This window comes from Microtus pennsylvanicus, chromosome 9 (assembly GCF_037038515.1).
Source record: "Microtus pennsylvanicus isolate mMicPen1 chromosome 9, mMicPen1.hap1, whole genome shotgun sequence".
NCBI lineage: Eukaryota > Metazoa > Chordata > Mammalia > Rodentia > Cricetidae > Microtus > Microtus pennsylvanicus.
Genome location: NC_134587.1, coordinates 65,949,631 through 66,092,206, shown reverse-complemented (window position 1 = coordinate 66,092,206; position 142,576 = coordinate 65,949,631). Strand labels below are relative to the sequence as shown.

Here is a 142,576-nt window from a genome sequence, read left to right as displayed (position 1 = left end):
GTGCCAGAAATGCGGGGCCATCTGAGCCTCGTGAGGGAGGTAAATATTAACCAGCAGCTTGTCCTAAAACTTCGGTCCTAGTCCAGGGTCTACAGACATTATGGGCAATCACAGTTTGTTCTTATCCCTGTGCTCAGAACTCTTTCTGAAGTAATCTAGTGCAATTTAGACTTAAGTACATTAGATAGTCTCACAGCAAGAAAGCACATGCGAGGCAGACTTGAGGCCGCTGATTCACACTAAGCAAAGGTAATTGTAGTCTGTTCCCTGCGTACAAATCATTAATTGATAGCACTAAGATGGGTCCAGTGTTTGCCCTCGGGATTAATTAGCAGGCGTCTTGTTTTCCTTGTCTGCGCTCGGCTCTGATGTTTTTCTCATAGTCATCATACAGCCGGGCCTTACGAGAAGAAATGCTTGTCTCTGCCACGGTCCCACTGTCCCGCCCACTGTCCCTGCATGCATTGCTCCTCCCTCACGTCTATAGTGGCTGCTGATTAGTAACCGCGTGTGTGTCAGGTTTGTACCAAGTTAACAGTCTGAGATGGTGTGGATGAAGAACAGAGGTTCAGAGGCGCTCTGGGGTGACGCAGTAGACCGGGTTCCAGCCCACCTCTGCCCACTGCATAGACCATCTCTTGTACTTGGGCCGTGGCGTGTAGACGCCTGCCCTGTAAGTGTGACTCCCTTTAGGATGGGCCTCTGGGTGACCAGCCTAGGCGCCTGCAGAAGTTGTACTGAACTTGGCTAGGGGATTTGGGAAAGGCAGTCAGTCACTAGGAACTAAAACACTGGTAAACCGTGGACAGCGAGGTCCTGTCCTTCTGTGTGTGGCTGTAGGCCCATTCTAACAACTCACATCCTACCTCTAGGGGGCACAGCATGTGTGCTGACTGGGCAGCCCTTCGACACCATGAAGGTGAAGATGCAGACGTTTCCAGGCCTCTACCGGGGCCTCACCGACTGTTGCCTGAAGACCTACTCCCAGGTGGGCTTCCGTGGCTTCTACAAGGGTACCAGTCCTGCACTGATTGCCAATATTGCGGAAAACTCGGTGCTCTTCATGTGTTACGGCTTCTGCCAGCAGGTGGTCCGCAAAGTGGTCGGACTGGACAGTCAGGCAAAACTGAGGTGAGTCAGGACTCTGACACTTGGTTTTTTATATAAGTAAACACTTAATTTTAATGACATTTATACGAAAGAAGTTTCCTTTTTAAAAATGATTCTGATGTTCTACACTGTCCTGGTGTAAACCAGAGAAGGCCAAATGGGTCGTGCCAAGAGTCCACTGTGTGCCTTGATCCCTACGGGAAGATACTGGATTAAAACTATAGAACATGGAACTTAAGCTTAGTGGAGAGTATTCAAAAGGTACCCGAGCATTGCTAGACAAGAAATGTGGAGTTTAGGCAGGACAGATGAACCCGAACCCTCCTACACGTCAGACTTCATTTGTACTTGATCTTCCCTAGATACCTATCATTCAGAGACCAAACACAGTTCATAAGCCACAGGGATGCTCAGCTGTCCTTCCTTCAAATGTTGATTTATTTGAAATGATTTAAAATCATATTGGGGGAGGCAGGGCTGGGGAGAAAGCCTAATTACTAAAGTGCTTGCAAGGCACTGAGTTAGATCCTTACCACACACACAGAAAAAGCTGCACATGGTGTGTGCTTATAATCCCAATTCCAGGAAGAGGTAAGAGATCTGGGGTCCTAGGTCCCAGGGAGAAATGTCTCAAAACACAAAGGTATAGCTCCTGAGAAACCCATATACACATGTATACCTCCATACATAATACATAAAATCATATGTCATTTTTACACACACACACACACACACACACAATACTTGCAAAGGGCAGGCTTGCTGGCTGTCAGTAGGAGTCAGAACCTCTACTGTAGCCACAGGCTGAACACAACTGAAGTAGAGTCCTTGTACTTGGAAGTGTGTTCTGGTGATATCTACAAGATTCAGATGTGCTATTTTATAGACAAAAAATTGATCATGATGGTAGAAGTTATGTTTAAAAACTGGGGGCTGGATAGACAGCCCAAGCAATTGGTACAGGACAGAGGAGGGCTGGATGTGATCCTTCAAGACCTCCAGCTCAGGGAGGTCAGGAAGCAGAGCCAAGGGAGACAGAAGCAGAGTCCAAGAGATTAGCATCCCACAGGGACACCAGGCAAGCAAAGCAGTAGGCAGCTGGCTCTCTCTGGCAGCTTCCTTAGTGAAGGACCACATGGGAGAGGAGCCAAAGCAGCAGTGGGTACCCAAAGAAGGTTCTGCTAGAAGACTCCTTGCTCCCCTTTGGGCAAGGCAACCTTTGACTGCAGGACAGAAATGGTGATGGGAGCAAACCTGGTTCTGGCCCTAGGTGTTCTTCCCCTCTTCCCCTGCTTCTGAGACTGGTTTGAGCACACTGCCTTGAGACATGGTCCCGCTGTGTAGCCTTGACTGGCCTGAAGCTCACTGTCCTCCAGCCTCAGCCTCCTGCACAGGGATGACAGGTGGGCATTACTGCCGTTCACTTAGTCTTTTCTGATGATGGACAGTAATGTTTTACACCCTCTCCAGAAGCAAGAGTTAGTGTCACCGAGACAGGGTTGGGAAAGGCCTCACTGTTTGTTGTGTGGAGCTCTGAGGACATTTATTTCATGTGATATCCATGGTGTGTAGCTTTTTACCACACAAGTTCTTCAGTGTGGAAGTCAGCACGGTTAAGGCGCTCTAGCACAGCACTAATCTTTGCTGAGCTTAGAGTCTTTCCCCTTTTCCCTCTTAGGAGACGTTTTACCTGCTGAGAGAACGCTGCCTACAATCTGCTGTACTCTGACATGTAGGTCGTGTCTTTTGTTTTACTTTGTTTTGAGACAGGGTTTTTCTGTGCCTTTGGAGCCTATCCTGGAACTAGCTCTTAGACCAAGATGGCCTCAAACTCTCAGAGATCCGCCTTCCTCTACCTCCCGAGTGCTGGGATTAAAGGCGGGGGCTACCACCACCTGGCTGTAGGTTGTATCTTTATGGCCCTTACCATGACCGTGTGGAGGTGCTGTCATTTCTGTCTTTCAGATAGAGAAATAGTCATAGTTGCTGGGCCAAGGACGGTGTCATCTGAGCTTACTGTTCCCCTTCCATTCAGACCTCTTTCAGATCTAGGGAGCACTTGTCAAAAGTGGCCAAGGGAAACCGCTAAAGCAAGTATTTGCGGTGGATTTCTGCAACCACATCACAAATATTTGTGTGTCCTGGTTTGAACCTGACGTGCTGTTCTACTTTGACCTTTGGTTGAATGAGATCTTACGCAGCAGAGGCATTTAGGTCAGACAATGGATTCTTTCTTTTTCATGTGTGTGGGGGAAATTTCATACACTATATTTTGATCATATTTCCCCTCCCCCACTCTCCTAGATCCTCCGCACCAATTTTGCTTTTTATCTCTTGAAAATAAGAAAACAAAAAGTATACATAACACACCAAAACATCAAAATGGGAGTCAAAATGAACAAACAAACCCTTAAGGCGAAAAGACACAAAGAGCAAAATGAGACAAAGAGTCTAGAGTCGATGCTTACAAAACCCTGTCCTACACTCTCCGCACTCTCAATTCCAGTTGTCGTGTTTATTCTACATGTAGGGCTGAAGGCCCATGTTCCGTATTTTGTGCACTGGAAAGTACTTATGACGAATGCGAAGTCCGGGGACATGCTGGCTTGGCCTCTCCCTTGTACTCTTACAATGGTTTGTGTTCATTCAGGTTCTGGAACTGTCCCGGCACCTGAGGTTGAGTTGACTTCCATGTCTGTTGCCTGACCCCTTAGTTCTAGCAAACCTGGCACAATCTAGGTAATGACCCTCATGGATAGCTAGTGGCCTGTCAGCAGACTGACAGAGAGTCCCTGAGGAAGGCCGAGTATAGCCCTGTAGGCTGACCAAAAGACCGTGTGAAGCTTTGGCTTTTAACAAAGAACTAAGGAGTGGCGAGAAGAGCCTCTTGCTCTGCACACAAGGATGTTGGTACACCTGCTTGGTCTTAGTCATGGTGGTAGGCTTAATTTCTCTAAGGTCAAAAGGAAGTCCACCCAGCAAAACAGTCCTGCTTCAGACAGCCCCACAGTAAGCCTGCTCAGCCTGTGCACAGCAGCTACTGTCTGATGTGCGGGGTCAGGATAACTGCAGACCTTTGTGTGTCTCACCTGGTTTCTCTCCTGCCTGCAGGTTCCCGCAGTCGCTTATGAAATAATCATTCAAAGGCTTAATATTAAGTATAATTGCTTGACCGATATAGCTCAGGCTTCTTGCTGATTAGCTCTTACTTATAAATTAACCCATTTCTAATCATCTGAATTGCCATGTGCTGTGTGGCTTACCTGTAATATGCTGGCATCTTACTCCTCCAGCCACTGGCATCTTCCTGACTCTGCCTTCTTTCTCCCTGTATCCTGTTTGGGTTTTCTGCCTAACTATATTCTGTCCTGCCATAGGCCAGAGCAGCTTCTTTATTAACCAATGGTAATAAAACATTTACAGCATACAGAGGGGAATCCCACATCAGGCGAGATTACAGAAATCCAGGGCCAAAGCTGGAAGCAAGAAAAGAGGCTTGTTTAGTTTACAATAGTCTGGGGGTACAAGAGCGTGGGGCTGGCGTCTGCTTGCTTCTTCTAGGGCGTCTTCTGGCTGTATGACAGTACTGTAGATGGACTATTCATGGGAATGTACGGAGAGGTCACCAGATACTACAGGAAGCTCTACTCTTGTGGGCATCTACTGCAGCCTGTGAGAAGTGTATTCATCCCCTCTAAGGATGGCAGTACCCTAGGCGCCACATTTATTTTGTAATTGAAACTTTTTTCATGCAATATATTTTGATCATGTTCTTCCCATATCCCCTCTACCTCTTTACCCACTAGATTTTATATTCACTCTCTCCCACCCCCTCTAAAACAAAACCAAAACAAATAAAACAAACACATACAAAAAAAAAAACCACAAAAATGGAAGTCACAATAAACAAGCAAACGACCAAGGAGGCAGAAAAAAGAACAAAGCAAGCCGAAAGAGAAAGTCTACAAAAATGCCACTGAGTTGAGTTTTGCTGCCCAACTACTTTGGGAAAGTGTGGCGAATGTACCCATTGAGACTCTGCTGGAGAAAACTAATTTTTCTTTGGTATCAGTGTAAGGTAGCTGGTTAGGGGCGGGAGCCTGTGTCTACTTCTCCTATCTCAGTGCTGGGCCCCATCTGGCTGGTGCCTGTGCAAGTCTTGTGCATGCTGCCCTAGTCTCTGAGTTATGTGTGCATCCGGCCTGTTGTTGTCTGGAAGACGCTGTTTCCATGGAGACATTCATCCTCTCCGGCTCTCACAGTCCCTCCACCTTTTTCACGTAGATCCTGAGCCCCAAGGGGAAGGATTTGATGAAGACATCCCATTTTAGACTGAGTGCTCCCAACGTCTCTCGCTCTGCACTTTGTCCCATTTTGGGGGAATCAAGCAAGAAGCTTCGCTGACGAGGGCTGAGTGAGACACTGTTTAGTGAATTTTCCTAAGGACATGCCATCAGGAATCATTGCATTACCAGTTCCGTTAGTAGAGTTACAGCTTCGGGGTTTCCCCTAAGCTAGTGGCCTGTTTCAGCCTATCCTGGTCTCAGGTTCTTGGCCACGTTAGCCATGTCAGGGATGGGTTTCCAACTTGTGGAGTAGGCCTTAGGTCCGGTCAGAAGTGGTCAATTATTTCCTTAACATTTATGCCTCTATTGCACCAGTATTGCAAAGAAGTCACTGTAGGTCACAGGGTTTGTAGCAGGAAGGTATTGATGACTGAGTTTCTCCTCTAGATTCAAGAGTACCTTCCAGTACCACGAATGCTAGTCAGTAGAGGTGAAGCTTCTAGGGAGGCACCAGCTTGGCTTCTCTGTGTTTGGCCTATGTAAATGTCTTCAGTAGTAGGGCTTTACCAGTCAAGTTGTGAAGAGTAACCAGTAATGTTGGCAATAACGTGTGATGTTTGGGCGTTTTCATGGGCAGGCCCCAACTTTTAAATGTCCCATCACCTCAACAATAAGACACGAGGGACCGAGCTTCCGTCACACAAACTGTTGTTTTGAACATACACAAACCATATCAAATCTTTTTTTTTTTAATGTGGGAATTTTATTGAGATACAGGGAGTGGGGGAGGGAAGAGATAAATACAGAGAGAAGGAAGAAGATGCAAGGACCCACCTGTCTCTTCAGGAGAGCAGTGGGGAAGAGAACCGTATCAAATCTTATGAGAGGACATAGCTGAACTGGTAAATCTTTGCGATCACAAAAATGTAGTCTGGTTTTTATCTGTAGTAGTTACGTGTCTGGTTACTCCAGGTTGGATTCGGGGCCAGAAGGAATATTGTCACAAATGCACTAAGGTATTAATAGAGTGTAGGTGGTTTCCCTGTCTCCTATGGTCCTTACTTTTATTCTTTCTTGTTTCCTTATGTGCCTTAGCTTGGGCTACTAAACAAAATACCATCCATTAGGAAACTTAAACAAACATTTCTTTTTTTTAATATTTATTTATTATGTATACAACATTCTGTCTGTGTGTATGCTTGCAGGCACCAGACCCCATTATAGATGGTTGTGAGCCACCATGTGGTTGCTGGCAATTGAACTCAGGACCTTTGGAAGAACAGGCAATGCTCTTAACCTCTGAGCCATCTCTCCAGCCCCAAACAAACATTTCTTATTGTGGAGGCTGGATCACATGATGAAGAAGATCTCATCCTCAGGAACAAATCTATTCCTAATTGCCTTTTTTTGTTATTGTTCTGTTTTAAACAGCCCTACTGTCCTGGAACTTGTTCTGTTGACCAGGGTGGCCTTGAACTCAGAGATCCACCACCTCTGCCTTGAGTGCTGGAATTAAAGGCGTGTGCCACTGCCACCTGGCCTAATTGCCTCTTAAGAACCCTTGCTTTAAACACTACTACACTGGACTGAGGGGATGGGTTCATAAGCACGGATGTAGCAATCAGGCAGACTGGCTTTGATCACTAGCACTCCACTTTCTAGATGTGTGGCTCTGGAGACATGCCTTACCTCTGCGTGCTGGAGTGCTGCTGTCTGCTCCAGGGTCTCGGGATTCGTAGATGGACGGTGCACATAGGTTCCCATTCTCCCACCCTTTGCTCTTCTGTGGTGTCGGTGCCAGTGCGGGAGGGACGATAAGCTGATGCTCCACCTTTCGTCCTTGCAGTGACCTCCAGAACGCAGCTGCTGGTTCCTTTGCCTCTGCCTTCGCTGCATTGGTCCTCTGCCCCACAGAGCTTGTGAAGTGCCGGCTCCAGACCATGTATGAAATGGAATCGTCGGGAAAGATAGCTGCAAGCCAGAAGTAAGCACTGTTCGTTCACAGATACTGGGTGTACTCTGTTCGTTTTGTTGTTAAAATTAAGCACCAAGTGTAGAAACAGTTTTCCCTGTTCTATTCTAATACTGTGTCAGATAATTTCCCGAAAGACTGTTTATTATGTTTGGGACACACTACCTATCCTAGAGAGGGTGTCTTAGGCAGTTGTTTAATAGTGCAGAAAAGGAGATACCAAGGAGCCGAATATCCCTTTGTCCTCCTGACTGCATAAGGCATGATCCTCTGCCATGTTTGGGAGACAGCTTTGAACTGGGTCTGAGAGTTGAGCCAAGTGGATTTGGATTCTGAGGTGAACATTTCCTGCCCTTTCTCAAATTTCACACGAGTAGTCAGGCATTTTGTCACAATTTAGTGGCAACTCCCACCCTTCCCAAAACTTCACATGTCCTTGGTAAGGGTCCAGGTTCTAAGAACATTCATCAAGGCCTGCATAAGTAGAGCTGCTCTCTATGGTCCAGGCACTGATCAGCTTAGGCATGGAAGCAGCTGGCCACCACTGTGAGGATGGATATATATGTCACACGTGTCTAGAGTTGAAAAACGATTAACCGTATTAATCACCAAATGATGTCTCCTGACATGTGGCTGGTTGAAGATCTAGGCAAGGGTATTGCTGTCACCCAAGGTCTGTAAATCTTCTGGGGAACCAGTCAAGAGATTGACCAGTTGTCAGTTTCCTCCCTCCTAGGAGTCTACCTAATGCTTTAAAGCGATGGTTCTCAACCTGAGGGCCGTGACCCCCGGGGTCCAATGATCCTTTCGCAAGGGTTGCATATCAGATGCTTACATTATGATTCATAACAGTAATAAATTACAGTTATGGGGTAGCAATGGAATAATCTTATAGTTGGGGGTCACCACAACTTGAGGAACTGTATTGAAGGGTCACAGCATTAGGAAGGTTGAGAATCACTGCTTTAAAAGGTGATTTCTGAACTAGAACCCACCGATGGTACTGTGACTACATACAGATGACAAGCGGACAGCTCTGTCCACGGTCACAAAATGATGTGTCCTTGTAACTAGTGCCTAGAGTAACGTGACGAACACTAGCGATACTGCTACCCAGGCCTGGATGCAGGCTTGCCGCAGCAGCTCGGTGTTGAGCCGGAGTCATCTGTTGTGTTCACGTGTGCAGGGGGCAGTGCTGCAGGAACAAAGGTCTCAGGAGGAGGAGGGTTGTTTACGGCCTTTGCCACTCTAGGATTTGAGGCGTCATTTCTTCTGCTCCCTAAGAACAAAGGGAGTGATTTAGTAGTTACACTGATCATGTGACATTCTGCTTGTTCTCAGTGTGTAAAACCTGCCACCGGGCACACTACAGTGGAGATGGGGGGGCTAGGGTGTCCGCCCTGAGGCTGCTCCAAGCAGCAGCTCACCTGCTAAAAGGAGTTAGCTCCTCCGGACCACTTTGGCCTGAGAGACTAGTTCTAGATGTCTTGCCTTCAAGTGATACTCATGTCTCTACACCACCTCAACAAATTATCCTAAGCACACAGTGATGGCCACTGTTGACTGCCAACATGGGGACACCTAGATTACCTAGGAGGCAAGTACCTGGGCACACCTTTATTCAGTCAGCTGAGGTAGGAAGACTCGTCTACACCTAAAAAGTGGTGGCAGCATGACCCGAGCCTGGGTCCTAGCCTGCATAACAGGACGAAGCCAGCTGAGTGCCAGCACTCATTGTCGCTGCCCCCTGATGTCAGGTGCGCTGTGATCAGCTGCCCCAGGCTCCTGCTGCACTACTCTGCCCCCACCATGGGCTGTACCCTGAACCGTGAGCCAAAAACAAGCCCTTTTTCCCTTCAGTTTTCACGTTGCCAGGTGTTTATTACAAGTAACGAATACACCAACAAGCTGAAGAGGCGGGGCTCCAGGGGGCAAGGCACTAAACAAGTATAGTATTGTTAGCTGTTTCGAGGCCTGCATGGCTCCTTATTGTAATTCGTTTTTACTTATGTTGAAAAAGCAGGAAGTAACCCTTTTACATCTCAGACAGTATAACTTACAGAAATGTACCGCCCTAGTTAGCAGGCCTGGTTAGGCACAAGTAAGGAAGCAGCTGGTTTGGGCAGGTCACAGAAAACACAGCTATAGCAACGCTGGTCACGTTAGAAAAGACATCTGATTGCATGCACACATCTCCCCACCTGCACTGACTGTGCCTCCTGCTTTGTCTCCCCCAGCACAGTTTGGTCAGTTGTGAAGGAAATCTTTAGGAAGGATGGCCCCTTGGGCTTCTACCACGGACTCTCAAGCACTTTACTTCGAGAAGTACCAGGCTACTTCTTGTTCTTCGGTGGCTATGAACTGAGCAGATCGTTTTTCGCATCAGGGAAATCAAAAGATGAACTAGGTAAATGTATTCGCATTGACGACGTTTGGGTTTAGTAGAGTCAACCTCCTGGGTTTCCTCGTTTCCACGGGGTATGTGTTCAGTGTGCACTTCCCGGGAGTCCACCCAGCACTGGGGAGTTCCTGGACGCTAGAAAGTAATGGCAGCAGGTATTGGCTAGCATCCTCTCCTGAGGGAAATTTCCTAAAGACAAGCCCTGAAGCTTTACATCACAAACATCTTTGCCGCATTAGCCTTGTTAGAGCAGCTCCTTCCCTTCTGGGTGGCACCAACTGTTCTGGGTCCATTAGAGGAAGAAATGGTTGTCACTATCAATAATCTCGCAATAAGCTTTAGAAACTCGTTTTCTTTTTTAATTGGTTAATTAATTGCCTGTCATTACAATTACAAAATAAGACTGTCTGCCAGACCCTGGTTCTGACATCAAATCACAAATAAGTTTGTTTCCTAAACATTATTTCCTCATTATCCATTAAAACCCGCTCAGACTGTCCAGCCCGTGGATCCTGGGAGGTGTGGAGTTTTTAACTCCTGACTCCACGCAAGGGCCATGGCTGAGGGAGGGCTTGTGCCAAGCCAAGTTGGCAGCAGGCAGCCTAGCTGGGGGATGGGAGTAGGGGAGTGATGGGGTGGTTCTAAAACCAAACGTTGGGTGCCAGATAATGCGTGAAACAATCTCACACCAGTTTGGACTTATTATTAAAAAGGTTATTTATTTGAGGGGAAAAAATTGACAGAACACTGTCCTACACGACAGCCAGGAAAGGAGTCTAGTTGTGGGAACTGGAGTTGGGAGCAAGACAGCGAGAGGATGGCTGCCGCTGCTTTTTAAAGAGAAAGAGACCACGCCCCAGTGGGCTGGTATCCCAACTGCTATTGGCTGAAGGAGCAGAAGGAGCTCCTGCAGCACTTATCAGTGTCATGAATGGGAGCAATCCCGGTTGCACCTGCTTGATGCACATTTTAAAATGTGATAACAAATCACCAGTTGTTTCAGGAACGTACAAAGATCTTTATTTTTTCCTTTTTGGTCACAGTGGAAAAAGATGTGGGCTGTTGGGTTAAAGTTGAAAAAGACATGGACTCTATCTCAGTGACTGTTTTCTCATTCTCTGTTATATGAGACCTGCTGGCTGTGAGTGGGCCAACCCCAACAGGAGGATGAGGTTGGGGTGGGGGCTCAATACCTGAATGTCCAGCTGGTCTTGATGAAGCCCAGGGATATTCCAACTTCTTAGCCAGAACCTTGAACATTTTTCCAGGAGTTGGTCTATGTGTTTCTGGAAATGCTACAACAAAGTACCACTGGCTGCTTTCCCTCCCTAGGTCCTGTCCCATTGATGCTAAGTGGTGGATTTGGTGGAGTTTGCCTATGGCTTGCCGTCTATCCAGTGGACTGTATCAAATCTAGAATTCAAGTTCTTTCTATGACTGGAAAGCAGACGGGGTTAGTCAGAACCTTCCTGAGTATTGTGAAGAACGAAGGTGAGGCTGGGGTGTGTGCACAGTGGTTGATCTCTTTGAAGTGTATCTGTCCAGGGTTAATTAGACCTGTGACTTCTCCTTTCTCTTGCCTCGTCATTTTCCCGATGCTAGTTTTCTATTTCCAAACCTTTTGCTGTAGCTTATTTTCATTGTTCTCAGAAATGTTTAAAGTTCTTTTTACTAATTTCTGGGCCAGGTATCTGACAGGATTCTTTGTATTCTAAATACCTTGGGGATTTTTAAGATACAAACATTTGTCTCGAGGGAAGGGTACTGTGAAGTGAGCAGCATCACCTCATTTATGGAATCCAAATGTGAAAAGACCAACAGGACCACTACAGAGTGAGTTCCAGGACAGCCAGGGCTGCTGTTTCACAAAAAACCCTATATGTATGTATGTATGTGTGTGTGTGTATATATATATATATATATATTATTACATTCTTATTACATTTAAAAGAATGCAACAACTTCTTTAGCCATAAGACTTATGGAACAAGAAATGATCTGAGCAACCCCTAGAGATGATTTGCCATCAGGTTTAGAGTTATGCAGAATACAGACTGTAAGGCATGTTCATATGACATCATCCCACCATATAGGCATCTTAAAACTAAGGTTATGAGAAGGCTTGAGTGGGGGAAAGGGAAGAGAAATGATTTATAATTGTAATCTAAAAATTTTAAATTATTTTTAGAGATAAAAATTTAAAAAGCGAAATAGATGAAGTAAAAAATGTCATTATCTGCAAAACAAAGCAAAAAGTACCTTGAGTTATGAACTGTGCTTGGGTTTAAAGAGAGCGCAGTGACACAGACATGTTAAACTCACAGCCCACACAGAATGCAGGTGTCTTGTATGTCCCCACTTCTCCTGTGTGCCTTCTCTGCTTTGGCCTGGCATCCTCTGTTTCAGTCCCTTATCTAGGTCTCCCCCATGGCCATTCTGAGCAGGGTGACTACATCTCTGGCTTCTCTTGCTGGTCCCTCTGGCTCTTCGATTGCCTCCACCTGGCCATGTTAGTCCTTAGCTGTGCTCTGTCCTTACTGGAGGAGTCCTCCAGGCAAAGCAGTTGGTTTGTTATTTGAGCATCAATCAGCTATGCCAGGGGCTTGCTACTTACCTTGTTCCTGTAGTCTGTTGAGGGGAACTTGAGAGCAAGTCCCTTCATCACAGGGGTTTTAGTACTGTGTCCGAGTTTGTGGGCACAGACAATCTCTCTGTGCAGTTGCACATGTGTCCTCAAGCAAGTGCTGTCATGATCTTTGATTGCCCTTTTGTCTTCCAGGAATAACAGCTTTGTATTCTGGACTAAAACCCACTATGCTTCGAGCCTTCCCTGCCAATGGGGCACTGTTTTTGGCCTATGAATATAGCAGGAAGTTGATGATGAACCAATTGGAAGCATACTGAAGTGTCCTGGTGGGCTTGGATTCGAGGCAGGCGTTCAGCGACTGTTGTTAACTCAGGGTTTCACGAGTACAAGAACAATGTGGAATTGTTGATTAATTGGGACTTTTGTCCTTGTCTTCCCTTCTTCTGTTCAAAGTCTTAGACTTTGTGGAAGACCCTATACAGTATAATTTCTGCCCATTATTGTGCCAAAAGAAAAAAGTCGCTGCTCTTGCCCTTGGAATGTGCAGGGCAGCTAGCTGGTGGCCTTATGCAGACTGTTCTTCTCAGGACAGAACTTCCGCAGCGATCAGAGGTACGCGTGCAATCTAGATGTATCTAAGTTGAGGAAAACACAGTTTTGTTCCCTGTCTAGTTGTAAATGGAGACCAATTTCTATGCAGATTGTTGTAAATGATTGCTTAACCCATCCTAGATGTAGGGCCAAAGGCCGCTGAGCCTGTGTACTAAGAGGTTACATCAAAGCTAAAACATCCATCTATATTTTTAGATGCATACTTGTGGCTTCTACATTCTTGACAAAATTTCAGGGAGGATATCCTGGATTTTTTTTTTCATGATGCTCAACTCAGTTTTCTAGGCGGGTTTATTATGCACTCTGGGGTTGGTGGGAGTGGCCTGGAGTGTAGCTCCTGGAGGGCAGCAGAGTACTCACCCCTCCCTTCTCACTTCCTTGTACAAGACTCCTGAGAGACAAGGGAAGCCCTGCCATGCTCTTAGGAAAACTGACAGTGGCTTTTACCTGCTCTCAGCAGGAATCCAGGCTGCTCTTTTTTTTCCTTTTTTTCTTTTCTTTCTTTTCTTTTTTTTTTTTTTTTCAAGACAGGGTTTCTTTGTAGCTTTGGAGCCTGTCCTGGAGCTAGGTCTTGTAGACTAGGCTGGCTTTGAACTCACAGAGATCCGCCTGCCTCTGTGCTGGCTTTAAAGGCGTGCACCACTACCGCCCAGCCAGTCCCTGGATATGAAGCCACCCTAAACCCACTGTCTTTCTGCTCCATCAATCAGAGGTCCTTAAGGAAGCAGAGCAGTCTGGGCTCCCTGCTTTCATCCCTGATCCTACTCACAGGAAGTCTAGATGAGCTCACTGGGCACCACCTCATAACCATGTCAGTGCTCACCCTCCTGAAGTTTACCTTGGGGCCCGGAACTCCTTGATTTGCCTCTACATTTGGAGCTGACAGTCAATATTTTTTTTTTTTTGAGACAGGGTTTCTTAGTAGCTATAGAGCCAGTCCTGGAACTCACTCTGTAGACCAGGCTGACCTCAAACTCAGAAATCCGCCTGGCTCTGCCTCCTGAGTGCTGGGATTGAAGCCATGCACACCCAGCAATGACTAGATGATGTGTAAATTTGGAAAGTGTTGGACATAATAAAGATATTTTTATTAAACTAGGTAATATATATGTAGCGACCAAAATCACATCGTCTGCAATACTCCAAGAGCAGAGGGGCTGTCGGTAGGATTTGTCTCTGCTCTGCCTATAAAGGTGAAGGTGGTAGGTTTGTTAATGCTCCCTTGCCACAGTGCCAGGAGCACAAGGTTGGGGAAGCAAAGTGTTCCAAAAAGGGAGGGGTGCCTCTCAGCATCCCTGGGCTGGCTTTTTATGAGAAACCGCCTTTCTGCTTTAGTTCTCTCTGTTCTTGCATGACCAGTGGCCACTGAGTGGTGCTTCATCTGTACAGGTCTGGATTGAAGCAAAATAGGATTGGCTTCCTGCAGGAAGAGGACTGACCAAAGCCACGGTCTTCCTTTTGGGTGCCTGGGGTCTGTTATCCCTGTATGTCTTCTTGCAATCTGCCCATTAAAGATTTGTGGCCTCTTCTATAGAAACAAGGGGAAGTGAAAAAGAAGACCTAAGGAGAATTTTTATTATTATTATTATTATGGTTTAATTTGTGGTTTAATGTTTGGGTACAATTGTATTTCAGACAAAACCAGAACTTGAGATAGTATGTTTAAAGAAATGAGTACTTTATCATTATTAAATAAAACTAACGTTGAGTCTATGGTGAGCTTCATTTAAATACATTTTATTTGTATTAAGGACCAATTTGCATTGGAACAAGTATTGTCTTGCCAGCAAGGTTTCCTGATGTAAAATAATTTTACCGTAGGCCAGTTGACAAATGTTGTACTCTGTTGTTATGAAACATCCAGCTAGATTGCTCCTGCGCTCTGCAAGTGTGGTGGTTTGAATGAGAATGGCCCCCATGGGGCTCATCTATTTGATGCTTAGTCACCAGGGAGGGAGCTCTTTACTACGGGATTAGAAGGATTAGGAAGTGTGGCCTTTCTGGAGGAAGGGAGGTTTCAAAAGCCCATTCCTGGCTGGCCGGGTGACTCTCCCTGCTGACTGTGGGTCAGGATGCAAAGCTCTTGGCTCCATAGTCATGCCTGCCTATGTGGCACTGTGTTCCTGCTATGAGGATAATGAACTCACCCTTGGAAAATGTATGCAGGCCCTCAAACTGTAATGTGTATTGTATGTGTATTTCATATTAATGATAAATGCAAACAGATTCTAAAAGATTTTAAAGCCGCATTACGATGACTGATGCATTGAAATGATGACTCAAAGATTTTGTTTTGTTTCTGTAAGTTGAATTTAGCACAGCTGGCATAAACCTTGTCATAATACATACATGGGACATTAGGCTGTTTCCGCTGGATTACAATGTAGCCCTACCTGTTTTGTTCATATAAAAGCTGTATGAAACCAAAAGAAAAAAAAAGGGCAGTCATCATAGTACTTAGGAAGATTCTTAAAAAGATAGGGTTAAAGAAAAAGGTTAGTTTTGTAATAAAACTGGTACAAAGAACTAATGATTCCAGCGAGTTTAAAATTTCTTCCCTTATTCCTGTCGAAACATATTAAGCAATCACATCAATTAAATATGCAGTACTTTACAGTTTATAATGATATGGTCAAGACACAAAGACGGCTTTCAAGAGTATGTTGCTTTCTCTTGGTGTTAAAAAAATTTAGGAACAACTCATATATATTCTTCCTATAGTATATATATAGAAAGTATATATATATATATAGTGTATGTATATAGTATATATCCTCACATATATTCCCATCTATATATATGTACACATATTCATAATATAACATATATAGTGACTTATGTGTATTATAGGTATTTTTCAGATATTTGTACTGTTAAAAAATGAAAAAAATTCTAAACATACCATATAACAATACACAGAATCAATTCTAAACATACCATATAACAATACACAGAATCAGTTAATTCTAAACATATAACAATACACAAAATCAATTAATTCTAAACATATATAACAATACACAGAATCAATTCTAAACATACCATATAACAATACACAGAATCAATTCTAAACATACCATATAACAATTACAGAATCAATTAATCTAAGAGCTGCTTATTTGAGAAGATTGACAGACCTTTGCTTGGCCCGAGTAATTAAAAGAAAGATAAAACCAAACATAGTCATAAATGAACAGGGATATATTACAAGAGAAACCAAAGAAATTCAAAATTTTATAAGAAATATTTTAAAACCTTGTATTCCCTTAACGTGGAAAACCTAAAAGAAATGGATGAATTTCTAGATTCAGCTAAACCACCAAAGTGAAACCAAACAGCCAACAACCTAATCGGACCCATAAGAAATGAGATTGAAATAATATAAAAAATTCCAGTTTAAAATAGTCCAGGGCCAGAGGATACACATCAGAATTCTACCAGATGTTCAAAGAAGATCTATAGCCAGTCCTTCCTATATGACAAGAAAGAAACAGAAGGTGCACTCCACTGTAATTCTAAAACCAGGAAATGACAGCAAAAAAGAACTAGAGCTATAGATTCAAAATGCTCAATAAATACTGGCAAACAGAGTACACATATTGAAAATATTATCTACCATGACCAAGTTAGCTTTGTCCCTGAAATGCAAGGATGATTCAATATGCAAGTCAAAAAAATGCAATGAACCATATAAATGGACTTAAAAAGAAAAAAATCACATAGGCATAATAGATACAGAAAAAGCCTTTGACAAAAACATGCATTCGTGGTAAAAAAAAAAAAGTCCTAGAGAATGTAGGGCTAGAAGGAACATAATTCAACATAATAAAAGCTATATACGAGACTCCCACACACAGTGGAGAAAAGATAGAAACAATCCCACCAAAGTCAGGAATGAGAAAATGATGTTCACTACCCCCACTCCCTTTCAATATTGTGCTAGAAATACTAGCTAGAGCAATAAGGCAAGAGAAGGAAATTAAGGTGATACAAATAGGGAAAGATGAAAACAAACTTAGCAATGTGGCAGGGTACTGAAACAACCTGCACAAGTGAATAGCCTGTCTATGCATCACCAGCAAATACACAGAAAAGGAGATAATAGACTAACTTCCAGCCACAATCCTCAAAGGGAATATCTACAAACAAACCTAACCAAGGAAGTAAAGGACTTCTACAATGAAAAATTTAAGACTCAGAGAGAGAACGCTAGAAAATGGAGAAACATCTTGTGCTTATGAATTGGTAGAATTTATATTAGGAAAATGACCATTTTACCAAAAACTATGTATAGATTTAGTGCAATCCTGACCAAAAGTCCCATCTCATTCTTCACAGAAATAGAAAAAAAAACCCTAATATTCATATGGAATCACAAAGTTGGCATAGTCAAACCATTCTGGGGAAAGATAACAACGCAGAGGGGTTACATTCCAGATTTTAAATATATTACAGAACTGTAGTAATAAAAAAAATGGTAAGACATGTAGGCTAATGGAACAAGATCAAAGACTCGGTATGTAACTTCAGCCATTTACTATGGAGAAAAGCTTCTTTACCAAATGGTGCTGGGTAAACTATATGTCCACATAGAGAAGAATGAAATTAGACCTGTATTATCACCTTACACAAAACTAACACCAAGTGGATCAAAGACTTAAACATGAAGCCTAAAATGCTCCAAGTACTAGAAGAAAACAGACTGTTCCCCACATTATCTAAGTGTAGGAAAGAACTTTCTGAACATGATGGTTTGTCCAGAAATTAAGGTTGACAAATGGGACCTCATGAAACTAAAAAAGCTTCTGCATAGCTAAAGAAATAGTCAACCAGGTGAAGAGGAAGCCATGGGATAGGAGAGAATCTTTGCCAGCTCTACATGACAGAGTATTAATTGTTGGCTTCTCTGGGCACTGCATGCACATGGTACACATATACAGGCATGCAAAACACCTGTACACAAAGAATAAAAATCAACACAGAACCAGAGAGCTGACCTGACCAACTCTTTATATCTGATGTCAAATCGTCCAAGCATGTGGCAACAACAAAGTTAAGTTTCCACTATATAGAGCAGACTAGAATTCCGCATCTAATAAACAACCAAAGAAAGAAATCCATGTGCCCAGGTCACCTTGCAAAAAACACAACAAGTATGAAAGAAATATGTTCTCTAGGGGGAATTTCTTAGGCTGACTCAGGACACAGACTTTAAAATAACAATGATCATGAGCAAGGAACTCATGGAAGTTAAAGAGGTCATAAATTTCTCAATAAACTTAAACTCCCAAGTGAAGGCTAAGAAAACACAAACATGGCTGAATGAAATGACAAGGAAAAGTGAACAGAGTAAAAAAAAAAGAAATATTGAAGAAAACACAAGCTGAAATGATGGAATAAAAAACCTAAATAACCCAGTTGGAAAGCTTAAGGAAAAGCCACACTAGAAAAATGGGTCAAAGAGAGGATAGAATATCAAGACTTGAGAGTAAAGTAGACAAACTGGATCACTCAAGCAAAGAATATAAACAAATTCAAAACCTAAAGGAATATGAGGAACTTTGGGACTCCATAAAAAGACCAAAACTATGAGTTACAGGCACAGATGGAGATCATAGAAGAAAAATTTCCCAAATTAAGGAAAAACACACACATGAAGATACAAGAAGCACGTGGCTCGCCTCATACACAGGACCGGAAAAGAAACTTACTGTGGTATATTATAGTTAAAACAGAATATATAGAACCAAGAGGGTGTGTTGTATGCATGTATGCAATTCTCAAAGAATAAGTAAAAACACTATATAAAAACTGACATTGTTGTAGTAATAAGAGGAGCGGCGGGGCTGCGTTCCCTGCACCCGGCCGCCCACATGGCTAGCTTAGCTTATGCCCGAAATAATTACATGGAAACTGTATTATTTTAAACACCGCTTGGCCCATTATATCTAGCCTTTTCTCGGCTAACTCTCGCACCTGGACTAGCCCATTTCTAATAATCTATGTAGCCCACGAGCTGGCTTACCAGGAATGATCTTAACCTGCATCTGTCTGGAGTGGGAGAACCATGGTGACTCCCTGACTCAGCTTCTTTCTCCCAGCATTCTGTTCTGTTTACTCCACCCACCTAAGGGTGGGCCTATCAAATGGGCCTAGCAGTTTCTTTATTGCTTAATCAATGAAATCAACAGATTGATATATGACACTCCCACATCATGACATGAATTTAGGCATGAGAAGTATTGCCCTTTGTTCCTAGACATGAATATATGTGTGAATGAAATACATGAGCTTGAAAAAGAAACTTTAATATATCAAGATTTAAGAACTTCAGTTCTAAACCTAGTGTGATACAAAAAAAGTCTTTTGTGATGGAATTTATTTTAAACTCAATTTACATGAGAAGCCAGCCTTCTTTGTTTCTTTCTGCTTTTCTTTGGCAATTTGTGCTTCTTATCTTTTCAGGAACAATGTATAAGATTTATTTAGATATAGAAGATTAAGTCTTATTCAGAAGCAGAGAGGTGGGCGGAGAGGGTGGCAGAGGACTCTCAATAAAGAAGAGTACCCCGAGTTTTGCTTCTGTTGCTGGCACACTATGGCTCTGGGTTGGGAGCCAGGCTTCCGTGGAGCAAAACTCTGGGGTGCTCTTCTCTACTGAGTTCTTCTGCTGCCCACTACTTCCACCTCTCTGCTTCTGAATAAGATTCTTATCTCCCGGATCATTGTGAGCAACACACACAGGCATTCAAACAGTTTAGCTATGAGTTAGGGTTGCTGGACTCTGAAGTTCTCAAATGGACTATAATCAAGTGTCTTTTAATTGGGCCCGTCATTTTGCATCTAGTCCCCAATCAAAAACATCCCACACAGATGCTGAAAGGTTGTCGTGTGTGCTGTGCATTGTCATGAGTACAGTAAAATGGTTTTCCATTCAGAGGGGAAAAAAGTCATCTCATCAAATGTTGCCATCTAGTTTAAGGGACTGTCAAGTGCTCAGAGACTCCTTTTTATTTCTGTGAACAAACAAAAAATAGACACAAAGAATAAAATTAGGCAATATCAAAAAATTACATACAATAAATTGTGGGGCACATGGCAGAAAGTTAGGCCATGTCCTCAGGTTACCAGAGTGAAAACATGAGCTGTTTTCACAAAAGTATATGCACATACTCTCTTGTGTGTGTGTGTGCTCATAGTTACTTAATATCAGCAACCAGTTATGTCTGTTCATTGACCATAGTTTACTACAAAAAGAAGCTTCTGTGACCAAGAAACACATTTTTATGGCAAATCGAAGGACGTAGTGATGATAAAGGTTGGCAATAAGGTTTAAATGTCCTCCATATGTTTTCTATCTTTTGGTCAGCAAGCTACTGTGGGACTAAGAGTCATCTGGAGAGACCAGAATGGAGGAGAGAGGAGGATGGGGAATAGGCTCTTTCTTCCTCTCTGCCCAGCATGGCCACTAGGAGTCCTTGGTAGAAAGAGCTGCAGGTCAGGGGCAGACAGGAAGAAATGGATATGGGCTAGAAGGGAAAGCTGAGAGGTCCCACGGGAAAGAGCTAGGGGGACCCTCTGTATGATATCCTTGAGAAATAATAAACAAAATACAACATATGAAAGTCTCAAAGAATAATCCTATTAAATAAACAAATGATTAATAATTTTAAATTGCTATGTAGCAACCACTCAAAGTGACATATTTAATTTTTTGCAATATATATTCTTATTAAAATAATACAACTCCTTGGGCTGGAGAGATGGCTCAGTGGTTAAGAGCACTGCCTGCTCTTCCAAAGGTCCTGAGTTCAATTCCCAGCAACCACATGGTGGCTCACAGCCATCTGTAATGAGATCTGGTGCCCTCTTCTGGCCTGCAGGAATGCATACAGGCAGAACACTGTATACTTAATAAATAAATAAAAAAAATAATACAACTCCTATGAAACCTAGAATAATTATAGATTCCTAGCAAAATGAAAAATAAAACTGCATGCAGCATTCTGTCCCAAACCACAGAAACAATGGAATTGTTGGCTTTAAGAAATGACAATGAAGTGTTATGATTGCCGCGAGTTGGAAAGGAAACTCCAGGCTGTGCTTCCTGTGACCCATGATCAAAATACTCCGCACTGTAAGACAGGCTGGGGAAATACCTCTCAAAAAGAGCGGGCAAAGCCGTCAGCTTTCGATGCTGTGTATGGGCTTCTTTTAAATTTTTTGTCTTCTTCATGTATGTGCATGTTATGTGTGTATGTAGGCATGCTCATATCAAGACATGCGTGTGGAAGGGAGAGGACAACTTCTGAGAACTGACTCCCTCCTTCCATTCTGTGGATCACTCAAAACAACCTCAAGGCATCAGACCGGGGACAAAAGCACCTCGAACCCCCCATCCATCGTGCGGGTCCTATGTGTTATTTCTTTGGGGTGTTTTTGTATTAGTTACTTTTAACTTATTCTATATAAATTTTTCTACTGTCTTTTCTACTATATCGATGCAATGGTACTAGTTATTTTTGTTTATAACTATATTTTCATATCTAGTTTGTTCATATGTTATGGTAGTTTCTGCTACTTGTTTTCTTCTTTCTGAGAGGTGCTGGGAACAGATCCCAGACCCTGAACATTTGTTACTGAGACATACATCCTTGTTTTGAGAAACCATACCTCAATCCAGTTATAACAAAGCTCTGATTGAACTTGGAAAATACTTCAAACCTTAAAGAATAAGGCAGGTAAAAACAGCCAGTGGTCAACTCTGCCCCCAAACAGACACCAACAGGGAAGACTGAAAAACCGTGAAAAACAGGAGCAAGACCTGAAAGGCCATGCTCCATTTTCCCTTGTTGCGACTGTAGAGACTACACAGCTTAGCCACCACTCCATCTACGGGGGGCCTGCAAGGGGGAAGACCCCTCCAGTTCCTGATGCCAATCTTCCCTCCTGCTGCCCTTCAGGGTAGCAACTTTTCTTTTTCATTCTTTTTTCTTAATTTCCCCCAATTATGCTTGTTAAGTCAATGAAATCAGTCAGTTCACGGCCAGGAACAAGGTTAGTACTACATCTGCCAACCTAATGGTTCTTGTGTCCAGGGTCGAGGCTCTGGGTGTTCCTGGAGGAAGGAAGAGGCATGTCGTTCTCTCCTCAGCTGAGCTAAGACAAACCTTTCTGTTTAAGTGCCTGCCCTAACACCTCTAGTCAACCCTCTCAGCTCCCCAGCCCCACCCACCAGACATTCCCCTAACAACTTTCACTTTTCAAATTCTCTTCGTGAGAATGAGATAACAATACAGGCCAACACTGCTCCAGAGAGTGAAATGGAAGATCCTTGCTCAGTCCCTCACCCCAAGGTCTTTATCTGTTGTGGAGAGAGAAGCCAATATGTGAATAGAATTCCATGCCATGGCAACCCTAAGACAAAGATTCTGGTTGTCTTGAGATTGCTGTGAACTGGGAAATAAAATGAGCTTCGTTCCATATAGCAGGAAATTAGGAACAGATGCTGTTCCCTTTAAAGAGCACAGGCAAAGGAGTCAAGAACCTACGGAGATCAAAGATCACAGGACAGTATCTCAGAGCAGTGATCATCTGGCTTCTATTTTTTCTTTTGAATCTAACAGGATGTTTTTCTTGGGGTGGTTTGAATGAGAATGGTCCCCATAGACTCGTATACTTGAATCATTCACCATCACTGATGCCCTGGCCACACTTAAGCATGCACGGGCAGCCTGTTTATGGCGGCTCTCCAGTTGTTCCTGTTCTGGGCAGTCCTAGATGCCTGTATTGTTGTCACATCCAAAACTCCACGGTCTTCCTTTAGGCTGTCTGTCCGGCGTTTTTTTGGGCCTTCCTCTTTGCCTTATCCTGTGCACTCCTCCAAGCAGCGCTATCTTCGGGTATCTGCCGTCATTCATTCTCATAACACGAAGAGAGAGAGAGAGACCTGGCCAGTCGTCCTCATTAACTCAGACCATGAGACCTCCATATACTTGAATACTCGGATCCTATGGCTGCAACTGTTTGGTAAGGATTAAGAGGTGTGGCCTTGTTGGAGGAGACAGGTCGCTGGAGGTGGGCTTTGAGACTTCAAAAGACACTCCTCATTTCCAGTGTTCTCTCTCCACCTTGTGATTGTTGAGGAAGATGTACGCTCTCGGCTGTTCCTCCTGTCATGCCTTTGCTTTATCACCATGGGCTCAAACTTATGACACCATAAGCTCCATATTATGAGCTTTCTTTTTCAAGGTGCTGCTGACATCCAGCTTCAATAGGTCAGAGAAACTGGAGAGGAAGTGCGGAGTCGGTGCTGCTGAACACACAGGAGACTGATCTGAGGGGCAAAGCTTATTTCTTCATTTTATTTCTCTCTTTCTTCTTTTCCTCTTTTGACTCTTTTCCTCTTAGCCCTTTTATACCACCTAAGACAAAAATTTCTATGCAAGAAAAAACAAAACCTTTACACAGAAAGAAATCACATTGTGATCATGAGATACATGTTTTTCTTAGAAGTCCACAAGTGGTTGAACATCCTCCTTTGTATTAATTTTCCTACCATAACATCTTCACCCCAAAACAATGATTCTCTTATTGTTGATTTAAAACGTTTTAAGCAAGCCAAATATATCTCAGCCAGTTCCTTGTTTCAGATTAGCAGACTCCTATTCTATTTCTACTCTAAAAAACTGTAAACAAGTGGTCTAGCTAACCATCTAGTCTTTTCTTTGCTTTTTACACACAATAGGGTCATTTAATTTCCTTTCACAACTTTGTTTTTTCAGGATACATACCAAAACCTAATTACTCCTGTAAGCTACATGACCAAGGAACTCACACCTAACCTTGGTGTAGGGACATAATGGCTTCTTTGATTATCATCCTGGTTTTCCCCCACAGGCAGAATTCATGAGTCTATAATGCATGAAACTTCCTTGTTCTTATTTTCCATCCTTAGCAAATCTCACACCTAGCAAAGAGGATAACTGCTACTACTCTTATTTCTGTCTCCTTTTTTAATCTCTCATTGTAGCAATTGGCATGGCAGCCTAAGCCTAAGCCTAATCATCTCCACTGTCTTAACCACCTGTATCTTTCAGGTTGACTCAGTGAGTTCAATTAAATCATTTATCTAAGCATCATTGCTCTTATAAAAATCATCTACATTATGATCTGCACGTAAATTGCTCAGTGAGGAGTGGGATTTTCCCATTAAACAATCACACTATACTAGATACAGTGGGGTTCTTTCTCATAATCATCATACTCTGCCAGATACAGAAAGAACACGATAGCAGCAAGCAGAGAAAGCACAGCAGAAGCACAGAAGCAAGGGGCAGGAGACCATTCCCCAGGGTGGTGCCTCTCCAGGGTGCACCATCATAGCTTTGCCATCTGGTGGGTGGTATCCGATGAGCTCCATTGCTGACGGCAGCTCCCTTGACATGACAACCGCCAAGCGACCCTGGTTATGGTGTCTTATCACAGTGATAGAACAGTAACAAAGATACTATTTCGTAAAAATGTTGAGACCAACTTATCTCTGGAATAAAAGAGTTTATAACGCATTACAGATGCTGGCCAAGAATAAAAGGACTGGTCTGGACACAAGCTCACTGATTCACTAGCAGCATGGCCAGTAAGAAATACGGACGCCAGACAGATCTAGAGAACCATAGGGCTGTTAAGACGGCATAGCAGATAAAGGTGCTTGCCATCAGAATGACAACCTGAGTTCAAACCCAAGGGCCCACATGCAAAAAGGACAGAACCAACTCTTATAAGTTGTCCTCTGACATCTACATACACACAGTAAAGAATTAAAAGGAAATGAAAGCTAATATATTTTTTTACACTGTATTTGAGAATATCACACATGGACAGTGTGTTTGCATCATTCTACTCCACTCTCTCTGCACTCCACCTCCTCCTATGTCTGACCACTCCTTCTCTAATTCACCACCTATTCCTTAAGTCTTACTGTTTTACACACACACACACCCACACACACACGCGCGCGCGCGCGCGCATGTATGCACAGGCTGCTGAGTCCATTTAGTATTACTCATATGTATATGTGTTTAGAGATGATCACCTGGGATTGAAAATTTTATCAGCGGACTTATCCTTAGAGAAATACTGATTCTCCCTCTCTTAGTAGCCATTAGTTCCTTCCCTGGTCCACACTGCAAGCCCACTTGTGTTGCCATTGTGCAGGTCGTGTTTAGGGAACAAGGTGGTTGAAATTTCAAAGGGCATCCCCCATCATATACTAAAAATGGTATACTGCAGCAGAAAACTTGGATTTCTGGCTTTTACAACCTTTCCAGATTCTTCCCTGATGCTCCCTGAGCCTTGTCCTGTGGTTGAATCAGTTGTTCTTTGTATTTTGACCATGTTGGATAATCTCTTTCTCCTGCAAAAAAGAGGTTGCTTTGATAATGGGTGAGAGCTACACTTATCTATGGGCATAAGGATGCATCTTTGGAACACAGCTGGTAATTATAATACTGGTTTAGGAGAGTTTTAGTAGTGGGGTCCAAGACCTCGCCAGCCATGGCTAGCTAGCTCTGTGTAATAGTACCAAGCATGAATTCCTTCCTGTTGAGCAGGCCTTAGGTCCAACTAGATGGCTGTTGTTTTCCCTCAAGATACATGTGCCACTATTGCACACTGCTGAGTGTATCTTGCCTTGCTCAGGCATTACATTTGGGTAGCTATTGTCTGCTTTTCTCCCTTGGCGGCTTTCATTGCACCTACAGATACTGTGAGAACTGGTCCCCAGGGAGGAGGCTTCCTCATCAGGTTCCATCCTGATTCCTCCAAATTCTTATGTTAGATGAAGACCTCAACAATGAGGTCTTCCCTTCTAGCTCTGGAAGGCAATCAAGGGCAATAGCAACAGCCTATATTGTTCTGGAAACCTTGAACGCCACCAACAAGTCAGAGGTTTCCCACACCTGGCACTGGAGTTTTGTTAGGTAGTCTGCAGCATCTGAGGGGAGCATGATCACCCCAAAAAGCACAGCTTCATGTAAATATTTACAAGTGAATATACATACATTAAAAAATTACATGTGTTGTTTTAAGTAAACATAGAACAATGGTCCCCTGTGGCTTTCCCCATCATCCTTAGTGGTCCTTGTCCCTCCTGCCTCTCTCTTGCCCAACTCTCCCCTCCCCAGATGAATTCCACCCTCCCATTTTCCCTGTTTCCCCTCCCATAACACCTTTGCCACACGGATCCTCCCCTTTGGAGCCTCTTCTAGCACACCGTGGTTCCTTCTTACTTTCCTGCCTTCTGCTGATGATTTCCGGTTATGCACTCACATCTAAAGATGTCAAACTAGGATCTTCAAATGGCAGAGAACATGAGGTGCGTGTCTTTCTGAGTCACTCGGTGTGTTTTCTAGTTCCATCCCTTTACTTGCGAATTTCATGATTTCATCGTCCTTAACAGTGGGTAGAAATCGGCAGTGTATATGCACGACATTTTTATCATCAGTTCACCAGCTGAGGAACATGTAGGCAGCAGCTCTGAACTATGTATTCCTTAATGCCTTGTCTTAAAAATTCTAGAAATTAGAAATAGTTTTAGAAAATAAGAGTTGGCATAAATGCTTTTATATAACTTTGATAAAGATGTGGTCATCAACATTCTCAGCAATAAACTGATAATTATATATGCACCAACACTGATGTACATAAGTGCCTACAGAATTTAAAGTCAGTGTTACAGAAAAATTTAAATGTAAGTCTTCAATATTAGTTTTTTAAAGTTTAATTAAACTATAATTACACCATTTACCCCCTTTCCTCCCTCATACCCTCCCATGTTTGTCCTCCAACGCATGGCCACTTCTCACGCTGCCCAGAAGGCCTGAATTCTAACGAGTCTGTGGGTCACTCATATGCACAAATAAAAGAATTAAATAAATTTAAAGTGTCGAGGTCATTAAAGAGAGAGTTCGGGGAGACATGAAGTTCAGTTGGTAGATTAAGTAGGTAACGGGCACATAGCCCTGCACCTCTAGTTCTGCATATTAAGGCACAACAGCACACGGCTGTACTCTCTGCTCTCTGGAGGTGAAGGCAAGAGGAGCAGGCGAGCAAGGTTACCTTTGGCCACACTTTGAGTTCAAGATCGCTGTAAAACACACAAGAGCCTGTGTCCAAAAAACCAAGAAACCAAACAAAAAACTAACCAACCAACCAAACAAACAAACAAAACCAAAAAAGGAAAGTCCTAGGAATTTTAATGAAGACAGGTTTCAGGATCTCCTTAGACAGGATTCATAATATTAGGAAATTATGAAACAAATCAAGATAGCCAACCACGTGGGTGAAAGACTCTAGGGGGGACACTTGCACAATTAAATAAGGTTTCTAGTTTAAAAGTATCCTGTCCGTGCCCACAAACGTGCTGTGCAGCTGTTAGTGCTTGCGGGAGCCAGGGGAAGGCTGTACACGGATGCTCTGCTGGTTTGCAAATTTACAAGGATATTTACAGTTAGATTTTTAATTTTAGCCAGGCAGTAGTGGTGCACGCCTTTAATCCCAGCTTTCAGGAGGCAGATCTATGTGAGTTTGAGGCCAGAATGGTCTACACAGTGTGTTCCAGGGAAGCCAGGATTACACAGAGAAACTGTCTCAAAAATAGAAAGAAAAAAATAATTTTTTTTTCATTTTAAGGCCTTGACTTAAAGTTTAAAACTTAAGCTGTAACACCCGATTTGGTGTTACACCCTCGGTACAGTTCGCGCGCCACTGTACCGAACGTGAGTCGGGCAAGGGCCTGGAGATTGAAAAGAAGACACAGAGAGACCAGGGTCATTCGAAAGGAGATCAGCCGAATGCCACTTTATTCAGCATTGGGGGAGTCCTTATCTACCTGACTGCAGCACAAGGATCTCCGCCCAGGCAGGTGGGAAATTACCATATTAACAATAGAGTAAATGCCCTGCAGCTAACCACCAGGCGGGGCAGGCATAGCACAGAAACACACAGGAAGCTTAGTTAGTAGATCATAAACTGTCCCCACAAATGCACCACAGGAATAAGGGAGACCAGGGCCCTACATTAAGCTATTTTTATTTTTAAACTTTTGACTTATTTTTAAACTCGGTGACTTCTCTGGGCCTAATGAATGGATTGGGATAGACACTCCTCAACTCGACTCGAGAACCACAGAATGGCCTCGTTACTCAGCGTTAGTCCTACTTTATTCCAACAAAGCAAAGAACGATGATGAGCAGCTGCCGGAAGGAGGACTCTTGGCAACCGTCATGAAATTATTGTTGAGGTGAATCATCTCTACCGCTGCTAACTTTCCCACTGAAGAACTGTTCCCAACCGGGAAAGGGGGAGCCTCTTGGAAAGTTGTCAGACTTTTCGAGAGGAAAAGTACTCAGCCAAAAAATATTTCCAGAAAAGAGATTTTTGTTTTGTGAAACATTAAGACTTTTTTTTTTTAAAGAGAACATGAAAATACAATCGTACCAAGAGTAGTAGAGTTCGTTACATAGGAACTGACGGAGGCGACAAAACAAGCAGGCATCTCCAGACACCGGAAGGCCGCAGACTCTCCCAGAAGTGAGGTTGTGCACGTGGTGTGGGCTCTCAGGCTTTTATGAGATGGAAGAGGGGGACCCTTGGGGATGGAAGCATCCATCTGCAGGTCAGTCCCCCTGCAGTCTGGAAGTGTGTGGGCGCCAGCGGGGTTGGCGGTTGGCTTCCACAGGTGTTAGCAGCCAAGCCAGCTTTCCTGTCTGGAGCTTCTCAGCCTGCCTGACGCTTTTAGGTCAAGAACCCTTTGGCATTCATCATTTTGTTTCGATTTTCCCCTAGGGTTATCAAAGTATTCTTATAATTATACAAATAAAATTGCTATTTGCCACTTAAATTTAACTTTGTAATTTAGATTTCATCTGTAATTTAAAGTACATCTGCTTGTACTTGTGGTATTGTTGAAACGTAATGCCTCCCGAGTCCTGGCAAGTAGGGAAGACTATCCCAGGAATGCTGTTGGCAGTCACAAAAGCCATCTGCTTGGCAGCAGTCATCTCCCTAGACGCCCTCCCCCACACCTACACACTCTTCTCCCCTGACATTTCCAGCCTTTCTTCTTCCAACGGTTTTTGGTTTTGTTTTTTTTTTGTTTTTTTGTTTTTCCTCCCTCTCCTAGTTTCCCAGTTGTTCCTTTTATCCCTGAGTTTAATTCAAGCAAGACTCCGAATTGAAGGACACCGCCTCCTAGTAGGAGGGTTCCCTCCTTTTCTCTACTCCACACACTCGGCAAGATGCTCTTTGGAAGGGTTACCCTTTTCTCTCATTCCGGAGTTTAGCTCAGAAAGAGCTGCCTTCAACGCAAGAACTAAGTGTATTCAGTTGGAAGTATTTGTGTTGTGTTTTGGTTTGGCTTGGTTTAGTTTGGTGTCAAAGCTCCCAGGACAGTTTCTACAATCACATCTCTGTAGAGCAGAAGTCACCCAGAAAACTCTCTGGGATACCATTTTAGAATGGCATGCTTCCAGAGGAACTAGTGAGACCATTTTAATGGCTTAAATTTGGGGTGTGCTCAGAGCCAGAAGGTCCACAAGAATGTGCGTTCTGCATCCCTTAGTATTTCTCCAGTCACATTGTTACTGCAGGCAGAAAACCATATCCTGGCAGCGAGAGTGCTCAGTCAATTCTTGGGACTGCGAGACCTGTTTTAGCTGGAGTTGCCCCTGGTTGTTTGACATTATCTATTTACTCCTAGGTGATTCTTTTAAGTACAGTCCTAGATTCTACCATAGAATGACTTTAATCCCTATTCGGATTAATTTAAATATCTGAAGGTTTATCCCTTCGAGCACCAAAACAAAAACATTATTTAAATTGTTTTTTAATGGAATTATCACTAATATATTCTGCCTTGCATTAAAACAGTCTATACTTTAAGATTTCTGGATGAAACCTATTATAAAATGTGATTCCCCCCAGGAGGGAAAGCTACAACAGCCTGATTTTGTCTGTTATCACACGCTTACACTCTTTAGAAATCTCACGTCATGCTTTCGTGTTCCCTTTTCCTCCCTATGTCACAATACACACCTCCACCACTGTTCATACGTCTGTCTGTGCACTTCCTACCTTCTTCTTCTTCTTCTTCTTCTTCTTCTTCTTCTTCTTCTTCTTCTTCTTCTTCTTCTTCTTCTTCTTCTTCTTCTTCTTCTTCTTTTTTTTGGTTTTTCGAGACAGGGTTTCTCTGTAGCTTTGGTGCCTGTCCCGGAACTAGCTCTTGTAGACCAGGCTGGCCTCGAACTCCCAGAGATCCACCTGCCTCTGCCTCCCAAGTGCTGGGATTAAAGGCATACGCCACCAACACCCGGCCCTACCGTCTTCTATTCTGATGTAGCTTTGGAATGATATGTGGAACCATAGAACTACATACACCTTTAGACCTAGAGTGCAGTGTGTAATAAACATTCACATTAGCACTTGGAAGCTTTCAGTATGATCCAAAAGAAGCAACGGGAGTGAGAGAGAAAACAGTGTGACTCACTAGACATGACCCTCTTTCATGACCCTCTTCTGAGTAACTGGGTTACAATAATACAAGATTATGCCATGTTTTGAGAGGTACTTCTTGTCTGTTTGTCTGTCTGTCCTCTATCTATCTATCTATCTATCTATCTATCTATCTATCTATCTATCTATCTATCTATCTATCATCTATCTATCTGTGTTTGTCAAGTCATTACTCAAAGCAAGATACAGAGCATTTTCGTTACCTACGGAAGTTCTCTTACGGCTTTCAAACCAGTGCCCATCTGCCCCCACACAACTGGAAGCAGTACTCCAAATGTCTACCTCTAGCCATGTTTGCTTGCCCTTAGAACTGTTGGCTAATGAACTCATATGATATATAAGTGTAACACAATTTGTGGACCCATTCTTCTGCTGGAGTTTGGGTTGCTTTTAGTGTGGGAACGGTTGTTACCAGTGCCTTTCCTTATGCTATAACAAAACGCCTGACAAAAGCAAGTGAAGGAAGATTTGTTGTTCATTGCTTGAGAATGCAGGTCATGGCGGCGGGGGGAAGCACTGGGCACATTGCTGTCACGTTCAGGAAGCAGAGGAGATTAGTGCCGGCATTCAGCTTGACTCCTCCATTTTAGTCAGTTGCAGCCCCCAGCTTGTGGGGAAGGGCCTGCCCACATTCAGGACGGGTTTCTGCTGCTCAGCTAAACCTTCTGGAAGCATCTTTATACACACTAGAGGCATGTGTCTATGTTGATTAAGAACAGAATATAGCTGATAGTGAAGATTCATCATCACAGGATATTACTAATGAAAACCCTTAGAAATATTAAAGAACAAATCATTTTGTGAACGTGTGCTTTATTTCTCTTAGTTAAATACGTAAGTGTGGATTTTTTTATTTCCAGCTTCTATATGACTCTTACACAAAATTATCTCTTCAATTATATTTAGCGATTTTTAAGTATTAGAATTTGTCTATAACCAAAGCAAGTGAAATGTAGCTACTGCTTTAGAAAAGAACCCGCTGGGTAGAGAAGAAAAGGCCCCAGAGGGGGAAACTGATGTATGTGAGGACCCAAAAGAAGGCCGTGTGGTTAGAGTGTTATCTGAAGGACAAGCGGTAGATGACAATGTCTGGAGTCAGACTAGGAAGGACCTATTAGCACACACTCACTGTGCCGGATTTCATCTTAACTGCATCCAGTGGATGGTCCTGGGTTGGGGAGGATGGATGTGTAAAGTCTGGAGTCAGACTAGGAAGGACCTATTAGCACACACTCAGTGTGCCGGATTTCATCTTAACTGCATCCAGTGGATGGTCCTGGGCTGGGGAGGATGGATGTGTAAAGTCTGGAGTCAGACTAGGAAGGACCTATTAGCACACACTCAGTGTGCCGGATTTCATCTTAACTGCATCCAGTGGATGGTCCTGGGCTGGGGAGGATGGATGTGTAAAGTCTGGAGTCAGACTAGGAAGGACCTATTAGCACACACTCAGTGTGCCGGATTTCATCTTAACTGCATCCAGTGGATGGTCCTGGGCTGGGGAGGATGGATGTGTAAAGTCTGGAGTCAGACTAGGAAGGACCTATTAGCACACACTCAGTGTGCCGGATTTCATCTTAACTGCATCCAGTGGATGGTCCTGGGCTGGGGAGGATGGACGTGTAAAGTCTGGAGTCAGACTAGGAAGGACCTATTAGCACACACTCAGTGTGCCGGATTTCATCTTAACTGCATCCAGTGGATGGTCCTGGGCTGGGGAGGATGGATGTGTAAAGTCTGGAGTCAGACTAGGAAGGACCTATTAGCACACACTCAGTGTGCCGGATTTCATCTTAACTGCATCCAGTGGGTGGTCCTGGGCTGGGGAGGATGGATGTGTAAAGTCTGGAGTCAGACTAGGAAGGACCTATTAGCACACACTCAGTGTGCCGGATTTCATCTTAACTGCATCCAGTGGATGGTCCTGGGCTGGGGAGGATGGATGTGTAAAGTCTGGAGTCAGACTAGGAAGGACCTATTAGCACACACTCAGTGTGCCGGATTTCATCTTACCTGCATCCAGTGGATGGTCCTGGGTTGGGGAGGATGGATGTATAAAGGGGAAGCAGGAAAAGTTCCTAAAGTAGAGCCTTGGAGAAACGGGCAGGTTAGACTTGAGGTGCAGGGATGAGGGCAGATACAACGTATTTTGGGAATAGAACGTTGAGTTCCTCTTATCAACTGAAAGAAATGAGTTTCTAGTAAAAAAGCAATTTAAAGGCTGGGTGGTGGTGGCACACGCCTTTAATCCCAGCACTCGGGAGGCAGAGGAAGGCGGATCTCTGTGAGTTTGAGGCCAGCCTGGTCTACAGAACGACTTCCAGGACAGGCTCCAAAGCTAGAATTAAAAGTCTCTCTGCAGTCAAAAAATTCAAAGAAAATACAATTATATACATAATCCAGATTCTCTGTGTATTTTTCATCTTTATGTGACTTAATATATATTATTACTCTATTCCTTTTTAAGGGTTAGGATTTTTAAAGCATTATTTTAACCTATGACTGTTTTCTACATTTTCTTTTCTTTTTCCCAAGCCTATGCACATTTATCAAGCACACTGTGACCCATTCAGAGGTCTTTTATATCTGAATCTGTCCTTATTGTATATCTGTATATTATATATTCTGGCCAGGAGAATTTTTTAAAATGTTTAGGACCAATGGCCATGGTTTGGGCTGCTGGCTCCACCCTATTTGGCTTTCCAGCGTGCCAGGGCAGCACTGAGCATCATGTTGACTCCTCCAGGGCAGCCATCAGGTAGCATGCAGCCAGTCTGCAAACATGTTTTTGTCTGCGTGAGTAAAAGCTAAATGTGCCAAGTAACTTGTAGCATGCTGCCCACAAACCCCATTCAAATGCCTGTAGAAGGACCTCCCAAAAGAGCCATCTGTGCCACCAGCACGAACCAGGAAGTAATTTCTCAAAGGAGCTGTGCGTCTGCTTGCCACCAGCAAACAGAACCTACCTGAAAAACGTGGCTACCAAGAAACTGTTTTTGACTCTGTTTTGTGTGCCTAGAATCCTCGTTTTTTTTTTTTTTTTTAAAGTTTTCCGAGGCCTTGTGTGGATGTACATGCCATTTGTAAGACTTTTCTCTGTCTTGCATGGTCCCACTAGACCGGTTTCTCTCTGCCCTTCTATTCCCAAATAACCCCTCAGTGGCTTAATATCAGTTACAATTGTTTGGCCGATGGCTCAGGCTCCTTACTGGCTAGCTCTAACTATAAATTAACCCATTTCTACTAGTTTATATTTTACCGTGAGGCACATGGCTTGTTACCTCACATCTTGCTTCCTCGGCAGCTACATGGTATTTCCTTGACTCCTTCCTCTCTCTCTCTCTCTCTCTCTCTCTCTCTCTCTCTCTCTCTCTTTCTCTCTCTGTCTCTTTCTGTCTCTGTCTCTGTCTCTCTGTTCAGATTTCCTGCTTGGCTTTACTCTGCTAAGCCATTGGCAGAAACTACTTTATTCATCAACCAAGAAAAGCAACACATACTTGGAAGATACAGAAGGACATCCTCCATCAGGTCACATCTGCAGACAAAAACCACGCCCTAAGGCTGCTATCCCAAGGCTATTGGCGGAATGAATTCCCTCAATACAAAGGTTAATCCCCTTTCTGGTGTCTCAAAGTTCTGCTGTGTTCTGGGGTTTGTTTTTTTTTCCTCATTGACTTTTACTGAGTGATTTAAAGACTCTACTTTATCTTCTGTCTCCAACTCACTGTTTTCCCTATGAGTCATCCTCCTACTGGTGAGGGTTTCCACTGAGGTTTTTATTTGACTCTTTGGAGTTTTCACTACTAGCACTATTTCAGTTTGGCTTTTCTTCATCGATTCTCTTTATTGGATGCATTTTTCACATCTTGGATTGACTTTCTTATTTCACAAAGCTTTTTCTGTTTTCGAGTTGTTTGATCATAGTTATAAACACTCTCGAATTGTCTAGAAGATCTGGATTGTTCTCCTTGTGTTCATTAGTGTTTGTGTGTGTTACTTTTGTCTTCATGCCTGAACTAGCTTCTTAGTTACATTTTTTTTTTCTCAAATCACCTTTCCTCTTTCAGTACGGTGTGTACAATGTTCAGGAAAAGATTAGGTTCTGTGAGAATTGAGACCTTGTTTTCTTTTGTGGAACTTAAACTGAGGGCTACAGGCTTTATCCTCGGTATTTTTTTAACTCCACTGATGCTTGCCTGCAGAGTATACCCTTGGCTGGTCCCCTTTTGTGTCTTCTGGTGTGGCTCTCAAAGTATCATGGCTCTATTAGAGTGCACTCAGGTCAACTAAGGCGCAGACAGCAGATCTTGGAGAGCTAAGTGTGAGGTCAGAACATCTGTGGGAAGTACATGGCTCTTCATTATCCTCAGGTGGTCTTGCTGTGGTCTGTGGGGGGTGGGCAGATAGAAAAATCTTTTTTTTTTTTTTTTTTTTGGTTTTTCGAGACAGGGTTTCTCTGTGGCTTTGGAGCCTGTCCTGGAACTAGCTCTTGTAGACCAGGTTGGTCTCGAACTCACAAAGATCCGCCTGCCTCTGCCTCCCAAGTGCTGGGATTAAAGGCGTGCGCCACCACCGCCCCAGCTAGAAAAATCTTTTAAAAAATATAATGGAGAGAGCAATTGATGAAGACATCCCGTATCAACCTCTAGTTTCTGCATGCGCACACACACAGACACACACATACACACACACATACACACACACACACATTTTCAAGTATTCTCCTGCAAGCCATTTAATAATAAATGGCTCAAAAGAGCCAACATCTAATCTATATAGGACATTATTCCGATTTTACTGAATGAAAAGTTTCACTTGGGAAAATGAGAGGGGTCAGCAGGGTCAGCCCCAAAGCATGCTGCAGCTTCTTGGAAGAGCTGTGGCTCTCACCCTGAGGGATGCGGTCTTCACGGTCATTTCCTTGTTTCCCTAATACACAAAGCCCATCTCCATCCAGTGGGCCTTAAAAATATTTTATACTTCCAGACCTTCCCCCCAAAACTGTACATTTATGCCATGGGATGATAGAGTAACAAGATATTGATTGTCAAAAATACCAGTAAAGATTAAATCATTGACTTTTTAAAAAGCATATTTATTTTACATCCTGGCTGCAGTTTCCCCTCCCTCCTCTCCTCCTAGTTGCTTCCCTATCCACCCCTCCTCCATTTCTATTCAGAAAAGGGAGGCCTCCCATGGATATCAGCAAAACATGCCATATCAATTTGCAGTAAGACTAGCACCTCCCCTTCTATTAAGGCTGGGCAAGGATACTCAGTATGAGGAGTAGGGTCCCAAAAGCTAGTAAAAGAGTCACAGACAGTCCCTGATCCTACTGTTAGGAGTCCCACGAGAAGACCAAGCTATGCAACTATCACATATATGCAGAGTGCCTAGGTCAGTCCTATGCAGGCTCCCTGGTAATCATTGGCCTTTTAAACCAGAAATATTTCAATATGTTTTGGATGCCTGCTAGTGATTAACTTAGTGTTTCCTCGATGAACTAAAGAAAATAGCTACAAGATGGTTTATGTGTAATTTTGACCTTTGGATCTAGACTAACTGGGCTCTGTTCCTGACTTTCCCTGACGAGCTGCAGCATTAAACAAACAAGTAACTTTACTTTCTTCATCTACAAAATGAGCACTATAGCTCAGATTTGATATGTGAATTAATTGGATACATATAAGAATTTGTGATAGCGTCAGCACACAGTTGCCAGTCAGTCAGTGAAGGCTAATTATTTTAATTTAGTACAATCTTACGGTAGATCAGGATTGCTTAAGATTATGAAATTATTACCCTCTTTTCAGAGCCAGATATGCTAGGGAGTCATGTGTTGCATCATGAACCAATGTCAGAGAGATGGGAGAAGCCATGAGCTCACTCTTGCACAGTGATTGCTGGGTATTCTTGAGAATTCCTCACTCTGCATTTCTCACAGTTGTGCAAATTCCCCGAGGTGACACAACTGTGCCTTGAAACTGGTCCATGAAGTCCACACTATAAATGCTTCCTAGCTGTTGGGAGAGACATGCCTAGCTGCATTTCCGGAAAACACTGCATAGTAAGCTCTTTTCTCATCTGTCACAGGCTGTAGCAATAAACAAAGCCATTATGATGCGGGCTGGTGGTGTAGCTCAGCTGGCAGAGTGCTTACCTGGGATGCGCGAAGCCCTGGGCTCCACTTCAAGCACCACGTTTACAGTGGGGTGGCACATGCCTGAAGTCCCGACATTCAGAAGGATGGGCAGAAGAATAAGAAATTCAAGATCACTCTTGATTCCCCATCTTAAAACACAGACACACAGACACACACACACACACACGAACACCATTCTTAATTAAGATGAATTAGTAAAGAAACATCCTGGGTATGGAAAATAACTCAGCCGGTAAAGAACTTGCTGAACAATCATGAAGTCCTGAGTTCATTCCTAAGAGCCCACATAAAAACCAGAATCAGAAGGGTTGAAGGGAAGGGGAGACAGGGAGATGAGCAGAGAAAAATGTAGAGCTCAATAAAAATCAATAAAAAAAAACAACAACCAGAATCAGATGTATGGATTTATAACCCCAGGGATAGAGTGGCAGAGACAGAGGGATTCCTGGGACTTCCTGATCAGCCAATTTAGCCTATTTAGCAATCCCAGACAGGTGAGAAACCTTGTCTTAAAAATAAGGTGGAGAGTGATTGAGGAGAATCTCTCTCACACACACTTCTCTCTCTCTCTCTCTCTCTCTCTCTCTCTCTCTCTCTCTCTCACACACACACACACACACACACACACACACACACACACACACACACTCACACTATACCCATCACTTCAATAATCTCCCTGAAGTCAGCTTTCAAGACTAACTCCTACCTCTAGGCTACTGTGGCATCCAAAAATCCCTCCTTCCAGCCTTTGCTTCCTCTAAGCTTCAGGAGGATGGAAAGTTGTGTTAATGAGCGAAGAAAGATAATGGAGTCTTACAGGAACTCTGGAAAGTTGGCTTGCATAGCCTCATCCTAAAGAGGATTCCAATCAACAGTTTTGTTGTTGTTGCTCAGAATGAACGTGTAGGCTGGAGAACGTTCTCAGGCTCTAAGTCAGCTTTTGTTTTTTCCTAACTGGGCGTGCTAAAGTGAAGCTAACCTTAAATGGTAGCCACTCGTTTTTATTTGCTGTTTTATGCAAGCCTTTGCTGAGCCTTTCTTACTAAATTCTTAGACGTTTATTCAAGATTGACATCTCCACCACTCTACCATCCAGCAACTCTGCTGGCACCGCGCATTCCTGGCAGCTGGCCACAGCAGCAACGTTAAGATTACCTCCTCCCAGGAACTCATTAAAGCTGTGTTTGCTGGCGTCAGCGGGAGTCATTCCATGTTCATTTAACAGGTATTTATAGAGCGGGCACTTACTCTGAGCACAGTGAAGAATCACAAAGACCCAAGGCATGGTTTCCCATTTCTCATCTATTCAAAATCTTTTGAATTATTTATTTTATATGAGCGAGTGTTTGCCTGCAGGTACGTTAGGGCACTCCCTGCATGCTTGGTGTTTTCAGGGTAAGAAGAGGGCGTCTGGCAACCTGAAACTGGAGTTACAGATGGTTGTGAGCTGGCCATGTGGGTACTGGGAACCAAATGCCAGTGTTATGCAGGTGCAGCAAGAACACTTAATTGCCGAGCCATCTCTCCAGCGCTTCATCCCCTATTCTACCAAACGGATTTAAATGTAGCAAGCCTGGGCATCAGTTTCCTTTCTGGTTGTGATGTTAAGGATTGGATCCAGGTTCTTGCACATGCTAGGCAAATGTTCTACCACGGAGTCCAATCTCCATCTCTTCAGTTTTCTCTCCTGATCCTTTGGATAGACTAGTCCTAACATTTGCCAGAAATAAAACATTTTTCCTTGTTACTTTTAACTAGAATCACAGCTTGTCTTCTTTTAATATTCTTGCTCATGCCCATGGGCTTTGTTTAGTCTTATTTTGGTGGTAGTGGTTGTATGAAAAGAATCCAGGACTAAGGAAACCTTCTGCCACTGAAGTGTGTCTGTGGGACTTGCTCAGTGACAGAGCTCTTGCAAAGGGCTTTGGATTTGCTCACCAGTTGAAAACAAAACAAAACCTCATGTTAAACATTAGGTAACGATGTACAATTAAATAAAATTGAATGAAAAATGTATTCTAGGTGCTTATTCTAAGTACATAGGAATTAAAATAATAAGATTGCACTTTATTCCCTCCTTGGGCTCAAAGTCTCCCAGGAAGGCAGACGTGGGCAAAGCAGTTGTCTCTGTTGGACAGTATGAGGGAAGACTTGAATGATCACCAGACAGAGCAGAGAAGGGTTCCGTACATGGAGAACATCAGGTATAAAGCCTACAGAATGAAGAAGTGTATTAACGGTGCACGAAATGTGCAGAGTTGTTGTGCCAAGGTCCTGGACGACCTGGGCTGAGAAGTTTACCTGAGCTCTGCCATTGGGAGTCCAAGAAAGGGAACTCCTTAGGGTGAGTGCAGTGATCAGATTTGCATTTTACAAAGAATATTCGGACTGCCATGAATGGTATGAATTAGATGAGAGAGGTGGAACAAGGACACTTTAGAAATGTATTAAAAAGGATCATACTTGGTAAAAAAAAAAAAAACTATGTAGGCAGGCCCTAGGCACTAGAGAATAACCTGCTACCATTAATCTGCTAAGTGGACACAGAATTAGGCCAATTCCTGGTGCCCGTTATTGGACCCACAGATTGGACCCTCTCGACTCTCATCAGAGAAGCTTTTGTTTGCAGTAAACAGCGATCAGCACAGAGACCCGCAACTTACCACCATGCAGAGAAGAGGCTGGAGGATGGTCAGCACCAAAGTGAGTAAATTACCTCACAGCCCTCCTTCCAAGTCTCAGGGATCTTCGAAGAGAGGGGTGAAAGACCTATAAGACTCAGGTAGTGGATAGCTATGAGGAAGCAGTGTCTTCCGGACACAGCACGGTAGCTATACATATGACCTCAAAGTAGTTGTGACTGCATGCACAAAATCTCGCCAGCCCAAGCCAGCCCAAATTCCGGCATGGAGAAGAGATTTGCGTGTGACGTTCCACCCCTGGCTGAGGGGCTATGATTAGCGATCGCTTGCTTCCCAGAAAGGAACGGTCAGTTTTCTCTAAATATGTAGCCATGATAAGTCCATCATACTCCAGTTGATTGCCCACACATGAAAGAATATTTGGGCAATTGCCTTTGGTGGGGGGGAAAAGACACAATATTGGGTGGGAAGGGAAGGAGGATGGATCTGGGAAGAGTTGGAATCAGGAGGATGACTAGGATCAAAACACATTGTACGAAATGCTCAAATAACATTTAATAAAGAAAAAAGGAATGATACAGCGTGCAACAGGAACCGAGAACACAGGGATGATGCCAGCGAGTCTGGGAATACGAGCTGCAGAGATATGGTGAAACCAAGTTCAAAGTGACCCTTAAACTTCTAACTCCAGTGCCAGCTGTGTGTTGGTGTTTTGCCCGGATACTGAACTGTTGAGGGAGGACAAAAAGATAGCTGGGAACCACAATTGGATGAGCACTTCAAAGATCTCCAGAAGCATAACTGTCAACGAGTTGGAAATCATGTGTTTGAGAACCATCCGTCTTGCGGATGATAGTTGAAGTTTGCCTGGAAGTGTCCTGAGATAAGAGACAAAAACTATAACAATATGGGTGGCTAACAAGACCTGTGCCATGGCAACGCTAGCCGACATGCCAACACGATGGGGGAAATGCCACAAGGCCCTGACCTAGCTGAAGAGTCGAGGACAATCAATGGCTTCTGAGAGACACAGAATTTTTCTCCAGGGACAAGGCCCCTGACAGGGCTCAGTTCAATCCCACGTGACTAATATCTCTCTCTCTCTCTCTCTCTCTCTCTCTCTCTCTCTCTCTCACACACACACACACACACAGAGTTATGACTTTGAAAGGGAGTAGTTAGAGAGGGGAGAAGGGGGTGGAAATAATATAAATATAATATTTGTGTAAAATTCTAAAATAAATTAAAATTTTAGATTTTAGAATAAAATAACTATATTTAATAAGAACATTTATTCTCAGGTAAGTGAGCAGACACATCACAGACAGTATGACTGCTTGGGACAGAGACAATATTATAGAAATGTGGAATGCTTATCAAAATTGCTGGGGTCACATATAATGAGATAATCTGAGACACAGAACTAGCAAAATGTTGTCTAAGCCTCACTAAGAGTTCAGAGGATGGTTGGAAACACACAAGTCAATAACACACAAAAAAACTTCCATTTGTGGAGACCTCTATAAATGGAAATCTCATAATCTCTCCCAAACATATTTCCTTTCTATGATTTACAGCGTGACGTATTACAAAGAATCATTCTAATTCAACTACAAATGATTTTTAAGGCATTTCCCTAGCTGGCCATTTACCTTTCTCGAGCCCCTACTCTACAGCAGCCACGGGGGCTAGTACAAGGAAACAGAAAACCATTCTACCGAAATCTACAACTACGCGCTGAAGACTGCATGAAACATCTTTTCTCTCGGAGGCCAGGGCTCACCGCTGGGGAGAGCCCCAGAAAACTAGGCCGACGGTGAACATCGTTGAACAGAAACCCTTTCAGCCCAAGTGCTCCTCCTGAATCTCCATTTCTCCAAAGCTGTTTTGGTCTCGGTCTGATACCGCTGGATAATCCCCTGGGAGCTCTGGGACAAGCGAGTGAGCATGTGCCCTGTGTGTCAAAGGTTGGCACACAGACCTGCGAGCTTGGATCAAGAACAAAGCTCTGGTACGATGAATAAAGGCACCGGAGAGTACCCGGCCTGCCTCTTCTTTCATCCGTGCATAGCAGTTGTCAGACAGCCTGGACAGTCTACCCCTCCTGTTCCTGCAGAGCAGATAGTCATCACTAAAGCCGCCCCAAAGGAAGCACATTTTAATGTTCAATAAAAACGGCACAAGCGGCAGCTCAATAAATATGAACGTTTGAAACTACCGTGTTTACATCTGCGACTTCCCCGTCTGAACCCTCACCAGCAGGCTGACATCCTGACACACTGAAAGAAGGAAAACAATCTAAAGGCAGGATGGGTGTGGCCACATGGAGGTCACTATGAAAAAGAAGAAAAGGTAGCTATTTGAGCAGATCCTGAATAGTCATTAGGCCACTGGGCTGCAAGGATTTATGCCACTGGGTACCTTGGTGACAGCCTTCAAAAGAAGTAGCCCCATTTTTAGGCTCTTTGTTTAGTCCTTACTGCACAACAAAGCAAGATACAAGGTCGCACCTATAATAGCTCTGCACATGGAGGCAAGCAGCCGATGGCTCCTCCCCTTTGGGAAAAGCTTCCAGATTCCAAAGTTGGAAACATCCAGTGTAGTGTTCAAAATCATCATACATTTGCCTCACTTAAATTTTATTAGTAGAAAGAAGCCGACAGAAAAGGGATAACAACAACAACAACAAAAAACCGCCCAGGATAAACATTCAGGATAAATAACTTCTTCCCGGTGAGCACACACACACACACACACACACACACACACACACACACACACACACACACACACGCCCACACGCGCGCATGCACACACCCCTCTGGGTTTTGAACTAATCCCCACAGTTATACAAAATAGTTAACAGAAGGTATGTGAGCAGTGCATACTGCCAGCTGGGTAAAGGGCCCTGGGTGGGTCCTGCAGCTTCTCAGCCTAGATGACCAACTTCTCCACGCTAAGCGTGGTTTCATCCTCTTCGTTGGAGCCGAAGTATCCCGGGAGGTCCAGCATTCTCTGCTCAGCCTCAGTGAGGCGGAAAGAGGTGTTGTCGTAGAAGGCGAACTCTGGGTGGATGGGAAAGCTCTGACATTTATCTTTTCGGCAGTGAGAAGGGCTGAGCTGGCTGACTTTCTGGTAGCTATCTTTGGGGAAAATGGGTGAAGGCTGCTTCCGCGAAACACTCCTGTGACTGGGGGACGGTCCCCTGTGAGCTCGGTGAGGCTCCATTTTCTCAGTTCCTGCCACCAACCCTGCCTGGCGATCCCCCGAGTCCGGTTTCCTCCTGGGATGCCCCACAGTGTAGGATTTGGAGAGAGGGCCCAAGGGACTGCTGGCCCGACCTGCCCCTTGGAAGTGCTCTGATCTCTCTGGAAGCAGGTGGGCACTTCGGCTAGGAGGCCTGGACCTATCCTCTATCTGGTCCCAGGTCCGCATCCTGGAACTGTAGGCAGGGACCTGGCGGGGAGTCAGTGCAGACAAGCTTCTCTCCCGGAACGGGCGGGACTGCTTGGTTTCATGAAAACTAGCGGTCCTCCTGAAGAGGGAACTTCTGGAGTGGCACCTCTCAGATGAGCCCTCTCTCCCCACAGTTGACCTCGTCTGCGACTTGCGGATCAGGGTTTGGCTGGGACTGACCGCACAGCTGGGCGGAGGCACGATGCCATCCAGCCTGGAGGGGGGCCTGTCCCCGGCGCCTGCCACAGGCTGGTCCAGAAATGGAGACTTGATTCGGAACTTGCTCGCTGCTGCTGCTTCTTCGGGGCTTTCCAGGTCTAAGGGAGGACTGGCAGTGGCATCCACGACGGTGTCTGTCAGGGGACTCTGAGACACGTGGTACACTTTGGTGGTCTCTGTCAACCCTTTCTTCTTCATCTCCTTCAACTGCTGCTGGGCCAGGCGGTAGCTGAACAGGGGCGGGATGATCTTCTGGGCGTTGGACTGGAAGCTCTCACTGCCGGAGGCCTCGTCGTCAGGAGCCGCTGGTGCGCTGCACCTGTAAGTCAAAGGGATGCCTGTGTCCCCCGGGCTTCCCCTGGGTCCGTCACCCGCATCTGAGAAGCTTCCCCGAGGCTCGCTCAGCTCGCAGATGTTCTCCTCATCCGAGTTCTTCCTGAAGCCAGGGGTATGGATGGAATTGTGTCGGGCAGGGGTGCTGCATTTGGGGGCTCTGCCGAACCTCCTCCAGAGAGTGATGAGCACGGTGGCAATGATGATGAACAGACACAGGGATATCCCTGTGACCGTCACGACGTTGTTGGACTTCACCGGACCCTGGGGTGGAACAGACGATGGGCTCGGCGGCCGAAATACTTGAAAAAGAAAAAAATAAGTACAAGGTTAAAACAAATGTATTGTCTTATGTTGAATTCTCTGCGTGATTTGGGAGCCACAAGGGTTTCCCCAGTTATCAGAGCAATTAAAGAGGAAAGGAAAGAACCAAAGATTTGGGTTTCTGATGAGAGCTGAAGGTGGCCAGTAAAGAGAGAACCCTGCAAAAACGGGGAACCACAGAAGGGGCCCAGGAAGCCACAACCAGGAGACTTCTGTGCTCAGCATCTCCTGCCAAAACTCTCAACACACTTATGTATAAAACTCAAAACCAAATATAAATAATTTAGATAACTGTACCTAAACATTTACAATTAGCAAAACTCACTGAGGAAAATCCGACTAGGAGCCATGTAGTTAATCCAGACCCCACCCCCTGTGCGGGAAGAAGCTGCCCACAATCCTGCTCTCAGCTGTCACTGCCCTTCCCTGACTTGTCTTCATACCCGAACCCTTGCCAATGTGTGTCCCACAGTCGAGAGGTCTTGTGAAGATGCAGAACCCCCTAGAGTCTCCGACTGTACTGCAGTCGGACGCCTGGAGACCAGATGCCCACCATTGCCACCTGAGCTCACTGTGTCCCACTCCCACCCCTGCCCCAGCGCTCACTGTCTAAGAGCTTCCGGGCACCTGCCCCCTTTTCCCTGTGGTATCACTGGGCCTCACCACCTCCACTTGCTCCCGGTGTTTCCCTGTGCTTTCCTACTGTTCTCTAAGCACACCTGATTACAAACCCCTCATACTCCCCCGTCTCCCTTCAGAGGGAGGCCTCCTCATCTCACCTGAAGCCTGTCCCTCCCACAGAGCAATTTACCTCAACCCTCTCAGCTGGAAGCTGTCACATATATGCCTTGGTATTGTTTTTTAAATATTTGAGTGTGTGAATGCACGAGAGAGAGAGAGAGAGAGAGAGAGAGAGAGAGAGAGAGAAAGAGAGAGAGAGAGAGACAGAGACAGAGAGACAGAGAGACAGAGAGACACAGAGAGAGAGACAGAGAGAGACAGAGAGACAGAGAGAGAGAGAGAGAGCCCCCTCATAGGCAAGAAGAGAGTTCAGATGCCCTGGAGTTGGAGTTAGAGGAAACTGAACTTTAGACCTCTGCAAGATCTGACTTTGAAAAATTCTTAACAGGTACTCGTTAGTACACCTTCCCTTTCCAGTTGTATCCACGTTGCAGTCAAAGATGCATCAACAGCACAGGTTCACACCTTTGAAGCCCATCGGGGCGCTCTATCTGCCCCCTCTCCTCCTAGCGCACCAGCCTCTAGCCCCAGTGAACGCCTCATGGGTCTCAGGTCTCTGAGCTGTTCACAGCTACGCCTTCAGTCATCGCTCCTTCAATCAAGCCCCCTGCCCGCCAAGCTCCTCTGGGTGGTACGTTCTCCATTCTCAAGGTCCAGCTCCAGCATCACCTGCTTCAAGAACTGAGCTGTCCCCAGCATGGATTTTCACCCCACATGCTTCCAGAGAAATCCGTGGGCACTTCTACCATTTCAGGCTTTGTATTATATTCTATTTCTCTCTGAACCTCCCAGGCTGCTGTATCATATTTCAAGACAAGGACGTACCTTGTAAGTAAATTCAGTATAGTCCCAATCCCAGTCCCAGTTCACTGTAACCTGCACACAGTTGGTATCCAGTGAACATCAGTTTAATCAACCAATTCAGTCCTTACTAAGAAGAATAATAGCAAAACAATCACTATCACACCAGATGGGATGAACCTACCACAACGATGGACTCTGCCTGCTCTTTCGTTGACATGTTACATGGCTGCACTCAGGGGCACAGTTAGCCAGACAGAACCCTGGATCCCTGACTCAGTGAAAGCAGAGACTCGTTCCCTGGTGTGTCCCCTCTGTCACTGGCCATGACGGCCGATGAAGGTGTGTGGCAGAATTCCTATCACCAGTCACAAAGTGCTCTCTTTGCTACACTACTCTCTGACTCTGGCTGGCAGCTTCAAAAACAAACAAACAAAAACCACACAGCTGGAAAAGAGTTTCTCTCAGCTGCTGGTCTGGTCCATCCTGCCTTATCCTACACTTCCCAGATCTCCTGAAGTGAAGCAGATGCCCTGATATTAAAGTGGATCTTCGCATCTCCAAGGAGTGACAACGTACAAAATAGGAGGAAGCGAATACGTGGAGAGATCGTTTTATCCCAGGCGTCAGTGTACAGGAAGGGGTAACTTCATCACTTAGCTGTCTGGTTAAGAATGTGTGCTTTTCCAGACCCACCCAATATCACAGAAGTTCAGTGCCAGAACGTAAAATACAACCATGTTTCCTCAGAAAACAATGGCCAATTTCTCTTGCTGATGTCTCTTCCAGAAAGCTACACTGGCCTGAATATAAATGCAAAGTATTTAAGATACGCAGCTTACTATGATTCCTATTCCCCTCGATGCCTCACTGTGTGACCCTGGGCAGGGCACCTCCATGTGCCCAGAGCCTTCCTCCAGACTGTGCAGGATAGGGTATATAGTCATCACTTAGGATCTTAGGATTGTCTCCTGGATGCTTGGGGATATCAGCCTCTGCAGGTGTCTATAAAATGGTGTCAGAGTTGCATAGAATTCATATACATCCTCCTGCTTTTGAAGACATTTTTAGGTCACCTATATTGCCCAGGATTGGACAACAGTTGTATAACTAGTTGTCACACTATAAACATACAGAATGATGACAAGAAAAATGGTTGGGCCTGGCAGGATGGCTCAGCAGGTAAGGGCACTGGCTGCAGACCCCGACAGTCGAGTCTGACTCCCAGAATGCACAGGATAGAAAAAGCAAATGCTGGCCGGGCTGTGGTGGAGCATGCCTTTAATCCCAGCACTCGGGAGGCAGAGGCAGGCGGATCTCTGTGAGTTTGAGGCCAGCCTGGTCTACAAAAGCTAGTTCCAGGACAGGAACCAAAAGCTACGGAGAAACCATGTCTCGAAAATCAAAAAAAAAAAAAAGAAAAGAAAAAGCAAATGCTGCAAATTATCTTATGACTTCTACACTAGCACTGTGGCACATGCGTGCACTCAAAGGTTTATGTGTATGTGCACATGCAAAATTTGCAATGTTAAAAAAGAAAAATGTTTTCCCATGTTTAGAACAGATGCAATGTCTTTTATAGCGTTCAGGACCTATTAAAGAAGAAGAGGTAACTGAGGGCAGAAAGAAAGGCCTAGGCTACAGTTGCAGTAAGAAGACAAAATGGAGAAGAACATTCTTTAGATGCTAAAACGGAGGCCACAAGACCTATGGTACTGGGTGAAAAGACAAAGGAGCAAAAGGACCTTTTAAGGCTACAGACACTGGGAGATGCTGCTGGGTGCCTACAGTCTTGGCTAAAATGTTCTCTAAGGTCCAAATAAAGGGAAGCATCTAACGCATCTCAATCCCATACGGCAGCGCTAAGGCTGCCTTTGAATCTGGAAATGGAGAGTATAAGTAGGTGGGCCTTGACAGAGGAACTTTATCTAAAAGTCAGGACCTCAGCAAAAGCTGGCCGGCTGACCAAGCTGCTTTTCAGGGGGTGACTGAAGTAAGAAGAACGTGACCCCTCCATCGCCATAACTGTAAGTGCTATTCCACTCCACAGAGGAAGCAAACCGGGCTCAGGCAAGCGACCATCTCCATGAACCACTCACAACAAATACCCTGAAGTACCTATCAGGGTAGACCTCCATGATGCTCATGAAACACAGACAAGTCCTGTAACTGGGGATGGCGAGAAGAAATATCCCTGCCTCCTCCTCCCAGACAGAACCGGTAACAGATAAACTTAGACCACTGAGAAGGAAAGAAACAGGACGCCCTGCTTCATTTTGACAACTGAGGGTCTACAAACCCCCTTTGGACAACCTCTGAGATGACAGGCGGAAAATTAAGAAAAGATGTTTTTCTATAGGATTTTTTGTTATGTTTCGTTTTTAGGAAGGCGAAAAGGTGGGGGGATAACAACTGGTTGGGCACATTGTTATGCCTCTATCCTAGCACTCCAGCTGCTGAGATGGGATAAAAATTCAAAATCTTTCTGAGCTACAGAGTGAGATCCTACCAAAAAAATCTGGTGCCGGCAAGATGGCTCAGTTAGTGAAGCGCCCCTGCCAAGCTTGAGAGCCTGAGCTTCATCCTTGGCATCCACACAGGCAGGAAAGACCAGATTCCCACATCATTTTCCAACTATTTCTGTATTGTTTAATAAAACCCCTTAACACAGCTGAATTTTTAGACATACTCCCATGTCACTTCCCTCACTCCCAATAGTAAATCCTATCATCTCACTGGCAAGTTACCATGGCAACTACTCCAAGTCTTAGACACCGATAAGCGCAAAGCCAGAACAGTGGCAATCAGAGAAGTAAGCGTCCACTGAGCACAGACTGGTAGTTCCCAGACAGGCCTAACTGGCAGGGGCTCTGAGCAGTGACCCGGAAGGAAGCAGGAACACGTACCAGCACACTCCTCCAGGGAGCATGAAGAGGTCTCTGAGGATACTCCAGAGCAGCTGGGTCTGGAGGGGAAAGAAGCGAGACACGCGCGGCGCCGTTCTCGGACAGCCTCCCCGCACGTGTTGCTACACTGACTCCACGGCTGCCATGGTCCCCAAGACTCTGCAAGGATATAAGTCATGCTTTTAGTGCCAAGCATTTAAGAATCAGTGTTTAACTGCACCCGACGGAAGCGGCAAAACTCAAAGCTCTGGTCTTAAAAGGCTAGAAGTAAAAACATTCTCGATGTAAAAAATCTGGAGGGTCAGTCTTCGTCTCAAAACAAAGAAGAGCTGTATCATGTATACAGCCTTCTCTGGTCTTAGCATTCCTACACCCCACCAGAGGGCTGAGGTCACAGGGCAACAGACCAGCCCGCAGTGAGAGGAGAGTCAGGCCCCTCCGAGGAAAGAGGGGCTGCAATACTTGTTTGCCTGGGACAGAGTCCAGGACCCACCCACACCAGCTCATCAGACAAACACATCTAAGATGTAGGAATCGCTGAGGGGTAGGATGAGAACACAGAGCCCCTGGGGACAAGATAAGAAGGGGAACTTGTGCCCACTTGCACCTCTTCCCACTAGCAGGACTGAGGCCAGTGCAGGACTAGACACAGTGTGTGTCTGGAGGGACAAGGTCACAGCAAGAAAGCCATCAAACCGTATGGATCCTTCCTTCCATCTCCTCTATGGAACAGCCTCCACCGCTGTGCATAGCAAACCAGTCATTCTGAGAGGATCCACTGACTGTTGTGACAGACTTGCGGAAGAGCTGAAAATGTCTTGCCCCCCCCCCCACTATTCGAAGGTCTTCCACGACTATATGATATCATAGAGCCTTCCTCATCCCTGAGATTCAGACACATAGCACTTGCTTCAGATGAAACGGAACCACCACAAGACAGTTAGTAAATTAAGTACCAAGTAGTTTAATATGAGCAATGAGTCATACCTCCAGGCTAGAAAATCGCATACCAAGTCCCAAATATCAACAGTTTGGTGCCCATGGAAGGAAAGAGCTAGAGGTGAAAGCCAAGGTGAAGGCTGGGAAGATGGTTCATAAGAACGGTGCTTGCTACCAAGCCTGAAGATCTGAGTTCAATCCCTAGAATCTACATACAAATCCTGCAGGATGATGGAAAGTGAGGGACGTATAGAAACATAAAGATAATCCCATTCGCAGCACAATGTTTCCCCTAAACAGAGAGTAGCACTGACACATATTGAAATCTTAGATACAGTAAAGGTTGCCAGAGCAACAGGAACAACCCAAACACGGCCCAGTTCTTTACCACATTAACCCAAAACCCACAAAAATAGCCTATTGAAAGCAGAAGTATACCTATTTCTGGAAATAAATTACATTTGCCTCAGCGTCTATAATTTCAAGCAATTCTGAGATGCATAAAAAAGCAAGAAATAATAGTAATCAATAAAATCAGACTCCGAAATGACTTAGATAGTAGGTATATTGGAAATAAAATTCAAAATGCCTGTGAGTAGTGTGTTAAATTAGAAATTAATGGAAAAGTCAAACAAGATATACACACACATGAAAAGATACACCACTGCTGTAAGCTAACGAGAATAACTAAAATGCAAGAACCACAAAATTACAGGAGCGAAGATAACGAAAGCCTTCGTCCAACTCCCAGCATATTCCACACACTTTAAGAAAATAATATGAATATGGGTAACTAGAAAGAACTCAAATGGAAACATAAATACATCTCTGAGTAGAATGTGTACCCCAAAAAGCACGTGGTAGGAGTCTGACACACCCCAACCCAACCCAACCCGGTGCAGCAGTGTTGGGAGGTTCGACCTAATGGAAAATATTTAGGTCCTAAGGGCTCTGACATCATAAATGCCAATGCTCCCCACAAAAGCCATAAACCATCTCACAAAAACCCAGCACCAAGGATAAGAATTGATCATCAGGGAAGTCCAAGAGACTCCCAAAACAATATAGGCTGTGGCTGTTGCCCTTGACTGTCTCCTAGAGGTTGAAGGCAGGTCCCTATTGCTGAAGACACCATGAACTTCAGGCACAGAACCTGGAAAATTCGATCTGTATCTGAGTTTCTGCCTGCCTGAGGACTTGGTTGCAGAATATCAAAAAGTGCTATGGCAGCTTGTGAAGAGGGAGGTAATCAGTCCTGCCCAGCCGTGACACCCATGAGCCACAACAATGGCCAGCATGTCAAGGTCTTCCTAAGAGTGCAACGGTGGCTTTCTAGCTTGGCAGCAACCAACAGCTGTCTACTTAGACCTAAGGCCTGCTCATCAGAATGGAAATCAGACCTGGTACTTGGAGACCTATCCGACTAACCTGGGCTACATGGATCTTTGAGGAAACCTACTGCTGCCTCTTTGCTAGACCAGAATAACTCCCAACTGCATTCTAGATACTCGTCTTTATAGCCACAGAGAATGTTTTGTAGCAGTTATGAGACCATCATTGAAAATCACAACTGGTCACAGTGCAGAGAACACCGGACCATGGGGGGCTCAGCCCCAGTAGATATGTCTACAACACAACCCCTGCAAATATAGTTCAGGAACACATGGAAGACGGGCAGAGAGATTTTAAAAGTCAGAGGACCAGGAGATCTGTGAGACTGTATCTCCTAGAAAAGACAGGGAAGCCGCAACCATGATATCACAGCAGCAGGGCTCCCTAAACAAGACCTGAGCAATGAAAATGCTAACAGACATGCTAATAGGATAAAGGGAAATCTTCAGGGCTCCAGCCCTAGAAAAAGAACTACAGGCAACTAACACCTGCAGAGAGAAGAACTAGTCTTCCCCAGAGATAAGCCCCTAAGGTTATGCAACACCAACTGGTCAGCCCTGACATCATATACATATAAGCAACACTAAACAGACTCAACAGGTTGTATTTATATATTTATGTGTATATATGCAGGTATGTATGCATATTTAACAATAATAATCAAAGGAAAAGAGGCCGTGAGTTTGAGATGGAGTAAAGGGGAATGGAAAGGGTTGCAGGGAGAAAAGGTAGGAGAGGAAATGATGCAATTATACTTTAATTAAAATAACATTATTAAGAAAAAAACTTTCTCAAAGTAGACTAGAGGTAAAGATATATTTACATATCTTTGTTTTTTTTTTGTTTTTTGTTTTTTGTTTTTTTTTTGCTTTTTTGTTTTTCGAGACAGGGTTTCTCTGTGGCTTTGGAGCCTGTCCTGGAACTCGCTCTGTAGACCAGGCTGGATATTTACATATCTTTATATATATTATATAACATGTCTGTTATATTTTATATATTTTATATGAGAGAAAATATAAAATACAGAGATATATTTAAAAAAAATAAAACATAAATAGAGAAAAAATTCTAGAACAATCACTAAAATATTTTAAGGTATAAATCATAGACTCATAGGATTGTTAAAGTAAATCATAAAAATCTTCAATTAATCTGCAAAAAAGAAGAAAAACAAAACAAAGATCTAATGGAAGATTTATAACCCCAGAAAAACAGACTTTAATCCAAATGTGTAATAATAAAACTAAACATAAATTGTATAAACATACCAATTAAAAAACAAAGATTGTTAGATTGGATTAAAAATCTGACATGACCCAAGTGTGTATGTATGTATGTATATATATAAATATGTGCGCATATATGTGTGTGTGTGCTGTTTGAAATCAAGAACTTTATATATATATATATAAACACATATAGATATGTATAATATACACATAAAACATGTATGGGTCAAAAGTAAAAGGACAGAAGAAAATATAATTTGTGAATATTGAAAGGACATGGAATGCCTATATTAACAAAAGGCAAAACTAGCTGCAGTCAGAACTGGGACGTTACCAGGCTACAGAGGAACAACGTGGGACAAATGAGTCAGTTGCTCTTAACAGTCCTAGGGGCGATCCACCTATGCACGGAACCTCACAATACATACAAAACTGCCCCAAACAGCTTTCTTCCACTCTTCCAGTACTGGGATAGAACCCAGAGACTCTGGCACACTAGACAACTGCTCTACCACTGAGCCGCACCCTCCGGATAAAAATGCTGTTGACAAATTCAAACTTCCTCTTTGAAGCAGATATGAAATCACTGCAACTCACAATAACTTGTTTCTTAGTGACAATCAGTCCAAAACCCCTTCTCTGTTTCTAGGTATCCATCCAACACTCGTATCTATCAGAGCCGGCGGCACGTCACCCTCTGTATAATAATGTCTCTCATCCCTAATGGGCAAAAACTCCTAACAGCTCCAGGTACACGGAGCACTACAAAAACACAAGGAAAACCGTAGGGCAGAGGTGTTCTCAGGGGAGCCAAGTGCTGCAATCTCTGGAGTGAGTCATGGAAGAAGAGTTTGTTAAGGTAATTAAGCCTCTGCGGGTTTTCACAAGCGTATGAGCATTTTAAATGAGCATCATGGACCAACATCAACCGAGATGTGGTAATGATATTCCATGCAGAGGTCCAACTGAACACAATATTGGTTCTGTGCCTCCTGGATCACACTGTAGTGCGTCCTGGGGAGGAACAATGAGCCGGCTTTGTCTGCAAGGCTCCAGAGCAGCTCAGTCCCTGAGTCCCCCTGCGCCTGTGAAGCTCTGGGAATCTCCTATGAAAGTCCCTCTGTGTTCACCTAATGCGGTTCATTTTCTCAAATTCTACTGGAAATTCTATTACTACAAGATCTCAATAGAAAGTTAAATCAAAATACAATCGATTTATCCTTTTCTTGTGTTTGTGTTTCATACCATGAAATGGAGAATTACAAAAAAAAAAAAAACAATAATCCTCTTGTTTCTCTAAGCATACCAATTAAAAGCCCAAGATAGTTAAAAAGCACGACCCATTTATATTCTCTTTAAAAATGATTTTGACTTTCTGTAATACAAGTATAATTTCTTTAAATACATAAAACCATTTGTGAAATAAAACCAACTCCCTTAGTGAACCAGAAAAAGAAAATCAGTTTTGATTCAAAACAAAACAGAAAAACATGAATTTTAATGTAAAAACGAAACAAAAAAATCGTTTAAAAATGTGTTTGGGTCTTAGGAGATGGTCCACTTGCTTTCATAGTAATGAACATTACTATGAAAGCAAGTGGACCTGAATCCAACCCCCAGGACCCTTGCAAACACCAGGCAAGACTATCTGTGCCTGTAGTTCTAACACAGGCATTGGTGGAAGCAGAAAAATCCCAGGAGCTCACTGGTCAGCCAGTCTACCTGAAACTGAGCTTCAGGGTCACTAAGAGACCTAGTTCAAAACGGTCAGAAGAAGGTGGAGCACAGTAGAGACAATGTCTGGAGGAGGCAGGGCCACTACTGCCCAGCTCCAGGCTGAAAGCTGGAATTGATAAAATGACCCGCCAGGCTAGTCGGCTTAACCTTTGGTTTCATTTGTTTTGGGGTCCTGGGACCAAGCACTACCTACCACCGAGCGATAGCCCCAGTTCATAACCCATACCGCTTTGTGCTCTGACTCTTCACTCAAACATCCTGGGCAAATTACTTCGCTTTTCTGCGCCTTCACTTCCTCACCTATAAAACTACAATACAATGAGCCTAATTTATGGGGTTATAAGGCCTACAACGGTGAAGAGCCACGAAAAGCACTTAGAACAGTACCAGGGGCACAGTAACCACGCAAAGACCATAAGGAGTCCCTTTTCGCAACATGCAGAATGTACTGGATCCTTGGGTCCTAAGTCATATTTAGAAGAGGAGAGAGCCATTTTTTAAATAAAAGGACTAATAAGATTCATTGAGTCAGTGACTCAGAAGAGTGGCAGTGAAGAGGTTGGGGAGGGGATAAGGGCTGCTATAGTTGTAATGCTCTATCCCTTTAAGAGACAAGCCACGCCCACTCCCCCCCTGTCCACCGAGGCAAGCTGATCTTCAGTTTCCATCCTGAGTTCCTTCTCTCTTTTCCCTATCCCCCCCCCACAAGTCTGCCTCCCTCCATTCTCCCCAGTTCTCCCCTTCCTCCCCTCTGTCTCTGTCTCTTACTTTCTGCTCTTCTCCCCCTCTCCCTTTCCCTTCCATAACCCACTAAATAAATCTCCAACCTCACTCAGCAGGGCGTGACTATCCAGTCTCTCGCCCACAGCGTGGCTCTCTGTCTGGGATCAAGCTGCCTTCGGAGACCTGCGGTGTGGTCTCCTGGTGTGCCCATCTGTCTGTCTCACCCATCTGTCTGTCTCTCCTCGTAGGACTGGCTGCCCCATTGAGGTCTCTGACCCACCACATGGCTCGTGGCCCCCTGCAGCCACTTGGGGAACTGCGCCATCCCTGCCTGGGAGTAGCTGCTCTCAGATCTGGCCCGCAGCCTGCACTTCGGGAGCTGCAGCGTGGTCTCAAGGCCCGCTGCCTGCTGCGCTCCTCGGGAACCTGCAGCATTTTACTTAATCCATTACAATAGTAACATGAGGACCTCTCCCCAGCATCCATGTGAGGACCTGGAGGTCATTTCTCAGGAGCCGCAAACATTGTCTTTAGTCTGAGACATGATTTCTCACCAGGTCCTATGGCCTCTCGGTTAGGCTAGCCTGACTGGTCAGAAAGCCCCAGGGGTCCCTGTGTTCACTGGGCTGGAAGGTACTCTGCAGGGATACCAAAGGAGAAAGGTAAACAGGAAACAGCTACAAACTCTTTGATGACCCGCCTGCAGGGTATGCCGGTGCAATAGTGGCACAAAGCTTATGGGGGTAACCAATCAAAATCTTATTGATTTAAGGCTCACTCCACAAGATAAACCCATACCCTGTGTGGGTAACCAAGAACCTGAGACTATACAGGCTAGGGACCTAGGGGAAACCAAACACTACTGCTCTGCTAAAGGATGATTATAATAAAACGACTCCTAATGACATTCTGCCACATTCATAGATTGGTGCCTTGCTTAGCCGTCATCAGAGAAGCTTCCTCTTGTAGTGGACGGGAACAAACACAGAGACCCACAGCCAGACAATATGCAGAGAACATACTGGAACACTTAGTGCTAACTTGGATGTCTCCATCACATTCCTCCCCTCAGGGCTCAGGGAACCATGCAGAACAGGAGGTGGAAAAATTGTTAACGGCCAGAGGGGATGGAGGACACCAGGGAAACAAGGCCTTCTAAACACAGTGGGACTGATCACATAGGAACTCACAGAGACTGATGCAGCATACCCTAGTCTGCATGGATGAATCTGTACCACATAGAGTCCTAAAGCTGAGAGAAGTGGGCACCCCCCCCATCCCTAACCAGAAGCTATGAGCAATTAATAACCACTTGCAATAGAAAAAAATTGGTTTTCTTCAAGGGTGGAGAAACAGACCACTCTTAAGTGTGGGCCCCATGCCCAGGACCAGATGGCCAACACGAAATGAACTCAACAGCATCTTTGGAGGGTCTCTGCCTCGTAATGCTAAGTCATTGCTTCTGGGTTTTTTGTTTGTTTGTTTGTTTGTTTTTGGTTTCTCTGTGGTTTTGGAGCCTGTCCTGGAACTAGCTCTTGTAGACCAGGCTGGTCTAGAACTCACGGAGATCCGCCTGCCTCTGCCTCCCGAGTGCTGGGATTAAAGGCGTGCGCCACCACAGCCCGGCCTCTGGTTTTGTTTTTTATGGACTTCTGTGTGTGACACCTCATGTGTGACTGAGTCTACATGTATTTCTTGTGCTTTTTCTTTGGCTCTTTTTTTTTTTCAGTTTGTTTTTTCCTATTCCAATTTGTTTTTGTTTTATCTTATCTCATTTTCATTTATTATTATTCCTTACATGCCTGTTTGTTTTCTAATGAGAGGCAGAAAGGGTGTGGATTGGATGGGAAAAACGGTAGGGAGGAACTGGAGGAGCAGACGGAGAGGAAACCATAATCAGGATATAGAATATGGAAAAATCTATATTCAATAAAAGAAACCACAGTATCACAGCCAAGGGTCAAGGGCCATCCTGAGAGAAGGGATAAAAGAACTGTAGGACCTTGAAGGTGGGGAGGACAGGAGTGAAACTGGGTTTTTGGGATAGGACCTGACCTCAGTCCCCAGGGACTCACAGCATCTGTGGCTGCCTGAACAAGACCACCATGGAGTGGAGAGGAGCACCCGGTCCTCCATCTCTAGCTGAAGAGATACTGATGCTTAATAGTTTTTGAGGGAAAGAGGAAACCTAAAGAGGTTCTGTGAATTGAAGTGCCAGGACAGCTGTGTGGTCCCTTGGCCCCCAACAAGTTCTGTCTCCCCAGAATCCACACCTACAGGCTCACCTAGCTATGGGTAGAAGGTATTCAGAGAAAAACACTGCACCTGTACCGAGATGCTCAGTCTCTCTTCTTGTCGTTGTCCCGCAGACGATGCAGAATAACAGCCACTGACACAGATTACATCATACTGTCGTAGCCTAGAGATGACTTGGGGTTTACAGGAAGTGGAGTGTAGGTTTTATATGAATCCTATGAAATGCTGGTGTCCGGGGACCCCAAAACCAATCTCCCACAGAAACTGAAAGATGAATATGCTCTTAATTTTTCACGGAAAAATACTAATGCTAATTGGTATAGCCTGGAGAATGAATCATGAATACTACAGATCACCTAGACTCTATTAATCTTGATTACACAAATTTAAAATTTTAATTTTAAAATGCTGAAAAATCCTAATACCAACCTATATTTCTCTGAATTAGCATGCACTCCTTTGCAGAAAAATGGCTTTTCCTTGAAATTCCAAAATTAAAGCAGTACTTGTTCTTCCCCACATCAAACAAAGTGCAGTTAAACACTGCGCTCTTCTCTCCCAGGGACAGGCTGTTTTCAGCCAGCTGCGAAGTCCTCTCCCCCGGGTGTCTGGGGGCCTCTTTGTAAACAGCAAGCACTCCTTGGACAAAGACACAAGGAGGAGGCAGGACCGTCACTTCCACCACAGACTCACACGTGACTTCCGGTGCCATTGCCAATATGTATCCGAATTTTTGGGCCAGGTCAATAGGTCCTACAGACGTGATGACTGAGTCTTGACCCCAAAGCTTCAGCGTCACAGTGACGTAGGCTTCCACCCCTACGGGTGCACAGCCAAACTCAACCCATTGAACTTGAGCGAGTTCTGTCCTTTTGGTGGCTCTGATCTCCAGCGGCTGCCCCGTTGTTCTTGCCTCAGAAAGACTGTCGGTGAAAACCACGTCCACCAGCATGTCCGGCTTGTCCCCTGGAAACAGGCAGAGCGGTTGAGTGGTAAAAAGGCCCACCTGGAAGGTGCCTTCTGCAGCCATGGCTGTCCGATTCAAATCAATGTGGAAGATGGGCCATTCCACCTTCAGAAACACACTTTTCTCCCAGCCAGGAGCTTGCGTGCCATTGTCCGTCGCTTCCGGAGTCATTACAAACCAGTAGTCGCCGGCCCCCTGGAAGAAGAAGCACTCGAACTGGAGAGTCCCCTGGGACTGGTTGGTCAGGATGTACTTCGTGGTGAGAGTCTGATTGGTGTTGGCCTCCCACAGCATGACAGACACGTTCCTCAGTGTCCCATTAGCGTCACTGAGGGAGTGGAAATCCACAGATACCATTCTGTCGCTCAGGGCCACGTGGACCGGCTCTCGCAAGAGGAGGTACTCGGGTTCTCCGAGGACTGGAAGGCAATGGTCAGAACTGTATTTTAAAGGGTGCGCTTGAGTTGAACTACCAGCGACGCAATGAAGAGAAAGAGGAAGCAAGCCAAGGACATTACAGAACGACCCACAGGAACTAAGAGGCTAAGCACCGGCTTTTTCCTTTCTAAGAGCTATGTGTTCTTTCATTGCCCTGACGTTGACAATGGTGGACAGTGATAACCACTCTGAATTCACAACATGTAACATCTAACTGCAGTGAATAACTGTGAAGGTAGAAGAATTAATTGTCAGGTCCCAGGCTCTGAACTCAGCCCCTCACGTTTCTTACTTTAATCATTTTCAGGTGTTCAGAGAAAGTTGGGTTTAAATGGCACAATACGGATTCCTGTAGATTATTTAAAATGTAAGATACTCACTTCTGTTCAAAGTTACTATTCAAGATAAGCATTTAGGAATTTTTAGCAGAAAAAAAGAACCAGTATTCTCTACTTGGGTGAGGAGGAGGGTTTTAGATGGATGAGAGATGTCATTTATTTATACTTTGCTGCTCACCCATAATCGTTTGAGCATTTCTGAAATAACTGGGCAGGTCCTTGGCAACTTTAAGGCCATGACAGCAACTGCGCTGCATCGACAGGACAGATGGCTGCTAATTTCCCAAGCACCATTCAGTTATGACCAACCACATCTTTGAAAGGGACCAGCAGAGCAGCTGGACGGGTACAAAGAATCCAGACACATAAGAATCTTTGTTTCTTTTCTGAACTGGACCCAGAGAAATATCAAAGCAGGCAGAATTTGGCAATGCAACAATCAGCTGGCCCATGGCTGGCTAAGACATTATAACGAAAGAACTGCTAGGACCCCCTTTTGGTTTGAAAAATGCTACATAATTTAAAAGTGTATTATTCTTACTGTATATATCCCATCCACACATCATGTACACGTCTAAAGGGGCTCACATTTTTGCTTATAATTATCTTTAAACTCCCCTTATCTTAATTTAATCAGTGACTATTAGAATCAGCACATGACTAGATCAACACATAGATCAGTCAGCATCTCATTTATTTCCTACCTGAGAGTAAAAGAAGATAAAATAACACTTGGATAGATTTGAACACTTGATCATACTTACTGAAAAATCATAACGGGATAAAATTTGCTTTATTCTGTTTTTCCATTTAGGGAAAACGGAAGTTGATGAATATTCCCTTGCATCTGGAGACAACGTGAGCTGAGGAAGGTATACACTAGTGGCAAAGAGACTCTCACACTTATCATAGGTCAAGGAATTAAGACTGAGGCAAAAGTAATTTTAAAAATGCTTTTGAAAAAGTTTAAGTGTGTGTGTGTGTGTGTGTGTGTGTGTGTGTGTGTGTGTGTGTGGAGAGAGAGAGAGAGAGCAGCTGCCTATAGAGGCCAGACACACTGGATCCTTTGGAGTTTCAGGTGGTTTCGAACCACCTAACACAGATGCTGGAAATCGTGCTCAGTCTTCTTGCCTGCTCCTAATTGTTGAACGATTTCTCCGGCCCCACTAAGGTCATCTTAATTTAAATTTGAAAGGGTCAGATCTGTTCTCTAGTGCATCTTAAGGACAAAGAGGCGCATACCACTTCATTAATGTCTTAGTTAGGATCTCTGTTGCTGTCATAAAACACCACGACTAAAAGTAACTTGGGGAGCAATCAGTTTATTTCAGTTTGCAACTGAGTAACTGACTCTGGTGTTTAAGTATTTGGGGAAAATAAATATACAATAGTAATGAAAGTTTGATTTAAATGGCATGATACAAGTTGCTATAGATTATTTAAAGTGTAAGATACTGGGCTGGAGAGATGGCTCAGTGGTTAAGAACATTGCCTGCTCTTCCAAAGGTCCTGAGTTCAATTCCCAGCAACCACATGGTGACTCACAACCATCTTTAATGAGGTCTGATGTGCCCTCTTCTGGCGTGTGGGCATGCACGCAGACAGAATATTGTAATATACATAATAAATAAATAAATATTTTAAAAAATAAAGTGTAAGATACTTAGCTTCTCTTCAAAGTTATGATTGTCCAATATTCAAGATAGGTACTTAAGAATTTTTACCAGTAGAACTAGTGTTCTCCACTTGGGTGAGGAGGGAATTTTCAGGTGGACGAGAGATGCTATTTATCTACTCTTCATTGGTCACTTGTAATAGCATGAACCTTTCTGAAATAACTAGGCAAGCTACACTCTATCACTGAGAGAAGGCAGGGCAGGAACTCAACACAGGAACCTGGAGGCAGGAGCTGGTGCAGAGGCCATGGGGGAGTGCTGCTTACTGGCTTGCTCTTCAAGGCTTGCTCAGTCTGATTTCTTATAGAAGCCAGGCCCATGGGCCTAGGGTTGGTACCACCCACAGTGGTCTGGGCCCTCCCACATCATTCATTAATCAAGAAAATGATCTGTAGACTTGCCGGTAGGCCAGCTTTATGGAGGCATTTTCTCTCTTGAGAACCTCTCTTCCCAAATGACTCTAGCTGTGTCACGCTGACACAGACCTAACCAACAACAACTAACAAGACTGGGATTGTTTTGTTTTGCCTTGAGCTAGGATGTAGCATCCTCCTGCTGTCTACCTCCCAAATACTAGGATTACAAGCATGCATCATGCCCAACGATCCAGAGCCTATTATAAAAGACAGAGATTGCCAATGAGGCTGACCAGATTCTGATTCGGTGGGAGCCAATCAATGAAAACAGCATACATTTGGTCTTACTGCATCCTAGTACTAAGCTAGTGTTTTTTTGTTTTGTTTTGTTTGTTTCTTCTGTTCTTTCATTTTCCCTTCCCCCATTTATTACAGAATTTAGAGTAACTAGAATATTCATGTAAGCATGTTTACATATACATGTGTATAACCCATAGTAATAGATCTCATCTATATTCAGCAGATATGAAGGGGGAAAAAAGAAGTCTGAAGATATCTTTTTTTTGCCAGGCTTGGTGGAGTACACTTTTCACCCAGGGATATGGAAGCCTGTGCAACATCTTACGGGGCAGGCATGGCTGTGTGGTAGTACCATCTCTCGGGGAAGAGCAAAGGAGGAGAGCTACATGTAACATGCTTGTTTTCATTTATTTAGTAGTAGTGAGGATTTGTTTCATTGTCTTTTTTTTTTTTAGTTACAAATACGTTGAAATTGAAATTTGAATCAATCAGACAAACCCCCGAAGTACAGTATTTCTTGAGAGGCCAGGGTGACAACGCCATGGCTTCAGGAGAATTCTGCTGGCCCACTCGACCTCTCCCACGCAGGGTTGCCAACATCAGTGCATTGGTTTCCCGGCGATGCCAAGGGCTTGGTGGATTCTCACCTTACTTACCATAGTCACAGAGCACCACCAGCAAGAGATTTGAAAAGTCTTTCAACATTGGTTTCATTCTGATCGGTAAAATCCCAGGCCTTTAGTCTCCTCATGTCCTTTCTCACAGCAAAATTGTGGGGTTTTTTTTCCCCCAAAAGCACCTGAAATTAGAAACTCAAAATCGGTGACTCCATTTAATATAATTCACAAAACCAGAAAAACCACAAATGGCATTTGTTCATAAAACCATGAAGTCGGGGACGGACAGCTCATGACACCTGGCTAATTTCAGCTCCTCTGGTCTCTCAGGAAACCTGCACACATGTGGCGTACACCCAAGTAGATACACACAAAAACATCCTTAAAAGTAAATAATTATAAATATAATAAAATAATAAAAAGTAAGAATAAAAAAATTTAAATGGCAATGCCATTCTTTTTTTTTTTTTATTACTATGCTTTTATTTGCCATTCTAAGAAGCCAAACTTTCTAGGAATTTTAAAAAGATAGAGAAGACACGAGTTTTCCCTGCCGCAAAGGCCTATAATTACCTCGCCGAGAACACGCAGTCAGGCATGCCCCATGCCAAGATTACCCTAGAAAACACCTCAATCTTGCACCTTTGCAGCACGTCCTGAAGTGCAGAGAGTTACTTGCTTAATGTTAGGGAAGCTAACAGCTAATCTGGGTAGCATACTTTCACACTGCCTGTAAGTCGGCTTCTCACCCTGATCAATTTAGTAAAAGCCTCCAAGTCTACACTGAACGCTCTACTATGGATACCCAAGTCCTCCTTACATGGCTCCTACAAACAGATTAACACTTGCTTGAAGACTGGAGTATTTGTTTGCTTCGTTTCTTGAGTCCTAGGAGCTGTGTCCAAATGATGAATCCTTTTAAAGAGATATTCAGTACCCTTGTCTGGCACTCGAGTGGGCTGCCTGGTCTGCTTCTCCCATCCATTCTGCTCTCTCCAGATGACTCTTAGACTGCCACCTGCCAGCCTGGGCCCCACCTCCCAGCCCACTCCATCCCCTTGGGACCCAGCCTCCTGCTGGGTTCTTTCTTTAGAACCTGCAGAACTACTCTCTACCAAGGACCCCACAATTGTCACGCTAGGTGGGGACCAAAATTGGTGCAATAGTAATCAAAACTGGAACACGCAGCCAAAAAAAAAAAAGTGAGATTAGATATCTACAACAAGAAACACTTCAACTGTCATCATTCCGGATTCCTGGATTGAAGCACAAAACAAAACATAAACATCCAAGACAATTTGGCAACTCCAGAAGCCAGAAACCCAACTGTAATTGGCCCTGAGAAAAGAAATTTAGATGAGGAAGAAATGACCACAGAATAGTAACTATGGGTATGTTCAAGTGTCATGAAGAAGATCTGACTAAATGAACGCAATGAAGACACAGTCATTTGAGAAAATCAACAAGACTGACAATCCTTTATCCAAATTAACCAAAAGGTGGAGAAAGAAGAGCTAAATCAATAAAATTAGAAATGAAAAGAAAGGCATTAAAGCAGAAACTAAAAAATTCAGAATCATAGTGACATATTTAAAAATTTTGTATTCTACCAAACTTAAAAACCTAAAAGAAATGGATGAATTTCTTGAGGTATACAACCTATCAAAGTTACATCAAGATGGCATAAAAAATTTAAACAGATCCATAATACCTAGAATCATAAAAGCAGTAATTATCCAGGTGGTGGCGGTGGGTGGCTTTAATCCCAGCACTTGGGAGGCAGAGGCAGGTGGATCTTTGTGAGTTCGAGGCCAATCTACAGAGCGAGTTCCTGATGAATAAGGATGTGGAACAGTTTTTAAAGTATTTCTTGGCCATTGTGTTTCATCTTTAGAGAAAGCTGTGGTTGGTTCCGTACCTCATTTTTCACATGGTTGTTTTCTTGTTCAGTGTTGTTTCTTTTAAGTTCTTTATATATGCTAGATACTAACCCTGTAGAGATGTGTAATTGGTAAGGATCTTTCCTCATTCTGCAGGCTGCTGCTTTGTCCGATTGATGGTGTCCTTTGCCATACTGAAGCCTTTCAGCTTCTGAGGTCCCGTTTACTAATTTCTGGTCTTCATGCCTGTGCTGTCAGTGTCCTCTTCAGATAATCCTGTTCTGTACCCGTAAATTCAAGCCCATTCCCCACCTTTTCTTCTGGTTCGTGGGCCTTTTGTTGAGGTCTTTGATCCATTTGAAGCTGAGTTGCGAGTAGAGTGATAGATATGGATCTATTTGCATTCTTTAATAAGCAACCATCCAGCTCGTCCAGCACCGTTTGTTGAAGATGCTGTCTTTTTTCCAGTATGTATTTTTGGTTTCTTTGTCAAAAGTCAGAAGACCAACAATAATTGACTAAAACTCTGAACAGCAAAGGGCACCATCATTGGAGCTAAGCAGTGGACTGCAGAAAACCCTTACCAATTACACAACTTACAGATGGTTCATATCTAGACCATTCAAAGAACTCAAAAAACTGAACAGCAAGGAAACAACCCATTAAAAAATGGGTATAGAAACAGAAAGTTCTCTAAAGATGAAACACACGTGGCTTGGAAATGCTTTTATCCTTAACCATCAAAAAATGGATATCAAAACTACTTTGAGATTTCATCTTATCTCAGTGAGACTGGCCAAGATTAATAAAACAAATAAATGACAGCACATGCTGGCCAGGATGCAGGGAAAAGGGAACGTTCAGTCGCTGCTGGTGAGAGTGCAAACTGTACATCATTGTGGAAATCAGTGTGGAAGTTCCTCGAAAAGCCGAAAAGTTATCAACACAAGATCTAGCTATACTACTCCCGGGCATATATCCAAAGGGCTTGTGCTGGCTAGTTTTATGTCAACTTGATACAAGCTAGGGTCTTTTGTTGTTGTTGTTGTTGTTTTTTCGAGACAGGGTTTCTCTGTAGCTTTGGTGGCTGTCCCAGAACTAGCTCTTGTAGACCAGGCTGGCCTCGAACTCCCAGAGATCCACCTGCCTCCACCTCCTGAGTGCTGGGATTAAAGGCATGTGCCACCACCGCCTGGCTAGGGCCTTTTGAAAAAATCATATGAAACCTACTACTGTGGATGCTTCCATATATATATGGAAGGAATTTAAATGGAGTCACCATCTACTGGGTGGGGATAATGCCCACCTAGATACTATGCCACCAAGTAAAATCCCCAGTGTCAAGAATGTGTTGCATTTTACTGAGTTGTTGGCCAAAGGAGTCCCATGGAGTCTCACAAACATCACAGGGTATTATCAAGGCTGCTAGTTGCTTTCCACAACCTGAAGGTAAGGCCCTATTGCCGGAAGACACAACTTACATATGTTGTTAAACATCTAGGACTCAAGCTGGTACTTAACTAAAAGTTTCACCTCTACTGTCTAGAGTTTATGGTGCTGGAAGGTACTATGAACACCCCTAGAGGAGACTCATCAATCATCAATATCTCCCAGCTATAAATCCTTCAACTTACAACTGTGACCTGCCTGCAAGAAACGCTGGTGCAATACTGGCATAAACATGGGAGTAACAAACCTCTTTCTAACTAGACTTAAGGCTCCTCTACGGCATGGAACCCATATGCGATACGGCTAAAGTGGCCATGAACCTGAGACTAGACAGGTCATGAAACCCACAGAAGAGCCTGTTACTCTGCTGAGGAACATAGCAATAAAAATGACCCTATTGAAATATCATGACTTCCACGGATCCCATAGTGCCTTGTTTGTCCCTCATCAGAGAATTAACACAGAGACTCACAACTGAACAAAGAATGAGAGACTTCAGAGGACTCGGCCCTAAGTGGGATGTCCTGGACAAACCCCTCCCCTCAAGTCTCAGGCATCTGTGGGGAAGAGGAGGCGGGAAGATTGTAAGAGCCTGAGGTGCTAGATGACTCCAAGGAAACACAGTCTTGCAAACACAGCAGGGCTGACGCACACATGAACTCAGAGAGACTGTGAAATCATCTGAAGGCCTGCACAAGTTCAAACCAGACAGAAGTGGGCTCGAAGTCCCACCCCTAACAATACCTGCCAGGAGCAGGGAGATCATTTCCTCCAACGGAGTGTCTCTGGGTTTATCAACCACACTCTAGGGCTGGCCCCATGCTCGGGAGTAGCACAAAATGAACTCCATGGCTTTTGTGGGCTTTTGTTTTATTTTTTTTCTTGTCAATGATTATTTGCTTGTTTATTTTGATTTTTGTTTTTTGGAGTTTTGATTTGTTTGTTCGAGAGACCATGAAGTTGTTTGGGGAGGAAAGTCGGGGGGCTCCGAGAGAAGCTGAGGGAGGAGAAGGAATATGATTAAAATATATTGTATGAGAAAATTATCTTTTATGCACTGAGGGAGAGACCTTGGAACACCTGGCCCTAAATGGAATGTTTCCACCAAATCCCTCCCCTCAGGGTTCAGAGAACTAAGAAAAGAGGGGAAAGAAAGACTGTAAAAGCCAGAAGGGGGACATCCAGGAATCAAGGCCTTCTGGATACAACAAGCTGGTACCCATATGAACACAGACTCTAGCAGCATGCACAGGTCCTGCACAGGTCTGCATCAAATGGGGTCCTGGAGCTGAGAGAAACAGATACATGCCCTCACTCCTAACCCAGAAATCATATCCAATTTGATAGCCACTTGCAAATGAAAACTTAATTTTCTCCAAGGGCGTCTCACTGGGGATACAAACCACTCCTAAGGGCAGGCCCCATGCCCAGCAATAGATGCCCAACACACAATGAACTCAAGGGCATCTTCGGAGGTTCGTTGTTTCATAATGTTGTCAAGACACTTTTTTTTAACCTTACAGGTCCTTTGCACACATATTATGGCTTCTGGTTTTGGGTTTTGAGGGGATTCCTGTGTGTGCCAACTTTCGTGTGTCTGAGTCTAGCTGTGTTTCTTGTGCTTTTTCTTTGGCTCTTTTTACATCTGGTTATTTGGTCATACTCTACTCTGATGTTTGTTTTTTATTTATCTTACTGTATTTTACTTTATTATTATTCCTCAGTTGCCTGTTGGTTTTTTAAATGAGAGACAGAAAGGGTGTGGATCTGGATGGGAGGAAAGGCAGAGAGGAACTGGGAGGAGTAGGGAGAGGGGAAACTGTAATCAGAATACATTGTATGAAAAAAAATCCATCTTCACTAAAAGAAAATGTTTTTAATTTTTAAAAAAAATTGAGAAAAAACAATATATATTCAATATATTACAATTTAATGTGAACTCTGTATGGCCCTGCTTTTCTTGTTTGGGTAGTCGAAGGAGAAAACAGACAAATTAAAACTACCATCGCCTGTCGGTCTTCCTACACTCGTTACTGATACACACCGGGAGATGGGTGAGTCATACAGCAGTTTTCACAGACCACCTAGGCGGGCAGGGGAGACCTTGCTGGACCGTGGTGCACACCAAACTTTGAGAGAAATACTAGACTTTGGGCTGCTTAAAGGTGAGTTTTTTCACACAAGAATCTAGCAAACTGTTGTATTAAACATAACCAACTATGCGTTTTCTTACTGCTTAGAGTCCCTTATTCTTCACGGATCATTTTTTTCTTGTGGCACTACAGACTGAAGCCAAGGCCTCATCCATGCTAAGAAAGCATTCTGCCACTGAGGTATATCTCTCTCACGTCATGTATAGATTTCCAACACATGCCGCACACCTTCTGGTAAGGGCAGAGATAAACAGAATTAAGCAGGCCAGCTGAAATAGGCCACCGTTCAGTGGGAAGGAAACTGGTGTGTCTCTATTAGCTTTTGTTCAGTAAGAGCTGGCTGAACAAAGGAAACGCTGCACTTCCTGAAAGGGAAGCAGGGGTTCGTGGTTTAATTATGCAGATAACTGGGTTCCCTTCCCTCCTCAACAGACCTTAGTGGGACTAGCTACAGATCTGATCTAACCATTTCCTTGGATTTGGATGGGGGAACATGGCTGAAGACTATAGAAGGCGCAGTGAAAGCCTCTAGCATCTATACTTACCTCAAAATCTGAGGCAGGAGGATGGCTTGAGCCTAGGAGTCTGAGACCAGCCTGGGCAACATAATAAGACCCCACCCAGCAGCAACCTCTGGAAAGATGAGGTCAGCTTTCTGGGATGGCTTGCTTCTCCAAGATAATATCCCTTTTCAAACTCTACTCGCAACTGATCCTGTGATCATATTTTCTGGCTTATGAAGATGATCGGTTAAACACAGACTTGTGTAATGATCTGTATTTAGAGATGAACAGAGGTGGAATTATAGAAGAACCCAGTCTACCTGTACATCATACGATGCATTATGATTATAATTATAATATGCCTCTAATTTTGCGGGGGGGGGCAGTTACCCGATTATTTACTTTCACCATGTCCCCAATTCTAGAATACTCAGTGTGAGAATCATTTTTAGAAAATAAAAAGTTGGGTACATCTTCAAGACATTTGAAAGACTTGTACATGGCCTGGGGTTTTAGCTCAGTTAGGTAGCGTGCTTGTCTAGCATGTGTGAGGCCCTGGATTTGAACCTTCGGGGCTAAGAGGAACACACAAAAGTTTACAGATAAATAGTAAGCACTAACTGAGGAGGTGGAAAAGAACTAGGTGTGGGTAGTCTCAGCGACTAAGAGCTTCCCTTCCCCTTAAAGCCAAGTTTTTCCAGAAACCAGCTAAGCAAACGCTTCGTAGCCTCCAACAAAGGAAAATTAATTACTCTAACGTTCACGGGACATTATCAAAGAATAAAAGGAGAAGCAAAGTGATTTTACAAGCAAGGCTTCTGTGTATTTCTAGGAATAAGGTTTGATAGGAGGAAATACCAAGGCTGCACTTGTGAACGAGCTTTCTCTATCCCGACGGCGGGTGCTGCTTCCACGCGAAGCTGAGCTCTCCCATCTACTTACTTTCCCAAGGCGCCGGTCAAGTTCACGCGTGGAAACCCGGTCCAGTTGTGGTCAGTCAGCATAAAGCTTGTTATTGACCGCAGTTGCTGATTGTCAGAAAGATTTCTTTTCGGGAAGCTACAAACTTATGTCGCAACGCCGAGTTTCCAAAAGTCCCAAACCTGAACTCCACTTCTGAGCCTATGTGAGTCCCGTCACTCGGCCACGCCCGCTCCAGGTGCCCGCCCGGGTCTTGGGCCACCTGTGCTTCGGGGTCCTTACCTCTGGTCGGGTCTGGCTGGCACGGGGGAGACGAGAGAGGAGCCTCAGCGGGCACGGCGAGGCTGGCGGAGCATCCCGCGTCCCGCTGCTGATCGCCCGCGTCCTGCGCCCTCCCGGACCCTCCCGCCTGGGACCACGCCCCGAGGCGGGCTCTCGGAGGGCGGGGGTCAAGCGCAAGAGGTCCGCCCTGCCCCCACTTCTGGGCAGAGCATCTTCCTTTCCTGCCTGTCCCTAGCTTGCCCTCCAGCCACCAGGCAGGAAACTTGCAGGAAACCCTGGGTCCAGAGGCCCTGTGAGGAGGTGTGGTCGCCGCCCGTGCGCGGTCACCCAGCACAGACTTAACACTCATAGCCCGCCTCTCACTGCCTGCTTTAAGGGCAAGCCAGCAACATATATATTCTCATTCTCTCTTCTCTTCTCTTCTCTTCTCTTCTCTTCTCTTCTCTTCTCTTCTCTTCTCTCCTCTCCTCTCCTCTCCTCTCCTCTCCTCTCCTCTCCTCTCCTCTCCTCTCCTCTCCTCTCCTCTCCTCTCCTCTCCTCTCCTCTCTTCTCTTCTCTTCTCTCTCTCTGAACATGGGTGATCTGTAAATTTGCTTCCCCAAATATCACCGGAGTTTCAAAAAAAAAATACACTTCAGGTAAAGTGCATTCCCTCTTTTCTTTCTCTGGAGACAAACTTGGTATTAATTAAATTAAAAACAAACATTTAAAAAAGTCTATTCTGAAAATGTTATCTTTCTAAAAGAATTGGATAAGTTTCGCATGGGTTAATAGCTGTGCTTGTCATTCAGTGACGGGCAGTGAGTTTTCTTTTACATAAAATGAACCACTTCCCAGACAGAATTCATGGTAATACAGGTAAGAGCAGAGCCTCCAGAGGGCCAGCACCCAGCAAGCGGTATCGGGAAATCTCGGAGGAGCACAGCATATTAGGACAGAACTGTATCAACTTACTGTGCACCTGTCAAACCCCTGCAGCTGGATGTGGTGCACATGACTAATCCCAGCAACCGGGGAAACTGAGGCAGGAGGATTTAAAGTACCTGGTCAGCCTGGGCTACATAAATGAGACCCTGTATCTCAGAGAGTGGGTGGTGGGAACGGCAACACGGATCAGTGCTGGAGATCTTGCTCAGCAAGTGTGACCAGATGAGGGGAAGCAGGTATTTGTTTATAAATCTTACCTACATTTCTGAACGTTTTAAAATATGTCACTTGCCGAATGTTGATCTTAAAAGACAGCACACTTAAAAGTAATCAGAGTTCAAGTTCTTCTAAAAACTAATTAGCCAAGTGTGCAAGGAAGCTTCAGGGTTGTCTTCTGTTTTCACTGCGGTCAAAATTCTCTCCTTCAATACCCATTCCTCCACTCAAGTTAGGATTCCTTTCAAACGCATGCCATATAGTCTCTGGTACTCTTGGTTTAGAAAAGGAAACGCAAAGGTCCACGAGGGCCTGTGATAGCTCGGCAGATATTCTTCCTGCCAAGCCTGCTGACCCCACCTTTTCTCTGCTATAAAAGGTATATAAAAGTTTTGTGGGGCTTGAGAGAAGCAAAAAGGCACCTTGTTATGTATTAACCTTTCCAAATGCACTCTCGCAAAAAAAGAAAAAATAATCACCCTTTGGGTGTGACTTAGATCTTCCATACATTTTAAAATAGCAGCTTTATTGAAATGTTTTGCCATTTTTATATTAATTATAGTTCATGACAAACTGATTGTCCTGGCTAGTTTTATGTCAACTTGGTACAAGCTAGAGTCATCTAAGAGGAAATGTCAATTTTAAAAATGCCTCCATAAAATCAGCAGTAGGCAAGCCTGTAGGGCACTTTCTTAATTATTGATTGATGGAGGAGGGCCCAGCCTATAGTGGGTGAGCCACCCGTGGGCTGGAGGTCCTGGGTTCTTTAAGAAAGCAGGTTTAGCAAGCCATAGGGAGTAAGCCAGTAAGCAGCATACCTCCATGGCTTCTGCATCAGCTCCTGCTTCCAGGTTCCTGCCCTGACTTCCCTCAGTGGTGGACTGATGTTAAAATAAGGCTTTTCTTCCCCATGTTGCTTTTGGTCATGGTGTTTTATCACAGCAATAGAAACCCCCAACTAAGACATTGTATTACTGTCTTTATTAGAGAAATAAGATAAAATCTGAAATAAAGGCAATATAAGAGGAAGGAAAATCTTCTTGAAGGATAATGGGATGATCTCTGGACTGAACTCAACCCGGCTTTTAACAAGCACTGACTTCTGGCTGGGAATGCAGCTCGGGGAAAGAGCCCTCAACCCAGCACATGCAAGGCCCAGGGTTCTAACTCCAGAACACTGAACTCTTTCTGAGTCAGCAGCTCTTCTAGTGACCTGTACAACTGTAAAATGTATACACTTAGTAACCATCTGTATACAGTGTTCTTATTTTAGTAAGCAATGGTCTGGAAATCCTAAATCAGTGGTTTCACATCAGGACACAGAGAAGAATATAAATGACCCGATTTTCACACTCTAACAACAGCTTGTGAAAGCAAGATCTTACATGTGTGCACTCAGACTTTTCAGGAGTGTCTCCTACATTCTCAGACCTATGGCTCATAGCTTAGAATTCAAGTAAGACAGGCAGATTTCAGACAGGCTGAGCTGGTTGAGAAGTCTCCTGGAAGGAGGGGACTGTTAAGCCAAAAGGCATTTAGTGAAGTTAGCACTCAATTAGAAACATGCTGTGTATGTTGAACGATGTAGGACAGTAAGGATTTAAAGGAATTACTACATGCTGACTGTAGGCTGTGAGCGAGGGAAGTCCTGAGTGAGTGTGTGTTTTGGCATGGGCACAGCCTGTGGAGGACTCCAAAGCTGACTGGCCTGCCATAAACTGGCAAAGCTGTTGCCTATTATGAGTCAGGCTCAAGAGGAATGGCAAAGTTTTCCTTGGGAGCCTGAAATGAGTATTTATCAATGACTGCTAGTGTGTGCAAAGACTAGCAACTGAGGCTTTCTCCTCCTGATGTGTAAGGCCCGAGACTTCACCAGAGATGAAACTAGAGACTGGCGAATCCTCCCTGTGTTAGTAAACATGCTGAGGTTCGTGGTATGGCCCATACAGGGGACTGTTATCCAGCAACAAAAAGAATATGGAATTGTCTTGGGTTCTCCATGGACTGACTGCAGGATGGTGATGTTGAGTAACAAGAACAAGACAAAAATCAAGTCAAACTTATGATCCCATTTATAGAAAACTTTACAAAATGTAGACTCTTGTAATAGTGACAGAAAGAATCAAAGGTTGGTGAGAAAATGGGATGAGGAGGGGAAGGGTGGCCACAAGGCAGAGAATACGAGAAAAATCTTTGGGGGCAACTACAATATGGCTTCCTAGTTGTATGCATGACTAGTTCAAAACAACAAATTCCATACTCTACACTGGGCAGCTTATTGAGTATCAGTTATGTCTCAAACTGTTAGGAAAAACCTGTGAGAATGGTACAAACAGAACCAGACAATTCTTTGAGGAGTTACGCCAACAGGCACATCATGTCTAACCTCAGTCTGTGGGCCACGTGTGCCCTGGGAGAGCCATGAATTAGTCCTGCTACTCAACACTGCTGTCCTGAGACCAGTTCATGGAGATCTTGGGTCAGTGGCATGTTCTTTTTTCATTGCTAGGTAATTGTATTTGTCAAACCACAGTTTGACTATTTGCCTGTAAATCAACAGATTAAAACAATAAACCTAATGAAAAACAAACATGCTGAGGTTGAGGTTCTGGTAGTGGTTAGAGTGCCCCACCTGATCCAGCTTCACTCCACATGTTGTCTGTGTAGGTGTGCCTCTTCATTGTATACATTATCTGTGTATGTATGTCTGCCCTTTCTTCATTCCCTCCCTACCTGACCCCGGTGTCTTACACAAGCCACATAGGATGTGGCAACTGACCAACTCTGAACTTAAAGAAAATCAGCATTTTCTTGTGGCCTCAAAGCAACAGTTAAAATTACAAGACAAAATATAATTGAATACATGAGGCAGATAGTAACTTTCACAGGTTTTAAAACAGAGCAATCTCTACAGCAAACAGGTTTTTCTAGGGCAGGTGGGAGGGGGCAGGTGTGGGATGACTTAGGTTATTGTGGGCAAGCGGAAGTCAGTAAGGAAAGGAAGTCTAGGCAGACCAAGGCACAGGCCAGCAACAAGGACCTCTTCGCGCTCAGCCCTGCCTCTTCCACTGACTGACAGTTTCTGTCTTTTGAGACTGGGTTGTCTTTATCCAAGTCTTGTACAAAGCCTCCGGAGCTTACCATCAAAACAGAGGACTCCGGAGACTAACCAAGAGCACTAACAACAGTGCATAATGTTTGGGGGTCAAAGCTACCTCACTCCCCAACAGCTCCAAAAAAGGAAACCCATTCTTGGCACCAGGATTTTCACTTGTTGTTCTGTGGTGGTTGCCACACACCTGAATCATAGGACATAGAAATCAAGCTGGAACTCGGAAGCTCCATCTCTATTTCTGTAACACGGGAGGGGTGTATGCATGCTACCTGAGGAGAAAAGGAATCACCAATCTTACTCTCTTGTGAACCTTGAGAACTGTAACAATTACTGGCCTGGAAAGACATGTCCACTCTTACAATAGTGGCAAAAATGTCACGGGAGTAACCAATCCCTTTCTGATTAATTTTAAGGCCTGCTGTGCAATTGAAGACTACAATCACAGCTTAGGGGAGAAGCTACCACTGTTCCTGTACTTGTGGACACAGTATTAAACTACTCCTAATGACTTAGCACTATACCCACAGATTAGCACAGCTCTCAACCCTCATCAGAGAAGCTTCTTTTTAAAGTAGATAACAATTAAGAACCCACAACTGTAAAGGCACAGAGACTAAGAGAGTGTGGACTTCTCAGCCTAAACATGACATCTTCTCCTCCCAAGACTGTGTGGGATCACAGCAGAGGGCGGCTGGAAGACTGTAAGAGTCGGAGGCAGTGGATGACTAGAAGGACAGTGATCTCTGGAGACAGCAGGGTAGTTAGTCCACACAGGAATCCACGTCAGTTGAGTCGGTATGCACCAGACCTCACAAGCTCAAGCCAACCCTCAGCAGGGAAATGGACATGAAAATCCCGCCCCTGCTAGGAAGCTGTTGGCAACCTACAGCTTCTGGGAGGACTCAGTTTTCCTTTAGGGCGTGGCCCCTTATGGCCCACAATATGGGGAGCAGAAACTACTTCATGGGTTTTAAGAGAGAAGTATGAGTGGGCAGTGAAGGAGGGGAGCAGATGGATCTGGGAGCACAAAATATAGTGTATGGAGTTCTCATAGGGCTAATAAAAATAGAAACTACAGACAGTTTAGACGGTTCCTTCAATCAGGTGTGATGTTCACTCCTGTGATCCCTGCCTTCGGTGAGAGTTGTTTCCACTGCTGTTTTCCTAAGATGTTACATTCTTCTCAGAGTTTCTTAAGTAAAATCCCTATGTATTCTAGAAAAGTCTTTTTAATTAAACTGAATGAGAGTTTAAGTAAGGTGAAGTGAAGCCTAGTTATCAATAAGTATGTGTGTGTGTGTTACATAGATGGATGGATGGACGGATGGATAGACAGATAGTTAGATAGACACAATTTATTCAGTAAATATTTACTGAATGCTTACTGTGTGCCAAACCTTGTTCTAGACTCTGGAGAATAGATCCATGAACAAGCCAGAAAAAAAGTCCTTGTTAAGCTTGCCCTCCAGGTCAATCCTAAAAGGAAGGATTTGTAACAAACTTACATAAATCCAACTGTATCTCCTGGCAAGAAGGGCAAAGCACACATTCCAACAGTGTGAGTATTGTTAAAAGTCCACTGTTGGCATGTGCATCATCACAGACCATGTTTACTGTATGCAGAATAGATCTATACCTCCATACATTCCCCAGGGACTCACAATGCAGGACCGCAGGAGGAACTCCATCCGTCATTTAGAGACTTTTCAAGGGTTGTTTTGAGCATGCTTTATTTTTACCTCAGACAAAGTTTTAAAAACCTAGCCTCCTGACAAGATGTGACTCCACTGTACCGAGATGGAGACGCAGAGTTGGGCAAAAGATAACCTTCCCAAACATGGTGTGTGTGTGAAACTGGTCAGCTCAGTCTAGTGACCGGGCACATGTGGTAACCCACCCACGTGAATGTACACAGCTGGCCTTATGAGATCTGAATCATAGCTCATGACTTGTTTCCCACTTTTTAAGATAACAAAATTACAAAACTTCAAAGACAACTCATAAGCAATGCTTTATAAGCTAGAAAAATTCTCATACTGGCTTAGTGTGACTAAACATTTATCATTTTCATGTATTTTACAGAGAATTTTAAAAAGAACACCAAGTTAAGAAAATTAGTTTAAAGTTTCACAATAATTTGACTCTATCTACATTAACACCGATCATCTAACCCTGGAAACGGCCTTTGATTACATAATGTAAATTATTTTTCTTTACATAACTAAACTATTCCATTATAAATTTACAAAGAGACTCATTCTCCTAAGAGCGACGTGAGAACAAAAATTACAGTGATGAGCACCAAAGCAGAACATTTTTGCACCTAGGTTTGATTGGTTTGTATTTAAACACAGCCTGTAACAAAAGGACCAGAACAACACATTTGGCAAGAAAAAAAGTCAAACAGATAAACTACGGTCTAGAAACAGTGATTGAAAAAAAAATCAAATATTTTTTTTTTTTAGTTAATGTGACTTTTTCAAAGTATATTTATGTCATTTTTCATCTTTCATTCACATTCTACAAATCAGATTGCTCCATTTTTGTTAATCGGGTGTCACACTGAATAAACAAATGCATTATGTGTTTGTTGTGATGAATCCAAACCATTAGAGCTGGATTCAGCAGCTCCTATAACCTAATAACCTTACAACCAACCCAAGTGGTAGGGCTGATGATCAGTAACCTGCTGACTTAAAGACCCTCAGTCAGATAAGGAGTGTGTGTGTGTGTGTGTGTGTGGTCTGCCAGAGTCACGTGACAGACTACGTGCAGTCGAGATAGCGGTGAGACATACTAACAGACACAATGGTCTAAACAATCCCTAGACGATTTGGTAGCCAACACTGAATTAACCATAAAGTAAACCTGAGATAAACAACGAGGTGATTAGGGGAGATGTCACCATACTTGAAAATAAGTGACAGGTTTGAAAACAACACTGAAGGAGGCTGGCTTGGCTGCAGCGTTCTCATTAACACTGCAGGACAGAAGCAATGGGCAGTCACTTCCCAGGAGGGGATCAGGACACTGGCACTTCTCCACAGCCATCTGCAGTGGCCTCCACCTCATCCACAAGGTACCCTCAAGCGACTGTGCGACTGTGTGCCTGGGCACCCCTCCCTGTAGCTCCCGGGCGACACTGTCACTCCCCTTCCTCTTCCAGCTAAGCTTCAAAAAGGACTGACTCCCTGAGTCTGAGGTAATGCCAACGTGCAACCCATATGAAGTCAGGCAACCTACTTAACTCTGGCCATCTAGAGATGATAACACCAGTTTTTGCTATCAAAAACTTTCCTTTCTCTCTGATGCTTGGGGCGTGAAGAAGGGCAAATGGCTGGACTACGATAGGAATGTCTCTAGTCGAGCGTTGAGACTCCTTGTGAGGAGAAAGGAGATCTGCCAACCTTCCCATTTCCTGTTTCACACCCTTGGCTTCCATATGTAGAGCACTTAAGGTCCTGTGCAGTTAATGCCCTTCCAGAACTGCCCAGCTCGCAGACTTGTAATTACAGCTCTGGGTGTGTCTATATAGCTCTTTAGTTCAATTTCCAAATCCACATTTCTTAAACAAAATCATACTGCTGGAGTCTTTAAAAATGCCAGTCATGAAATTATCACTTAAAAACTACAAAGAATCTGAGGAGTAAGTGCATATCACTTTCTCTCTCCCCCCCCCCATTATTGGGGTGGTCGGTCTGAAATCAAAGGCCTCTGCATTCTAGGCAAATGCTCGCCAAGTAAGCTAGACCCTAGCCCTCTCCTTTATTAAAGGTGTTTTATCTGACCTGGGAGAGATACACCTAGGTCTGCTTCCCAAGCCCCGAGGAAGAGCCTGGTAGGCACTCTGCAATCTGACCTTTTATTCCAGTGCTATTGGTTCCTGAACTACAGTGTAGCTATTGCTTCCTTCATGAATGCCCAAGATGGGCATGTCAGATGCAGAGAAAAACATTCACAATCTGGTGAAGTTTAGTCACAGAAAAATGATTACCTCATGGATCCAAACATGCAACTTTACTTCTTCTCCCCTTGAGGATCTAAATTCAAGGATCAAATTAAAATCCACCATATTTCAAGTTAAATCCCAAGAGTTCTACACAAGTACAGCATGACTTTAAATGCATATCCATTCATTGTTCTGTCTTTTCCTATATGTAAATACACTTCTGAGACCATAATTTTAGGGAAAGAGTAAGAGTTTTATATTATACTGTGAAGTTCTAACAAATTCTTGGTTTATTTATGTTCATCGCTTAACTCAATGTCATATGACCTCGGCACGATGCCAAGTGTATTGACAAAAGGTCTATCAGATACAAAATTCTTAGTTCTGTGTCATAAATAAATTTGGGTAAAACCGCAAGCCTTCCACAGAGTCATCTCGGCAAAGATGGCCCATCTTCTCGGCGAGAAGCAGCCTGGGAACAAAGAAGAGAAACCCCACAATGACCTGCTCATCCAGAAACATACCACACACCACAGTGAGGGGCGAGGGCTTACATACCTTTCTTTAGCTAGGAGGACAGACATCCCCACAAGTTTGGCAAACTCTTCTGATGTTAAAGATCCCCTTTCTGAAACCTAGTGATAACACACAGCAGAAAACAAACAAGACAAAACAAAACACCAACAACCATAATTATTTCAATACACTTAGAGGAATGCATACCAGTGCAGGAAGGAAATGCTTTACTGGGTTTTCTGCTAAAATCTAAGTAGTCACTATAAAACTAGACCTTCCTGTTTCTAGGTTTATCTTTATGTGCAGAGATGCCCGGTGCCCACAGGGATCAAGAGGGGTGGGATCTCCCAGAACTGGAGCTACAGATGGTTGTGAATTACCATGAAGGTTCCTAGAAGGCTCCTAGGTCCTCTGCGAGGGCACGTGTTCTGAACCACTGCTCAGCCCTCTAGTCCAGCAGACCTGAATCTATGGAGCTCAAGTCTAGGAAAGTTGATGAGCTCAGAACAGGCAGAGCACAGGCTACATACCAACACGAAGCTGTTCATGGAAGAAGGCACTGTATGAAAGCCCAGAGCACAGCAAACTCTGTGTCACAGGCTCTGGGAAGGGGCCCACAGAGTTCTAATCAGGTCCAGTAAGGATGTGACTTGAAAACCTGTTCCTACCGCTGAGCTGCAGCAGGAAAGCAAGCACCTCATTAAGATGTCAAGGGAGACAAATACTTCAAAAACTTTTACCACGGGTACTGGTTGAATGAAAACATCACTGTCTACCACAAAGCACTGATCCTGTGAATGGCTTTCTAGCTAAATCCAACAGTGAATCCTGCTTCTTAAGTCGCTATGCATTTGGGTCTTTGTGGCAAGCTCTAAGGACTGACGGAAACGGGATTTACATACTGTCTCCAGGGCTGAGGCCACCATCTCCTCTTCTTTGTGGGTTTGAAGCTCAATTACCATGACACCACTGTCAAAAACCCGAAGCCTGGAAAACACAGATGTGAGAACAGTGTGGGCATTTCTAAGATGTTCAACCACAAAGGAGAAGCAAGCCACAGTCGACTTTACTTAATGCCCAGGCCTGAGGACAGTGTTTAAGCCATAATAACTACATGTAACTATAACAAAATTAAAGAACTCAAGAATTAACAAACAATAAAACTACAGGCCACAATCTACATGATAAAGTTTTTTTCCGGTTCAGGGTGCTTTTAGCCCAAGGATAAGGAGAATGCAGTTCCGAGTTGAACACGTGCACTACGGGAGGTTCAGAGGTGAATTCTTCTGAGTTTCCTCTGGAAAATCACAAGTCTGAATATGATCTGTACTGGGACACACCCATCCCCGATAAGATGAAGGCCGGAGGGCAGAAGGTGCTTGCAGTATTGGGGGGCGGGGGAATGAGGAATTCAGGTCACACATGGCATAGCCTCAAGAGGGCATCATCTGGCTTGCCATGCACAGTAGCAGGCTTGGATGGGCTTTCGGGTCTCCTCTAGGCAGAATCATAGCTCCAGTTGACAAACTTCCTGTGGAGATTTCTTTACCTGACAGGCAATTTCAGTGCCTCCAGCATCTTGCATGCATTCACTAAATCTTCTGGTGAGAGCAACTAACGAGGAAAAAAAAAACCCAGTTAACACTGCAAAGCAATAGAATGGGTCTATAGAACTGTAATAACCACTAAAACAGAATAAGAAGTCAACGGCATATGACCCAGAGAGCTCCGTACCCTACAGAGATCTGCATCCCTCTGTTTATTGCTGCTTTATTCACTAGAGCAAAGAACTGGACTCGACCTAACTGTCCATCAACAGATGAATGTATAATGAAATTTTATATATATTGTATACACCCACATATATGGAATGCTACTCAGCTCTAAAGAAAAATAAAGTCAAAACTTACAGAGAATGGATAATCTTAAAATGTATAATATTAATTGAAGTCATATATTCTCAAGAAAAAACACTTCATGTTCTCTCTGACATGTGGAGACTAGCCAATAATGTGTGAATGTGAGTGTGTGTGTGAGTGTGTATGTGTGTGTGCAAAGAAATGTACACGTGGGTACAGTATGTAACAGAAAGAGAACAAAAAGGCTAAACACCAGGGGCTGAAGAACTAAATGTCGGGGATGGACACAAAGTATGCAAGAAGATTTTTAAAAAAGCTATTTTTCTAGCTATTATTTTGTCATAAAATTTTTGGTTTTGATGGTAGATAAGTATATAAAACATGATTCTGAAAGTGTAAATTTAATGTGAAGCCTCATAGCTTCCATGCCATTTCTAACTATAAAGGCATTTGTTGAGTTGTACAGACTTTGGGTCTGGTTAGTTTTGGTATGTGACATTTTTATTTCCAAGTTTTTTTAATAATAAAGTTTAAAAACTTTTATAAAGTAGAAGAAAATGCTATTCATCAAGTACTATAGGTCACTCAATTTCAAGGACAAAAGAATAAGCAAAGAAGCCAAAGTCAGCTATTGGCAGTTATGCCCAATAGAAACACAGTGCAGGTCACTGCATGACCTCACAACCTCCAGTACCCACAGAGAAAGAGAAAAGGAAAGGAGCTGGGAATGCGGCTGAGGAGTGGAGTTCTTGCCCGTGTAGAAGGCCCTGGGCTCAAGCTCCAGCGCTGTAATAAATAGTAACAACAAAAACGTTTTCCGAGATACTGACATGGATACTGACCTTTGTTTATCTTATACTTGTTTTATAAATTCAGACTGCTACGTGTAGCTACTAGTGGCTTCCGTTCTAGATAGTGCAGCCTGAATAAATCTGCGCCGTGGTAGACACAAGCATAGCTCTGAGTCAAGTGGGATGGCTCCAGAGCCAGCTGAGCCTAAGTACAACACTTGTCAATCCACCATCTCTAGGTGACCTCAGTCAAGTCATCTGATCTACCTCTCAATTTCCTCATTCCCAAGTTACCTGAAGGTGAGGGCGGTAAAGCAGGAGAGGCTAAGTGAGCTAACAGCTGGTGCTCGCCTCATCGATGACAGGACGGGGCTGCACTCCAGGACTTGGTGAGCCATATGGAAGTGGCAGCTTACCCAAGCTGCACTGGACTGCTGGGGCACCAAGAGAACCAGGAAAGAGTCTCAGAGGCCACGCACCGGGTGTGACTGGGCATAGGGCCTAAAGAACAGCTCCTACTGATACTCAGCCAAAGGAGTAAGGAGAAGTTGTCTCTGCGCTATCTACAAAGAAATCTGAGTCCAGCTGAGCCTGCAAGAGTTAAATACTGCAGAGGAAAACCTTCCACTCATTGCAGTACACAGACCTCAGCGCTGGCAGGCATCGCTCACTGCAAACCTTTACTTTTAAGGTGACAAAACTGAGTTCCACTCTCTCCTCCAGCCAGGCAAGATACCCAAGGGAAAGAAGGCCAAGGGGAAGAAGGTGGCCCCGGCCCCCACCGTCGTGAAGAAGCAGGAGGCGAAGAAGGTGGTGAATCCTTTGTTTGAGAAGAGGCCTAAGAACTTTGGCATTGGGCAGGACATCCAGCCCAAGAGAGATCTCACGTGCTTCGTCAAATGGCCCCGCTACATTAGGCTGCAGCGGCAGAGGGCCATCCTCTATAAGTGGCTCAAAGTTTCTCCTGCCATTAACCAGTTCACCCAGGCCCTGGACCCGCAAACAGCTACCCAGTTGCTTAAACCTGCCCACAAGTACAGGCCAGAGACCAAGCGGGAAAAGAAGCAGAGGCTGCTGGCCCGTGCTGAGAAGAAAGCTGCCGGCAAAGGGGATGTCCCGACTAAGAGACCACCTGTCCTTCGAGCGGGTGTCAATACAGTCACCGCCTTGGTAGAGAACAAGAAGGCTCAGCTGGTGGTGATTGCCCATGACATAGACGTAGACCCCTGCCTGCTCTGTGACGCAAGATGGGGGTCCCCTACTGCATCATCAAGGGAACGGCCAGGCTGGGGCGGCTGGTCCATAGGAAGAAGTGCACCACTGTTGCCTTCACACAGGTTAACTCGAAGACAAGGGTGCTCTGGCCAAGCTGGTGGAAGCTATTAGGACCAATTACAACGACAGATATGATGAGATCCGCCGCCACTGGGGAGGCAACGTCCTGGGTCCTAAATCTGTGGCTCGAATTGCCAAGCTGGAAAAGGCAAAGGCCATAGAACTCGCCACTAAACTGGGTTAAATGTACTGCTGAGTTTTCTGTACATAAATATAATTATAAAACTTCAAAAAAAAAAAACAACTGAGTTCCAAGGCAGTGAAGTGCACCACTCAAAGTCACTCAGCCCCAGGCCAATCCCGTTTCTCTCATCACGCTGCTTCTGAAAACAGCTTTGAGGTTCACAATCAATATGTGCTCACTAGAGGGGGACCATGGAAACATGCGTTCTTACCTCCATCCCTCGAGCTCGGTTCACCAAACAGTACACCTCTGTGAGTGACATTATTCCCCCACGTTCCTGTTAAAATGGGAGAAACAAAAAACAACAAGTATTTATCATTTCTTAACAGAAATCATAATCTGAGTGAAATCACAAATTACATTGCTTTTTCCTAAAAAGTTGTATTTATACACAAGAGAGCCTATTCACATCCTCCGCAATGCCTCGAATGATGGAGGAAGGTCATTGGTTAAGTAATAAAGAAACTGCTTGGCCTCATAGGTTAAATCATAGGTGGGAGGAGTAAACAGAACAGAATGCTGGGAGAAAGACGCTGAGTCAATGGGTCGCCATGATTCTCCCACTCCAGACAGATGCAGGTTAAGATCATTCCTGGTAAGCCGGCTTGTGGGCTACACAGATTAATAAAAATGGGTTAGATCGATATGTAAGAGCTAGCCAATAAGAAACTGAAACTAATGGGTCAGGCAGTGTTTAAAAGAATACAGTTTCCGTGTAGTTATTTCGGGGCATAAGCTAGCCATGTGAGCGGCCGGGTGCCGGGGACACAGCCTCGCTGCTCCTACTATAACACTCGAATTCTACAAATGGACTTCAACATCGTATAGATGAAAAGCGGGCAGCTGCACCAAGCTTCCAAACTGTCCTTAGTCTCCTGACTGCAGACGTGATTCAGACTGAGAAAGACTGGAGAACTCAGGGGCCATGTGTGACACAGCCACATCCGCAAGCCCTGGAAGCAAGAGGCCAGAGTACCGCTGGCAGCCTGCGTCACCACAGGGCAAGCTTCAACAGGTATCACCTTGGTTAATTCAGGAAGGTGGGATGAGGCAAAACCACGTAAGAGGGACCAGAGCCTTGATAAACTCTGCATATCAGTCCGGGATCAAACTCAGGAAACTGGTGCCACAAATAAGCCTGGAGCTGCTCCCCTTACTGGCAAGTGCACGGGAGCCACGGCAGAGCTCTGGAGACCTGCTCCGACTCTTCAGCAGCAGAGCTGAGGAGAAGGCTGAGGGCACTGGGGCCATGCGCCATGGTGGCTTGAAGCCTCTTAGAGGAAGGCTCACTAAACGGTAACAAATTTTTATGTTTATTTAATGTTTTAACTAATTTCTGTTAGTAAAGGAAGAAAGTATAGAAACAAGTGATACCATAATTTTGCAAGCCCTAATGAAATAATAACATTATATAGTAATGACCGTCAAGGGCTGCTAACTATGTATCTAGCTACGTATATGTGTGTGTAGACAGACAGATAGACAGATACTACATACCTACTGACAGAAATGTACAACATCCCCTATAAAATATTCTTGTTATAAAAAGCTGCTATTTATAACAATTGACAGAGAACGTGTAGAATGAGAAACATGTTAATACCATGGAGTCAGTCAAACTATACGCTGTAGGGTAAATTACCAGTTTCTCCCCGGAGAAGTTGGAATTAAATAAAAACGAAACAAAACACAACTTGGGGCTGGAGTTGCAGCTTAGGCGGATATGTAAATTCCTATGTTTGACCATCAGCACAGAAAACTAAAAACTAAACATATGAACACAGACCAGACATTTGACATTAAAGGTTTCTAGTGTTTTAGGGAGACAGTGAGTGATACTGATACTGTAGCTGTGTTTAAATTAGTCTAGTATCATTATAGGTATTAGAATATTTACATACAAGATGATCAGCTTTAAAATAATTTACTGATGAAGATAGGTAATGGACACACAGTGATTTGCACTTAGTTTAGCATATATTTAAAATACACCAAAAAAAGTGCTCTATGGAAGTATACTACAAAACTATTAGCAGGAACTATAAAGACTAGATATGGGGCCAGGCACGGTGGTACGCGCCTTTAAAGCCAGAACTCAGGAAGTAGAGGCAGGTGGATCTCTCAAGGCCAACCTGGTCTGCACAGTGAGCTCCGTGACAGTCAGGGCCGAGTAGAAAGATCCTATATAAAACAAACAAACAAAACCCAAATCCCAAACAAAGAAACAACAACAAAAAAAACCAAAACAATAAAACCTAAACATAGCCAGATATGGTGGTTCATGTCTATAATCCCAGCCCTTAGAGAGGCAGAGGCAGGAGAATGGTGAGTTCAAGGCCAGCCTGGGCTACAAAATGAGTTCATGTTTTAAAAACAAACAAAAACACAGACTAGAGAGAAATATGTTTATAAAAGGAAAGAGCCTTTGAAATCAGAAAAAAAGTCTCATCAAACAGACTTAATGAAGTACAAACATCTGAAACGGAAATAAGAAGTAGTTTTGAAGATTACAATTAAAGATAATTAATAAGTGTACTTAAGCCAATTTAATATTCCTGGAAGAAAAAAACCATGTCATTTACTGTCAACCACATGATGAAAACAGTTAGGCTCTTGAGACTTCTGATGACATGGAAATAATTTAGCAGTGTTTGGAAAGCAGGGGTTTGGATTTACCTACCTCTAACGGTGCCTGCAATATTCCAGCCAGCTGTTTGGCCAGCTGCATGTGGTACTGCGTGCCTGAGCCATAGGTCTCCCGGGTAACTGGGTTGGCTATTCCCATACTCAGCAAGTAGGACTTAAACCTGATGGTCTGTAAGAGGGTGGGAAAAGCATCAGCAGACTAGAAAACAGTTTCTCTGCACAACACTTGAAACTCTTCATCATAAGCTCAATGTGGCACCGTTATTTCTCTAGATAGCCTTGTCTTCTACTGTGTTTCTATGCTGTGGACTTCAGCGGTGAGAGTCTTAGTTGTTCCTTGAACAAATCTAGTTATTCTCATCCTTCTACCCCAGTCTCATGCTGTTCATTCTCAACGTTTTATGTGAAAGAAAGGCAGTAACTAAGCTATTTTTAATGCTAACCAAATACTACAACTAAGAACTCACAAAGGAAAAACGGATCTGACCAGATTGGCCAAACTTAACACGGCAGACAGCACAGATTTGTATGGAACAGCTACTCTGCGACTCCTTAGATATTTCAATAGCTTTATCTCCTACACCGTAAGAAAGAACACAGAATAATCTTGACCCTTGTAGAACTAGCGAAAAAGAATATGATCCAATTTCTCCTTAGCACTTCACACGCAAGCAATAAAAATGTCACACTAAGAAAGCAGGGCCAGTGAGATGGCTCAGTGCGCAACTACACTTGCCACCTGAACATCTGAACTCAGTGCCCAGGATCTGCATTCAGTACACGGTAGAAGGGGAGAATCAGTCCTTCTGAGTGGTCCACCACCTGAATGCTGCAGCACAGCTCACCCCAATAAGGAAATAAGTGTAATAAAAAAAAGTTTGGAAGGCAGCAAATGTGAGAAGCTACAGGCATAGCTCAGTAGGAGGGAGAGAGAACTGGTCAACCACAGGGAGAGAGACCTGGTCAACCACAAGAACATTGCTGCTTTCTATCTGGCATCTACCACTTCAAAGATAAAAAAAAAGCATCCTTACCTCATCTTCTGTGACGTCACCTTGTTTCTCTTTAATCTTATTAGCGATTGATTTCGATAACTCCACCATTTCCTTAGCCTGAAAAAGAAAGGACAAAGAAGCTATGGAGAGGGGCTGGAGAGATGGCTCAGTGGTTAAGAGCATTGCCTGCTCTTCCAGAGGTCCTGAGTTCAATTCCCAGCAACCACATGGTGGCTCACAACCATCTGTAATGAGATCTGGTGCCCTCTTCTGGCCTGCAGACATACACACAGACAGAATATTGTATGCATAATAAATAAATAAATATTGAAAAAAAAGAAGCTATGGAGAAACCTTGTCTCGGATTAATATATATATATATTTTCAAGGTCATCATGGCTGAATCTGAGTGGAACACATGACACCTACCTTGATCATTAGCTTGCTAAGGTCTTCAAAGGCCTGAAATGAGAAATGAAGTTTGTATTGCAGTCTTTTTAAAGAACTAAAATGTTTTAAAGCAACAATAAACAAAATTTTTTTTTACAAATATTGATTTACTATTAATTGTATAAGCAACACATCCACCTCATTTTAAAAGTCTACTTTAAGAAACTGCAAACTTCCTCAACAAATTACAACCAAACGTTCCATAGATGATTATCTAGTGTTTTTGTTTAGTGTTTTTGAACACATACAAGAAAATCTCAGTCTGGGGCACGGCTCAATAATAGAATGTTTTTCTGGCATTGGTGAGGTTCTAGGTTATGCCATGGCTAACACACACACATACACACATACAGAGAGAGAGAGAGAGAGAGATATCACTAATTTTTTTCTGATAGATCAACAAACAAAGATTGTAAAATGCCTTCCAGGTTAAAAATGACAATACCCAGCTGCAGGAATACAGTTTTTGGACATAATTATAACTGAGCCATAGATCTGAAATATTAAGCCATGACACAGTTTTGTGTGCAGTACTTACTGCACACAAAGCATCCAGTGCCTCTCAAACACACCGAGTAAAACCACTGCAACAAATGTCTACTTCGAGGACTTCTTCAAACTCAATCACATATATTTCTAATAAATTATTTCAGGTTGCTGTAGAATTTCTCAACTAAGCGATGTGCATGGATATTTCCTTTCTTCCTTTTTTCTCTTTCTTTCTTATTTTCTTTTTCTTTTTTGAGAGTCAGTTAAGCAAGAACTCCACCCACACGGTGATCTGACATACACAACAGCGGTGACAATCTGTGGGAAGTACCCCCACCTGCAACCCCCCCCCCTTTTTTTTTTAGCTCAAAGAATAGTGTAAGAATAACTGTGTAAGATCCTCATAGTCAGCTCACTAAGCTAACACTGAAAACAAAAGGAACGTGCACACACCTCACAGGAATTTCCTCAGATAAACAAAGGCTTAGACACTGGGTTCTTATCGGCAAGAGCCAGCTGATGCAGGAAGCCTTTGTGGAGGCCCCAGGCACCGGCTATGAAACTGAGTCAATTCTAACATTTAAAGCACACACCAAAGCTAGAACAGAGGCACATCGTGCAAATTTAGATTTCTACATTTACTACACAAGCTGTTAATAAATTTATTTCACTTGTTGAAGTAAAAACGCTATGAGAAATCACTTTATTTTCACAGCAAAAAAAAAACAAAACCCTGAAACACTGAGTATACACAGAATATATCCTTTATCACATGTAGAACAAATAGTAGAACAAATAGAAATTCCACAGTGTTTAAAAGAACTGGCTAAAACAATGTTTTAAGTATTAAAAATATTAATTACAAAACGCAAGTAACAGTTTCTTAAAGTATGGGAAGGTATATAAAATAAAAATTATAGCAAGAAAGATGCACACACCCATTCTATTATTAAATCCTTGGCTTACAGAGAGTTCTATTGTTATCCACATCACAGCCAAACTTCATTGTAGTTCTGTTTTAAACCCAGACGCGTGTGCTCGTCTGCAGGGACCAGTTTTCATCTCATTATCGATTCCCACACGTCTGAATTTTCTGCTCACTACTAGTGCTTCTTCCCTTTGCACAGCCCAGTCCTCTTGCTGGACCTTGCCGACACTGCTAACACCACACACCCTTCTGGCCTCCCAGCCCTTCTCCCCACTGCTAACAGGTCTTCCTAATCCCAACAAACATCAAGGGCCCTGTCATGAGTCTCTTCTAGAGACCGCGTTTTCTCGTCACCAGGCATGTCTCACATGCCAACAGTGCCAGTTTGTCTGCCTACCGAGGGGACCATGACAGTAGCCACAGCTCCTTACGCAGGTCCACGTGTGGAGAACAAGGACTATTTCCTAAACAAGTCAGTCTCTAACACAACACAATGCCTGTGGAGAAGTCTCTAAGGGTGAGAATCCATGGGAATAATTTATTTCCTGAAATGGCATAGTTTAGTTCATAAATTAAAGAACTTTATTTTGAACATCACAGCCCCCTTCAGAAACAGGAATAGTAAGAACAGAGAACAGCTTTCTATTCCCGGCCCTCTCTGTACGTGTGAGCATATGAAAAAGCTGGAGCAAAATGTGCCACGGTGAAGGAGGTCTGTCGCAGGAAACAGGAGACTATGGATTTTTGGGCAAACTAAATAAATTCCAAATTCCAGAATGTAACTAGTCACAGTGTAGGAAGATGTTTAGGGATTACCTCAGAAATGTTTTTGTCAGTTTCTTTTCTTTTTTCTTCGAGTTTCCTTTCAATACCTACAATCCCTACAGCTCTTACTCTTCCTGGCTAGAAAAAAAAAGAGAAAAAACAAAAACCAAAAAACAATTAGATCATAAGATACACAAAACGGAAGGAAACAAAGCCCTTTGTAAGCCACACTGACTTTCAAAGGTGGGAAAGAGCCCACCCAGAAAACAGCAAACAATCACATCCAGCTTCCTTTCCAAAGCATCTGTCTCCTTCTGTTCCTACATAATGACCTTCAACAGCAAAGGAAAATAAATATAAACAGCGGCATGCATGTGCTTCTCTGTATTTTAGTTATAATTAAACTTCTTATTCTTTTTTATTCTTTGGCAATCTATCATATATTAAATATTAATAATCTATCAAATGTACAAAACTGTAGCTAAAATTCTGGTACTTGACAAGTTATTAACAAGCTATTTCCTCACATGTGAGTGTCTGTCCACAGCTGATGACTGACTCAGACTAATTCCCAGGAAAATTCAAATTTTTTAAAAAAAGCAGAACTCTATTGTTTTGCTTTTGACAAGTGTGTGATCACAGAGAGTTTGTTGTCATTGTCTTCTTCTTCCTCTTCCTCTCTTCCTTCCCCTTCTGTGTTTTGGTTTTTTTGAGACAGGATCTTTCTTTCTTTTTTTCAACTGATAACTAATAGTGGTTTATTTTTACTAAAAGATACTATGTCTTTTAATAAGTCACTTTAAAAAAACTTTCTTTGTATTTACTCAGTGTCCTTCACATCCTGCATCTTGATCCCATTCATTTCCTGTCCCTCTGCACCTGTCCTCTTCCCCTGCAACCTCCCCCAATAACACAAAATTTAAAAAGGAAAAGAAAATAAAAATCTCGTCATGGAAGCTGCAGTGTGACACAGTGAGCCACACAGCAGACCCCTTTGTCCATATATCTTTACTTGAAAGTGGTCACTGGTCTGGTTCAAGGCCTCTGGTTTCTACTACACCATCAAAACCGGGCCCTCACTGAGACTCTTCTTGGATATCTTGTTGCCCTGTGTTGTGGAGATCCTGCAGCTTTGGGTCTGTAGGACAGGCCCCTTTACATCTCCAGTAGATCACAGATGGGGCAGATGTTGGGGCAGGCCAAGCCATAAGCCTGGTTCTGGACCTGGGCAGGGCAGGGTTGGTCAGTTTAGCTGCTCTCCCCTGTCCCACCACCAGGGTGAGCTCTCCAGCACTGCCCCAGCTATTTCATGCTGGCAGCAATGAGGGACCAGTTCTCCTGTTTTCATGCCCTCAGGGTCTGCTCTCCCACACCTACACCATCAAGAGCAGCTCTACTGTGTTACCCCTGTGAGCCACAGGTACAGGGGTCACTCCCCAGTGCTGCAGCTGATGAGGGGCAGGGACAGCTCTCCTGCTCTTATGACCCCAAGACCAGCTCCTCTACTGAGTGACACAGGGTCTTTCTAATATAGTCCTGGCTATCCCAGAAATCACTATGTAGACCAAACTGGCCTTAAACTCACAGAGATCTTCCTGCTTCTGCCTCCTAAATACTGAGATTAAAGGTGTGCATGACCGCATGCCCAGAGTCTTCCTAAAAAGTATTTAAGTACAGAAATGAAAAGGGTGCATTGGCAGGCCTTGTGGCTCACACCCAGTACTTGGGAGGCTCAGGCAGGAGGACCACTTCAAGAATGGGACCAGCAAGGCTACACAAAATTCTAGGTCACCCTGTCTTAAGAAGACAAACAGAAAAGAAGATATTGCACTTACAAATAGCTTTAACAATACCTGGGGTCCTTTATTTGTTTGTAATGACTGGGAAACTGGCACATTCTCCCACCTTCTCTGTGTCATTTCCTCTGATAAACGCCTATAAAACTGTAACATATATGCAAAGACTTGAGTCAGTCAAATGGCAGCCATCACACACACTACTAAAACATCTGTTTAGTACAACGTTCTGCTCAGTTGTCAGTAACAGAACTAGACCCCTCAGACAGCAAAGGAAGGCAACAGCTGTCTGTCTTCTAGGATCAGCTTCAGAAAGCACAAAGAAATCAAAACATATATCCAAGCGCGCACGCGCGCACACATACATACACACACACACACACACACACACACACACACACACACACGAGCTGGCCTCTACATACAATGGAGTGCTTTCCCCACAGACGAATGCCACTTCAGCAAACGCCCGCACTTTAGGCAATCCTACAGATGTGGAGCGCTGTCAGCCTATACTGAAACAAACAGTCCGGAAAAATTACATAACCATTTCTCCACAAAAAGAGCAGAGAATAATTTGTCTAGTTAAAATACAAGATAAAAATTAGGGACAAGTCAAACGCAATGGTATACATCTATAATCCCAACAGGAGGATCAGTGCTAGGCTACCCTCAGCTAGATAACAAATTCAAGGCACTATGTGTCACATAATACTCTATCTCAAAAAAACAAAATAAAACAAAAGCTAAAACAAAATTAGAGATAACATGTGGCTAGGCTCACAAATAATCCAACGTATTCCAACTCCAGTGAAAACACCTTTGGCAAGTGTGGTGGTTTGAAAGAAAATGGACCCCAAAGAGAGTGACTCCAATAGGAGGTGTGGCCTTGTTGGAGTGGGTGTGGCCTTGTTGGAGGAAGCATGTCACTGTGGGAGTGGGCTTTGAGGTCTCCTACGCTCAAGCTACTCCCAGGGTCTAAGACCATTTCCTGCTGCCTGCAAGATGTAGGAGTCTGCCGGGCGTGGTGGCGCACGCCTTTAATCCCAGCACTCGGGAGGCAGAGGCAGGCGGATCTCTGTGAGTTCGAGACCAGCCTGGTCTACAGAGCTAGTTCCAGGACAGGCTCCAAAGCCACAGAGAAACCCTGTCTCAAAAAACAAAAAACAAAATCAAAACAAAACAAAAAAAGATGTAGGAGTCTCAGCTACTCCTCCAGCACCATGTCTGTCTGCATGTCACCATGCTCCCCACCAGCACCGTGTCTGCCTGCATGTCACCATGCTCCCCTCCAGCACCATGTCGTCACCATGCTCCCCTCCAGCACCATGTCTGCCTGCATGTCACCATGCTCCCCTCCAGCACCATGTCTGCCTGCATGTCACCATGCTCCCCACCAGCACCGTGTCTGCCTGCATGTCACCATGCTCCCCTCCAGCACCATGTCTGCCTGCATGTCACCATACTCCCCACCAGCACCGTGTCTGCCTGTCTGTCACCATGCTCCCCTCCAGCACCATGTCTGTCTGCATGTCACCATGCTCCCCATCAGCACCATGTCTGTCTGTCTGTCCCATGCTCCCCTCCAGCACCGTGTCTGCCTGCATGTCACCATGCTCCCCACCATGATGTATAAGCACTGAACCTCGGAAACTGTAGCGAGCCCCAGTCAAAGGTTTTCCTTTATTGGAGTTGCCATGGCCATGGTGTCTCTTCCCAGCAGTAGACACCCTAACTAGGACAGCAATTCACTTCAGTTGGCTTCGAAACAACTGTGTGAGAAGCACTCAGGGGGTGCTGCACAAGACAGCACATGTGTCTGAACAACAAGTGTCCAGCGGCTTCCTCACTCGGTCCTCTAACCACGACACTGGGCTATTGGACCCGAGCCATTCTCTCTATGGAGCTAACGGAGATCAGCTGCCTGGTGCCGAGCTTTCAGACAACAGCTGAATCCCTTCCCACGCTGCGGTCTGATGCCCCATCAACTACCCCCTAGCAGCTTCTCTAGCAGCTTCCCGCTTTGGATGCCATGCAACCACACCCCTGCTTTTCACTCGATAAGGCTCGAAACAAAAAGGTTTTGCTTTGTTTTTTGTTTTTGTAAAAATGTGGTTTATAACCTTCATAATACTGTCTTCTACTGTATTAACACAACACACACCTTTGATCATAATAACACACAGCACACACCTTCAATCATAATACTGTCTTCTGTCGCATTAACACAACACACACCTTCAATCACAATACTGTCTCCTACCATACTAACACACAATGCACGTTCGAATCCAGCTGTACTCATAAGGGAGCTTACCTCGATCTGGCCATGCTCTTTGAAGGAGAGTTTGATGTAGGAGTTCTTACTGCTCTGGAACGGACCGGGCTCTTTGTTAGAAGGAGCCGGGTGCAGATGCACCACGATTTTGGCACTAATGAAACAGCAAATATGTTGGTGAATTTTTAAAATCACTAATTCTGTTTCTATAAGTTTTCATTTGCTTATTTACTTACTACTTATGTATTGTTTTGAGGCAGGATCTCACTGTATAGCTCTGGCAAGCCTGGAATTTGCCATGTAATCCAGGCTGGCCTCCAACACAGAGAGATCCCCCAGCCTCTGCCTCCTACATGCTGAAACTGAAAGTGTGTGCCACTACAATGAGCACTATTTTTTAAACATGTACATTTCCAATCACTCTGAAATTCACAGAGAAATAATGAATTTCAAAAACACATTCTTTCCTAATTTATATTCAGAATCACTAAAACCTGCAAAAATAAAACTTGTAAGATATAAACTAAATGCCATTGGCTATATAGATAAATGCATGGCTTTTAGAAATGAATTCAGAATAGTTTTGTAATGTTTTGAGTGGTTTATGCCTAGGCTTCCCATCCACTGAGTCACCACCTGAGTCACATGGGGCTATCATGTCTGCCAAAGCAGTTTACCTTACCTACCTGAAAACACGTGACAAGTTACCTGTAAAATGGGCTGATATTTTAATAAAAACTCAGCCAAAACTAACATCCTACAGTGTCGTTTGCTGGAAATGCCGCTCATGCAGCAGCATGATCTAGAAGACCTGACGATAAGGACAACTCTCAAACCCCGCTGACCTAGGGAGATCCGTGTGTGTCCTCAGCAGCACCTCGGTACTGTTAAATGCATACAGACCTGCTCCACCAGGGTCTAGCCTGGGGACTCCTCCTGATCCTCCTCCCACACACCCTGCCCAAACCCCATATCTAGACACTAGAAAATGGAAAGACAGGCAGTGCTCATGGATTGGTAGAATTACCACCGTGAAGATGACTGTCTTATTAAAAACTATTTATTACCAATGAGCAAGAATTAAAAGCCAAACTGACTTGAAACTAAAGGAAATTCTATTCTTTTTCTTTTAAGATGTATTATGGAATGAATTCTTAGTTGGTTTGGTACTATCATTGTAATACTTCAGGTACTAATTATTTATAATAAATGATAGTCTGGTTAAATATTAAAAAAAACTATTTATTGATTCAATGCAATCAAAATCCAAAACAGTATCTCATTCTGAACTGAAACAGAAAAAGGAAAAAAAAAGTATCCTAAAAATCATATGGAACCACAAGGATCTCAGAGAGCCAAAAATACTGAGCAAAAACTATGGTTCTGGAGAGGTTACCATTTCAGAGTCATAGTAATAAAACACAGATGGACACACAAACCAATGCGACACAACGGAAGACCCAAGTATGAGTACATAAACTTCAGCAATTAAAATATGACAAAAATGTAAAAAAAAACCCCACAAAACATAAGTTGGAGGGAAAAAACATCTTCAACAAATGGTGCTGGGAAATATGGATGCTGACATGCAGGAGAATGAAATTAGACCCTTATCTATCACCTTGGATGAAAACTAACCCCAAATGGATCAAAGACCTAAACGTGAAACACTGAAACATCACTATAAGAAAACATGGGCAGTGTCTTCTGTGATACAGGTGTAGGGAAGGACTTTCTGAATAAAACTCCATTTGCTCAGGAATCAAGGCCAAAAACTGAAGACTAAAAAGTTTCTGCACAGCTAAAGAATCAACCAATCATGTGGAGAGGAAGTCACAGACTGGGAGAGAATCTTTGTCAGCTATACATCTGATAGAGGATTACCCTCCACGATATAGAGAATCCAAACAACAAAGAATCAAAGAAACGAAAACCAAATGACCATTTAAAAAATATGTTTGGGATCTGAACACAGAGAAGAAATATCTCAAAAAAAAATGTTCATTCTCACTAGCAGTTAGAGAAGTACAATCAAAACAATTTCAAGATTCCATCTTCCTCCAGTCAGAATGGCAAAGATGGCCATGTTCATTGCTGCTCTGTTCACAACAGCAGGAATGGAGACAACATACACGTCCTTCAATCAGCAAACAGATAATGAAAATGTGCCACACATGGGCTGGAGAGATGGCTCAGAGGTTAAGAGCACTAGCTGCTCTTCCAGAGGTCCTGAGTTCAATTCCCAGCAACCACATGGTGGCTCACAACCATCTGTAATGAGATTTGGTGCCCTCTTCTGGCCTGCATGGATAAGTGCAGACCGACACTGTATACATAATAAAATAATAAATAAATAAATCTTTAAAAAAGGAGAAAATGTGGTGCACATATACTATGGCATACTATTTAGCTATAAAGGTAAATGAAAACATGAACCTTGCAGGTAAGTAGACAGAACTAGAAAATATTGTATTGGTTGAGGTGACGCAAACTCAAAGACAAATGTTACATGTTCGCTCTCATCTGAGGTCCTTAACTTCTCTAGGTTCTTCAGTGTGAGTACATATCCTGGAGGAACCTCAGAAACAAAGAGTGAAAAGGACCAAAGTGGGGGCAGGAGCAATAGAGAAGATGCTTGAATAGCAGGGTACAGCAGATTTGAAGGGGGAAATGAGACAAATGGGCACAGGGGGATTTAATTAGGGCAGTAGAAGGAGATAAGAACTTTTTTGTGAATAAAGGTTTTAGAGCTCACTCAGGGTAGTGGTGGTGCATGCCTTTAATTCTAAGCCCTTGGAGGCAGAGGCAGGGGATCTCTGTTGAGTTCGAGGCCAGAGCGGGTTCCAGAACAGCCAGGGCTACAGAGAGAAACCCTGTCTGGAAAACACAAAACAACAAACAAACAAACAACAGAAAGATTGTTAGGCCTCACCTCTTCCCAATTCCGGCCGCCTGTTCTTCGATGAACACAACCTGGGACAGAGGAATGGCCATGCAGCACTCCTGGGAGGAAAGCAACAGGAGAGAGCTCTGTACACGGTCAGAGGACCAGTCCAGCGGCAGGGGAGCTCTGTTCATCAACAACACTGTATTCCTTAACCAAACTGCTCACTTTAGCCAGGCCAGGAAGGCACATGCCTGTCAGGGGCTCTACCACAGCTACACTCCCAATCTCTTTAATAAACTTAAGGAAAACTGAAATAAAACTCTGTGCTGCCATTTGGTGCATAGGCGAGCATAAGGAGAGGTTTAAAGGCAAGCACAGGACTGGCAAGATGGCTCAGAGGGAAAAGCCACCTTCCCAAAACCTAAACCAGAGTTCCATCCCTGGGATCCCACGGGGGAAGGGAGAAGTCTGCAAGCTATCCGCTGCCCTCTGTATGTGCACAGCGGTACGCCCACACTCATGGACACACAGAATATGATAATAAATCAAATTAAACCAAGATGTGATACTTCTCTAATCTTGGTACTAGTGAATCCGAGACAGAAGGATAAGGAGTTCAAGGCCAGCCTGAGCTATACAGTAAGACCCTCAAAAAATAAAAGTAAAATGGGGTGCAGGGTTGGCTCAGCAGTTAAGAGCATTTGCTGTTCTTTATATTGAAAGAATAAAAATATCTATTATATATAATTATATATATATAGAGAGAGAAAGAGACAGACAGACTGAGACAGAGAGACACTAGACAGTTTTTCCTGTTGACAACTGTACCTTTTTTAAAGTTAAAATTCTTTGGAATAGAGATATCAGCTCATACATACACCTCAATCCATCTAGAAACTATAAAATCAGAATGAGGAGTCTCTTGGTTTTTTTTTTTATTTTTTTTGTTTTTCGAGACAGGGTTTCTCCACAGCTTTTGGTTCCTATCCTGGAACTAGCTCTTGTAGAGCAGGCTGACCTCGAACTCACAGAGATCCGCCTGCCTCTGCCTCCTGAGTGCTGGGATTAAAGGCGTGCGCCACCACCGCCCGGCTGAGGAGTCTCTTCTTGAGCAAGGCCTTTCTCGAATTCCTACGGCTGAGCGCCCCTGATTTGCCACGTGGCACACCACTCCTGCTTCTGTCTTTTTAAGGATCCCTCAGAATGGGAATGACTCCTCCCCTACACTGAGGCAGGCTGTAGGAGCGACTGACTGGTATTTGAAAGCCTAAGAATTAAGCGTCTCACCACCGGGGGAAGCAGAGGCAGGCAGATCTCTGAGGATCTCTGAGTCCGAGGCCGCCAGACGGGTCTACCTCAAGTTCAAGGTCAGAAGAGGCTAGAGAGTAAAACGTTGTTATCTCAAAACAAAACAAGAACAATCAAGAGAACACAAACAACATCTTGAATGGGGGTAGCTGGGGTGTAATTCAGTGTTAAAGTACACACTCAGCATAGTCAAGGCCCTCGGTTCCAATTCACACACTAATTAAACAAAGCCCAGAATTAGACGCTAAAAGCTGAAGTCTCTTACATTGTTTTTCTGGTCTCTCCAAATCAGCCGGTGTGTACTAAGAAGAAGTGTCCCAGCATCGAATTTTATCTAAAACGATAAGATTGTTACAAATAATCAATATCACTACATATAATACAGATTTTCTTACCTAATTAGCATATAATATGAAATTATTAAGCATTTTAGAGCAAGGTTTATCATAGTTAAAAAGAAATGCTATATACCTTAGTCTATATATTATATTACACACATATATTATATAATATGTATATATATCCATTATAGAACTATAAAAAATTCTAAATAACCTACATGTGGTATCAGAGGTAGTTAAATGTATCTATAGTACAGCACACATGGAATGCTAAGACAGAGCGAATGGGAAAAAAAGGGAATTTGCAATGTATTACACAGAATGAAATTCTCCAACAGAAGGTGCTTTATATGTGTGGATACACACATCTCATGTAAGTACCAAAGAGAAGGTCTAAATGAGTACAGTAAGCACTCACTGGTCTTTATGTGTGTGGGTACACACATCTCATGTAAGTACCAAAGAGGTCTGAATGAGTGTACAGTAAGCACTCACTGATCTCAGGAAAGGGTGAGGGAACGGGAGGGAGAGGAAGAAGCAAGGGATCTGTGAGCCCATTTCTGGATGTAGAGGCAGAAGGTTTGGGGCCAGCTAAGGCTACAGAAGACCCTGTTTTCTCCATTTCCCCTCAAAAATAAAAATACATTGTATAATAGTATGAAAAAGATGGCGTCTATGTCTGCATGACTGAAGTTTTAATTTCGTAGATTATTATTCCTGAAAATTAGACAATAAACCAATTTAGAGTTAGTATTCAAGAGATTAATAAATCAAATCCTTCCAATGCTGTTAAAAATGTATATATGAAGTTTCTATTTCTCTAAACACTAGAGAGCAGAATTTGCCATACAATAAGATTTGGTTGAATCATTTTTCTCTGCTCCACTCCGTTCTTCTCCCCTTCACCCTCCAACCCTCCCCCAAGGTCCCCATGCTCCCAATTTATTCAGAAGATCTTGTCTTTTTCTACTTCCCACATAGATTAGATCTATGTAAGTCTCTCTTTGGGTCCATATTGTTGTCTAAGTTCTCTGGGATTGTGGTTTGTAGGCTGGCTTTCTTTGCTTTGTGTTTTTTTTTTAATATTTATTTATTTATTTATTTATTATGCATACAATATTCTGTCTGTATGCCTGAAGGCCAGAAGAGGGCGTCAGACCTCTTTACAGATGGTTGTGAGCCACCATGTGGTTGCTGGGAATTGAACTCAGGACCTTTGGAAGAGCAGGCAATGCTCTTAACCACTGAGCCATCTCTCCAGCTCCTTTGCTTTGTGTTTTAAAACCACCTATGAGTGAGTACATGTGATAATTGTCTTTCTGTGTCTGGGTTACCTCACTCAAAATAATGTTTTCTAGTTCCATCCATTTGCCTGCAAAATTCAAGCTGTCATTATTTTTTTCTGCTGTGTAATACTCCACTGTGTAAATGTACCACATTTTCATTATCCATTTTTTTTTGGATGAGGGGCATTTAGGTTGTTTCCAGGTTCTGGCTATGACAAACAAAGCTGGTATGAATATAGTTGAGCACATGTCCTTGTGGCACGATTGAGCATCCTTTGGATATATAACCAAAAGTGGTATTACTGGGTCTTGAGGAAGGTTGTTTCCTAATTTTCTGAGAAATCACCACACTGACATCCAAAGGGATTGTACCAGCTTGCATTCCTACCAGCAATGCAGAAGTGTTCCCTTTTCCCCACAACCTCTCCAGCATAAGTTGTCATCAGTGTTTTTTATCTTGGCCATTCTTTCAGGTGTAAGATGAAATCTCAGAGTTGTTTTGATTTGCATTTCTCTGATGACTAAGAATGTTGAACATTTCCCTAAGTGTCTTTCAGCCATTTTAGATTCGTCTGTTGAGAGTTCTCTGTTTAGGTCTGTACTCCATTTTTTTTATTGGATTATGTGATCTTTTAGTGTCCAATTTTTTTGAGTTCTTTGTATATTTTGGAGATCAGACCTCTGTCAGATGTGGGGTTAGTGAAGATCTTTTCCCATTCTGTAGGCTGTCGTTTTGTCTTGTTGACCGTGTCCTTTGCTTTACAGAAGTTTTTCCGCTTCAGGAGGTCCCATTTATTAATTGTTTCTCTCAGTGCCAACTTGGGTTTCTATCGCTGTGATAAACAGCACTGTAGTGGCATTTCACTTGTATTTTAGTAAATAAAGCTTGCCTGAAGATCAGAGAGTAAAACAGTCCCACTGGTCAGCCTTACAGACCGGGTGGTGGTAACACACACCTTTAATCTCAGTAGCCACTCTAGTTGCCATAGAAACACATGACCAAAAGTAACTGGGAGGGGGGTATTTCAGTTTACAGTTTACAATCCATCATGAAAGGAAGTCAGGGCAGGAACTGAATTGGAGACCAAGGAGGAATGCTTCCTAGTGGCTTACTCTCCATGAGTCTCTGAACTTGCTGTTTTATAAAACTCAGGACCTGGTCCATCGACAGCACTGCCCATAATGGGCCGGGCCCTCCCACATCCATCATTACTAATCCAGAAAATGCCTCATGGACCTGACCACAGAAAAATCTGATAGAGGCCTTTTCTCAATTGAAGTTCCCTCTTCCCAGATGATCCTGGCTTGTGCCAGGTTGATAAAAAACTAAACAGTGCAATATTCCACCAGAATACTTGGACTTATCTGAGAAAAGACTTACAAGATCCGAGTTTTCTTGCGTCAGAAGTAAAAGGCTAGGCAGGGTGGTGCAGGCCTTTAACCCCAGCACTGGGAGGCAGAGGCAGGCGCGCCATTGTGAGTTCGAGGCCAGCCTGGTCTACATAGAGAGTTCCAGGACAGCCAGGGCTACATAGAGAGATCCAGACTCAAAAAGAGGAGGAGGGGAACCGAAGAGATGGTTCAGTCGTTAAGGGGACCCAGCACCCACAGAGCAACTCACAACTCCAGGGAACCTGACGCCTCCGGCCTAGGCTGACATCTGCCCTTCTGTGCACACACCCGCATGTAGACACGCACACTTACACACAATTAAAAAGAAGAAAAACGTCCCAATAAAAAGCAAAGTTCAAGTACCCTCTAGAATGCAATTCAGCCTAACTTTAAGCGTCTTGGTTGGTCTGATTTACACAAAACTGGGTTTATGATATTTTAAGAATCTCTTTGCTGCTAAGTGAAATCTCCCGTTTTCAAAGCAAATGTTTTGTTAACTTGGAAGTGCAGTTAGATCAGAGCAGTTTTTGTTTCATCTTGTTGAAATCAAAGTTTAGGATATGCATTTGAAGTTCCTGTCAGAATTGTCCCACTTGCCCTGTCAATCAATGGGCATGAGGAAATGAGAAAGGTTGTTGCTCCAGGGAGGAAATTGTGCCACCGTTTCCTTCAGTTCTCCTGTGAGTTATTCTCTCAACCCGACAGACAAGTTTGTCTGGCTTGCATTTACTACTCAAAACTAGAATAATCGGAGCTACTTTAAATCAAACTTTGTTTAAGAACGGTTGCGGAGAAGATCCAGCCTCAAAACACCACCCTAAGAAACGCGGGAGACCTGGGTCAAACGTCGCGTGCACCTCCAACAGCTGTAAGCACGGACCAGGAAAAAGTGTATCAAAGCACAGAGGGAGGCTTCGTTTTCCCCACAGCGAGGAAGGAGGAACGCGACAAATGAAAACTGGAAAGCAAAAGTGTTTGCGGGAACGCGAGCTCTATTCCCCCGTTCTCAGGTCGCGCATTTCATTCAGAACAGGAAGGCTTGGGGAGTTTCCAGTGTGTACAAAATACTTCCTTGCATCAGGGATTTCTCTTATCGTTTGCAAGCCCATCCCTTAAGATTTCTGCTTGCGCTACAAGGCAGAGCTTACTGCACGAGTCCAGAACGCAAGCTGGGGCTGGACCCGGCTGCCTCCTTCGGAAATCCTGTTGGGCGAGGGACCGGCCGCGGCTCAGCCCAGTACAAATCCATCACCCATCCATCCCGCAGGAGAGTGGGGGAAGGCGTTCCGGGGGCGCGCCCCCGATCAGGCGGAACTGGGCCGTCCCAGGCTCCGGTCCCCCCATCCCACCTCCGGTCCCCCGCTCCCCGGCTCCACGGTTCACCGTGCACGGCGGGCCGCGAGGTCGAGGCCGGGAGCCCAGGGCCGAGGACCAGGCCGTGCCGAGCCCAGCACGAGGGTCCGCGGGACGGGGCGGCCTCCGCCCTACCTTCTCCTCGCCGTCGTAGACGCGCACCCCGCGCTGCTGGATCACCAGCGTCTCGTTGATCTCCAGGAGGCCGCTGGTCCACACGAAGCGGTCCATGGCCGCCGCCGGGCCGGCCTCTGCCGCTCGCCCGTGCTCCCGGGCTGCGAGCGGCGCCCCCTGGTGGCCGGCGGGGGTGGGGCGGCCGGGAGGGAGTCCCCCCCCCCACCCCGACCTCCGACAGGCGGGGTGAGGGAGCGCCGCCTGGCGGCGGCCGCTCATGTGCTCGTTTGTTTCCCTGGCCCTGCCCAGCCTGTTGATAAACTTGTCAAAGGTTGTAAATAATGATATTTTTGTTATTGTTGGTTTTCAAATAACTGTTGACAGCAGGGATTGTTTTTAATACACCTGTAATCAGTATATCGGGTGGTACCCTCTGCTCCTCGCTCAGGGTTTTGTTTTAGACTAATTTTTATAAGATTGTATTTATTTTATGAGTGTCTGTGTGGGCGGGGCACATGCAAGGGCTCGCCTATAGGAGACAGAAGACACCCAATGAGAGCTGGTTCTCTCCTACCACCGCAGATCTTGGGGATCAGACTTCAGGTTATGAGGCTTGGCAGCAGGCACCTTTACCTGTTTAACCACCCCCACCCCCACCCCTTTTTTTTTAAAAAAAAAAAGGGCATTAGATCTATATTAATGAAGGTGACATTGAAAATAAAACATAAACCAACCCCACGCAGATTGTCATTTAATAAGGACAATGAAGGACACCAGTCCCTCCTAGAGACTGGAGACTGGACACATAGTGCGGGGTGGGGTTGGGGGTTGGCATTTTATGGGGCTGAAAAGGGGAACTTCCGGGATGCAAGAGTCCATCTGCAAGTCAGTTCCCCTGCAGTCTCAGTGATTGCTGATCTTATCCTAGGCTTCCTGCTTCCTGACAGCCCACTGGTGCTTCAGGTCAACTTTCCTGCCTGGAGTTTCTCCGCCCACCTGAGACTTTTAGGTCTTTAACCTTCAGTGAGTGCGGGCGTTTTGCCTACCTGAAGGTCTGTGCTGAGATCCATGCCTGTTACCCAGGTAGAGCAAAAGGTTTTAATTATTCTGTCCAATGTAAACTCTCTCTCTCTCTCTCTCTCTCTCCCTTCCTTCCTTTTTTTCTTTTACATAGTTTTTTTTTTTTCTTCAAACCAGGCTCGGCAGTACACACCTGTAATCCTAATACTTGGGGAACAGAGGAAAGAGGAGTGCTCCAGGTAAGCCTGGGCTCCGTAGTAAGACCCTAAAAACAAACAAGCAGTAGCAACAACAAAATACCACACAGGAACAAGGAAGGAAGGAAGGAGGAAAGGAAGGGAAGGGAAGAGAGGGGAGGGGAAAGGAGGGGAGGGGAGGGAAAGGGAAGGGAAAGCGAGGGGAGGGGAGAGAAGGGAAGAGAAGAGAAGAGAAGAGAAGGATCTCTCCTTTTTTAACCCTTCTATGGTTGTTAAGTTTCTACTTAAGTATTTTGAGTTGGACAGCAGCTAAAATCACTGACTGCTCTTCCAAAGAACCCAGGTTCAATTCCTAGCACCCACACAGCACTCACAACTGTCTGTAACCCCGTTTCCAGGGGATTCAAAGCCTCCTTCTGGCCTTTGAGGGCACCAAACATGCATTTGATGCAACAGATATACTTTCAGGTAAAGTACCCATGCAAATAAAAAAATATTTTTTAAAAAAGAAATTTTTGCCAAACAGCACTTTTCTATATTTTCTTCTGTTTTATAGTTTTCTTTCTTATGCTAGGTGTATGTTTCATCTTGAGGCTGTCAGTCCTTGTCTAATGTAAAGTTGAGGTAAAGATCAAAGTTTGCAGTTTGCAAATGTTGAAATTCAATTACCATGACTGTTTATTGAACGGTTGTTTTTGGAAACTGTAAACATCAATCGGTCAGCTAGCCTGGTTATAGTTCTGAAATTGTTGTGCTCCCTGTTTGTCTTTGTGTCACACCGTCTCAATCATCGCGGTCTTAGAACTCTTGACAACATCCTGTCCCTGCTCCGCTTGGGACTATTTCACAGTTGTCTTGCCTTCTCCAGGTCCTTTACATCTCGTGTTAATCTTTAGAACAACAGTTGTTGTTCTGAGTGCATACTGTAGCTGTCATTTAGTTTCTGTAGTTTCTCTTCACTGAACGTTTGTGCCGGAGCCGCCTACTTTCTGAATTTAGTGAGATCCCTTTGAGTACCAACCTTGCCAGGTCTCTGCCATGTCATCTCTGTGGCTCTCTCTCTGGCCTTTCTTTCCCAGCTGTCCTTCTTCTGTCCTTAGGAACGACACACCCTGCCCTCCCACAAGCACGGTACCTGTTTCACGCACCCACAGGAGAAACTGATCAACCACATCATATGTGTACAGTTTATAGCCAGCTGTGTTGGTGGTGACCTGTTCTGAAAGAAGTCTTCTTTGGCCTTTTAGAAAAGAATCTGTCTTGCCTCCCAACACTGTGGAATGGCTGTGTGTGTGTGTGTGTGTTTAAAAACAAGCTGCTCTTTGTGTAGGGTTGAGCCCTCATGAGCTTTCCCCCATCCACTTTGGCATGTCGGAATGAGAGCAAGGAGGGGTGGATGGGAGAGTTTGGAAGGAGTAAAGGGAAGGGAGAATGATGTGGTCTTGTTAAAATCTCAAAAAAGGAAAGAAAAAAGAAACTCTGTTCTTGGAGTGGGCATATCTGAAAATTAGGGAGAAAACTGCCATGTTGGGAAACAGCAGTCTCAAGGCTTTCTTACTATCTTGGTGTATTGAAATCTCCATGGTTTTTCTTTTATTCTGGGTTTGTTTTAACCACAGACACTTTTTAAAAAATATTTATTTATTATGTATTCAATATTCTTCCTGCGTGTATGACTGAAGGCCAGAAGAGGGCACCAGACCTCATTACAGATGGTTGTGAGCCACCATGTGGTTGCTGGGAATTGAACCCAGGACCTTTGGAAGAGCAGGCAATGCTCTTAACCACTGAGCCATCTCTCCAGCCCCCACAGACACTTTTTAAAAAAGCTATTAAGGTGAGTTTCACAGTGCTGTGGAGTAATCCTTCTTACATGCCCAGCTGCTTAGGGTTTAGCTGATTCCAGACATAGTCAAGTTGACAACCAAGACTAGCTATCGGACCAATGGAACTTGAGCAATCAGCCATATTGTGGTGAGTGTATAAATAGCAGCCATATTGTGGTGAGTGTGTAAACAGCAGCCATATTGTGGTGAGTGTGTAAACAGCAGCCATATTGTGGTGAGCGTGTAAATAAATAGCAGCCATATTGTGGTGAGCGTGTAAATAAATAGCAGCCATATTGTGGTGAGCGTGTAAATAAACAGCAGCCATATTGTGGTGAGCGTGTAAACAGCAGTGGTGTCTTTAAAAGCGAGAGCTGCTCAGCTCTTTCTTCTCCCAAAGTTGGTAAAGCTGCACTCAAAAAGGATATTTCCAAAGGAAAGAAAAGCTACAGAAGCACCAGGGCTGTCGCTCAATGGCAGCGCACTTGAAAAAGTCTCTGAGTTCCATCCCTAGCACTGAATAAATAAATAAATAGCTGGGCAGTGGTGGCGCACGCCTTTAATCCCAGCACTTGAGGGGCAGAGGCAGATGGATCTCTGCGAGGCCAGCCTGGTCTACAAGAGCTAGTTCCAGGACAGGCTTCAAAGCTACAGAGAAACCCTGTCTTAAAAAACAACAACAAACAAATAAAAAATAAACGCACTAACAAAATATCTGAGGGGGGAAAATGGGAGAAAACAGGAGAAAAGGTGACCACAGCTGAGAGCTAGCTGGGGAGACCCTCTGGCCCGAGTAATAAGAAGATAGCATTCTCCCTCAAATAAAACAAGGCCTCTAACATGGCGTCAGTCGTCCTAACGTCTGGGGGGAGCTGGCAAGAGATAGCTATTTAGTAAGCTAACGATAGCCCACGATCAACTGTAGCTGGGCCCTGGACCCGCATCATTCCAACCTCTCCACAATAAAAAGTTCCCGCTTTGAAGATGTAGTCTCTTTCTGAGAAGATATTTCACACACATCATCTTCCTGAGGGTTGGGATTACAGATGTGAACCGCCATTGTCTGGGTTTTTTTTTTTTTTTTTTTTTTTGAGACAGGGTTTCTCTGTGGTTTTGGAGCCTGTCCTGGAACTAGCTCTTGTAGACCAGGCTGGTCTCGAACTCACAGAGATCCGCCTGCCTCTGCCTCTGGGTTTTATGTAGGTGACATGTTTACACGACGGGAGTGAAAGATTATAGCAAGACACCTAAATAAACAAACATAGAGAAAACTGTCCAACAAGCGTTAGTTCTTCACAGGAGATTATATACTGCCTCGGAGGAACAGAGAGTTACGGCCTTTTTTTTTTCCTCCTGTTCACACTCTATGTAGTCTTATCACTCAGGAAGCCAGGGAAGATTCAGCGTTCTAGGCCAGTACATTGCAAGACTTTCAATTAAATAGTAACAGCTCAAAGGTAGATCTCAATTTAAGATTTTGTCTGCAAGCTGTGCAAACATGGACACCCAACATCTGAGCTCATCCCGCCTGAGAGATGTAGTCACAACCCACTTGAGTTATGTAGTTCGAGAGAGCATTTGTGAATATATACTCCTCAGGGAAGTTTCCAGCTGCGTCCTCGGTGAGAGCACCAGCAGCCGTCTGGCTGTGTCTGAAGACTTGTCCTGACTTGTCCACCCTAGTCCTGTTAGATCCTGAGGATTCAACGAGCCCGCTCCGCCTCCGTCGTCCATCCAGCTGGAAGAGCATCGTTTGATTTTTTGAAAACTCTCACCAGGCTGCCAACCGTACGGACTCCGGGACGGCCCCGCCCCTCGTCCCGGCCCCGCCCCCTCCTCGCTCATTGGTCCGTTCAATCCACGCCGGCGCCGAGGCGCGCACTTTAAGAGATGGCAGAGTCCAGGAAACGCTTCCCAGGCCGATCTGGGAGGAACACCTTGCCGGTGCCCCGGGACCTGCAGCTGCCCCCGACCAAGAGAGACCAGCCGGCCTTCAGAGGTGAGCGGCGGCGCCTCACGTCCTCCGGAGAGCCTACTCCGTGTCTCGGTGCAAGCCGCCCGGGGCAGCGGTTTTAGCGCGGTGGTCCGGGGTGGGGGGGCGGGGCCGCATGGACCCCGACTGCGCCTGCGCGCCGGTTCTCTTGCTCTGAGTGCCGAGGCGAGGCTGGGGTGTTGGCGGACGTCCTGGACCTTTTGGAAAACTGGAGTTGAATGGGTCTGCGGCAGTAACACGGAAAGTGTTTCCTCACCCAACTTAGCTCTGTAAGTTGGTCAGAAACTTGGAGACTGGTACCTCATCTCTGCAGTTGTTTCTTGTAGACTGGCTTTCTGAAACTGTGTGTCGAAGTGGTGTTCCCTGGGAAACGCGGTTATCTGTCTGTCGGCAGTGTCTGTCCGTCTGTCTGGTACTTCTGGACTGCAGAGAATGTGTTCTTACTCAGGGCAGTTGTGAACGTCAGGCTGGCTAGGTTTCTCTATGCTAGACACAAACTAGAATCCTCAGAGAGAGGAGAGAACCTACATTGAGAAATGCGTCCATAAAATCAGGCTGTAGGCAGGTCTGTATTACATCTTCTCTCTCTCTTCTTTCTTGATTGATTGATTAGATTTTAGCCGGCATGTATGTCTGTGTGAGGGTGTCGGATCCCCTGGAACAGGAATTACAGTGCGACAGTGTGAGCTGGCACGTGGGTGCTGGGAATTGAACCCGGGTCCTCTGGAAGAGCAACTTAACCGCTGAACCATCTCTCCAGTCCCGCCTCCCCCCCCCCCCCTTAAATCTATCCGTCTCTCTCTCTCTTTTTTTTTTTTTTTTGAGGGGAGGGCGGAGTCCGAGATAGGGTTTCCCTGTGTAGCCTGTTCTTTGGAGCCTGCTCTGGAACTGCTCCGTAGGCAGAGCAGGCCGGTCTCTAACTTATGGAGATTAAAAGCGTGCGCAACCACCGCCCCGGGTAGCTTCTTAATTGCTTCTCTCTTAAGAGATTGAGGGAGAGGGCTGTGAGGGGGAGGGTCCAGCCCATTGTGGGCGGAGCTACCCCTGGGCTGTCTTGGGCGCTGTAAAAATGCTGGCAAAGCAAGCCAGTAAGCAACTTTACTCCTTGGCCTCCAAATTCATGCCCGTAACTGCTTTTGAGGATGAATTGTTCTATGGAATTGTTAATAAAACGAATTCTTTCTTCCCCAAGTTGCTTTTCAGTGTTTAATCACAACAATAGTAACCCTGTGACAGCACCTTTTATGGTAATTTCTGATGAATGGGATCATTTCTCTAAGTTGAGAAATTTCCTATTATATAAAAATAATTTATTTTCCCAGGGACACTTATGACTAGTTAAGGTGCTCTATAGTGGCATTTGTTTTATTCTGGCTAGTGCCCAAGGAAGAGCCAGCCTTGACTTAGAAGATTTAATAGTATATTGAAATTACTTTAGACTAGCGCATTTTACACACGCTGTCATCCTTCCATCACTTTTGCGTCCCAGCGCCAGGTTACACTTTGAACAGTGTAACCAGAGACAGGAGACTGCACATCTGTACACTTGGGAAGGCAGGACATTGGCACAGCAAAGATGATTGCCAGATTTATTTAAGTATACCAGTGTTATTCTTTTCTGAATAAATTGGGTCGTCATTCCCCAGATGGAACTATTAAAATTCTTTTATAAAGCTCCAGTTTAAAATTCTGTGTCATAGGGTCTGTTTTCACCCTGAGAAAGTAGCCGTCTATAACGGAGGTAGTTCCTTCACAGTCTCTACACGAGAGGCAGGAAACTGACTCCAGGAGTTCAGAGTTCCAGGTCCAAAGGCCTAAACCAGCAACTCCCAACCTGTGGGTCGTGACCCCTTTGGGGTTACATATCAGATATCCTACATATCAGATATTTACATTACGATTCATAAGTGGCAAGGTTAATTATGAAGCAGCAATGAGATAATTTTACGGTTGGTGGTCACCACGACCTGACCCATTTCACTCAGGCATTTAATTCTCCATAATCAGTTGGCTTTTTAAATGTACCTGATTTTGAGGAGTACTTTATATTAAACAAATTTTAAGTTCGCTTTTAAACTTGTTTTGAGTGACCTGCTTTAGGGATTGCCTTTGACAGCACACACAGAAGATTGTACTGGGAGATGTAAATTGGTCTCCCCAGCTCATCTTAGTTCTCTAAATGAATTAACATTTGTACTTAGTGTGACTACAAACACAATTCTGGGCGCATGAAGAACATTTGTTACTTTTTTAGCTTTTATTTTATTTTATTTTGAGACAGGGTGTCCCTACATAGCCCTGGCTGTCCTTGAACTCACTCTGCAGACCACGCTGGCCTGGAACCACAGAGCTCTACCTGTCTCTCTGCCTTTGCAGTGCTGGGACCAAAGATGTGCACCTCCCACCCAGCCATTTAATCACTTGTAAGGTGATTGGTCACTAATTTTTGGTTTTTCAAGACAGGTTTTCTCTGTAGCTTTTGGAGCCTGACCTGGCACTAGCTCTTGTAGACCAGGCTGGCCTTGAACTCACAGAGATCCGCCTGCCTCTGCCTCCCGAGTTCTGGGATTAAAAGCACGGGCCACCTCCGCCCGGCTCAATCACTAATTTTTATGCCCAAAATTACCTTTGTTTTAACAGTTTACAATGAATTAGCAACTCTAAACAACATTAGGATTTTATAAACTAAGGTAGTTTATCCCTGGTAAAATTTCCGAGGCTTAAAAATGACATTTTTTTAAATTGAAGCGATTTTCATTCCAATATATACTTTATACACTAAATACAGTTCATGGAGAAAGTGGGAACCTCTTTATTCTGGATAGTGTAGATGTAAATAAATCTAGGTCAATTTAACAGATCTTTTATATTCAGTAGCTCATGTAGTCACAAAAGTACAATTATAGCCTAAGTCAATTTTACCGAGCTTTTATATTCAGTCGCTCATTTTATCATAAGAGTGTAACTATAGCAGAGACCGGGAAGATTGGTCGCCATCAGGAGACCAAGAATAAAAGGTGTACAGTTAATTCTTACCACAGCTCTGCATGACTCAGTTTCTCCAGTTAAACCTTAAAAACGTTAAGACACAAGGTGACAAGCGACAAGACACCGTTAAGTCAGCTGTTGTCAACATGCATGGACCATTGTGTGCAGAGGAACATTAGATCCTTTTAGCTGTTAGTCCATAAGGCCTGTTTGACATGTTCAGACTCTCTGGCTTGGCTTCAAGCGTTTATGGTTGTGTTCCTGTCTTTATTTATCTATTTAGCCCATCTAAAAGAATTTAACCCTTGCTAGAGATATAACTTCAAATTGATATCTTAAGTTTTTTGTTTTACAACCTCACTGATCCTGAGAAAGTTCAGTCTCATCCAGAACTAGAGATAGCAGTAACCATGAGTGAGAGAACATGCTGTGGAAACAAGGACAAACAAGTTGTGGATAGTTTTAGTAACCCTTTTTATTGTCCTGGAAATATATCTTAAGCGTTATTTTTAAATCACCTTGACTGGACAGTTTTAAAATTTGAATGCTAAGCTGAGCATGGTGGCTCATACTTTTAATTCCAGTTCTTGGGGAGGCAGAGGCGGGCTGATCTCTGAGTTCAGAAAGTTCCAGGGCAGCCAGGACTACACAGAAAAACCCCATCTCAAAAAGCAAAAAAATTAAATACCGTGAGATGTAACCGTAGCAAATTTGTCATTTGCAGTAAGAAGTTTTCCCTAAAGGGGGTGTTGTGCCCCTCCTCCCCTTAGTTTTTCCCATTCTCCATACCCTATCTCCAGAAACCTTGAGGCCTCATGACATCAGGGCCTGATTGCGTACAGCTAGCTGGGAGGAATACCTCACCCAGGTTAGGGTGCAGTGACTTTTCTCCTGGAGCAGATATTAGCTAACATCTAACGAGTCCGGCTGTGTGATTATAAGTGAGCACAGCTGGAGTTCTGTCTGAAGATGGCAGTTGTTTAACTACAACACTTGCAACATCTATTTTTTTTTTTTTTTTTTTTTTTTTGGCTTTTCTAGATGGTTTCTCTGTAGCTTTGGAGCCTGTCCTGGAACTAGCTCTGTAGACCAGACTGGCCTCGAACTCACAGAGATCCGCCTGCCTCTGCCTCCCAAGTGCTGGGATTAAAGGCGTGCGCCACCACCGCCTGGCAACATCATCTTAATAAAGAAGTTGAATCCAAATTACACACGTAGGGTAATGCACTAAATTAATACACCTGTGAACAATCTGTTGCACCATTAGGCCCTGTAAGTGTCCAGGCAAACTGAATGAAAAAAAGAAATAAAGGGCTGGAGAGATGGCTCAGTGGTTAAGAGCATTGCCTGCTTTTCCAAAGGTCCTGAGTTCAATTCCCAGCAACCACATGGTGGCTCACAACCATCTGTAATGAGGTCTGGTGCCCTCTTCTGGCCTGTAGACAAACACACAGACAGAATATTGTATGCATAATAAATAAATAAATATTTTAAAAATAAATAAATAAATAGGAAAGGAAAGGACTCGCTGACTGCTCCTAGGTGAGGTGGAGGAGGCACGTGGGAAAGAGCATAGTCAGAAAGCGAGATGTTGGGGGAGTACAGAGTGGATATGGACAGGCTGAGCTGGGGGGAGGAGGGAGAAGGGAGAGAAGGGAGCTGGGGGCTGCAGCCAGGAGGCCAGAGGTACCAGAGAGAAAGGGTAGCCATAATATCTGGATTATATAGGGAAGAACAGCCTAGCCCCTGAACTGGAGAGGTCAGGGTATGCCAGCCATACCCTGTAACAGGTAGAGACTGAAGGATGCTGGGAGACCTTGACTTATTAGCATGTGGATCTTTAAATTCATGTTTATATCATCTAACAATTTAGCTGTGGGAGCCCTGTTAAATCTGTGCTGCTGGAGTTACTGCTGGAAGATTTTAGACAGTGGGTCTCTAGCCTTCCGTATAGTTTTCCATTAGCTGTTTTTATTATAGGCATCTTTATACTGTGAGATAACAGTAGGAGCCCCTGTTGGAAATAGTTTACCTATTAAGTATTAAGTTTACAGTGACTTCTTCCACAGCAAGGGAACCCCAGAACAGAAAGACTCCGGGAAGAGCAAGCCTGTGGACTCAGCATACCTTGTCTTCAGGTCCCTCGGAGAGGCACAACTTAAGAGTTTTTTCTGGCCCAGAGAAACTAGCTGTGCACCCTGGTGACCACTCTGACGTGGGCCCTGGTCTCCCTGGTGGCAGGAAAGTGAGGGGACTCATGCAGGGAGCCCACTCAGTGGAGACTGTATGGCCCACTCATGACCTGCTAGAGAAGCCAGAACCATTTGCTTGTTTGAATAGGATTACAAACTCCTTCTGCATATGGAAGGAGCCCAAGTCTTTTTTTTTTTTCCAAGTCAAAGCACGACAAAAAAATGAACGGGAGGCTCCTGTGTTCATGCCAAGGTTACAACAGACCCTCTTTGTTTTTGTTTGTTTTTTTTCAGACAGGGTTTCTCCAGGTAGCTTTGGAGCCTGTCCTGGAATTGTAGACTAGGCTGGCCTTGAATTTAGAGACCCGCCTGCCTCTGCCTCCTAGCCCTGGTATTAAAGGCTCGTACCGCGGCCTAGCTCCCTCCATTGTTTTTTCTTAATGGAAAACCTGTCTGTTCTGTGCCCTCCTTACCCCACAGTGTGGGGCCTGGTTGAGACCGGATGCCAGTGGTGGCAACCGTCCTTGTCCTGCAGGAGTCCTGTTGACTGAGTGTGGACCAGTGAGCAGCAGACTGGAGAGTCTGGAGCGCCCTTCAGAGGAAGTGCTAGACATATTTTGGGGAGCACTCCTCCTCTTCCAGGACTCCCCCAGCCATTTGAGCAGCCTTTCCAGCAGCACAAGGGGCTGGTGAAGGAGGCCATGTCCCTGGGGACCTCCATATTTGTTAGAGAGATAACAAGCCTTCCTTGTGAGGAATCACTCTGCACACTAGAGAACGATGAAGGAAAAGCTCTTTGATAGCACTTGTCTGGCTTTTGGCTAACACCCAAAGAAGAACCGGCCTTGAAGAGAAAATTTCAGTTGCTTATATCAGTGATTGTCAACCTTCCTAATGCTGTGACCCTTAATACAGTTATTTATATTGTGGTGACCCCCCAGCCATAAAATTATTTTCATCCCTGCTTCATAACTGTAATTTTACTACTGTTATTAATCATAATATAAATGTCTGTATTTTCTGTCAGTCTTAGGTGACCCCCGTGAAAGGATCGTTGGACTCCCCAAGGGGTCACGACCCCCAGGTTGAGGACCGCTGGCTTATCTGCACTTTAGGCTCGTGCATTTTACATATGCCGTCATCTTCGGTCCTGGCTCCAGGTTACACTCTGAACAGTTTAAACAGACGGGAGCCTGCAAGTCTGGTCACTCAGGCAGATGTGACACAGCAAAGATATGGCCAGAAGTATTTCTTAACTACATCAGTGTTGTTCCTTTCAAATAGCTGTTAGCTAGGGTCATCCTGCCCACCTGGCAGAGCTATGTTTTTACTGATAAGAGCACAGGGGACTTAGTGGTTGTGACCCTACTGTGCACACCTTGAGCAGCTGTTAGAGGACTGTCCTTTGTTATGGGACTAGAGCCAAAAGCTGGTCAGTCCATCCTGGCAGCTTAAATCTTACCTCTAACCTGCCTGGTTAGCCTCACTTACCTGTGGGGTGTTTGTGGGGGCAGTGCTGGCTTCACTAAATTCTGCTTTGTGTGATTTAATGTCTCCTAAGCTAGTGCATTAGGGCCTCCTTTATAACATCTGTTCTGTTCATCTGAATTACTTTCCCATCAGTACAAACAATACTGTCTCAATTTTCCAAGTAAAATAACCTTTTACTCAACCATATTTGATGTTTTAACTAAAGTTGACTTTGTTACTCCTTCCTCTTTAGAACAAAGAAAACAAAAACTCAAGGAATATCTGTTAATACGAAAAACAATGCTTCCATACAAACAAGAAAATCAGATATCCAGGTGAGGTCAAGTTTAATTCAGTTCTGGAGAATTACATTAGAGTTGTCCACTAAGAACCTAACATGTACCACGTTTCTAATTTTTACTTTCCTACTAGCCATATTTAACTTTAAAAAAACAAAATGAATTTTAATAGCACCTAATTCAGTTAAGATTCCGGATACTATTTCAACATGTGGTATTTAAAAGCATTAAGAGGAATGGAAGTGTATTTCAGTAGTAGAATGCTTGCCACCAAAAGCACCACAAAAGGAAAAGCACTATGGCATTTAATTTTCTCCTTTGGTAACAAGACTTGAGGAGATCTGGTGTATATTACCACTTCAGACATCTCAGTTGGTGCCTGTGGCTACTTTATGTGGGTGGTGCACTGGATCATCATTTTCTTTTTTTTTTTTTTTTTCTTTTTTTTTTTTTTTTTTGGTTTTTCGAGACAGGGTTTCTCTGTGGTTTTGGAGCCTGTCCTGGAACTAGCTCTTGTAGACCAGGCTGGTCTCGAACTCACAGAGATCCGCCTGCCTCTGCCTCCCGAGTGCTGGGATTAAAGGCATGCGCCACCACCGCCCGGCTTGGATCATCATTTTCTGTGTGTGTTCAAACTCAAAGGGGAACAGTTAAGTTCCTTTTTATTTTTTTGTTTTTATTGGTTTATATACTCCTACTCTCTTTCGTTCCTCCCTTCTCCCCTTCCACCCTTAATTTTTTTTTCTGTGTGTATATTCACTTGCTCATCCACCTATGCAGGTGCATGCAAGATACAGTACATGTGCAGGTCACAGTAATCTTCAGGCGTGTGTGCCTCTAAATCAAATTGAGGTAGTTGGGCTTAGAGACAAACAGCTGCATCTGCTGGGCCATCTCACTGGTCCAAGAGAAAACTAAGTGTATGTATATGCACAGAGATACTGACGTAGGAGCTATGCTGTGCATTCAGTGTTTGGTTTTGAAGGTCTGCATTCTTTTTTTTTTTTTAAATTTATTTATTCACTATGTTTACAATGTTCTGTCTGTATGTATGCCTGCAGGCCAGAAGAGGGCACCAGACCTCATTACAGATGGTTGTGAGCCACCATGTGGTTGCTGGGAATTGAACTCAGGACCTTAGGAAGAGCAGGCGATGCCCTTAACCGCTGAGCCATCTCTCCAGCCCCCGAAGGTCTGCATTCTAAACACCTTAGCCTCAAACTTGAATTTCTTCTGTCCCCAGGTACAGATCATAAGTTGGTACCACTGCAGCAGTAGTGGGTAGTTTCATGCATCTTGTAGACTATAACTATAGTGCCTAGTTGTTTGGTCAAACAGTAGCCTAGGTGCTGCAGTAAAAGAATCTTTTAAGGCTGGCGTAGTAGCACACGCCTTTAATCCCAGCACTGAGAGGCAGAGCTAGCTCTGTGTGAGTTGTGTGTGAGTTCCAGGACAGTCAGGGCTACACAGAGAAACCCTATCTCAAAAAACAAAAACAAAACAGAAGAAGAGGAGAATCTTTTAGGTGTGACTAATATTTGAATCCATGACTTGGAGGACAGCAGGTGACTCTCCACGTAGGTGGACTTCATCCAATAAGAAAGCAGAGTTTGGGGATGATAATCTTATTCTGATGTTGTTAGGAATTAAATTTCATTTGTTTTAAGATATCAGATTTTGTCAGTTCTACCAAATAATATGTTTTTCCACATTTTAGCGTACTCTGAATTTGTGAATCTGTTTTAGAATTACTGGAATGTCTAGTTGACAATATTTCCTATCTTGATTTTATGCACAGTTGGTATCATTTTGCTAAAGGATCATCAGATGTTATGCTAGTCTATAGCTAAAAAATAGTTGGGCTAAAACTTTAAACCCATCTTGTTTACTCCATTAACTACACAAATATTAATTTACTTCTCACCTCTATTTAAGATTTAAAAAATGGGGCCTTGACTGTAGCTCAGTGGTAGAGCATTTGCTTAGCTTGTACACAATCTCCCTTCCCTTCCCTAACAGTAAATCTCCTTTGTACAGAACTGATAATTTTTTTTTAACTAATAGAGATCAGCAAGTGATGACAGTGGAAGATCCGGTCCAAGAAGGGAAGAAAGTTCTGAAACTCAAAACCGAAATGGTAAGATATGTGTCTAGCACACAGACATTTCCTACGCTCTTTATGAAGAAACAAGTTCTGGCCGGGCGGTGGTGGCGCACGCCTTTAATCCCAGCACTTGGGAGGTAGGGGCAGGTGGATCTCTGTGAGTTCGAGGCTAGCCTGGTCTACAAGAGCTGGTTCCAGGACAGGAACCAAAAACTACAGAGAAACCCTGTCTCGAAAATAAAAAAAAAAAAAAAAGGTTCTGAAGAAACAAGTTCTGGGATATTAACTTCTCTTAACCTTTGTAGGCTGATAAAGAAAATATTGACAACACAGTTGAAAAGAACTGCATTCCCTTAAAAGCTGATGAAGTCACCAGTTCAGAAATACACAACTTGAAGGATCATATTCAAGCTGTCCAAGCTCAGACTATGACATCAGACCAGGAGTGTCACCTTAAAGACAATAAAAAGGTGCAAGCAACTGCAGAGAAGCCCAAACAGGACGCTAACATGCCAAAAAAGCGAGTGCTTGGCTATTACCACGGTCAGGTTGTGCAGTCTAAGATTAACTCGTTTAGAAAGCTCGCGAATGTCAAAGGAGAGACTCCAGCAGCCACCAAAAAACCTCCCGCTACCATGTCGAAGGCCTCAAAGGCTCAGTCTGCGCCTGGAAACGACGTCAGCATAAGAGCCTCAAGTGTGACTGCTGCCGCCACGTTTGTAAAAACCAAGTCTGTGAGCTCTACGTCGAGGAACACACTTGTGCGACCACCTATTAGAAGCCTCCACAGTAACGCCCAGGACGCTGGGAAACAGGGCCCCGCCAGGACCCTTGCCAATGTTACAGTCAGAAAGGGGCCTCTTGAAAAAGACTCACTGCGATCAGAACGGGTTGTATCTGTTGTCGATACCCGTCCTCAGGACACAAAAAGAGATAAGGCACCGTCAAGAAGCATAGCATCTGAAGGTGTAGCCAGGACTAATTTGTCTAATACCAGACTGGTGGAAAAGTCCAAAGCTATCGACCAGCGCAGGTACTCAGTAGCAGGAGCAGCTGTCCATAGGTCAGTGCAGCCCAGAGAAAGCACAGAAGACAGAAAGTAAGTAGATGAAATTCACTTCATCGTCTCAGTTTTCAATAGAATACCACTTGTGAATTTGGCTTGTAATTAATTTCCTTGAATGTATGGGAATTTCTTTAATTGATTATTTTCTGCCACACAGGCAGCTTTATGTATGGAGTAATAAGTCCAAAAAATTGTGTGTTTAAGTGTAGTTTGCTGGTTGCTTTTTGATCTCAGCTGAATGCTAATAACAGCTGAGAGATACCAGTACATTCTTCAGTTCTTTATTTTAGAATGTTTGTTTGTTTATTTATTTATTTATTTTTCTCTCACACATTACATCCTGACAGCAGTTTCCCCTCCCTCCACTCCTCCCAATTCCTCTCCCCACCTTCACACTCCTCCAGACCCATTCCTCCTCCATTTCTCTCCAGAAAAGAGAGGCCTCCTAGGGATGTGTATGGGAGGTCATTGAATCCCCTGGAACTGGAGTTATAGGTGGTTGTTTGCCTCCTGCTGTTGGTGTGAGGAACCAAACCTGGGTCCCCTGCAAGAGCAGTAAGCACTCTTAACCTCTCAGCCATCTCCCAGCTCCCATTCTTGGATTCTGTGAACATATATTTGATCTTGTTATATTCAGGAATTCACCTCTGCAAACATTGTATGTCCCACCAGTTTAGAACTATTTGTAGACTTAAAAGTTTTTTTGGTTTGTGTATGGGTGTTTTGCATACATGTGTGTCTGTGCACCATGTGTGTTCCTGGTGCCCATAGAGACCAGAAGAATGTGCCAGAGCCACTGGAACTAAAGTTACAAATGGTGTGAACCGCCATGGGTGCTGGGAATCACACCACGGCTCTCTGGAAGAGCAGCTGGTGCTGGTGAGCCTTCTCTCCATCCAGCCCCAGATTTGAACTATATTTACCTACTCCAGTTAGCAGGATGCCATCACTAAAATCAAAGTAACGTTTATATTCTGCTTCTGCTCGTAGAGCTCGGATGACTGAGTGGAGAACTGGCAAAGGGAAAGGGCTAAAAAGGCCTCCTAACTTAATAGCTAATCAGTCTGAGCCACAAGGACAGAACAAAAACCCAACCGGGTCCTTTTGGACTACCATGGCAGAAGAAGATGAACAGAGAGTATTTACTGAGAAAGTAAACAAAACAATTTCAGAATGCCTGAACCTGATTAATAAGAAGGTAGAGTCCACTTTTTTTTTAAGTATGAATGACTGTTTTACCTGTGTGAGTGAATGTCCGTGTGTGCATGGTGCCTGCAGAGGCTAGAAGAGGGTGTCAGATGCCCTGGAACCGGAGTTACAGATAACTGTGAGCCACCATGTGGGTGCTGGGAACTGAACCCAGGTCCCCGGCAGAGCAGCCAGTGCTCTCAACCTCAGCACCGTCTCTCCAGCCTTCTAAGGTAGGGTCTTCATTTTTGTGCATTTTATAAGTTAGGATTTTTAAAAAGATTTGTTTATTATTATTAATGTTTATGTACTTAAATGAGTTTATGTGTATCACATGTAAGCAGGTACCAACGGAGGCTAGAAAGTGCTGGATCCCTTGAATCTGGAGGCTCTAGTCAGTTGTGAGCTGCCCAACGCGGGTGCTAGGAACCAGCTCAGGTTCTCCCGTGGAGCATCATCAAGTGCTCTTGGCTGCTGTGCTGTGTGTCCAGCTCCCTCTGTCAACTTTTTATATTGCTCACTGCTCTTGATTATAGTCAGATTATCAGTGGTTTATAGTTTGTAGCTCACATATTTTATTTCTTGGTATTTTAGGGATGTCCAAAAGAAGAAATTTTAGACACATTGAATGACCTGATTAGTAATATTCCAGATGCCAAAAAACTTGTTAAATATTGGATATGTCTTGTACGTTTGGAGCCAATCACAAGTCCTATTGAAAATATTATCTCAATCTATGAGAAGGCCATTCTGGCAGGGGCTCAGGTAAGGTCAGATTTTTACTGCTCTTTGGTTTCACAGTGTAACAATTCAGGGTTATTTTGGAGCACATCATAGTGTAACTTGATAAGATTGTGATTTCATATGTAGTAGTGAATATTTAAAGACCAAAAGAGAACCTGGAAATATGGGTTCAGTGTTCAGCAGCAGGAGCGGTGCCGGCTGCAAGGATTACTTCATGCATGATTTCAACCTTGTAAGACTTCATTTAAGACTTTAGAAAATAGATATAAGCTGAACTAAAAGCTTAATGAAACAGTATTTTAGCACTAAATATCCTCCTGTGCATTTCCCATGATGAACCGGGGGACATTCCGTAGTCATGGCGCTGGCAACAGTGATGTACTACAGGCAGAAATTGTAGAGGTCAGAGGGGGCACTGTGCAGAACTGGGAAACCAGGATCAAAACTGGGCGCGAAATTGAAAACAGAACTGATTATTCTAGAACTGAATTCTGAAACTAGGACTAGGGGCCAGGGCTTCCTTTTACAGTCTTGGGAAGAGCTGCTGCTGCCCGGCAGAGAGTTAAATTTGAACATGTGAAATATGCTGGGTTGACCAACTTAAGGTACTCAGAGACGAGGTACAGGCAGGACCCCACTGCTTTGAGGGTTTTTAGACGGTACTGAGTAGACGGTAACTAGCCATTGCTCATTGACTGTGTTCTGTCAAGCAAGCATTATTAGTTAGGAAAGGTCTACAAATTAGGGATTTTTTTCTTTTAATGATAAAATTCTGTCCTTTAAGTTCATTTTCTTACTCTATTAAGTTGAAAAAAATAACCATTTTCGATCTTAACAACAAATGTTTATTTTAAAATTGGAAAAATTTTCACTGTGTCTAATATGTTCTGTTTATATAACCTTATTTTTGACCATGTAAACTTACTTCTTTTTAAAAACATTTTTAAATTTAAGCCTATTGAAGAGATGCGCCAAACAATCATAGATATTCTAACAACGAAGAGTCAAGAAAAAGTTAATTTGGGTAAGTTTTCCTTCACGTGAATTGTAACTTTGCTAAAATCTACTGATTTGGTTTTCCTTTTATCTTATTTAGCTTTTCTAAAGTGAGGTCTTCTCCATGTTCTCCCACAGACCTACTGTTGAAATTCAGTAGATCTCTTTAGGGCTGGCGACACTGCGACCTAATCACCAACACAACTGCCTTTTTTTTCCTTTTTTAAAACTGAGGCTGTTTGATGAGATAATCTCTAAAGACCTGTTACCCTGTTAAGTTCTATGATCTGTTCTGTATACTAGAAAGTTTGTATATTTATAAAGTTTCAAAGTTGTAAAGGAAATTAATACACATTCAGAAAGGAAAGCAAACTCATTCAGAACACTGTTCCGAGGCACAGTAGTCAGTGCCTGTATTCCCAGTGTGAGCGGAGACTGAGACTGGAGGATTACATGTTTGAAGCTTGATTATATAGACTCACACAGCAACAGCATTAATTTAACGTTCAGAACTCATAAGTCAAGAGCAAAGCTTGAAATAAAGGCAGTGATCTTACTGAACTCTGTTAGATTTAGTTGTCATAATGTCTGTTAGTTCACAAATGTGAGTGCTCTTGTGTTGGAGCGTAGATGTTCAAAATTGAGACATCATCTTGGTGGATTTTTCCTTTGGTAAGTATGAAATGTCCTTCTCCATCTGTTTTGATTAATTTTGGTTTGAAGTCTATTTTGTTAGATATTAGCATAGCTACACCAACTTGCTTCTTAGGTCTGTTTGATTGGAAAATCTTTTTCCAACCCTTTCCTCTGAGGTAAGGCCTGTCTTTGTTGTTGAGGTGTGTTTCTTGTGTCCAGCAGGATGGATCCTGTTTCTGTATCCATTCTGTTAGCTTGTGTCTTTTTATTGGTCAGTTGAGTCCATTGATATTGAGAGATATTAATGGCCACTGATCCTGTTATTATGTTGTTGTTGATGGTGGTGGTTTTGTGTGTGTGTGTCCCTTATTTGGATTTTGTTGGTGTGAGATTATTGCCTGTGTTTTCCTGGGTGTTGTTAACTTCCTTGGTTTGGAGTTTTCCTTCTAGTACCTTCTGTAGGGCTAGATTTGTAGATAGATATATTTAAATTTGACTTTGCCATGAAATATCTTATTTTCTCCATCTATGGTGATTGAAAGTTTTGGGAATAGCAGTCTGGGCTGGCATCTGTAGTCTGCCTAAACTACCTGGCCAGTGACCCCCTGACCCAGCTTCTGGACACTAGCAAATCACTTTAGCTTTCCTTCCTTCCTTCCTTCCTTCCTTCCTTCCTTCCTTCCTTCCTTCCTTCCTTCCTTCCTATTCTATCTTCTCTTGTATTCTTTTGATAGTTCCTATTTTCTTACCTAGATTTTCCATTTTTAGAATTCCCTCAGTTTGTGATCTTTATTGCTTCTATTTTGATTTTCAGGTCTTGAATAGTTTCCTTCCCTGCTTTTATTTTATTTTTATTTTTGTATTCTTTAAGGGATTTATTGATTTCCTCCTATTCTTTGGTTGTCTTTTCCTCAAATTTTAAAGGGAGTTTTTCATTTCCTCTTCAAAGACCTCTATCATAAAGTTGTTTTTAAGGTCATTTTTTTGTGTTTTAAGAATATTCAGGTCTTATCTGGGCGGTGGTGTCACACTCCTTTAATCCCAGCACTCGGGAGGCAGAGGCAGGCAGATCTCTGTGAGTTCAAGGCCAGCCAGGGCTGTTACACAAAAAGATCCTGTCTTGCTGTCATGGGATAGGTGGGCTGTGGTAGTGACACACTGCCATGGCTGTTGCTAATTGCATTCTTACACTGGAGTCGAGGAATCTGGTTTTGAGATGATTATAAGGCTAGATCCTGATTTCTGAGTTTGTCTCTGTTGGACGGTGCTTCACTCCTTGATTTCTGTTTCTTCTTTGGTCTTCTAGTCTTTGTGGCCTGGATTTCTGGTGGCTGGCATGACCTCTGATCTAGTAGGGAGTCTCTGTCCTTTGGTGCAGCAGTGGGTCTTTGTTCTTCTGACTAGTAGTATGGCCTCTTTTTCTGACTTCAGTGGTCTCCACCTGAGCTGCTGAAGTCTTTTCCTCCGGTTGGTGTGGTCTGTTCTTCCAGCTGGAATGGGCTATACCTGGACAGATGAAGTGCGCTAGAGTTGGGGGTTAACCTGCTTTCTTGTATTTTCCAGGACCACTCTTGGGTGGCACCATTCCCTATGGGATGGGCCCAACCACATCAGTCATTAATAAGAAAATTCCCCACAGGCTTGTCCACAGACCGGTCTTGGGTGGGCATTTTCTCAATTCAAATTCCCTCTTCCCAAATGACTCTAGCCTGTGTCAAGTAGACGTAAAAGTAGCTAGTCCATTCCTTTTTATAGGTGACAACAACCCTTTGTTCTTACCTCACGTATAATGTTTATCTAATTTACTAGTTAATTCTTCTTCAACTGTGCCGTGCATGATCTTAAGAAATGGGATGGTTTCATTCTTGAATCTGTATTGCGCAAAGGATATTAAATACTTGTTAAGCCCTCGGCAGCAGTCTACAGAGGAAAAGTAATGACTGGGAGATGCAGTTTGGTTCTGTTATTTTGAAATTTCAAGTTTAAATCTTCAAAATTTTCTGTAGGAGAAAATACTGAGGAGGCTCATGAAACCAAGGGACATAGCCAGGAAGTAAAAACTGAAGACACAAGTGTCACTCTAGAGCCAGGAGATCCAGGAGCGGAAAATGAGTGTCAGAGGAACGTTCAAGTTTGTGAAAACAGCCAGGACCAAGAAGCAAAGGATCCAACCAACGATTTTACAACCCCTGATTCAAAAACTGAAGCAGGCTGCCTAATTAAATATAATGTATCTTCTACACCATGCTTGCAAAGGTAAAGGTTTAAAATGTAATCTGGTTTGTTTTCATAAAGAATGTTAATGCCAAGGGTCAGATCCAGAGCCCTGATGTGGTGGCTCACGTGTACAGTCACAGCGCTGGGGAGACTGCGGCAGTTAGGTCGCTGTGGATTGAAGTCCAGCCTAGACTACCCTGTTTCAGACAAAACACAACAAGAAAGAAAATTATCAAAGAAGTAGAAGGTCATTGGGACAGTTCACCTTTTGGTTACTGTACTGGCTTTGTTTTTTCCTACATGATGCTACTTTGCAAAAGCCTGAGCTGGTTTTCCACCGCAGGCCATCTGTCCCACCCTCAGCTTTCCCCAGACATTTGTTTTAAGGATTTATTTTTATGAATATGGGTATGGGTGTTTGGCCTGTATATGTATGTATCTTGCACCACATGCATGTAATACCCACAGAAGCCAGAAGAGGGCGGTGGATTCATTCCCCTGGGACTAGAGTCACTGGACAGTGTTAAGCTGCCTGTCTTGTAATGCTGGGATTTGAACCTGGGCCCTTCCCACCAAGCATTTTCAAAAGTAAGACTTTTTTGGGTTTACATTTATCACTGTATTATTAATGACTGTCGGGCTTTTTTACAGCTACTCAAGTGTCCTTATGATGCAGATTGCTCACTTCTGGGAACCTGTATCACCTCTCCCTTTCTATAAGACAGTCTGTCACATGGCTGCCACATAGGAGTACACTACGAGAAAAAGTGTAAGATAAACACTTGAACATGTTTTTGAATTTGTGAAATAATTTTGTTTTTCAGTATGAAGAAGTTGCAACATGGTAAAAATTCCACATTTAAAGAGCTAAAGTTTCTCACACCGGTGAGACGTTCACGCCGCATTCAGGAGAAGACTTCACAATTGCCGGACATGTTAAAAGACCACGACCCTTCTGTGTCCTCCCTGGAACAGCTGTCTGATTTGGGGGAGGATGCTTTTGTTTGCCGCCCTAATGCAGCGCTGTACCCTCTGTTCTCTGAGACTGACCTAGCGGGGCAGAAACAGTGCTCCTGAGCCAGGAGGGTTGTGTTATTCCTGTGGTGGTTCTCGTATGCAGGTCTGAAGCCGCCCATATGCCCACGTACAATACAGTGAACTTCCTAAGCTTGTTTATTGTTTTTGAAATAGGTTAGCTTCTTCACTTCACTAATTACTTACAGTAATGAGACATAACCAGAAAATGGACTTTATTTAAATTTATATTTTACATTGACTTTTTATCTAATATGTTTATAATAAATATCTGTATAATGTTCTAATGACATTTTATTTATTGATTGACTTAGTTAATGCTGGAACTGACTTTAGGATCCTACTATGGGGCTACAGTCTGCTTCAATATGCATTTATTTCAACAACTACATTATGTGGGTTCAGAGTGTGGTCCCAATTGAGCTCTGTCCTAACAAGGCAAGGTTGTGGATCCAGTCCCTAGCACTGCAGGAACAAATTCTTTGGCCACAGTAACCGGATTTAAACTTTGCCTTTGAAATACACTGCTAAATTTGCATTACTTAGTGTGTGTGTGTGTGTGTGTGTGAGAGAGATGAAATGCCTGACAGAAACAAAGGAGAGTTTATTCTGTTTCGAGTGCAGTCCACCAGGCCGAGGAAGGCACGGTAGAGGAACGAGCCTGTCCGCTGCAGAGGGTAGAGGGTACTGCTTACACAGTGGTGGGTAAACCGAGGGCAGGTGTGACCTTCACAGGCTCTTTAGTTACCTGCTCAGCAGCCTTCCAGACAGTGCCTGAGGCTGGGGATAATTCAGATTCAAAAGTGGGTGATGCCTAGGGACCAAAGCTTCATGAGTGCTAGGCAGGTACTGTGTGGATGAGCCACGTGCTCAGCCCCTGTTCTTGACCTCTGATGTTAACCTCTGCATCTAGACCTGGGTCTCCCCCACAGCCAGTTCACATCACGCCTACCTTTCACAGGGCAGTTTCTTTTTTTTTGAGATTTATTTTTATGTGCATGAGTGTTTTGCCTGCTATATATCTGTGTACCACAGGAGTGCAGAAGTCAGAAGAAGGCGTGGGCCCTCCTGGGACGGGAGTAACAGGTTGTGAGCTGCCATGTGGGACCTGGGGATTGAATCTGGGTCTGTCCTTCTCTTCGGGCATTTTCAAAATCAAGACATTTTGGTTGTCAAGGTAGTGGTTCACACATTTAACCCCAGCATGGGTGGCAGATCTGTGGTCTCCAGGCCAGTCTGGTCTTCACAGTGAAACCCTATTTCAGAAAGTAAAAAGATGGGGAGATGGGGTTGTGCACACTGCTGTCAGCTTGGGTACAGGGGCCAGAGATACTGACCACAACAGACCACAGCCTCAGTGAAGAATAGAGTCCCAGATGTCAACAGTGCTGAAGCTCAGGAGCCCTGATCTGGATTCCGCTCCTCTTTCCTCGGTGCCGTTTAAGGACTGGCCCGATAAAGTGATGGATTCCGAGGTCGTCAGAGGTCATCGTTCCTCTTGACTCTTGCGCTGTCGCGGCTTCTTTGGCTTCACTTACAGTTCTTTGGGTGTTCTCCCCATTGCGACCTTCCAGAGCAGTGTTAGAAACAATAGGTTGCCAGCATCCTAGTGGCTATGAATTTGAAGAGTAAAAGAAGTAATTTGTGCCAGGCGGTGGTGGCTCATGCCACCTAGCACTCGGGAGGCAGAGGCAGGCAGATCTCTGTGAGTTCAAGGCCAGCCTGGTCTATAGAGCGAGTTTCAGGATAGGCTCTGAAAGCTACACAGAGAAACCCTGTTTGGGGGAGGATGTAATTTGTATAATATACTTAATATATCCAAAATATAGTAGCATATAATCATTGTTAGAATTATTAGGAATAGTTTGACATATTTTGTGTTGTTGCTGTCTTTCTAGTCTTAACATGTACTCATACCAGTCACTTTTCAAAGTACCCACACTGGGTCAGCAAGATGGTTTAATGGGTAAATGTGCTCGCCAATTTTAGCAGCTTCACATGGTGCCTCCACGTCCCGGGACAACCAGAATCTTAATGGCTTTTTACTATGTAAGGGAAGAAATACACAGATTTCAGAGTGGAACCCGATTTTCTTATTCTATTTTCACTTTTTCCAAGGTCATACAATAAATGCTAGAAGCGTTGTTCCTGTGAAATTTGTGTTTGTGGGCAGTCCGCCTAATCTGGAGCAATAACTCAAATTACTGTTGGTACCACCCCAAAATGTTAGCACGATTCTACTGCAAGGTGGCGCAACAGCTTTAAAACTGTTCCTGCAGGGTCGGGCTACTGTGTGAACAGCGCCTGGGGCCGGAACTAAATCCCTGTCCTCCGCTCTTAACTGGAAACACGCCCCGCCCCCGCCCCACCAAGCCCCGCCCTCGGTGCCGCCCACACAGCCCCGCCCAATGCCGGTACGGGGATGAAGCGACGCGCGCCGCTGGGAAGTGGGTGAGGAGCGCGGTTCGGGCCAGCAGCGGTGGAGAGAGGAGTGGCTGGGGCCTCTCGGCGGGGTCCTAAGCCACCGGTAGGCGCCCGCCCGCTGCGGGGCGACGGGGAAACGCGCACACAGCGCTCTGCCGCGGTAGATTGCGGGCCGGGGTCGCGGGTCTCGGAGCGCGCATGCGCGCCGGCGATCTGCTCTTGGAGCGAGTGGTTCTTTCAGAGGAAAGAATGGGTCTCCAGGATGTGTGCCTTGGGACTGCTGCCTAAACCGCCTGGCCAGTGACCGACCCCCTGACCCTGCTTCTGGGCAACAGCAAATCACTTTAGCTTTCTCATTTTTTTAAATTTACTTTCTTTATTAAACGCTTATTTGGTTATAAACATGGGAAGGAACCAACTCACTTTTCGCCACACCCAGAGCTTTCAGGCCTGCGTTTATGGCTGTAGTGTAGATATCAAGCACATAGAGATTAAAAGTACAAATGTGGTCTCAGCCAAGGAAAGTCGTTTTCAGTCTTATAGGTTAAAGTCCTCAAGCACCAGAAATAGAAAAACTGCAATTGAAACCAGAGGCCAGTTAAGCTCTGAAGGACTTGGTTGTTTTTGTGTAGGTTTTTGGGCTCGGGTAGTGGTGTGAGGTTTTTGTAGCCCGGGCTGGCCTGGAACTCGCTGTGTAGACAGGTTAAACTCCGATTTACCATCATTGGCTCCCGTGTATGACTGACTAACTTCTGCCTCCCGAGTGTCGTAGGCTTGTGATTTGTGCCTGAGTGTGTTCAACTACCTCACTTCTGGAAACAGAAGTTATATGGAGGGAGGATTTATTGCTATAATCTTCTGATAAGTCTGTGATAGAAAGCAACCTGGAAGACTTAGTATATTTGTTGGGTTGGTTTTGAGATAGTGTCTCACCGTGTACCCCTGGCTGGCCTGGAACCCGTGGTGAATATCTTCTACCCCAGCTACAGACCGGAAGTCCCGCTCCCCCCCTCCCCCTCCCCGCGCAGAGTTTGATCTGTGGTGTACCACTTATTTGTGGTTTAAACAGATACAGCAGTAAAACACCGTTTATCATTGTGGAACATCCAATAATTCATTCGTGATATTTTTCCTGTGATGAAAAAAAATATCACGTCTAAGTATAGCCCTCTCCCGTACCCCTCACCCTCTAGTCCAGGGCATTTAACAGGTTAGGCTGTCACCAGTCTTCCCTAAGACTGTGTTACACTCTTCATTGCTTGTGTAGTTAATGTGCAGCAAATGTATTAAAATTCCTGTTGCTTTGTATGGAGACTTTGAAGTCAGACTGTTTAACTATCCCTTTGGAGTCCTAAGCGCCTCCAGCATAGTAGGTCCAAAATGGCACAGGTCTTCCTCCTCTCTTCTGTTTCACCTTACCCCAGCCACACTCCTGTGCTTTAAAAAAAATAAATCAAAAAGGCTGTCCACGTGACTCCCAGGCCTTCCCTTTCCCTCTGAGAATTAGTATTACGTTATACAGTTCACACCAGAGCCCTCTCTCTTCCCTATTTGTTCCCCATGAATCTGTTACAGAAGATAGGTTAATTTTTTCTTTTTTTCCTTCCTATTTCGCCATGGTCACCGCCCTGTTGGATTTCATCATTTTCTCACCTTTTCTACTGTCAGAGTCCCATCTTTGAGCTGGCACGTTTGTGCCGTTTCCATCTAGTCCATTAACACTGTGACCCAACAGAGTGATTTTTCTGCTACGCAGATCTGACTGTGTCATTCTTTTTTGTTTGGTTTTTGTTTTTGTTTTTTGAAACAGGGTTTCTCCACGTATCTCTGGCTGTCCTGGAACTCACTCTGTAGACCAGGCTGGCCTTGAACTCACAGAGGTCCGGTCGCCTGCCTCTGCCTCCCGCGTGCTGGGACTAAAGGCGTGCGCCACCACTGCTGACTGTGTCGTTCTTTAAAACCATTCAGAGACAGACCATTAATTACCCTAAAGATAAAATTCATCGACAAAATTTGGCTTACAGTGGTTGACAGATAAATCTGCCCTACCAAACTGTTGTGGCCTCATTTCAACTGCTCAACTGAGTCTTTGTCTCATACAACACACGATTCCCTCTGCCCTGAATATTCAGTCTTCTCTCTGCCTAACACACTTCTAGTCGTCCTTCCACGCTTCCTCCCGTGGTCGTTCTGTGCGAGCTGGCAGAGCTCTTTCCATAGCTCGCCTCCTGCATTTGCTTAGGATGATAGTGGGTGGCCGTGACGGCAGGGATAACCCAGAGGAAGGAGAAACATTCTGTCTGTCTTCTTAGGGACTCATCAAATTAAACTGACAAGAAACGGATTACGGGTCCAAGAGGAGTTTTGTATATAAATACAAAGTGTTGGACCTAGGGGCTCATATGAACAAAGAGTGTTAAGTTGTGGGAAGATAATTAGACAAAGGAAAGGAGATTTGGGGGACCCAGCATTATTTGCCCAAGGTGCTTTCCTAGTAATGGAGAGGGAGCAGCATTCACTAATGGAATCAGTTGCCTTTGCAGAGGCAGAGTCAGTTCCTTTCAGTTCAGAACTCACTGTGTGCCAGAGCAGCATCCATTCACAAAAGTTGCTCTTGGCCTATCATAGTGACGATAGCTACTTTGAGTCAATATTGCATTTTAAAAGTAAATTGATTCTGTTTTGTGTTGCTTTTAAGAAAAGTGTTTTAGGCCGGGCGTTGGTGGCGCACACCTTTAATCCCAGTACTTGGGAGGCAGAGGCAGGTTGATCTCAGTGAGTTCAAGGCCAACCTGATCTACAAGAACTAGTTCTAGGACAGGCTCCAAAGCTACAGAGAAATCCAGTCTAAAAAAACAAACAAACAAACAAAAAAAAAAAACAAAGAAGAAGAAAGAAGAGGAGGAAAAGGAGGAGGAGAAGTGTTTTAGCAACCACCCCTCTTTCTAGTACATTTAAATGCACAATAAAGTCGCCTTATTTTGAGGTGGTCTTAAGGATAAGAAATGAACAGAATCCGACCTGTTGAAACAGGTGAACTACCACAGTTATGGGTACAGTTACGAAATTGTATAGCTCTTACAAGACCACAATGTAATTTTATTTTGTATATTTTAAATTGCAAAGATAAATGATAATTTAAAAATTAAAAGAAAATATACCATAATAAAAACATACATTTCACAATTAAATGTACTGGATACATAAAAATTTTAGGGGAATAAGCAAAAAAAAGGGGGGGTATGGTTGGTATTAAGTAAACTGATGGCCTAGACAAAAAAAAAAATAACCTTTAAAAATATAGCAAAAACCCTCTCGTTCCTGTGACTAACATCTAAAAGATTGGAGTGTCATCGCTGTGGAAGTGTTTGTGTATGTTGTACTTTATTGGTAATTTACATAATGATGGCTTATAAGACCCTGCCAGACATGTTTTCTGGAAACAAGATTGGATTTAAAAAAAAAAAAATCACTGCTAAAACACAATCTATCTTTTTGTTATTTTTTTTTCATTCTTCAAACTTGAGGAAAGGGGATTATTCACCAGAACATTACCTTACTACCCAAATGCCTCAACCTACACATTTTAAACTTTAAAAAAAAAAAATCACTATTGCTGCCTAGCTTCATTACTGAGAGAATATTGAGAAGACATTATTTTGGCAAATTAGATCTTAGATATGGCTTTTCAGCAGGATTTAAAGGATATTCCTAAATGATTCTGTTTTTTAAATGTAGTTTGGGAGCGGCAGCGGTGAAGGCGGGAGTGGGACCCTACTGCCGATGCCCAGCATGGACGATTACACGGTCCTGAGCGTGATCGGCCAAGGCTCCTTCGGCCGGGCTCTTCTGGTTCGGCAGGAAAGCAGCAATCAGAAGTTTGCCATGAAGGAAGTAAGACTTCCCAAGGTAACTGCTAACAGAATCAGCTCACAGTGAAAGTGAGCATACGACCTATATCGAGAAAGTTCTTGGGGTTTAACGAGTCATTTATCCTTTCCGCAGACATGTAATCGGCTTATTCGTGAGCTTTACAGAGGCTTGATGTATTTATTCTATGTGGTTGTTTGGCTAGGAAGATTAACAGAGAAGCAGTCAGAATGTTCCGATTGATCTCAGTGATCACAGTTTCCAGTTTTGTATGCCAGCAATGTGGAAAATCCGCCAAACCTAGTCAGGTGCAGTGTGGACGGCCAAAGAGCATAGAGGGCCATGAGGACCAGGTTAAAATGCAAAGCTTCAGTTGGTTACTAGGAAACCTACTCGGGGAACGTATTTGTTCTCCCCCCCTCATGGATTGCTTGTTAATGTGTATCATAATCGTCCTGTGTAAAAATTCATACTATGAGCATTAGTGATTTTTTGATCATTTTTTATAGAAATATATTTTAATGAAATTCTCAGAGTGCTAGGCATTTTCCCCAATGCATCACTTTTAAAACATATTTGTATTAATTCTTGGTTTTGGTGGTGGTGGTGGTGGTGGTGGTGGCGATAATCAATCCCTGGGCCTTGAGCACTGCTGGGAGAGGGCTCTACCACTAAGCCACATCACCAGGTCAAGTGTATGTGAAAATTAGTTTGCATTATGTATGTGAAGGAAAAAAAAAACATATGTTCCAATAGAGCCCAAGCTTGGTCAGCCCAATCATACAAAATAACCATAATCAAAAATCACTGCATATTTTGTTTCAGACTTTGAAAGCTTGAGCCAAAGTAGATATATAAACCTGCATGGAGCATTGAAGTCTCATATAAAACTATACAAAACATTAGTTTGAGGCTATTTTAAAACTGAGCATTGACTTTATAATTTAAAGGTTTTTTTTCCCAGTCTTTCTCTGATACACAGAAGTCTAGGAAAGAGGCTGTTCTGCTAGCTAAAATGAAGCACCCCAATATTGTTGCCTTTCAAGAGTCATTTGAAGGTAAATATGAATTCTCCCAGATATGCTTGTACCTGGATTTAATTCTTAACAACTGTGACTTTCCTAAGGAGTCTCCTGTGTGTTTTAGCTGAAGGGCATCTGTATATTGTGATGGAGTATTGTGATGGAGGGGACCTAATGCAGAAGATTAAACAGCAGAAAGGAAAGTTGCTCCCTGAAGATACGGTAAGAAACTGACTTACCTAGAACTCAAGCAGGGCAGGAACCTGGAGGCAGGAGCTGATGCAGAGGCCATGGAGGGTGCAGCTTACATGGCTTGCTCCCCATGGCTTGCTCAGCCTGCTTTTTATAGAACCCAGGACCACCTGCCCACAATGGGATGAGCTCTCCCCTGTCAATCACTAATTAAGAAAATGCTCTACAGGCCTGCCTTCAGCCCAGTCTTAGGGAAGCATTTCCTTAATTGGAGTTCCAAAGTTACACAGTTAGAATCTAATAAATAAAAAATAAATAAAATTGAATAAGTAATACTTAGAGATGGACGTGTAGCTCAGTGGTGGAGCATTTGCCCGGTATTTGCAAAGTCCTGGGTTCCATCCGCAGTGCTGTATAAACCAGGCTTGGTGATGCATGCCTGTAATCCCAGTATTTGGGAGGCAGAGGCAAAAGGCTCAGAAGTTCAAAGACATCCTTGGCAATGTAGCAAGTTTGAGGCCAGTCTGGGATACAGACTATCTCTTCCTTACCTCCCAAAAGACACAAAAAAGGAACTTATATTCAGTTGAAAAGAAGAAGAAAAATTTGGTGGACATTTCATTAAAATACTTACCTGAATCATACGTAAGATGGCAAAACATGGGAACCAGGCTTCTGAATTTCCTCAGATAATACTGAATTGTAGTTGAACTGTGTAGTTTTTATGCGTGTGTAATTCTCTTTTGATATCTTAGTAAATGAAGGCCTAGAAGTGATTCCTCAGAATTTGAGTTGACATCAGCTAGTTATTACATTTTTATAGGTGTTGCATACTATTTTCTTTTAAAATATTTTTATTCATTTTTTTAGACTTTTATACAATATATATATTGATCATATTTACCTCCAATTCTTCACCATAGATTCTATGTATACTTTTTTCTCCCAGATACTTAACTGGTTCGTACAAATTTGTCTTGGAGTAAATCACATTCACAAGAAACGTGTGTTACACCGAGATATCAAGTCCAAAGTGAGTATAAGGTGTTGATGATGGAAGTTACAAAATAATCCCACACTAGTTGAGAATTACATATAATAAAGGGTTATTTATTTAAGGGAGACTCACAGATCACTGTCCTAGATCACAGTCCTCTGCACAAACAGTGAACAGGAACCGAGTCTAGCAGCTGGAGGCAAGAGCCAGAAGCAAGAAAGAAAGGACATGCTTTACAGCTGCATTTTAGTATAAGAGAGACCATGCCCAAGTGGGCTGGTGTCTTAAAGGCTATTGGCCAAAGGAGCTTCAAAAGCAAGGTGTTTGGGGGTCTGGGGAATAAAGAAAATGATTTTGTTGTCTTTTTTTTTCTATTACTATTTCTTTTTGGGACATTGTATTTAGTTTAGAAAATTTTGCCAATATAATACTTTTTAATATTGACTCTTTTAATGAAAAAAAAATTTAGCTGGGTGTGGTGGTACATGCCTTTAATCCCAGCAGTTGGGAGGCAGAGGCAGGTGGATCTCTGAGTTTGAAGCCAGTCTGGTCTATAGAGTGAGTTCCAAGACAATCAGGGCTACATAGAGAAACCCTGTCTCAAAAGACAAAAGGAAACAAAGAATACCCTCACCTTATTGAGGTAAAATTGACAAAATGTTATATATTTATAGTATACAATATGGTATTTTAATATACATACAAGTATGCAATTGTAACATGATTAAGTCATGCTAATTGATGTGTCTGTGATCTTATTTAATGTTTTAGATTTACTTTTATTAAGTGTGTGGGTGGGTGGGTGTGGGTACTATGCATGAGAGAGTATAGATGGCCAAGAAGCCCTGGGCTTCAGATTTCATGGAGCTGTAGTTACAGATAGTTGTGGACCACCTGTTGTTTCCTGGGAACCAAATCTAGGTCCTCTGGAAGAGCAACAAGTGCTCTTAACCACTAAGCCATCCCTCCATACCCTCCCCTTCTGAACATTTAAAACCTACACTTCAACCAGCCATGGTAATAACTGCCTGTGATCCCAGCCCCTGGGAGGGTGAGGCAGGAGGATTTCTAGTTTGAGGTCAGCACAGACCACTTGAGTCAGATCCCTATCACAGAAAAATAAATAAATAAAATCTACTCTTTTAGTAATTCTCAAGAATATTATATATTGTCAGGCAGTTGTGGCAAAGCCTTTAATCCCAGCACTCAGGAGGCAAAGGTAGGCAGATTTCTGTGAGTTCGAGGCCTGTCTGATCTACAGAGTGAGTTCCAGTAGATTTTAGGACTTTCTTGTCCTACGTAAAACTTTATGTTCTTTGATCTAGAATTTATACCAACCAAATAAAATAGCATATGTAAAAAGGAGTTAAACCTCTTTTGACATCTAGGTGAATGTGAGCCTTTTAATGCCCACTGAATAAATGCATGTGTTCTCAGATAGGAAGTGGTCAGCACCTGTCCCAGCCACTGAGTTACCAACAAAGGCTCCCACCGATTGGATCTGATGCTACCTGACATTTGCTTGTTAGATTTCAAAGCATGCATCCTGAATCTCCAGGCAGAGGAGTGTGCAGCTGTTTTAAGAGGGGGGTCTTGCTATTTCTTTTGTTTTCTCTGGGACCCAGCTGTCAGTATTTCTACCCTTATCCCCACCATCAGCGGGCTTTGAAAGCTGCCCTGGAGACCGCGGCCTTATGTTGGGATGATCAGGGCATCTATATTCTTCTTTTTCAATGTAGAATGTCTTCCTCACCCAAAATGGAAAAGTGAAGCTGGGAGATTTTGGCTCCGCCCGTCTTCTCTCCAGGTATGTACCTGTCCACATGAGGGAGAGCTGAACAGCCATTTTCAGAAGAGCTTTGGAGTCACTTTGTCTTTCTGTGGTTTCAGTCCCATGGCCTTTGCATGTACGTACGTGGGAACGCCTTATTATGTGCCTCCAGAAATTTGGGAAAACCTGCCCTATAACAATAAAAGGTGGGTAGTGTCCTTATTTGGATAGTGTTGGGCATTTGGCGGGAGGGGCTCCAGCCTGCAAACTGATGCTGGAATCTGGTGCAGATACACAGAGCTTATTTGCTTAGAGATTTTGTTTGAGTTATCTCGTGTGAGTGTCTATGTGAGTGTGTACACACGTGCCACGGACTGTGTAGAGAGGTCAGAGGACACCCTTTTGGAAATTGGTTCTCCTGCCTTGTTGAAGGAGGGGGCTACCTCTTTGGTCGTCTCTGCCGCTGCACTGCATCCCCTGGGCCAGCTGACCCATGAGCTCCTAGTCGGTGCTACCATCTCACTTTCCATCTTGAGGCCGGAGTGCCGAGATCACAGATGTGTGCACCTGACTTTCTTGCGTGCATTCTGAAGGTCAAAATCAGATGGCCAGTCTTGTGGGGCAAGTGTTTGACCAGCCGAGCCACCTTCCCCACTCTGCTTTCTAAAGATCAGCTTGGGGCCTTGGTGTATGCAGTTCATGAGTAGAATAATTTTGCCTAGCACGTGTCTTGGATTTGATTACCAACACCACAGAAGTAAAATGTCATAAAAAAATAGATCTTAAAGTCACATGGAATCTGTATTCTCAGGAACCCAGAGGAAAGTCCTGGTTTTCCAACCATTGTCATCATAGCTGTGAGGGCCTAGTTGACAAAAGAAGGTTCAGCAGTCAGTAAGGGTGGTCTGAGTTAGGTGCCTGGTTCCAGACTTGTTGTTTATGCTTTTAAGAGTCCCTGTATCCATCCATCAAATGAGAGCACTGGGGATGGGAAACAGACAGTCAAATCCCCTGTATCCATCCATCAGATGAGAGCACAGGGATGGGAAACAGACAGTCAAATCCCCTGTATCCATCCATCAGATGGAAGCAGACAGCAAATCTCCTGTATCCATCCATCAGATGAGAGCACCGGGGATGGGAAGACAGTCAAATCCCCTGCATCTGTCCATCAAATGAGAGCACTGGGAAGCAGATGGCAATAATTTTTAAGGTCCATGGGAAGTTCCGATATAGCCACACTTGGAAACCACTAGGTTGTAGCAAATCATCATAAGTGCTGCATCAGCACTGGGTTGATGATGATTGAAGAGCTTATGTTTTGCAGTGTGATTTTTAAAAATATATAAGCGATATATATATATATATATATATATATATATATATATATATCCATTGTTCCCATGATGGATGAGCAGGCATGAGTAGAAATAGAGGCAGAGGAAGGATGTGGAGGGCTGCGAATTGAACTCAGAAGTAGACTAGTTGCCTAGTATGCATTGCCCTGGGTTCTATCCCCAGCACTGGAAACTAAAAGAAAATAGTAACAATAAAGAAAGAAGGAAAGAGAATGAGAGAAACCACATTTTAATTATTCTTTGTATTTATTTAAAATTTTTATTTAAAAAATATTTTTAAAAAATTTATTTGATATGTATGGATGTTTTGCCTGCATGTCAGTATACCACATGTGAGCCTGGTACACACAGAGACCAGAAGAGAAGATCTCGTGGAACTGGAGTTAGAGGTCATTGTGATGCACTGTGAACCTGGGTCATCTATAATATGAGCAACAAGTGCTCTTAGCCACCGAGACATTTTTCAGACTGTTGTATTGGGATTTACCAGTTGATAGATTCCATACACAGTTTGGTATTCTGCCTTTTCCTTTGTTCCATATTTATTTTCTCATAGGGATGCATGTTTCCTTGTATGTGTACGTATGCATGTGTGTGTCTGTGCAGGTACATGTCTCTGTGTAGGACAAGCTTGGGCATCATGCCTCAGGCACCGCCCACTTCCTTTTGAGGCAGGGTTTCTCATTGGAACTCTCCAACCTTGATGACCCGATGGCAGTAGAAGAATAGACTCCTGCGAGTTGTCCTCTGACCTCCACATATACCCTGTGGCCCACGTGTGTGCTCATACATATACAAAAATAAATTAAGTGCAATAAAATAAGATAAAAATGCATGTATTACTATGATAATAGAGCATAACAGTTTTTGCAATGCTGTCTCTTTATGCTTCTAGTGACATTTGGTCCTTGGGATGCATTCTGTACGAACTCTGCGCTCTGAAGCATCCAGTAAGTATGGTGCCAGACCAAAGGGCCACTTGTCAGTCCTGCTAAGACCTGAGAGATGTGCCAGATTTCTACTGGGGTTCACTTCCCCAGGAAGAATTTATTATAAAAGTTTCTGTTTGTCCCCTCTTTATCTTTGCGTGGAGCCCTTCTGTAGTTCTGTGCCAACAGGAAAAGCCTATTAGAGGCTGTAATTCTATATGTAGCTCTCCTCCTCCTCTTTCTTTTAAATATAACATAATATTTGCCATTGTAGCCATTTTCAAGTTCACAATTCAGGGGCATGAATTATATTCAAGATATTAATTACACTCATGTATTCATTAATTATACTCAAGATATTCATTAATTACATTTGTGATATTCATTGGTTACGTTCACAGTATTATAACTACATTTATGATCTTCATTAATTATATTAATTATATTGATTAATTATATTCATGATATTATATCCTGATACTGCTGTCGTTTGTGGGGCTTTTCCATCACACCAAACAGAAACTTTGTTCTTAGGAAATCATGGCTCTATATTTCTTTCTTTCCCAGCTTGAGAGAACTTCTAATTTTTTTTATAATTTATTTAACTTTTATTTTATGTGCATTGGTATAAAGATGTCAGATCCCCCGGAACTGGAGTTACAAACAGCTGTGAATCGCCATATGGGTGCCAGGAATTGAACCCGGGTCCTCTGGAAGAGCAGCCAGTGCTCTTAACCTCTGAGCCATCTCTCCAGCCTCTAATCTCTCTGTCTCTATGAATTTGTATATTCTATATATCTTTTTTTTTTTAAACATTTATTTATTATGTATACAGTGTTCTGTCTGTATGCTTGCTGGCCAGAAGAGGGCACCAGACCTCATTACAGATGGCTGTGAGCCACCATGTGGTTGCTGGGAATTGAACTCAGGACCTTTGGAAGAACAGTCGGTGCTCTTAACCTCTGAGCCATCTCTCCAGCTCCTATTCTATATATCTTACGTAATACAATTCTATGGTATTTATCCTTTTTAAAGATTCATTTATTTTATTTCTTGTATATGAGTGTTTGGCCTGCATGTATTTGCACCACATGTATGCCTGGTGCCCAGCGAAGGTAGAAGAGGGTGTTAGATAGTCCAGAACTGGAGTTATAGATGGTTGTAAGCCATTATACAGGTACTGGGAATTGAACCTGGGTCCTCTACTGATGGGGAAACCTCAGCTGAGGTTCTCTCTTACCCACTGGACCTTGTGCCTAGTTGACAAAAACTAACCAATACACTTAACTTTTTTTTTAAATTAAAACATCTTTTGAGAATTTTATATATGAGTGCTGTATTTACCTTTCTACCCCTCCCTATATGCAGCCTTCAATTCCTCCTGTGTCTCCCCAACTCCATGTAAAGTTCATGTCCATATTCTACTATTATTATTTTTATTCTATTATTATTATCATCATATCACCAACGTCTCTGACTCCAGTTCTTGGTGATTTAACACCTGATCCCTTTGGGCACCTGAACATTCTCTCTGTCTGTCTCTCGCATATGCACACATAATAAAAATAAACCTTAAAAAATAAATACACTTTCAAAAAGAGAACAGCTCAAAGAACTTTTTAAAATGCCAAGGCCTCAGCCCACTCCACACACCTGAATCAGAATCTCCAAAGAGTTCTCGAATTTGTGTTTTTAAAGTAGGCGATTCTGGTTTTTTTTGTTTTTTTTTTTTTTTGTTTTTTTGGGTTTTTTTTTTTGGCTTTTTGAGACAGGGTTTCTTTTTTTTTTTTTTTTTTTTTTTTTTTTTTTTTTTTTTTTTTGGTTTTTCGAGACAGGGTTTCTCTGTGGCTTTGGAGCCTGTCCTGGAACTAGCTCTTGTAGACCAGGCTGGTCTCGAACTCACAGAGATCCGCCTGCCTCTGCCTCCCGAGTGCTGGGATTAAAGGCATGCGCCACCACCGCCCGACCAAACTAGGCGATTCTGAAGTGTGTCCCAAGTTGGGGACCGCTGTTGCTCGGAAGCCACCCTGAGTTTACGCGTGCCAGGCCAGCACTGACAGACACCGGTCTCCATGTGGAGGCTGTGATGTTCATGTCCACCTTCCTCCAAAGCACCTGAGGCTGTGAACCGTCCTTAAGGGCATCCGTGGAAGGAAGGGACCCAACAGCAGCTGCCTTTGCAAAACAAACATAGCTCATGAAATATGAATTTACTTCAGCTGATATTTCTTATTTCCATATTTTCTTTCCATATACCTGATTTTTAAAGCTTCACTTTTACCTTTCAGTTTCAGGCAAATAGTTGGAAAAACCTTATCCTGAAAATATGTCAGGGGCCCATCCCCCCACTGCCAGCTCTGTATTCCGATAAGCTTCACTTCCTTGTCAAGCAGATGTTGAAAAGGAGCCCTTCCCAGCGCCCCTCTGCTACCACCCTGCTGTGCAGAGGCGGTTTAGTGCCGCTCGTCCCGAAGTGCTTACCCCGGGAGGTATGACAGGAGTGTCTCTCATTGGCTCTAGCGTGGTAGCACGTGTTTTTAACTTAACTGGCGGTGGGCATGGGCATACAGCGGTGTTCATGGAGATGTCGCAGGACATCTCGGCTCTGTCCTTTCATCTTTAACGGGTCCAGTGACCTCGGGTTATCAGGCTTGGCAGCAGGTGCTTTTAACCGTTGCGCCATCTCACTGGCCCTAAACTTGTATCTCTTAAGCTTAATTTACTCAAACATGCCTGTAAAGACTCACGTAATTCGGAGGTGTATTTAAAATGTAAACCTCTTTTCTCTCTTCCCCTTCCACAGCTCCCTCCAGTAGCTTCAACACTCTCCCGCACTGGGGTTGAGCCTGGGGTTTCACTTACGGTGGGCAGAGTCTAGTGATCATCACAGCTGTCTGTGTTTGTATCACTGTTATATTATATTATATATATTATATACTATATATTATATATAATTATATTATATCATAATGTTATTTGACACCCCACCTTTCTTTCCTTGCTAAGGATCAAGTTTGGACTGTGGTTTTGGGGCAACACTGGCCTCACGTTGGCAGGCCTGCCTTAGCCCCCCAAGTATCCAGGATGATACTCCTCTCCTTACGTTTGCTTTTATGTGGCATCTTTGTTTTCCAACTTTAAGTGCTCTTGTGTTGAAGAGCACTATAAGTATATGACCTTATGGTGGTGTCCAAAGCAAAGTGTCTTTCTTTAGCTGGGCCTGGGTATGCTGGCTAGTAATCCCTGCTGTATGGGCTAAGACAGGAGTCTTGGGGCATAGAAAAGTGTTTTTCACGTCTTTAAATGCTCATCTTTAAATCTCAGATCATCAGAGAATATGGAGAGCAGATACTGGATGAAACCAAACTATCTGAGCCCAAGAAACCAAAAAAAGAAGGTAAGAATTTTTCAAGTGTGTTTTTAAAAGTATCATAAAAAGAAGAAAATATAATTTCCACCGGGCGGTGGTGGCACACACCTTTAATCTCAGCACTCAGGAGGCAGAGACAGGCAGTTTGAGGCCAGCTTGGTCTACAGAGCGAGTTCCAGGACAGCCACAGTTGTTATGCAGAGAAACCCTGTCTCCAAAAAAAAAAAAAAATCAAAACCAGTAATTTTCAATTTTTTTGCTTCTTTAGACAGAGTTTCCTTCAGATCCTATACTGTTGACGAAATAGTATGTTTTCCCAGTGAGAAATCACCACACACTTAGATTAATTAGATTAATTAAGTTAATTAGTAATGGTCCATGGCTGGTTTGGGTGATGCATGAAAAGGACCCGGCCTCAAAGGGGAAATGGTATCAGCTTTGATCTATACTGTTCCACATACTCTCTTTGGGGTCCCAGCCTCAGGTCACACTCGAACAGTTTAAACAGAGATAGGAGACTTCGTGTCTGGCCACTCGGGCAGATGGGAGACTGACACAGCAAAGATATTGCCAGAAGAATTTAAATGTACCACTATTGTTCTTTCTGAATTGTCTGAATTGTTGTTACCCAGGGTCATCCTGCCCACCTGGCAGAATTCTGCTTTTTCTGCTAAGAGCACAGAGGACTTAATGGCAGACCAGGACTTGATTACATTGTCACCCTGTGCTGCCCCCTTATAAGCCTAATGGAGGTTCTAAGTCTGGGTTGTCTCCTTTTGTTAGGGGAATGGAGCCTAATTGGAGGTCAGTCCTAGTGAACAGAGAATAACAGACTTTCTGAGCTGGAAAGAGACGAGAAATACTTCTGCCTTGTTAGGGTACAGTTTAGATGCGGGTGAATGACAGAACGAAACTGTTGACCCTCCTCCTCTTCCCCATTTGAGCATCAGGTAGCCCATCAGCGCCCCAGAAGAACGCCACTCCAGAAAGCCCTCACAGGCAGCAGTGGGAGAGCCATGTTCCCGGTCCAGCTCTAGCAGCTTTGGAAAAGGCACCCATCCTTACCTCCAGTTTCACAGCCGAGGATGACAGAGGTTAGCACCATCATCGTCCCTTGGGGTCTGGTTTCAGATACCAAAGTTCATGCGTGCTCAGGTGCCTCATGGAAAAGGCACTCAATGCCCACGTCCTCCTGTATATGTTAACCTCTAGACCATGTGTTCATAAATACTGTGTAAATAGTTGCCACACTGCACTGATTATGTGCATATGTGAATATGTTTAACACAGACTTAGCTTTTATTTTTTAATTTTAATTGATATTGTGTGTGTGTGTGTGTGTGCATGCGCGCGTGTGTATGACTATATGTGCATATATGTATGAAGCCAGAAGAGGAGCTGGAGTGACATGCATTTGTGTGCTTTCCATTGTGGGTGCCAGGATCTGAACTCTGGTCCTCATAATTGAGCAATGTGTGCTCTTAACAACTGAGCCATCTCTCCAGCTCTATTCTTAACTTTTAAAAAATATCTTAAGATCCAAAAATTTGGAGCCCAGGATATACAGGGAAAGTCAGACCGAACACTCTCCAGTAGGATTCACCATGCTAGGGTTTTAGTTTATATCTCCCTGCAGCTGACATTGGGGGTTTTTCATGTAGCGAGTGAACTGGATTTTCAGTGAGCGTCAAATATAGTCATAACTTTGCTTGAAATATGATAGACACTGGAAATTTTTTTTTTAACCTGGTCCTATGTCCCTCCTTACAACCAGGTGGCTCTGTAATAAAGTACAGTGAAAATCGTGCCCGTCAGCAGTGGCTCAAAGAGCCCCCCGAGACCTTGCTGTCAATGCTGAAGGGTGCTGATCTCAGCCTGGCGTTCGAAACGTACACAATATATAGACCAGGTAATGTTCACCTATTATATGACCATGAGGACTCTTGGGCTTTTAAAATATATGGTAAAACATGAATAAATTGACCATGTTAATAATTCTTTAAAGATTTATTTTTATTCGTGTTGTCCATTGTCTGTGTGAATGTACACTACATGTGTGCAGGTGCCCAGGGAGCCCAGAAGTTGGGGGGATCAGATCCCTGGATCTGGGAGTAATAGGCCGTTGTGAGTCACCATGTAGGTGCTGGGAAGCAAACTCAGGTCCTCTGGAAAAGCAGCAAGTGTCTTTACCCCTCATCTTCACTCTCCCTGCGTGTCCAGTTCAGTAGTTTTACACTGATGCATTTTCTTACGTAGCCAGCTCCAGATTCTGTTTCTTGGCAAAGCTGGAGCTGTACACATTAAATCAGAGCCCCATTCTTTCCTCCTCAACTCCCTGTGATTTGTAAAACTGGTGCAGGAAAGCCGATGTTGCAAGAGAGTTCGTTATATTTGTTTATTTGACGGATGTTTATTGAGTGGCGAATATATAGATGATTAAAATGAAAAGAGGACTGGTGTCTAGCCAGCAGTGGTGTGCTCTGTGCAGCATGCGCAAGGCCCTGAGCTAACTCTTAGACCTTTTTATTATTTGAGACAGGATCTCCTCAAATTGCTCAGACTGTACTGTAGATTCCTTTTTTACAAGTTTTTAGAGTATTTTTCTCCGCTCTCTTCGAGAAAGTATTGCTTTAAAATTTAATCCACATTCTGCTACTTCCTGAATCTATTGTCTACCCAAATCCTGATGAGTAAATACTGTTGAAGTTGGCTGGCTTCCCCAGACACTATGGCTCTGCTCTGTAGTCCTAACATATGGGAGACTGACGAAGAGCAGCCTAGGAGATCAAGTCCAGCCTAGGCAACATGGTGAGACCCCATTTAAAAATATACAGAAAAACTGTCATACTTTCTGTTGCTATTCCCCTGAAGGTACAGAAGGATCCTTGATAGGTCCCCTTTCTGAAGAAACAGCATCAGACAGTGTCGATGGTGACCATGAATCCGTCATTCTGGATCCGGAGAGATTTGAACCTCGGCTGGACGAGGAAGACACGTACGTTGTAACAGACCTAGAATGCTGTAGCTGGGGAATGGAGCCTGTATGCGCACACACGCCGCATCGTACCACAGTAATTTCAGATGGTAATAGCTATACTGCTTTCCATCCCGAAGGAGCACTTCTCTTTGCTCCTATGTGGTGGGCAACACCCACATTTTACTATGACACCCTGGCTGCACGTAGTATGTTTTCAGTCTGGACTTGTTTTTGTTTCTGAATTTTGAGGCACTTAGGCTCCTCCTGCACCTGCTTTCAGGTGTTGGGATTATATGAGTGTGAAAATATATATATTCATTTTATAATACATTTTTTAATGTTAAAAATACCCACAGTGATACATTTTGGGGAGAACTAACATTTTTTCCTCTGCTCAATTACCTTATGGGATTGAGCTTTCAACGGTTTAGATAGCACATGGTGGAATTCTGCGTTGAACCCATCAAGAAGTAAACACCACGAGTCTAATACAGTGGCTTATCATCCAAACCGTCTCCACAGGGACTTTGAGGAAGATGATGAAAACCCTGACTGGGTGTCAGAACTAAAGAAACACGTGGGATGGAAGGACACGCCTGACGGAAACCCCGCGGAGCATGTGCCTGAGCCATGTGGGGGAGACACTGATGCCTGGAAACGGGGTGACGACTGAGAAAATGTACCACAAGCTTAAATAACAACCCAGAGCCCTTGTGAGCTTTTTTTTAACACAAGGGAGGTCTAGAGATGCTGTGTCCTTGCATTCTGGTAGAGCAGAGGTGAAATGCTAGCCTGCTGGCTAACGCTGTGTGTGATAATAGAAAGTTACTTTGCTTCTGTGCTCCCTCGTTTTCTCAACTATCCAGGGAGAATAACAATGCCTACCTCATAAGAACGCTGACCAAGACTGTTATAGCAACCCATGTGTTTGTATCCACGGTTACTATGTGACACTCGGATGTTTCCTAAAGTGATCTAAATATATTAAATTGTGACATAAAAATGTGTGTTCTTTGTCAATAACACCCGACTTGGGGATGCTTCAAAATGATTTTCAGTGATGTTACCAGCTGCCAGCAGTCCTTAAATGTTCCTCGTAGGCTTTACAAAAAAACAGGGGGTCAGGGGGTCAGCCATAAGATGAGTGGAACGGGCTCCCAGAAGATTGTAGTCCTGGACCTGAGGCAGGAATACAGCCAAAGAGATACGATGGATGTCAGAAACTAGAAAGTGTTCTAGAAAGCGGCCCACAGTGCACACACATGGACCCTCATTGTGTATTATCTCATTCAACGCTATGACACTTTAGAGAAAGGAGAATCTTTCCCCAATGAGGAAACCGACTTCCCCTGACCCCGGATGATGGAGAGTAGGCAGAAATTACGGTCTAGTCATTAACCAGGATCTGCAAAAATAGGAGCTACGAGTAGCTTTTAGCAACGTAACTCTCCTCCCTTATCTGCAGTGCTGGGCAAACCCAGGACCTTATGAA

At 43.7% G+C, this 142,576-nt stretch overlaps 5 protein-coding genes across 14 annotated transcripts in view; 3 read left to right on the top strand and 2 right to left on the bottom strand.

Annotated features, from left to right (window-relative positions):
* Slc25a15 (solute carrier family 25 member 15) overlaps nt 1-13,463 on the top strand; it is a 20,657-nt gene extending 7,194 nt beyond the window's left edge. Inside the window, exons 3-7 of the mRNA XM_075986310.1 lie at nt 873-1,131; nt 7,243-7,380; nt 9,606-9,775; nt 11,102-11,260; nt 12,549-13,463. Of these exons, the coding sequence (XP_075842425.1) occupies nt 873-1,131; nt 7,243-7,380; nt 9,606-9,775; nt 11,102-11,260; nt 12,549-12,673 (851 nt within the window). The 3' untranslated portion in view covers nt 12,674-13,463. The remainder of the gene's footprint in view (nt 1-872; nt 1,132-7,242; nt 7,381-9,605; nt 9,776-11,101; nt 11,261-12,548) is intronic.
* A 27,138-nt stretch (nt 13,464-40,601) lies between these two features.
* On the bottom strand, nt 40,602-68,425 carry Thsd1 (thrombospondin type 1 domain containing 1). Of its 4 annotated transcripts, none has more exons than XM_075986306.1 (5): nt 68,284-68,425; nt 61,135-61,277; nt 56,833-57,789; nt 48,128-48,286; nt 40,609-43,657 (listed from the first exon to the last, which is right to left on the bottom strand). In XM_075986306.1, the coding sequence occupies exons 2-5, from the start codon at nt 61,190-61,192 to the stop codon at nt 42,282-42,284; spliced, it is 2,550 nt and encodes an 849-aa protein (XP_075842421.1). In that variant the 5' UTR covers nt 61,193-61,277; nt 68,284-68,425; the 3' UTR covers nt 40,609-42,281. The 4 variants fall into 4 exon arrangements, with proteins under 4 accessions (XP_075842423.1, XP_075842424.1, XP_075842421.1 ...); XM_075986307.1 differs by having other exon boundaries at nt 40,628-43,657; nt 68,023-68,373; XM_075986308.1 differs by lacking the exon at nt 48,128-48,286 and having other exon boundaries at nt 40,602-43,657.
* A 5,456-nt stretch (nt 68,426-73,881) lies between these two features.
* On the bottom strand, nt 73,882-100,388 carry Vps36 (vacuolar protein sorting 36 homolog). 2 transcript variants are annotated; one of them, XM_075986304.1, is made up of 14 exons: nt 100,225-100,388; nt 95,983-96,051; nt 94,455-94,525; nt 91,562-91,676; nt 89,302-89,391; nt 87,500-87,586; nt 85,246-85,278; nt 84,856-84,933; nt 83,856-83,990; nt 81,387-81,452; nt 78,556-78,620; nt 77,909-77,993; nt 77,049-77,125; nt 73,882-76,962 (listed from the first exon to the last, which is right to left on the bottom strand). In XM_075986304.1, the coding sequence occupies exons 1-14, from the start codon at nt 100,318-100,320 to the stop codon at nt 76,869-76,871; spliced, it is 1,161 nt and encodes a 386-aa protein (XP_075842419.1). In that variant the 5' UTR covers nt 100,321-100,388; the 3' UTR covers nt 73,882-76,868. The 2 variants fall into 2 exon arrangements, with proteins under 2 accessions (XP_075842419.1, XP_075842420.1); XM_075986305.1 differs by lacking the exon at nt 85,246-85,278 and having other exon boundaries at nt 74,255-76,962.
* A 4,693-nt stretch (nt 100,389-105,081) lies between these two features.
* On the top strand, nt 105,082-122,522 carry Ckap2 (cytoskeleton associated protein 2). Of its 2 annotated transcripts, none has more exons than XM_075986301.1 (9): nt 105,082-105,245; nt 112,143-112,224; nt 114,253-114,325; nt 114,598-115,391; nt 116,349-116,556; nt 117,141-117,311; nt 118,245-118,314; nt 120,929-121,178; nt 121,964-122,522. In XM_075986301.1, exons 1-9 carry the CDS (start codon nt 105,137-105,139, stop codon nt 122,214-122,216), a joined length of 2,010 nt encoding a protein of 669 aa, XP_075842416.1. In that variant the 5' UTR covers nt 105,082-105,136; the 3' UTR covers nt 122,217-122,522. The 2 variants fall into 2 exon arrangements, with proteins under 2 accessions (XP_075842416.1, XP_075842418.1); XM_075986303.1 differs by lacking the exon at nt 105,082-105,245 and adding an exon at nt 105,413-105,479 and having other exon boundaries at nt 121,964-122,521.
* A 2,052-nt stretch (nt 122,523-124,574) lies between these two features.
* Nek3 (NIMA related kinase 3) lies at nt 124,575-142,087 on the top strand. 5 transcript variants are annotated; one of them, XM_075986297.1, is made up of 14 exons: nt 124,575-124,625; nt 128,337-128,507; nt 129,433-129,526; nt 129,615-129,712; nt 130,632-130,715; nt 132,419-132,486; nt 132,570-132,656; nt 134,704-134,758; nt 137,026-137,226; nt 138,062-138,134; nt 139,052-139,201; nt 139,882-140,016; nt 140,979-141,102; nt 141,607-142,087. In XM_075986297.1, exons 2-14 carry the CDS (start codon nt 128,382-128,384, stop codon nt 141,755-141,757), a joined length of 1,446 nt encoding a protein of 481 aa, XP_075842412.1. In that variant the 5' UTR covers nt 124,575-124,625; nt 128,337-128,381; the 3' UTR covers nt 141,758-142,087. The 5 variants fall into 5 exon arrangements, with proteins under 5 accessions (XP_075842412.1, XP_075842413.1, XP_075842411.1 ...); XM_075986298.1 differs by having other exon boundaries at nt 124,586-124,701; nt 139,058-139,201; XM_075986296.1 differs by having other exon boundaries at nt 124,586-124,701.
* The last annotated feature ends 489 nt before the right edge of the window (nt 142,088-142,576 follow it).

What these genes read in the sequence shown, in the direction of transcription:
- Thsd1 (XM_075986306.1), bottom strand. Translation starts at nt 61,192, where the DNA reads ATGAAACCAATGTTGAAAGACTTTTCAAATCTCTTGCTGGTGGTGCTC. An exon ending in GGTGGTGCTCTGTGACTATG is followed by an intron (nt 57,790 to 61,134) that starts GTAAGTAAGGTG and finishes ATTGCCTTCCAG; the next exon opens with TCCTCGGAGAACCCGAGTAC. An exon ending in GCTAATTCAGAGAAATATAG is followed by an intron (nt 48,287 to 56,832) that starts GTTGGTATTAGG and finishes ATATCCTTGCAG; the next exon opens with AGTCTTGGGGACCATGGCAG.
- Vps36 (XM_075986304.1), bottom strand. Translation starts at nt 100,320, where the DNA reads ATGGACCGCTTCGTGTGGACCAGCGGCCTCCTGGAGATCAACGAGACG. An exon ending in AAACAAATAAAGGACCCCAG is followed by an intron (nt 87,587 to 89,301) that starts GTATTGTTAAAG and finishes TTTTTTTTCTAG; the next exon opens with CCAGGAAGAGTAAGAGCTGT. An exon ending in TATTGCAGGCACCGTTAGAG is followed by an intron (nt 81,453 to 83,855) that starts GTAGGTAAATCC and finishes CCATTTTAACAG; the next exon opens with GAACGTGGGGGAATAATGTC.
- Ckap2 (XM_075986301.1), top strand. Translation starts at nt 105,137, where the DNA reads ATGGCAGAGTCCAGGAAACGCTTCCCAGGCCGATCTGGGAGGAACACC. An exon ending in AGACCAGCCGGCCTTCAGAG is followed by an intron (nt 105,246 to 112,142) that starts GTGAGCGGCGGC and finishes CTTCCTCTTTAG; the next exon opens with AACAAAGAAAACAAAAACTC. An exon ending in TCTACACCATGCTTGCAAAG is followed by an intron (nt 121,179 to 121,963) that starts GTAAAGGTTTAA and finishes TTTGTTTTTCAG; the next exon opens with TATGAAGAAGTTGCAACATG.
- Nek3 (XM_075986297.1), top strand. Translation starts at nt 128,382, where the DNA reads ATGCCCAGCATGGACGATTACACGGTCCTGAGCGTGATCGGCCAAGGC. An exon ending in TCTGCGCTCTGAAGCATCCA is followed by an intron (nt 134,759 to 137,025) that starts GTAAGTATGGTG and finishes TTTACCTTTCAG; the next exon opens with TTTCAGGCAAATAGTTGGAA. An exon ending in CACAGCCGAGGATGACAGAG is followed by an intron (nt 139,202 to 139,881) that starts GTTAGCACCATC and finishes CCTTACAACCAG; the next exon opens with GTGGCTCTGTAATAAAGTAC.